Source organism: Amphiura filiformis, chromosome 15, assembly GCF_039555335.1.
Source record: "Amphiura filiformis chromosome 15, Afil_fr2py, whole genome shotgun sequence".
In the NCBI taxonomy this organism is placed as follows: Eukaryota; Metazoa; Echinodermata; class Ophiuroidea; order Amphilepidida; family Amphiuridae; genus Amphiura; species Amphiura filiformis.
The window spans coordinates 28,588,406-28,705,123 of NC_092642.1; the positions used below are offsets into that span (position 1 = coordinate 28,588,406).

The 116,718-nt window shown below is 36.6% G+C and overlaps 2 protein-coding genes and 1 long non-coding RNA gene across 3 annotated transcripts; all 3 read right to left on the reverse strand.

Moving 5' to 3' along the window:
• Positions 1-15,419: 15,419 nt before the first annotated feature.
• On the reverse strand, positions 15,420-52,163 carry LOC140170844 (atrial natriuretic peptide receptor 1-like). The gene is made up of 23 exons (XM_072194058.1): positions 52,108-52,163; positions 50,927-51,021; positions 47,555-47,700; positions 45,275-45,430; positions 44,195-44,330; positions 39,445-39,530; positions 36,986-37,124; positions 36,758-36,842; positions 35,792-35,906; positions 34,841-34,888; positions 31,504-31,581; positions 28,117-28,221; positions 26,455-26,526; positions 25,685-25,835; positions 25,113-25,262; positions 24,699-24,873; positions 23,437-23,586; positions 21,959-22,082; positions 21,789-21,857; positions 21,111-21,285; positions 19,867-19,965; positions 18,075-18,166; positions 15,420-15,514 (listed from the first exon to the last, which is right to left on the reverse strand). The coding sequence occupies exons 1-23, from the start codon at positions 52,161-52,163 to the stop codon at positions 15,461-15,463; spliced, it is 2,556 nt and encodes an 851-aa protein (XP_072050159.1). The 3' UTR covers positions 15,420-15,460.
• Positions 52,164-89,220: 37,057 nt separating this feature from the next.
• On the reverse strand, positions 89,221-91,055 carry LOC140172180 (uncharacterized). The gene is made up of 3 exons (XR_011861691.1): positions 91,033-91,055; positions 89,541-89,606; positions 89,221-89,268 (listed from the first exon to the last, which is right to left on the reverse strand). It is a non-coding gene; the product is annotated as an uncharacterized lncRNA (long non-coding RNA).
• Positions 91,056-91,477: 422 nt separating this feature from the next.
• LOC140170845 (broad substrate specificity ATP-binding cassette transporter ABCG2-like) lies at positions 91,478-104,210 on the reverse strand. Its single transcript, XM_072194059.1, has 8 exons — positions 103,979-104,210; positions 97,712-97,854; positions 97,248-97,307; positions 95,644-95,758; positions 95,242-95,394; positions 93,119-93,288; positions 92,612-92,763; positions 91,478-91,617 (listed from the first exon to the last, which is right to left on the reverse strand). Exons 1-8 carry the CDS (start codon positions 104,003-104,005, stop codon positions 91,478-91,480), a joined length of 960 nt encoding a protein of 319 aa, XP_072050160.1. The 5' UTR covers positions 104,006-104,210.
• Positions 104,211-116,718: the final 12,508 nt, after the last annotated feature.

The following is a 116,718-nucleotide window of genomic DNA, read 5'->3' on the forward strand; positions in this document are numbered from 1 at the left end:
CGCCGTCATTGTCGGTGCAGAGGGCCGGTGCGGTCGGCACCCATACGCGGGATGCAACCGGGTGTGGAGTCGTGGTGAGCCGCGCGCAGTAGTCGGTGCAGAGGGACGGGGCAGTCGGCATCCATACGCGGGAGTCTACCGGGTGTGGTGTCGGTTGGCCGCGTGCAGTGGAGCATGCGTCGGAGTCGGAGGGCCGGTGCAGTCGGCACCGCAACGCGGGAGGCAAACGGGTGTGGAGTTGGTGGGGCCGTGCGCGGCGGTCATGTTTTTGACCAAAAATCACATTTGTGACCAAAAAATCACATTTTTGACCAAAAATCACATTTTGACCAAAAATCACATTTTGACCAAAAATCAGAATTTTACCAAAAATCACATTTTTGAACAAATATCACATTTTTGACCGAATATCCCATTTTTGACCAAAAAATCACATTTTTTATCAAAAATCACAATTTTGAACAAATATCACATTTTTGAACAAATATCACATTTTTGACCGAAAATCCTATTTTTGACCAAAAATCCTATTTTTGACCAAATATCACATTTTAGACCAAAAATCACATTTTTGACCAAGAGTACATTTTTGACCAAAAATCACATGTTTTGAAAAAAAAACCCAAAAAATAACATTTTTACCAAAAAACACATTTTGTCAAAAATCAAGTAATCTGAGTAAACATGCAACTTTGGGCAATCTTCTTAGTATTCGATTTGGCTATTTTCTCACCTTTTTATATCAGTTTATCGTAAAAGCCCTCAATTTGATGATTTGACCTATTTTTAACCTTCAAATCCTAAATAGCTTTCCATAGATTTTACGTGCAAAGTAAGCGTCGCGTTTTAGGCCATAAGTCGAGTTACCTTGAACTTTGAAATTTATTTTTGATATCATCATATCAATTTTTCAACGTCGTCGTAGAACCTGCAAGTTAAGTTGCCCAGCAAACATAAAACATTTTACAGATAACGTTTTATTGTTGGTTTATATAAAGGGTATAAAAACGTTTTAAAAACACTTTTGAAAAATAGATGCACGATATTTTAACATGTTATTATAGAGTTGACAAAGCATTTTGTGTACCTTTATAATGCAAATAATAGAAATACAGCAATACTAAACAATTCTGGTTTATTTTTTCAAAATAGGTCGCCATATTCAAATGGCCGCTGCCTTAGCTGAAAACAACAACAACAAACACATGTACATACAGGACACTTCTTTCACCTATTATTGGTACAAAATCAACCAGGAATATTACATGTAGGCCTATAGTGCTCTAGCTGCAGAACAATTTTGGATATGAGGTAATCCATTATTTTTTTTCAAGATGGTATAGCTACTTTCATTTTTAATGATTTGCTATAAAATGTGTATTACATTGCGAATTTCAAAAAATCAAAAATTTTTAATATCATCAGGACATTCTTCGTATTCAGAATGCAATTCGATGTCTGATGTGCTCTAATGTCCCACAATAAATACTGTCCAAACGTTCATACTCCATCCCTTAATAGAGTTTGAATGAATTCAGGGTAAGTTATGGTTTCATATTTTGAAACATATTCTCCTACACATCGCAAATCCAAAATAAAATCAGCTCCGTCCTTTTGATTTTCAAGTTACGTTACCATGGTTACATGTATCATACTTTGATACAATTTGTATCTAAACGCATCCTGAACACTTATATCCCGTCATCAACACTGCTAACGTTTAGCTAAGTGACATGTTTAGATATGTAACAAGTAACAACATCATAGGACTTCCTACCATGAAGATGTGTGTCACACATCGAAAATTCAAGGTTGCTTGGAATTTTGTGCTGAAAGTCATTTTAAACTTTTAGAAATTAGATATGTAAGCTTTTTATTTGTGATTTGTGATGTTTAGGAGTTGGAGTTGCCAAAAATACCTATCGTTTCGTGGAAAACAATATTTTCTTTTATTCCTAAGCACTTTAAGGAGTCTCCGGCAATCATAACATCATGCCTTATAAATTTATGTTAGAAAAATAATAATCAAGCACGAATCACATGGTCGCCATGAGTTTGTTTTAGATAAAACCACGTGATTCGTGCTTGATAATTATTTTTCTTACATATAATAGGGCATTATGTTGTGATAGGCGGAACCTTTTAAGAATGTACTGGATGCAATGTGCCCATTATACTTAATGTTAATATAGGGTTTCCCATGGCTTGCCTAAAAATCTTGAGTAAAAATCTCAAGTTTTTCTTTTTTTCACGTTACAACTTACTTAAAACTTCTGATACCATGTAAGATATTTTTAACATAGTTATGGTTTCTAAGTCCTGACTTTTACACGTATAACTAAACTGGAAATTGTTGACAGATTATACAACTGAATACTTCTATTTTTCTCATCGAAGAACTTCACAGAACTTTCTTAGACTGATGATCAGATCATATACAGATAATGTGATCAATAGCTGTTCTGAGTTTGCAATCCACCCTTCAACGTATTCAAAGGATCCTTGTCGTGCTCAGTTTTAGCTGATGGAGATAAGCATCGACAACGTTAACCCTATCAGTAGGCTTATATCGCATTGATGATGTCATCAATACCAATATTAAGAAAATCTAGACCAGAATCTGTATTTGCTTGCTTAGTTCTTTCTATGTCAAGACACATATCAAGGCAATAACAGCTGTTATCATTAAGCTGATGGGTTTGCACATTTTTTGACCAAAAATCACATTTTTGACCAAAACACTTTTTGAAGCTGGTCTATTTCACAGTTCCTAGAATGTGAGGCGTGAGTTCATTCCATCTGCGGGCTATATGGAATGAATGATGATGACTAACAACTTAAGTTAGATCTTGAACGGATGTGTAGTATGTGGCAGCAACTGCTCAACGACGGACTTAATTCAGTGTAGGAGTTGGTCCATGCCATGCCGTGCCAGTTTACTCCATCTTTGATTTGACCATGCTCTTGTATTAAAATTATGGCTCTCTCAAGTTGTCAGTTCATCCGAAATCTTTGGCTGCATCTAAACTTTCTAAGTTAAGTCAATTTTCTTGATGCTTTATACATTGTACATTGTCATGGACTATAGTCTGTCTATTGCATGGCCAATCTTGTTTTGATTCCATTGTCACGTGGCACAATAACACGTCAGCTGTAACGACAAAAATAACAATTTAGGGATTTAAAAATACAATTATTTCCATAATTTACACATACAAAAACATTATATTTGACATAGACTTGCACTTTGCAGTACGATTAATATGCTTAATGTAAAATAGGCAAGGTAGACCTGTTACTCCTGACTGTTTAGGGCCATTCTGCTGAACAATTCTTAGGGCCATTCTTGGGACCAAAAAGAGGGAAAGTATAACTTATTTTTGCTCCTTTAGACATATGCTTTAGAGTAGAGACATTATTTGGGGATGTGAAATCTTCTGCCTAAAAAATCTGCCTAAAAAGTGTTTAACACTAATTGGCTCATGCTTGCACATGTTTAAAGTAGGCATACTCAGAGAGCATGATATTTTTGACATAGAGCAGTGAAAAGTTTAATGAAAAATTAAAAATAGCCTCACTTTCTTTCTAGAGATCTGCAGATTGCAACTTAATGTTGAATCTATTTGAGGAAGATCTCTACGACCTTTAATGACTTGGAAGGTATAGGCCTATAGCTTTAAGGGCCTAAATCTCGTGAATACAAAATACTGAATAAAGTTCATAATTCATTTAGCCTATTAAAAACGAAGATAAGTAGATTATTAATATTAGGGTCCTATGATGTATATCTTTGTAATTTAACTATGATGTATATCTTTGTAATTTAACCTTAAGTCTCTCAGAAAAGATTAGATATAGACCTACCCGTTATGTTTACGAAACGGTTGCAACTAGGCCTACCAAGGAAGCACAAGCGAACATTAACATGATTAATATCGAATAGAGAGTTCCCGTGTTTTCAAGCGGAACGGACTACAATAGTGTTTATAACGTGATTCGCACCGCCGTATTCCTCATTCCTTTGATTTGGTCAATGACCCTATTGGTGCTACATTCTACAAAATAACATTTGCTAATTATTGCGCGAGTGTTGGTATTCTGAAAATTGTAAACGGAGTTTAGGTTTCCCTCCAAGATGGCGGGTAACCCAAAACACGGGAACTCTCTATAGGGGGATGTCCTTCTGATATATTTAATAAATTAAATTTTTGTGAAATTCGCGATGCAATAAAAAGTTTGGGGCAAATTATTAAAAATGGCAATTTTTCAGTTTAACAGTTCTCAAAGTAAACTTAATAAATCGAATGATATCTACTTGAAGTGTATGTAGCTGGGATGAAAAGCCAACTATCAATTGACAATTTTGACCTTTCATATATAGATTTTCCCCCAAAAGACCTAAATTTTGTTGGGGAACAATCTATATCTTCAATAGGAAAGGTCCAAATTTTAATATGATTGACGGCCGCTCGTCCCAGCTACATACAGCCTGTCTCAAAAAAAATTGTGCAAGTGAAAAGCGCCCTCTATGGCAATTAGAGAATACCGGTGTGACAAAATGCTTACATCAACGTCACGGGCGCAGTCTTAGCTCTCAAATGCCGTTTGTTCTGTTCAATTTGCTTGTTCCAATTTCGAGATATATTTAATTAACAACGAAAGGGTAAAATCACAATTGTGCCACTTTTACTAGGGAAGAGATCTGTACATGTAAATCAATGATAGCTGATGTTGATTCGTCTATTGCATTCCCCCTTTCGGGGCGCATGCATTAGACGCATCAACATAAGCACGCGTGCATTATTTTGTCTAATATCTCTCCCAACAAGTAATATACGCGTTCATTAACCTATAACATGTATAAGTGCGCAATATTTGTTTGTCTTTTAACGTGTCTTAAGTGACTAAGAGAACAGCATTTACCATGATAAAATCATTGACATGCACATGTATTTAATTTTTACAGCAGAATGTGAAATATTTATTTATCTTTTAATCTCTTTGAAGTGGAAAAAGAGAATCATCATTCCCGCATCCTGATAAAACAGTCAAAACAATTTGTATTGTGTTATTGATGCATTCTTTTGATTTCACGAAGGAACTCTTGATAAACTTGATGCTATCACTGTTACATGTAAAGCCCTCTTCCCTAGTAAAAGTGGCACAATTGTGATTTTACCCTTTCGTCTTTAACTAAACATATCTCGAGATTAAAACAAGCAAACTGAACAGAACAAACGGCATTTTAGAGCTCAGACTACGCCCTTGACGTTGATGTAAGCATTCTGTCACAACGATATTTTCTAATTGCTAGAGAGGGCGCTTTTCACTTGCACATTTTTTTTCGAGACAGGCTGTACACTTTAAGTATATCATTAGATTTATAGAATTTACTTCGAGGACTGTTTCAAAAATATCAATTTTTAATCTCGAATTTCAAAAAATCAAAATTATTTGATACCGTACTAGAAGGACATTCCTCGTATTCAAATCAAAATGCAGAGGCTCCGGAAGATTTTGAATATTGGGGGGGGGGGGCCCAAAATTTGTGGCCTTCTCCGAGGCGCGAAACGCTGAAGGGGGTGGGTGCGGGAGGGGGTATCCCCCTCCCTTTTGACATGCATACATTTTTACATGAATTGTACCTTACATTTTGTATTATACCCTAAACTAATGAATTTTACCTTAAAATTATGAATCTGACCCTAAAATTATGAATTTTACCTGAAAATTTATGAATTTGACCCTAAAATTATGAAATTTACCCTAAAATTTATGAATTTTACCCTAAAATTATGAATTTTACCCTAAAATTATGAATTTTACCTCAGATTATTGGGGAGGCTCTAGGGTACTTGGGCCCCCCACCAAAATTATTGAGGGGGCCGGGCCCCCCCCCCAGGCCCCGGTGGTTCCGGAGCCACTGAAATGCAATTAGATATGTCTGATGTGTTCTCAGGTCCCACACAAAATACGTGAAAACGTTGCTATCCGAGCTCTTAAGCTCTATTTGAAAAGAACTTTATTCCACAAATTCCACTAGCCTAGTCCTAAGATTACTAACTAAATATTACTGGTACTACTATTTACGCCTAGCCATATTTATAGGCCCCTGGGCCCTGTATTCTTCATAATTCTGCGCTTATTAAAATATCATTTTGTCAGTGGGATGTGGACTTCCACAAACTTGGTATCACTTTCACTCAGTATATTATTTTTTTTAAATAATTGTCATTTTGACATTGAAATTCATGTCAAATCATCAAAGACACATCTAGTCTGCCCTACCAGTAACTTAATGTCTAAAAAATACACTAGAGATAATGATTTGCGCTTACAGAGCGCAGACAATCTCAAGGCATGTAACTCTTTAATGACCATTTGACCTGACCTTTGACCTTAATGTTTCCCGGGTCACGAGGTTTGTTGTCACCGAAATTGAGCCCCCATATCCATTACAGAAAATGAAATTACGGTATAAGATTTGACCCCAGTTTACCTTTGGCCTGACCCCTGCAAAGTGTTCCAACATATCCCCCTGGTCATTAATTTTGTTGTCACAGAGTTTGAGCCTCGTACCCTTTACAGATGTCCAAAAAATGCATTTCTAAAATTTGACCTCTGCATGACCTTTGAACTCACTGACCCCTGCAAAATGTTCCCCTGGTCATGAGATTTGCTGTCACTGAGTTTTAGTCCAGAAGAAGAAATTATAAGATTTGACCCAAGATAACCTTTGACCTGACCCCTGCAAAGTGTTCAATATATTCCCCTGGTCATTAAGTTTGTTGTCACAGAGTTTGAGTCCCGTACCCCTTACAGATGTACAGAAAATGCATTTCTAAAATTTGACCTTTGACCTGACCCCTGTAAAATGTTCCCCTGGTCATGAGATTTGTTGTCACCGAGTTTGAGCCCCATACCCATTACGGATGTCGAGATAATGCAATTGTGAGAACAAACGGCATTTTAGAGCTCAGACTACGCCCTTGACGTTGATGTAAGCATTCTGTCACAACGATATTTTCTAATTGCTAGAGAGGGCGCTTTTCACTTGCACATTTTTTTTCGAGACAGGCTGTACACTTTAAGTATATCATTAGATTTATAGAATTTACTTCGAGGACTGTTTCAAAAATATCAATTTTTAATCTCGAATTTCAAAAAATCAAAATTATTTGATACCGTACTAGAAGGACATTCCTCGTATTCAAATCAAAATGCAGAGGCTCCGGAAGATTTTGAATATTGGGGGGGCCCAAAATTTGTGGCCTTCTCCGAGGCGCGAAACGCTGAAGGGGGTGGGTGCGGGAGGGGGTATCCCTTTTGACATGCATACATTTTTACATGAATTGTACCTTACATTTTGTATTATACCCTAAACTAATGAATTTTACCTTAAAATTATGAATCTGACCCTAAAATTATGAATTTTACCTGAAAATTTATGAATTTGACCCTAAAATTATGAAATTTACCCTAAAATTTATGAATTTTACCCTAAAATTATGAATTTTACCCTAAAATTATGAATTTTACCTCAGATTATTGGGGGGGGGGGAGGCTCTAGGGTACTTGGGCCCCCTCACCAAAATTATTGAGGGGGCCGGGCCCCCCAGGCCCCAGTGGTTCCGGAGCCACTGAAATGCAATTAGATATGTCTGATGTGTTCTCAGGTCCCACACAAAATACGTGAAAACGTTGCTATCCGAGCTCTTAAGCTCTATTTGAAAAGAACTTTATTCCACAAATTCCACTAGCCTAGTCCTAAGATTACTAACTAAATATTACTGGTACTACTATTTACGCCTAGCCATATTTATAGGCCCCTGGGCCCTGTATTCTTCATAATTCTGCGCTTATTAAAATATCATTTTGTCAGTGGGATGTGGACTTCCACAAACTTGGTATCACTTTCACTCAGTATATTATTTTTTTTAAATAATTGTCATTTTGACATTGAAATTCATGTCAAATCATCAAAGACACATCTAGTCTGCCCTACCAGTAACTTAATGTCTAAAAAATACACTAGAGATAATGATTTGCGCTTACAGAGCGCAGACAATCTCAAGGCATGTAACTCTTTAATGACCATTTGACCTGACCTTTGACCTTAATGTTTCCCGGGTCACGAGGTTTGTTGTCACCGAAATTGAGCCCCCATATCCATTACAGAAAATGAAATTACGGTATAAGATTTGACCCCAGTTTACCTTTGGCCTGACCCCTGCAAAGTGTTCCAACATATCCCCCTGGTCATTAATTTTGTTGTCACAGAGTTTGAGCCTCGTACCCTTTACAGATGTCCAAAAATGCATTTCTAAAATTTGACCTCTGCATGACCTTTGAACTCACTGACCCCTGCAAAATGTTCCCTGGTCATGAGATTTGCTGTCACTGAGTTTTAGTCCAGAAGAAGAAATTATAAGATTTGACCCAAGATAACCTTTGACCTGACCCCTGCAAAGTGTTCAATATATTCCCCTGGTCAGTTTGTTGTCACAGAGTTTGAGTCCCGTACCCCTTACAGATGTACAGAAAATGCATTTCTAAAATTTGACCTTTGACCTGACCCCTGCAAAATGTTCCCCTGGTCATGAGATTTGTTGTCACCGAGTTTGAGCCCCATACCCATTACGGATGTCGAGATAATGCAATTGTGAGATTTTACCCCCTTAATAACCTTTGACCCCAATTCTTTGTACAACTTTTAGACACTGGCTAAGGCGATGCACGTATGCACATTTTGGCCATTTAATGACCTATGACCTTTGACCCCCCGAGTTGGACACTGGCCTAGAGCATATAGGGCTACGATGGCTCGTTATAGGTTTGACAGAAGAAAGAAAGAAAGAAAGACGAAGAACTGACCAAAAACAGTAAAATCACAAATTGAAAATTTGCGATTGTAATGACCTAGCACATGAGCCTTGCTGCACGATATGACTAGGGCTAGGCCTAGGGGCCTAGTTTCTTAATTATACAATAAACATTTGCATTTCCCCAGGCCCGTAGCCAGCACCCACCCCCCGCCCAAATGCCAAAGGCCCAAAAAGTTCCCCTTTTTTTTAACCCAAAAAGTCCCATTTGCGAGCACAGCGAGCGAAAAATAGAGGCTTTTTATGCCTTCTGTAATCTTGGTCCGTCCAAAAATGTCCAAATCCGCCCAGTCCAAAAAGTTCCAAATTTTGAAAAAAGTCCACTTTTTCAAAATCAATACCCCCCCCCAATCAATCCAGATTACGGGCCTGATTGCCCCCAGCAAATATTCCAAACTGGCATGACTGGCCTGGGTCTTGTACAAATACAAGTCATTAAGCATGTCAACTTCAAGGCACTGTTTCGTGTCTGTCGAATGGTGCATTCATGATTGTACAGCATGCATGTCATGTGCAGCATGCATGTAATTTAACTGCTCAGTAAGCTTAACTATTTTAACATATCCTGATGATACAAAATGGAAAACCAAGTTGAAATATACATCCAGCAATGTGTCCAAAAGTCAAGTAGACCTTTAAAGAAAATTTAAATGTTTACTAACCTGTTTTATTTGCAAATTTAGGCCTCAAGTTCATGTTCGTCACACGTACGCGTACAACCAGGGCCGTGACACTCGTATTCAATCACTGCATAAAAAATGAAGTCACTTCGCCGGCAGTTTGAGTGACGGTTGCTATGCCGGTTGCTATGCATCGAGGTGGTAAGCCTAAAACTTACGTACTTGTGAACGGCTATGATGCGCGTTACTGCTTTACTGGTCAAAAGGACTTATCCTGTAGTTGATTGACAGTTGCTAGGGCATCGAGGTGGTAAATTAGTCTTAGTTTCAGACCTGCAAGTACAGTACGATTGTAACGCAATTTGAAAGTATGTTTATTTGTTTTAAGAAAGAAATACCATTTTCATCAAATTTTATATTAGTAGAGATAATATTAGACCCATATTTTACTTGTTTTATTGAATTTCAAGCTAATTTTATGTATGAAATGTGCACATTTAGACCGATACAGTGCAAACGACACTCCGTCTTGATCAAGTCTAACATCGTCAGGCTAAAATCTCCTCAATCTTGAACGACTGTCGAGGAAGTCTATTTCGAGCTATTTTCCCAAGATGGCGCCCATCGACTGCCAATTATTCGGACCTTGGTTCGGACCCTTTCCGGCAAAAATACAGCTTATTTAGCCAGTCTCGTCATGGGGTCATCGGTTATAATATTTTCCTAGCATATTGAGCTAACTCCTCAGCTATTTGGTTTTTCACGATATGATAGTAGGATGGAAAGATTCGACCAAATGTTCGCCGTTTTTCGCCATTTAATTTTTTTGGAAACGATGACGTAAACATTGCATCATCTCTTCCACAGGTAATACACTCATACACGTACAGGGGTACTATGCCATCACATGCATGAAGGCGCATAGGCTGAACTGACTTCATTTGCGCAAACGAGTGGCTTATCCTATAGTATATTAGTACTCGAGAATCCTTGGTACAACTCCTTTTGCTTACTGATGTACATTGGGCAATATCCGTTCTGGAAAAGTGTTGGGCGAAAGCGATATTACTACAATTTTAATCCAAAATTTTTTAAACTTTTGAATGTCCAAACATGGTGATCTAGGATTAGAAACATGTTAATAGGTCAAAATGCGACCAGAACTAACGAATATTCAAAAATTTGAAATTGTTTTTCAACATGTTTCAGATAAAGGCCTAGGCCGACTAGCCTACAACTCTAGCGTGATGCAGAATTCACTGCTTGCCTATCCAGTTCCAAATCCAGATCCTACATCAAGTTCAAACAAACGAACACATTCAAGGCATTATGTCATTGATTAATGCGCCATCCCGCTCGTGGCAGTGGGATCAGTTTTGCACTCGCGTGTGGGTAGGCCTACCCATAAACACTTGTGTGCGTACTCACAAACACTTGTGCACGCGCGTACGTATACCTTCAATAATTTGCAAATGTGTGTGCGTACCTATAAACACTTGTGAACGCGAGTGTGCACTTGCAAACACTTGCGAACTCGCATGCGTACCCGTAATAACTTTTTTTTTTATTCCCTGTGCTTGGAACTGATGGAGGGAGAAAAGACGTAATAACTTTCGCGAACCCATAAACACTTGCGAACGGGCATGCGTACTCGAAAACACTTGCAAACTCGATTGTGTAACGTACGCGCGTGCGTACCCGCAATAACTTTCGAACACAAGTGCGTACCCATAAACACTTGCGCATGCGTGTGCGTACCCATAAACATTTGCGCATACGCTTGCGTACTTGCAAACACTTGCGAACGTGCATGCGTACGCATAAACACTTGAGAACGTGCGTGCGTATACTCCCAAAGACTTGGGAACGTGCGTTTGTACTTGCAAACACTTGTGTATGCATTATGTGTATACTTGCAAACACTTGCGAACGCGCATGCGTACCCGCAATAACTTGCAAACGCATGTGCGTACCTATACCCGGTACCTATAAAGACTTGAACATGCGCATGCGTACCCATACACAATTGTGCACGCGCATGCGTATTCGCAAACACTTGCGAACGTGTGTGCGTACCGGCAATATACGCAAGCGTACCCATGAACACTTGTAAACATGAGTGCGTACTCGCAAACATTTGCGAACGCTTGTTAACACAGTTGTGCACGCGTGTACGTACATCTTGCAAACGTGCGGTATAGGCCTACCTATAAACACTTGCCGTCCCCCATGACAAAAATTAGAGAGGGCGTGCCCCCCCTAACTCTCCCCTGCTTTCTCCGACTATGATCGACAACATAGGCCTATGATGCGGCCGGCCCACCCACTCCCGCACCCGGTTGCCTCCCGCGTATGGGTGCCGACCTCGATCTGCCGACCTCGTAGCTACTGACGCCCGCTATGCCGCCGCGGCGATACCCCTTTCAATACCCCGGGGCGATATGATCGGGTTAGTAAAATAGTTAGAAGATATGCGAATAGGCATATTAGGGGCCGATCACAAACACTTGTTAGGGGGACTGATGCAAAAAATCATCGCGAAAGTTTTTCGCCCCCTTTCAGATCTCTAAAAATTCACCCTCCCCCCTTTGACATGAAAATTATGGGTCAATCCCATAGAAAATCATATAAACTCAATTTTCCTGGGAAAATTTTTGGTCATTTTTTCAAGGCCACTCCTCTACCCCTAGGAGGGTCAAAACTAAAGCCCCTCCCCACCCTTTTGCATCAGCCCCCCCTAACAACCTAACAAGTGTTTGTGAATGTCTCTTGCACCAACTTCACCATGTTGTAGGAATTCCCATATTCCAAGTATTTGAGGTAGTGCACGCCGCGCGCGCCACTTGAAGAAGGGAACGGAAGTTCGGTTTAAATCGTTAGATCATGCGGCCTGGATATATAGAAAAACTTGGGTAAAATTTCAATGCTATCGACCTTTAAACATGTATTATACTAGGCATATGCATATTTCGTCCTAATAATATTTTATGTAAGGTCATTAAGTTGTGCATTGAAACATTGGTTGAAATCAGGTTGAAATTTCAACGTTGTATCAACGTTGAAGTTTCAACCTGATTTCAACCTCCTTAATTTTTGCATTGAAAGTTGGTTGAAACATGGTTGAAATCAGGTTGAAATTTCAACGTTGTATCGACGTTGAAATTTCAACCTGATTTCAACCAATCTCTAGGTTGAAATCGGGTTGAAATCAGGTTAGGTTAGATTTCGACGTTGTATCAACGTTGATACAACGTCGAAATCCTAACCTGTGCCCACTGGGTTGGAACCGAGGAATATAATAGTATACAAATATTAACTGTCTATGAGTGATGGTCGAAATATAATCACGAGGTGGAATAGAACAATACATCTTTCACCGAGTGATTATATTTCGACCATTACACGAATTTAAGACAGTTAATATTTGTTTTATCACTCAATACATAATTCTGTTGCTCAAAAATACTATTTAAGATAAGGAATACATTTTTCCATCAACATAACACCATGTTTTGCCGTGACATACTTAACATTTTGGTGTCCACCCCATAACTAAATAGGCTAGTCAGCGCACGGAGAGGTTGATGGTAAAATGATAAATGGCTATCAACCAATGAACTGTCTAGAATTTATGTATGACTGATATAATTCATGCTAGATAACTGTTACTGATAAATGATAATGCAGATATTATATGACTTACTTTATATTTAAGCTATATTATATTAGCTATGTAGATACTTCTTGCTAGATACTTGTTACTAATATTTGACATTATAGATACAACTTCACTTACATTTTAATGGCTCTAACTCAAGAACTACAGTGGTCTCGGGCTTCATGCTGGGCACTCTAAATATTTACAATAGTAGTCTCGATCCCAGAGGTCAAAGGTCATGAAGGGCTATGCAATAATTATGTGTACCCCCGGGGTGGTGAATTCTCAAAGTGGTCTGCCAAAATTCTTTGCCCCCCCTTTTGACGTGCCAAAATATCTTTGCCCCCCCCCCTTGACGTGCCAAAACAAATCTTTGCCCCACCCCTTTACACACTTACTACTACATTGTCAAGGTTATTAATCTATATAATCTGTATAACTACTAAATTGCCAAGGCTTTTAATCTTATTATTAAATAGAGTGAGTCCATTTTAATATAATTTAAACTGAGAACGAAAGATTAGTACTGACACAAAGTGCTACAATTAAACAAGACAACAAATAAACACAAATCCCGACCGGCACACAACCCTGGTAAAAGAAGCAAGAGGATGTGCCGGCATGGGAATCGAACCCACGACCATTCGATCTCTAGACGAACGCCCTATCCATTAGACTACCAGCTCCCACTGATAAACGGTGGTTAAAACCGCGTACTAACGTGGGCACATTCGAATCCAATGCCGACACATTCCCTTGATTTTTTTAATTGTAACACTTTTGGCTGGTAAACTGTTCTTTCTAACTAATTATTTTCAGTTTCCTCTTGTAGCAAACAATCTATAATATTCTACAAATACTTGAGACTAGGTCGTGTCAGCTATAGGCATTCAGATAACTCAATCCAATGCAAGGCGAATGTGGTAAATCTGTTGAAAACTCCAAGCACATCTTTTGACCAAAATGTGGGTTTTAAAAGTCAAAACCTCAAATGTTCCTTACAATATTTGTCATTTGCTTAAAAAGTTTTTTCAGAGTCTTGGTTAGCAGCGACGTAGCTTGCGACACCATCACGGCGTATTCATTCAGCGTAGCGTTTACAATCCTCCGGTCACATGACCACCCGATGGGTGGTCAAGTGTCAGCAGATCATTGTAGATAGCGGGTAAGACTAACCAAGACTCTGAATATATCCGAGTCCAATATCAGTATCCATGCTGCTAATATGTGTCTAAATGAAAAAGCACACTTTTATTGTCCATACACTAGCCTCACTAGAATGAGCAATGGCCAATTCTCTTTAAATTGCTAATCTTGTGCAAAAAGTTACTATTTTCTCCTGTTTTGTCATACAGTTGTAAATTCAATGTCAATGAACTATGACTTTGCTAAAGCGCGCTTACAAATTGATATGTAAAGCAGTACTCAACTCTTTTGTTGACAATGCATAAACTAATTGTTTTGGCATAAAACAATGCAATGATAACGTATGTTTCTGTCACGTAGGTTACATTTTAACTTCAAAATGCTCGACAAGTATGTTGGAAATGCATTAATGAAATAATATTAATAAAGTTTATCAAGTACACCTGCTGCTATAATTTGCTCAACAGTTTATAGTAACTTTTTTGTTTTAATTCTGCCCTTTATAGTAACGTATGTTATATTTCTTAAATATACGTTCTGAACCTTCGAATTTCCTAGGATTTCTTTCTCAAATATATAAATCATGTGGACCTGAAAACATTACTATCATATAACTTGTATGATAAGCCATATATTTAAGGACACTTTGGTTCAATTTCAGTGTTTGCAACGACTAAGGTCACATGAAGGTGTTAACATATCGGGGTAACGTAGGTTTCACGAAACCTTCCGACATATTTCGATGGTATTTGTTAAAACTCAAAGTAGGCCATGGCATTTGAATTTTTGCTGGTTTGTATCAGTATAGATTGTTACTTCAAATACGAGCCATGTTCCAACTGAATGCACGTCTTGTTAAGAATGAGCAACATTAAATATCTCAAAAATATTTCACCTGCGACACGGTGTTTTGACCATAAATTCCACAAACAACCTGCCATGGTTTATAAAAGGAATTAATGCAAGATTAAAAAACATTACCATTTTTCTGAGTGTAGTCTGTTGTTTGATTATACAAAAGAAATTAACAACGGAAGTTAAAGCATTCGTGAAAATTATAATTCAATGCGTGCGACACAATATTGTCCAAGTACTGCCGATTTATCGGTTTTGACCCATTATCGCTCTGGATTGAAGCAGGACACCTGTGCTATTTACTTCCATGTGCCACAAGAGTTTAGCCAGTAAGTCGTCTGTTTTCCTTTTCCCTGCAAAAATAAATTAAGGTAAACTATTAGAAATCCGTACATTGTGTGTATCAATTAATATGACACAACAGCGATAATAAAAATTCCTTTAAAAAAGGAATGGGGCGCCCAAATTATGTGAGCTTGGACGTGATATGGTGAATTCCATGGCATGGTGTTTAGATTTGGTCCCGGGGATTTGGTATCATAATGATTTTTCTAGGGAAGAGTAGAAGATGATCAAATGCAAGACAAATGTGTTTGATTGGGGAAGGTGTATCACAGGACCGTTTTGGATGAAATAAATTGAATTGGAATGAAGCTGTCGTGTCAATTTGCGATTATGTGGGGAGGGGAGTTCAATTTTGGGGCATATTGTAGTGATGATATTGCTTTGGATATTGAATATTGTTGAATTTCGTTATGCAGGGGGGTATATGATGGATAGTATAGAAGAGGATCTACCCCTATGTTGACCAAAAGAAAAGTTTTTATGAATGTATAACGTCTGTGATACATATACATCATAACGTCTGTGATACATATACATCATCTACTTGCTAATACACTGAAAATCTAATAGAGATGAAGGATAAAAGACAATTACAGAACATTCATTCTTCAAAAGTAGCTATATGGGTATACAATGTTTACAAGATAAGAACGTTAATGTTTTGTACATGAACGTAACATCTTTGATACATAGTTGTTAACACACTGAAAATCTGACTAGAGATTTACAATTTGATGATATCCAAAAGAATACTTACTAACTTAGCATTGAAGAATTAAAATAATTACAGAACTTTCATTTGTTAACATACACGTAGCAATGATTAACAATGTTGAAAATACAAACGTAACGTTTTGTTCATAAACATAACATCCTCGACACATCTAGGATCCGCATAATTTGTTGATTAATGTCATAAACAGTCACAAAAGATTTATGGTCTGATCATTTTATCATTATAAGAGGGACCCGATATTGCATTTGGAAGAACCAGGCTTTTCAATTACTATCAAAACTGCTGGGTACCAAACTTTTTGATACAGCTTGTATAGTAATTTGTTCTAATTTCCATGCAAAAGGAGCCAGTTGTTTCATCCTTAAAACAAATAGGCTACACCATAATTTCCAATTACCCCATGCAGATAGATAAGACCTTGGTAAGATAAGCGTGTTAATTGTTATGTCACTATCACTATCTTGATCTTGATAAGATGCCTGACTTTGAAACTTTGGGTACAAAAACTCATACTCTGCAAGTTAGGTCAAATTTTGCACTATGATTGTTTATTTGAGCTTATTGGACTATGCCATTCAGATTAGGCTATTGTAATCCAAAGTGTTGGTCACCGTCTATCGGGTTCTAAGAGGCGGTAAACTGGTTACAAAGGTCAAAGTGGTTACAAAGGTCAAAGGTCTCGATTTATTTGGTGTTTTTACAAATCCATTAATTTTGTCTTTTAAACAAAGAATATACGCACACCATTTTATCCTGTGCATAACAGAAAACAATAATAAAATAAAATCCAAGCATATTGTGGATTTATTTCTGAGCAAGGGCATAATTTTAGCAAAATAGCACAACAATTGCGGAGTAAATCTAGTAAGACTGAAATTAGAAGCTACTCACAAGTACATGCCAATATTGTGGGACGCCTCCGTAGAGGGCGCCCCAAAAAGGCAACATGCCAGAATAAGGGACGCATCATTAGATTCTCAGGGGGGGTGGGAGTTTGGGTCAGGCAGAATTGTTTTTTGTCCTTCCCCTCCGAAGGCAGAATTTGTTTTTTTCGCCGCCTTCGACGGCGAAGTATTTATTTTTCAATTTTAATGTATACCTTTATACAAAGTTGGGTGGGGACAAATTTTTTTGCTCATCATTGAGGCTTTTTTTTTCGTCTCACTAGTGGGCAAAGTTTGGTTTTGTTTTTCGTCTCACTAGTGGGCAAAGGTGGGCAATACTCCCATGCCCCCCCCCCCCGGAAATCTAATGGTGCGCCCCTAAGAAACCAATTCCGCACCTACTGACAAATCAACGTCTTACTTTAAAATGAATCTGGTACGAAACTGAATCCTCAAAGAAGAAAATCCCAAGGAAAGAATTTCCACATCTACTCTGTGTGTAATGGTAGACTATGTATTGTTGGTCGAAGCAGCAAACAAAATCGATTTTCATTATGATATCTAAAGCAATATATTATTGAAAAATAACACTTTGATGTTCGCAAAAGTTCATTCTACAAATCATATACTTTGAAAACTTGCTTGAGTTATTGTTGTTAATGTGTTATGTACGTTTTACAAAAGTGTTGTTGTTTCAGCCCTCTTTACAACATAACTCAAGAACCACAGGACCTACAAAAGTATATCTGTGATATTTGAATTCTTCTACCCACTCGCTACGAAATGATTAATGCAAGTTTTGCCCAAGCTCACCACCATTCGCAAGATGCTGTGAACTACCAAAGCGCAACAGTTTAAAATAGTTGCTATCCTTAAATTAACTAACTAAAATAAAGTAGCTAACCAATAAGTTACACAAAGTATATCGTTTGGGAACAAAAGCAATACCTTCATTTCTACATCACCTCTCAGTTCGATGTCAAATGAACCATATGTTTCCAGAATATCCTTTGTTGAATGGCTTATATGGATCTTCAGAGCTGTTAAACCGTAGAAAAAAACCAAAAACATTTATTTATAATCATACAGAAAGTCTCTGAATTATATATACAATTATTAATGGAAATTATGTACTTAGTCTACGCAAAATATAGACCAGGCAGATCAACAATATCACTCTTAACGTGGATCTACTTTTCGGCGTAGTGATAAAAGGCTAATAATTCCCGCCGATTACGAGTTGATCAAAGTTTCTATATGTAATTGCCTTCATGTCAAATAAGATACCAATCTTTGTTCCCGTCAATCACATACCAGATGAGAAGCAATATACCGTTTCTCAAGTCATTCTAATCATGGAAGAAAGAGATGAGAAGGAACCACAACGACTTCGATCGGCCAAGTTTTAATCCGCTTATCTATTGACGCATGAAAAGAAAAGCTATCAATGGTACTTCCTTTCATGTATAATCCATTTACCGCGATCTATGCTTGGCGAAATCATTACTGGAAAAAATTTATAACAAACCCATCCACGAACAAACAAACGCTACCCAGAAGTAAGATTCTGGAATTTCACTGATGCTCTGAACATGTATAGTAGCTTTGTTTTGGGGTCTACAGTCAAACTGTTTTCTTGATCGTGTTGTGTAGAAAATGTCCTATAAAACATCGAAAAGGTAATCAAAATCGGCCGTTTTTTGCTGAGTTTCATCTTTAGCAAATAAGGTAAGATTTTGGTGACTTTTTCGATGAAAAATAGATGTAAAATGTTCTTAAATAATGCACAATGTTCCGGTTGAGTCCGGTACATAAAACCTGTTTAATTTAATAGTTTATATGTGTGTATAATCGTAACTAGCTAACTCGTTTCAGTGCCAAAGACTGCCAACTCTAAGAAAAATGTCATCAAAGTTCGGAAAAATTGGGCAAAATGGAAGAAAAAGATGTAGGCCATCAATGACCGATGATCACGTCACCAGAGAAAATCCTATAGGGTGCTTGCACGGAAGGTCATTAGTTCAAATCATCCTTCACACACGCTCCAGAAGACATGCAAATACATGGAATACAATACCAATCACCTATTTAACGCGGGGTATTGATCAAAGTAAATCCTCATGAATAACAATGTCAACTAAATGTCGGTAAAGGGAGTGGACAAAGTGAATGCGTTCGTTGTGGTTCCTTCTCATCTCTTTCTTCCATGTTCTAATAGAGCAACTTTCTGCAAACAATTCTTATTAAATATCTGACTTTTCTGCTCATTTTCCTGTTCTTTTAATACTTTCTATTCACGAAAATTTTGCATTGTAAGTGATTCTACTATAAAGTTAAGGTGCTACTACACCCTTTGATAAATTTGTGACTATCTTTGCATTTTTCTCAAAAAATAATAACACACTGGTAACAAAAGTATATTATAGGGGCAAGGGATCGAGTTACTACACTGGAATTTCAGTGACTCAAGACAAGCGGTACGTTATTTATGATAAGAAACGAGGTACCGCTACAATGTAACTCCTTTCTTAAGTAATTGGATTCCTTGCCCCTATAATATACATAACTTTTTTTTACCAGCGTGTAGTTATTTTTTGAGAAAAATGCAAAATTAATCACAACATTTATCAGGGGTGTAGTACCACCTTAAATGATCCGCAAAACCCGATTATGTTGAAAGTACAATAGGAGGACATAGAGAGTGACAAAAATATATTACTCTCAGAGTCATGTTACACACCTTGTCCATTTGATTCCATCCTGGATGCAGTATTGACAGTGTCTCCAAACAAACAATATCGCGGCATTTTGAGTCCCACTACGCCAGCTGCACAAGGACCTGTATGATATCAAAATATAAGAATGTTGACGCGCGCTGGGTACTTAACAGCTATGTCACAGCCTCCGACGTCTCTGGAACGGACGGACGGCGAAGGGAGATTCAATCAAATCAGGGTTAATGTTTCTGATAGTATAAATGTTAAATTTTACTGTGATTAAAGCGCTTCAGGCTTAGTCTCTCACAGGGCATTTATGTACACCAATGGTCATTACAATGGTGCAAACATTGGAAATTCGAAAAAAAAATTGAGGGTGTTACTGTGGAGCAAATCACACATTGTGGCTATTAATAACCTGTTGTAATACCAGTAAGTAAAAAGTTTGATTTGTTAAATTCATCTCAATTAATACTAAATAAACCACCGGTTACGAACCATTCTGTAGTTATAGATTAACATCTTCCTTGCTTAGCTAGGGTAGGAGTTTTAACCGCATGGTCAAAGATGTTCTTAGACTATCCGGTCGAATCCTTTATAAACAAGGCTCCTGCGTAAACACTTACAAAATGGCGGATGATGTACCTTAGGTCGCACAAAGGTGTGACCTGGGGTCCCGATATTGCTTGACTTAAAGAAATCTGAATAAAAAATCCTTTTGTGAGGGGACTATGAAATAAGCAGTGTCACACTGTCTCTATAAAATTCCTGAACGATTAGACCACGTGGTTGCAATGAGATGATTTAAAGTGACCGATCGCGCTCTTGTTCTTTCTAGGTGGGCTAAGGAAATTGGGCTAGCCGAGTTGTACATGGCGTAGAGTGGTGTATCTGCTATTTGATATTCAGACAATATATCTTTGAATACCGGTGTAGAAAATGATGAATTAATCCCGTTATTTTTGGTTTCTATAAAAACCAATTGTAAGGCTTGCACTTGAATATATATAATGTGTTGAAAGAACATGATAATCTTCAGTCTACGTATTAAAATCAAAACCTTACAAAAATTCGGATTTCATAATGCGCAGAACAAAAATACTTTTTTTTATTTCTTCTTCAGCTTCACCTTCATCATCATCATCTTCTTCTTCTTCATCATCATTATCATCTTCTTCTTCTTCATCTTCATCATCATCTTCATCATCATCTTCTTCTTAGCTTCTTCTTCTTCTTAGCTTCTTCGTCTTCTTCTTCCTCTTCTTACCAGAGTGAATTCCAATGCGAAGTTGCATTATATGATCTGGTAGATGTCTAATTCTGAAGGAAGCGACTTTCTTGACAAGCGCCAATGCCATTAAAGCAATCTCCTTTGCATGATCATCACCGTTACGTATCGGCAGACCAGATACAACCATATAGGCATCACCAATGGTTTCAACCTAAGATTAAACATGATAATTAAAAAAAAACATAGTACAAATTATTTATTTTATCAATAATATTAGCAAAAGCAATTAATAAAACAATATATTGTTCCATTTTTAGTCATTTTAAGGAAACGTTACTCTTTGTCGTGCCAAAAAATTCTGGGGGCACTCTGCCCGCACCCTGCACTAAACACCTCAAATAAACAAAGTCTGCAATTATGTAACCCTACACCAAAACTTGATCTTGTTATGACAATTTGATTTGAGCAATAAGCTCCAATTTGAAACCAAATTTGCTACCAAACACTCCAAATTGATATTGATACTAGTATATGATAGTTGGTGCATTTTCAAAAGTTGCAAATGAAAACGATGCACTCGGTCGACATTGCTAAGCGTGGTCAAATTTGCTTGCCCTCGATTGGCCCCTGCCGTCTGTCTCAACTGCCGGTATAGTGCGCGGTTTATTCAATTGGTGATTTGCAACGCATGGATGGATGATGCGTAGTGCTTACCTTGAAAACATCAAATTCGTCAATAGTTTCGTCAAAACAGATATACAGATCATTCAGTAGAGTAACCACCTGCAACAATTTTAATCAACGGGTTAAAAAACACTATAATTATTGAAGCGTTGGTCTAGGGAAATGGTATTTGATTTGATATGGAATAATGTTTAACTTACTTCCAAAGGTTCGCTCTGTGCAGACAGAGCTGTAAAACCGACAATGTCACTAAAATATATGGTAACACAGCTGAAAGTCTCAGGGTCTACTGCTTCTCCTTTCTTGAGTTGATCAGCCACACTTCTGCGGTAGATGAGAAACATATTACAACAGGTTTATGTTTATAATGTAAAGTCCGCCTTGTACACGATGTAATTTCATTATTTCCTGAACATCGGTATGTATATTCAACGGGTCTGAGTCAATACACAACCCACATGCCGCACACACCAGGTACACCCCGCCCCCACACCTACAACCCCCACATACAACCACCACAGTGACTATCAGTACTCGCACATGGTCCAAGTCTTCCGTCACGAAACAAACCGTACAACCTTACAATGATGAATGCTGATTGGTCAATGAATTTACATAATAGAAACATTTTCAAGTGGTTATGGAACCACGTGACCGTGGAAGTAGGACATTATTTGTGTAACAGTGATACCAAAACCGCCCAGATTTGCAGCTTACCACAAACGCAAAATGTACAATGGTTACAATATGGCTAGATTAGGAGCGGCAGCCACTGAGGTGCCAATCAGCTGATATCGTAGTCTCGGTCCTAGCCGATTTGTGCTCCTTCGTCACTAAACAAACGGTCTGGCGATAACCTCATAGTACGTCTTTTTTGACTGGCTAATCTTATAATGTTAAGACTTCAGCACATGCAGCGGTAGACGGACAGCTATGCGGTTACATAAATCCACGCAATGCGTACACGCTGCGAATCGCTGACATGAAAGGCGATATCAGACGATTGGCACCTCAGTGGCTGCTAAGCTAGCGTATATTTTGCGTTTGAGATATCTACAAATAGTCATGATAGTCATAGTGGGAGGCCTATGATGTTTAGTTTCTCTTACACAAGTAACGTCCTATAGCCAATTGAAAACAGTATTATTTGGAAATTCATTAACCAATCAGCAATCGTCATTTTACGGATTGTCGCCAGACGGTTTGCTTAGTGACGGAGGAACACAGACCGGCTGGGACCGAGACAACTGATACCGCCTTTCATGCCAGAGAAGTCGCAGCACTTACTCGCGCGCATTATGAGGATTTATATCACTGCTTGCCTGTCATCAACCACTGAAGCCCAGTGCTTGATTGACAGCCAATTCCTCCCAGTCTCAGATCGTGAGGATGTTCGGCTAATCAAGAAAGACGCCAGACGGTTTGTTTCGTGACGGAGGAGCACAAACCGGGTTAGACCGGATGAAGATTATATGCCTTATCATGCCCCCCCTCCCGCCTCCGTTGGGTCTTCCTCTTACTATAGGTTCTAGGGGGAAGTTGATGTACATGACTCTTCTAGAAATGGATTTTCATGTTATATGCCAAGATCTCTTTCTTTACTCATGCTCTTGTCGGACCAACCCTAGGTATTTCACTGTTTGCATGAACTCTTCAGCTAGGTACAATTCTTACTTACCTGGGTAACACCTGATACAATAGCATCTCAGATCGTTTCTTTTCCTCCAGAAACGCCGATGTTCGGTCCTCTACGATGGATTCTAAGTTATTTGCGTACTGCTCCATCCGTAACAGTAAATTATCTAGAATACCACCAGATAAAGTACCCCTAGAAAGTTGTAAATAAACAGTCCATTAATGTTGTTTTCGTGTTATTGAATGGTATATTAAAGCACGCTTATCTGAGGTCAGCAAGAAATTATTTTTATAGTGTCAAATATTTTACAGTGATCCGTGAAATTACACTATCACCACACTTGCCATGTTTGTTCGCATGTTAGCTAATATTGAGTAATGTTTGATAATGTAATACATTGTCCCCGGACACAAAGGATTACCTACGAATCCAAACGAAATGGAAATTGTGTGTTGGAAGACGTGGATATCAAAGACGGACGTAGTATTTCCAATTTTCTACATATTGTTGTCGTACTTCCAAAAAGAAATGGTTTAAAGGTATTATCCCGATTGGTGAACAAATTTGACTAGAGACTAGCGACAAATATCACAGAGGTCCTCGACGGATCTTGTGGCTTTAAGGGATCTAGAATAAGCGTTTATGGCGTTTCGACAGTATTTTTTGTGGGACATGAGAGCACCTCAGACGTATCGAATTGCATTCTGAATACGAAGCATGTCTTTCTGATATCAAATAATTTTAATTTTTGAAATTCACGATATAATACAAATTTTATGACACATTATTAAAATTTGATATTTTTAAATTTTTGATATATAACAGTCCTCGAAATAAATTTTATAAATCTAATGATATATTCTTAAATTGTGTGTAGTTGGGAGGAAAAGTTGACGATCAATTGAAAATTTTGACTATTTATATTGAAGATTTTTCCCCAAAAGACCTATTTTTTTGTGTTTTGGGAAAAAATCTTCAATACGAAAGGTCAAAATTTTCAATGGATCGTCGGCTTTTCATCCCACCTACATACACTTTAAGTATAAATCATCAGATTTATAAAGTTTACTTCAAGTACTGTTAAATATCAAAAATATCAATTTTTAATGATTTGCCATAAAATGTGTATTACATTGCGAATTTCAAAAATCCAAATTATTTGATATCAGAAGGCCATTCTTCGTATTCAGAATGCAATTCGATATGTCTGATGTGCTCTAATGTCCCACAATAAATACTGTCCAAACGTTCATACCCCTTCCTCAAGTCCCTCCCATTTGTCTTTTTCTCAATTGATAACATACTTTGTACATTTCCTGAAGTCGGTAAGTATCGTAGATGCTGATGGTCTATCATGCGGATTCTCCGTCCAGCACCGTTCTATTAATGACCTTAAAAGTTTGTTGTCGTTGCATGCTTCGTGTGAAATAGAGGGTCGGAACGGCGGAGTCTGATTTGCCCTTATTTGAGCCAAAATACCTGTGATGTTAAGATAATAATAGAAATTAATTCAGAAACGTAAAGTAGCTCAGAATTAACTTTTTCGACTATACCTTGATATCAAATTTAAGGGATCGGATAGCAACGTTTGCACATGTTTTTTGTGTGACCAGAGAGCACATCATCCTCTCCCGATTGCATTTTAATTCGTGATAAAATACAAATTTTATTTATTTTATTCTTTTAGCCTAATGAAGAGATTGAATTAAGTACGTTACCCGAAACGTCCATATTCTGTCTTTCCGTATCAAACGGAAGGCCACGAGTCACAATTTCTTGCATTATTATTCCAGTTCCGTAGATATCGCCCTCTTTTGTTGGCTTTAAGGCAGGTTGGCGTACATATTCTGGTGCTTTCCACAAAAGTTCTAAAGAAATTATTAGCGAATAAAATGTTTTTGATAAAATTCAGGTATATTTATTTCTTTTTTATAGTCAATTCTTTATTGGCTAAAATCAATTTTTCAAAAATCAAATAATGTTTTATGCAAGTGATAGATGGTTAACAATAAACAGATGATCATTAGAGCGCAAAAACGCCCGCCATAAACATAATCTGTGTGTTCGCTGTTTGTGAGGGGTAGGGGTGAGTGGCGGTTGTGTGCGTTGGGGGTGTGGGCAAGGATACAAATTATGTGTATAAGCCAACGTTATACATTTACTTGTACTAACCAGGTTATGATATGTATTACAAATTATAATTACACCGAATGTCAAGATAATGTCAAGAATCAATTATTAATTGGATACAATGTCTACATCTAATGATACTCACTATTTGCAGCGGCACTTTCATCATCGTCGCGATTTTCCATTCCACTTTTCAAAACATCCAAACCAAAATCAGTCAATTTCAACACAAAGCGACTGTCTATAACGCAATTTGATGAGCTCAAGCTGCCATGATGATCCAATACGCTGCTGTGGATATATTGTAGTCCCTATAAATAAAGGTATGCAACTTTCATGAAACGGTAAACAGTAGGCGCGTATCCAGAATTCTTTGATGAGGAGGGATGGTGCTGCGGAATATCTGAAAAAATATTCCTATAAATTAAATTAGCATATGTGACGTGTCATGTTAAAAGCAGACACTTTTGGGCAGGTTATCAATTTTGAGGTTTTTACATATCTTAAATATTGAGATATTTTGTTCCACAACGCCGTTTTCTCCAATGAAATCGGACATTCCTAAGCGAAGATATTGAGTTCATAAGTTATGGCATTATAAAGTTGGAAATTGAGATATCGGCCTTTAAAAATATTATTGACAATGTTGAGGGTAGGAATTACCTTGAAAAAATGTCTCAAAAATACAAGATGCCAGTTATATTCCGGTCTGAATCTATCAGACAATATTTTTAACATTAATAATATCCCAAATTCGCAACAAACCCAAATTGTGAAAAAATCGCCCCTGGCAGATTTTTGGCTATATCTCCATTCACGATCATGCCCAAAAAGTGTCTGCTTTTGACATGACACGTCATATATATATGTAAAAAAGTGAACTTATAGCTCCCTTGAAAATTAACTTAAATTAACTTAATATTTACGAACCTGGAATACATCTGTCATGAGGGATATTTTGAAAGTCCAGTCTAGATTCAAAGCTTCATTCCCCAATATATCCTGAAATATAACCACAATTATTATTAATTATTATAAACCATTATAATGTAAACATATTTAAAAGAGTTGCCTAATTATTATATGGAATGGTTTCTATACAAAAACGATTCTCTTATAAACCATCATGCTCAAAATTTTCCCCTCGATACACCTGAGCACACATTTTCGTCCAAGAGCTCTCAAGCAAGCAGCAGTGGCGTAGCTGCCGGGGGACAGGGGGTTACAAAAATTGCCTATTTGGGCCCCCGCCCCCTAGTGCAAGGAAAAAAGAGGAAAAATAAGGGAGAAGAGGAAAAAGAGAGGAGAGAGAGGGGGAGAGAGGGAGAGGAGGGGGCAGAGAGTTCATTTGAGGTGGGAAATCCATACGATATGCAATACCATACGATTATATCAACAATACTTTGATATCAATAAGCCTGGCAAAATTGTCTATTTGGGCCACCCCCCGTACAGGGAAATTTGGTGGATTTGGGCCCCCGCCCCATACAGGCTTGCCCCCCCCCCCCTGGAAAATCCCAGCTACGCCACTGGCAAGCAGTGAATTACACTACACGGTTGAATGCATAGCAATGTAAGAGCTGTGGAGCTTCTAGCTGAAAATGGGCCTCTTTGATTGGTTTTTGACGAAACCTCAAGTGTTCCCTTCATCCAATCAGAAGAATTTTTTATATCAAACGAAAGCTAACACTTCCCCCTAAAGACACTTTTCGTCACTAGGTCAACAGATAACGCAATTCAATGTTATAGCAAGGCGAATGTGGAAAATCTGTTGAAAACTACCTATCCAAGCACATTTTTTGACCAAAATGTAGGTTTTTAAACGAAAATGAAAAAGTACACTTACATTGTCTATATACTAGCGTCACTAGAATGGCCAATTCTCTTTAAATTGCAAATCTTGTGCAAAAGGTTACTATTTTCGCCTGTTTTGTCATACAGTTGTAAATTCAATGAACTATAACTTTGCTAAAGAGCGCTTACAAATTGATTTGTATATCCTTACATTATAATTGCTAAAATGAACTTCGTTCAAAATAATACATCTACCTACACCATATCTTGGCATAAGTGGGCTCATTTTAATGTATCTTTAATACCTTTAAATATAAAATATTAAAATATATCATATCAAGCTTAAAGTTAGTAACTATTTTAAACTGTTGCCTTTTGGTAGTTCACAGCATCTTGCGAATGGTAGTGAGAATAAAAAAAAATTGCATTAATCATTACATAGCGAGTGTGTAGAAGAATTCACATATCACAGATATACTTTTGTAGGCCCTGTGGTTCTTGAGTTATGTTGTAAAGAGGGCTGAAACAACAACACCTTTGTAAAACGTACATACTAGTAACTCATTGACAAAAATAAATCAAGCAAGTTTTCAAAGTGTATGATTTGCAGAATGAACTTTTGCAAAACATCAAAGTGTTGTTTTTCAATAATGTATTGATTTAGATAATGAAATTTTTTTTTGGATTACTTCGACCAACAACACCTAGTCTACCCCTTAAATGCCCTGTTTTTGTCATCATAATTAATATTTACTAGCTGTTTGTTGGACACTTGACACCAGAATAAACATACAATACCTGAAGGCTTCCTTTGGGACAATATTCCACAAAAGCTGCAATATTAGGACTATCAATACAAGCACCAACAAATCGCACAATATTGCTGTGTTCTGCTCGCCGCATCTATAAACAAAATGGTGGATACATTAATGACGAATACGAGTAGAAAAGTCCATTTTAAGTGTTGTTGTTTAGATTAAACAATGGTACCTGTTGCAGTGTTAACGAATTTGTCGTAGGACACGATTTGTAGAAGCATCATTGAAGCGCTCGGATACGTGAAATATATCAATTGTGAATGAATAAAATAAGGAATAAAAAAGGAATACAGATTTGAAACAAGCCACTTGGCCAAACATTGTATTATAATTGGCCAAACATTGTATTATACTTGGTCAAGCATTGTATTATACTTGGCCAAACAGTGTATTACACTTAGCCAAAGATTGTATTATACTTGTCCAAACATTGTATTATACTTGTCCAAACATTGTATTATACTTGGCCAAACACTGTATTATACTTGGCCAAACATTGTATTATACTTGACCTAAGAATGTATTATACTTTGTCAAACATTGTATTATACTTATCCAATCATTGTATTATACTTGATCAGACATGAAAATATATTCACATTATCATAAGCAATGAAGGAAGTATATACGATCTAATCCAATACAAATTGATGTACAGATATCTGATTTCTTTAAACATGTTTATTGAGGTAAATTGTGGGAGAGCGTGGTGCAATGGTTAGGGTACTTGCCTTTAGTGCGTGAGGTCCCGGGTTCAATTCCCGGCGGTGGCAATTTGCTGGAAAAAAGTCTGAAATTAATTGGCAACTTCTCTAGATTAAATTCAGACTGCCGCTCTCCCCATGGTTCATTTAGAATTAGGTAAATGAATTATGAAAGTACTCCGTCCTTCGGAGGGGACGTTAAGCCATCGGTCACGTGTACAGAGAGCCATATCGCGCATGTATTTCGCAGCCAGTTTCATAAAGAGTAGGATGTTAACCCCTGGCTGTTTCCAACCCGTCCCGGTTCAAATGGACCATAATGGAAATAAGCTTCAATACAGGCTTTCTTGGGTTATCCAGGGTTGTCAAAAACCGGAACAAATCAAATTAAAAAAAATACCTTTCTCCGGTCCTTTCTGCGTAGACGGTCAAAACAAACTACAATCGGGAGTTCCGGGTCTACATCTATTGTCTGATAATATAATCGCAACTTCAACATAGGCCTACCACGTGACAAGCAAAAGCAGAAAACGTACCATATTTTGGAATTTTATTTGCCTAAAAACATTAATGTGTATTATTAGCGCTTAGGGACCGTTCATAAATACTTTGGTGGGGGGGACTGGGCAAAGTGTGGGGGGACACAAAAAGTTTTGAGTTGCAGAATTGGGGGGGACCAAAAAGTTTTGGTTACTAAAGGAGGGGGGTCAAAAAAGTTTTTAACAAGAAAATACCAAAAGAACAAGAGCATACAAAATTTTTGCGCGCTACGCGCGCATATGTACCAATAAAGCCCTTTTTACCCCGATTATGGCTCAAAATAGTGCAAAATAGACCTACATTTTTTGGCACGCTACGCACGCTCATTTCCAGTATCCCATTAAAGCCTTTTTGGAATCTCAAAGACTTTACATGTATGTATTCTATAGTCACTATAAGAAAAGGGTATATGTATGTATCCCACTGATAAATGATGCAACCAGCATTTTTTTTGTCTTTGACCCTAAATTTATATTTTGCCTCCCTGACCAAGAAAGCTGGCTATGCCCCAGATAAAACAGTCTTAAGTATTAAATTGAGTATGTGCCCAGATGTTGCTCTCAATTTCCAGTGGCATAGCGACGGGGGAAGTTGGGGGCATGTGCCCTGGGCGCCACTCTTAGGAGGCGCCAAATTGACCAATTCAGCATTGATTCTGCGCCCCTCTAAGCGATGAAAGTCAAAGTCATTTCAAAGATCAATTTAAGACCAATATTCAACTTCATTATAACCAAAATTAATTAATGGTAGGCCCTTTGTGCTCTGGGCGCAATGATTATTTCACAAGAATCGGGAGCAACACCCATCCTTAGACCTGGGTGCCACAAGCCCTAGCTACGCCACTGTCAATTTCCCTTTTTTGTGTTACTTTTATTTATTTAATTATTGGTTATAAGAATAAAACATGTATTTTCAAAAAATTAGAATGCATAAATTGAAATTAAACTTATACAAGTCACAGCATGTGACCTTCAACTTTCATGTTTTTTGGAAACAGGCCTATTATAAATAAATGTATGAACAAACATGCAGGCCTATAATTGTGACTGAGTTTGCACAAATGGAGTAGCCCCTCCCCAGACCTTTTTTAACCTCATGTAAGGGGGGGTCAAAAAAGTTTTGTATGTCTAAAGAGGGGGGTCAAAAAAGTTTTGTGGTTCTCTGGAGGGGGGTCAAAAAAGTATTTATGAACGGTCCCTTAATTGTTGTTAAATCCGACAATAAACATGATAAATGGGCGTCTATATGGAAAATACATTATATCGATTTTGACACGTGCTCGTGTGTCAGTACATTTCCATGGTCAGTAAAATACTATAGAGGAACCTACCATTTTTCTTGTATACACGTTCGATGTTTTATCCACATTAGACCCCAAATGTTTTTTCAGGAAATAAAAGATTAGATTACCATAAAAACGAAACAGTAATCTTTGGCGGGGTCTAATGCAATTTTTACATAGAATTTTCAACGTTTTTTCTATCCTTATTCTTGCTCAATTAAAAAAATATTTTGGCGTATATAAAATTAAAATAAAATTCTCTGCCTCATAAACGACATCAAATGTGCCACAATTGGGTATCACGAATCGTTATATATGATGTGCAGTTAATATTCATATTTTCTTTTATACAGAGGATGCTTCAGTTTTGACAGGAAAAATATTTTCTTGAAAACCCTCTCACTCGGTTATTTCAAAAAGGTAACCACGCTTCCCTAGAATGTGCAATAAATTAGCATTAAACATTTTCTTATTTTAACAGCATTCTAGAAACTCTTGCAGTATGGCGAAATGTGGTGTAATTTACAACCTGGGTGTTAATGTATAACATCGACAATGCCTCTAATAATGAGCGTTCGTGTTAAATAATATAGCATTGTCAACAAATACAAACGTGTCAACGAGTCTTTCCCTAGGCTTTTGTACAATTGTCTGTCCCGGAATGACGAAACCACCGATGAAGATGAAGATGCTGATGCTGCTGCTGATGATAAAATATTAAAATAAGACGAAGAAGAAGGAGGTGTACAACTTAGAAGAAGGCAATAAAAGTTATATTCTAGTGCTAGTACCACTAATAATAATGTTGATAACAATGATAAGAAAAATTAAATAAACATACATTCATCATTTCCATCAGGAGATCCCGCGTAATGTCCACTTTGTGTTTCTGAATGCGTTTCACAACAACCATTCTACCCTGAAAAACAAAGATTTTGGCGGGAAAAGTTTAAAACGAATAACTAGCACCTGTTAAACGGTGGGGGGAAGTTCTATCATTATAATTTCTTAATTTGTGTAATTTCGCCCGACAGATTAAACGTGGGTACTCTATTGTGTAAAAACCGTTTTATTGAACAGCAGACAGCAGAAAATTGAAACGATACCACAACAGCAGAAAGATGTTCACTTATATGACGTTTGGGTTGGTGTTACGTACCTCAGTGACAGTTTCATGCTAAGACTTAGCACTTTCTCAAATTGACTGACCACTTCCTGCACCTCGACGACTACTATCGGTTGGCGCTGACGAAGATCCCAACCTGCATCTCCACACTGAACCCATCTCAAGACTACTTGTGTACAGGCTTCATGTCACAAGATCTGTTATCATCGCTGCTTTGCCTATCATACGACTTAAAAATTTTGCCTACCTATTGTCTTTTAACTAGAAAAAGGACTTCTATATACTGTGACTTTTTGCAGAAGTGATCTCCTGGTGCTCCTTATGCATGCAACCGATGGCGCTGTAAGGAGTTGGTCGTAGATATGCGGAAGAAAGTAGTTCCCTTCATCTCTGTTATGAGTGCTTTTGGCCCCATCTCTCTTATCCAGATGTTTTCCTTTGTATATCTCCTATTTCTATTTTGTTCTCTGTCTCTGAATTGGGACTCCTCCTATCCAATTACGTGATTGTCCTCCACTACGTGATCTGTTATTGCGGATTTATGTCCTCCCCAGCAATGGAGGGGAGCTTGTTCTGCTTCATTTCTATGTCCCTTGACCTTAGTTCCAAATACTCTTGATGTTTCTCTTGGTTCATACTGCAGTTACTGTCCGTTTTCCTATACACAATACACAGTGCTCTCACCATTGACGCGTGACCTATACAAATGATGCATGTTGGGAGAATGGACACTTGCCTAGTTAACATCACTGTGTGAAAAATAACCAGCCAATATTTTATTTATTCTCCAAAACTTCTAGCAAATATATTTCTCTAACATGACCTAAAATTACAGCTAGGTTAGATGTTCAGAAATGGTCGCACTTTTGTAAAATATGAGTGAGGGCAAGGCATAGCTAGCCAACTCCCCGTGTTAATTGAATGGAGATTTGACCGAAAATATTGGTATCGGACCGCTCACTTCTGAAGGATGCCACAAAAACGGTAAAAGCTACATTTAAATTATTTAAATAGGTTCTAGAAAATAAAGTTTTGTAACATGTCCTAAATTTTTAGCTAATTTAGATGTTTGGAGAGGGTCGCACTTTTGTGTTTTAGGAAGGATATGTAAACGACAGATAACACCAAAAATATGAAGAAATTATTTCCAAACGGTGTTAAGTCAACAATCATTATGTTGCTCATTTTGAAGAATGCTGGTTAACAAAAAGCAGGTCTTTGTCTCATTTTCGTGAACAATGGTACACATACCATTGTTTCCTTTCGTTTCCTTTATAATCGGTTACCCAACTGAAGCTATAATACCAGGTTTATTGCGATGTCGCACATTGAAAACAGACACTTGTACACAACCAGAGAAGATCTGATTTAATCAGTTGAGCTGCTTCAATGAGTGTTATCTTGGTTTAATAGCTTTTAATGGGGTTTAAGTCCTGCACAGGTCGAGATGAATTCTACTGTAGACATGACTGCATCATGTTTATCTCAATCGAGGTATGGACTCTCATACACAGTCAGATGTTTGTTTGACAACCCGCTTTTCTTTTCTTTGGGGTGGACTAAAATAAGGAAGGACTGTCATCCCTGTGGATTTATATAGGACTAGTTTGTTTAAAGGCCCATTCAGGGTAGCCACATAAACTTCTGACTTTTCCTGTTTTTTGTCTTCCTCTTCTGAACTATTTTATCATTCCTGTTCATTAATCTCCTTAACTAAGTCCGTGCTGGAATGCAAGTTTGAAATGCAGGTATTGATCGGTATGCGTCCTTTGAGACACACTAGTAATTTGATGGATCCGTCTTGCTTTTTGACATCGAGCATGTCGAATCACATCGAATATGTGATATTGCCAGTTTTATAAATTTGATTGATATTTGAACAACCACAGTCGTCCACTTTTCATTAAAATATTCATCAATTTTACTTGAAATTTTCATTATTTATCAATTTACTCACTTCCGCATATTTATGAATAACTTCTTACAGCGCCGTCTACGTCAGCACCTACCGGAAGCAGCCGTTGAGGGCAGGAATTGGTAGCTCAATTCTAGAAAATACTAAGTCTTGGCACAAAACTGTCATTGAGGTACGGAACATCATCCTAAATTTTGGATGCGTAAAAGTTACGCAAACGACATGTGTTACAGTGCCCGTATAGCTGTATTGTAATTTCAGCCTGTCTGCAAGAAAACTTATGCGCACACAATTATGATGTAGTCCTAGGTTTCTGGTGGTATACAAATCTCAACCCTTTTTGGAGTAAGTTAGGGGTTCTAGATCACGATGCCCCTTTAAGCTAATGCACAATTACATTATCTGCATGAATGGCTATGGATGACAGGGTACTCCAGCAACAAAAATCAACGGTTTTGCTATATCAATTACAACATTTGATGTCTTCGAATAATAGGGTAATAAGGATATTGAACTGAGTGCAATGCATTAGTCAATATCACACGCGCCGTTGAGTTGTTGCATTCAGCATTAGAGCCTAATGCGGCCCATACACATTTAGGAAAAATAACTTGAATTAAAACAAGGCAAGACTACAACTTGTCAAGACAATCAATCACTGCATATCAATGGTATTGATGTATCGATTGAGATGAGTATTTACTACAACCGCGATGAAAATGTCAATCGATACCATTAATATATTTAACTTGTGCAATGATTGATATTCTTGATAAACCTGACCAGTGGCCGGATAGTGTTTTAATTTAAGATATTTTTTTCCAAAATGTTCAAAGTAAAATAACAAATGTACTCGAAATATATGACGTATAATGAACTCGTGCAAATTCATTAGTGAAGATAATCGCACTTGCCATGCTGTTATTGCATTAAGCTCTCATTTATTGCATTTAGCTCTTCAGACTGCGGCTCTCGAGCTAAATGCAAAAAACCCACGGCGCATGCGATTATAGATTAATGCGTTGCACAAAGTTCACTATCCTTATCATCATGCACGGGAGAAGAATACATAACGGTGAATGGGCACTAAAAGTATATTGAGGTACGTGTCACACAACTTGACAAGTTATTACTTACTTGGTACATAGCCACATTTGCAAAAACTTCGTCCGCTGCTCTGTCATGCTATTCAATACAAATACATACAGGCCTCATTATTTATTTATTTATTTATTTATTTATTTATTTATTTATTTATTTATTTATTTATTTAGTTAGTTAGTTAGTTAGTTAGTTAGTTAGTTAGTTAGTTAGTTAGTTAGTTAGTTAGTTAGTTAGTTAGTTAGTTAGTTAGTTAGTTAGTATTTTCCATTCACTTGTTCATTAATTTTTATTCAGCCATTCACCCACTCACTCATCCATCCATTCATTGTCATTTATTCATCATTAATTCCGTCATTCATTCATCATTCATTCGTCACATTGTTTCTATGATTTAATTATCCAATCCAATAATATGTGAACGTCCATCACGAATCGCTCGTAAAGTCGGCAAATTGTATTCTGAGTTACAGTGCAAAATGTGCATAAAGGTTGCATTTATATGTACCTTAAATTGGTGCTATATGTTTCTCATTTTCCTAGTGCATGTCAAACACCTTTTAAACCAATCATTAATCATATTGTTGAAGAGCATAATAAGCTTCTACTTACTTATAGAATTTGTAAATAGCTCTAGCTCTAGTCTTTGTTTGCTTTAGCTAAATCCTGTTCAAGTGGTGGGTTAACCAACAATTGACAATGTGAGGACATTCCTGAACCTCGTTGACTTGAGGATGATTTGAAGTGACCGCCAATTATGACCATTTGATATTTAATACCAGCAATTATTTTGTTTTGCTTTTTTGCTAAAGGAACAACGTTTAACAACTTGAGCCATAACTCCGCTTCTGGATATCGTTTGAAGGCTTATGATATTATATTTTCTAAACACGGAAGAAAACAAAATTGACCAGGACCGACTTTACGGCGTTTCGTGGTGGACGGTCACATATATTCTTTGCATGAAAATAATATTATCAGACTTACGTTTGATACTGATTTTAAAGACGCCCCTGTAGATTTGCCAATATTTTTAAACACGAGATCGTCCCACTTGATTTTCCATGACATATTGGAGAGCTCAGCGTCCATCTTCATCTTCCTGTAATTAACGGAAGGACAGTATATTCAAAACACAAATGTGTAAACCATTGGTAATTTTCTACATTTGACACACTCACGGGAAGACTAGATTTACTTTCTTATGTTTGAAATAAGAATACTCATTTTATTCTGAATATAGAACTAGAGGAATTGTTTTTTCACATGTTACTTTATGTTAGCTGTTATTAAAATGGGCATAATATATGCAACCTCGTGTGCTACATTAACATTATTTTCCTAACTTCTAAATAATTTACACTCTCAAAAATATGGGTCGTTAATATTTTGTGGTCCAAAATGTGTAAACTTACACTAAAATTACCACGTAGTTTTAAGAGAGTGAAAATGTTGATATACATTTACACGCTTGTGAAGGTACATATAACACTTATGTTTACTCTTTTAAAACACATTGTACTTGAACGTCATCCCAAGCGCTTGTATTTAGACAGATTCATTGAGTACCTTAATTAATTAAGACATAAAAATAATTCATTACCATGGTCATCTTTGCATTATAAACAAAACATACACATTTATAAATTACATTAAAATATATCGTCACTGGGCGGGAAAAACCTCATAATTATGTACTTTTTGCCCTTGAACATGGATGAATCAAACCATTACACCTACAAGGCTTTATTCATTTTCAAGGGCCAAAAGTAAATATGAAGTGTTTCCTGCATGTACTTTTGGCCCTTGAACATGGATGAAACAACCTTGTCAATATAAACTCTACACCTACAAGGCTTTATCCATGTTCAAGGGCCAAAAGTCACGCCAAAAGTACATATGAGGTTTTTCCCGCCCAGTGACGATATAGTATTGTATATAGGTCAAACATACTTGTAGATAAGAAAGCCTAAAATTATGCCAATGACTATAAGTCCAGCCACAGATATTCCGGCTATTGCTATAGGCGAAACAGTGTCTGGAAAAAAAATAGAAAATAGCAAATTCGAAAAATAAAATGGCTGATGAACTGTTTGCAGCAGACAAAAAGCTTGCTCTTCTGTCAATTTTCACGGAAACCTTCAGTGTTAAGAGCACTTATGAGTTAAAATACGTTATTACCTTCTTGACGACAGAGCGGATTCTCATTTTCAAATCCACAAAATGGAGTATCAGGTGGTGGTCCGTCTGCCCCTCCTGGCCAATGTATATCACCTTCAATAACAATTTGACCCGTTGATCCGTAATAACTTGCCACAACCTATGTTTATGAAATGAAACATTATTAACACATTTTCTAAAAGTTTAAACTGACTTTCAGCACAAAAATCCAACTAACCTTGAATTTTCGATGTGTGACACACATCTTCATCAGAAGAAGTCCTAGGATGTTGTGATGGACTTGCCCTTTTGTTGATCATTGGCGACTTTTGGTCTAATGAGGGCGTTGTAGAGGGTTGGCAATTCAAGTCTTTGATCACGATTTAGTTCTGGCGTTTTCTTCTTGATCTGGAGGGCCTCCCCCACTAAGCGGGGGTACTCACGATCACCTTGGCTAAAACCTTAGTGGATTCCCAGTCAATATTGTGACGAGATTCGGTTTTATGCTCTGCGACAGCAGAGGGTTTGCGGCTGGGGGCAGTTGACTTCAGGCGGCATAGGAAGCGCAACACGTGACGTACGAGGCTGGCGAAGATACAGGGCTGACAGCCCCATTCAAAATACACGGTTAGCAATTACAAATGGAAAATTAACATACTTGCAATGTGGTACACTGTCGTACCCCGACGGTTTTAGAGTAAGATAATTTTGCTTTGACACCACATAACAAATTTAGAATTGTTTGTGAAGATTTCATGATTATGTGTTAATCCAATGGCGACCTCAAAATTGGCGATATCGCTTCCATCACCGCCTTGTTGACTTATGCTCCTTCTACAACGCCCTCATTCGACCAAACGTCCCCAAGGATCAACAAAAGGGCAAATCCATCACAACATCCTGGGACTTCTTCTGATGAAGATGTGTATCACACATCGAAAATTCAAGGTTAGTTGGATTTTTGTGCTGAAAGTTTAAACTTTTAGAAATTGTTTATCACCAGCACGTATGAACTTAGGGGCCGTCCATAATTTTCGCCATTTTAAGTTATGCACAAAGCGTGCGTAAGAGGGGGGAGGGGGTAAAATTTTTGGGCATGTGTGCATAAGAAAAATGGCGATTTGTTTCAGCAATAAAAAAAATATGAAAGTGTAAAATAATGGTATTTTCCCAACATTTTATTCATAGTTAATAACCTAAGAAAATTTTAATGAAATTGTTTAACAAATATACCAATAGTGATATTTTCTTTAACGTTTTATTTCGAGTCTATTATGCACAGCGGTCCTATACGTTTTGCATGCCATAAGGAATGAATGGTGTTAAACTTTATCCGAAAGTTTATCTGATATGAAGAAAGAAAATAAAAATGCAAGGAGACCTTCACACCATTCCTACAGTTTAATTTTGATTTATATAGTGGGTACTCCTGCACCAAAGTTGCATCGTATATGCCCGCACTAAAGTATCCACATAGTATTTGGATCAGTAGTAGGCCCCTACTCATGCAAAATTTTCGCCATTTTATTTGTGCATAACTCGAGGGGGAGGGGGGGTAAAAAGTTATGCACGCTTTGTGCGTAAGTGAAAATGGCGAAAATTATGGATGACCCCTTACATTCGAGTATTATTGACACATATATTTACGGAAGCGTCTAAGTACCACGACTTGGCAAGATCTTGCCATCTTGCCATGTCGACATATTATCAGCATTATGTTAACATGCCAAGATGAATTATCACACCAAAGCAACTTAGCAAAGATTTATGTTGTCACCCTGTGTTGTCATAGCGAGTTAAATTATCCCGCCAAGTGAAGTAAGCAAAGAAAAGAAGTGGATGTTGACATGGTATTAATTATCACGCCAAATTAACTTAACAAAATGATATGTAGACCCCGGATGTACATGTAGGCATGGTGAGGTAAATCAAAAGTATTCTGTGGTGTCAAAGTACATTAAGGTTACTGTTGGTCAATGTTATATTAAGGTTACGCATTGATTTTTTGCCCATATATTGGAACTCCATTGGTAAAGAACTCAACTATGGGAGTCTTCGTCGGATATACACCAATCTGGAATGCCTAATTTCAATATGTTAATGAGAAAGAATACAGTACGGTAGACTATAGTTATATAGTTAATAACGATGTATATGTGTCAGTAATTCCATATTAAGGAAATACTCACCTTTACAAGTACAACAATTTATGTTAAGGTCCCCTAAACTTAAGTTTTAAGAATTCCATTTTCCAAATATATCGGACCACCTTCCTGTAATCTAACATCTCTAAACTGCATGATTCTTATTTATCTATCTAAAATCCAGTAGTCACGCTCCCTTAATTTTAATTTCCATCAGAGCAATATTATCAATTTTAGCACCGCTGCATTCACTGCATTCCGTTTTTGTGAATTTTAAAAATAAATTTTCTCTGCTATTTTTAAAAATAAATTTCTTATGGTCTTCTATAATCTCACCTCAAATTTATCCCCTTTGAAGTCGTACAGTGAGTAATCAGCATCTCTGTCGCCGGTAGCTGTGACTGCTACTGTACCTGCTATTCCTAAAAAAATAAAATGAATTGTGTTACAAAATATGGAAGTTGTGTGGGGTGCGGTACATTAGTAATCTCCATATTAATTTGTAAGCACTCTTTTAGCAAATTCATTGAATTTACAACTGTATGACAAAACAGGCGAAAATAGTAAGATTTTGCACAAGATTTGCAATTTCAAGAGAATTGGTCATTGCTCATTCTAGTGACGCTAGTATATGGACAATAGTGCTTTTTCATTTAATGACATAAAGTTTGAAAAATATTGTTATTAGTAATCACCATATCAATTTGTAAGCGCTCTTTTAGCAAATTCATAGTTCATTGAATTTACAACTATATGACAAAACAGGTGAAAATAGTAAGTTTTTGCACAAGATTTGCAATTTCAAGAAGAGAATTGGTCATTGCTCATTCTAGTGACGCTAGTATATGGACAATATAAGTGTGCTTTTTCATTTAATGACATAAAGTTTGAGAAATATTGTAAAGAACACTTAAGGGTTTGGCTTTTAAAACCTACATTTTGGTCAAAAAATGTGCTTGGATGGGTAGTTTTCAGCAGATTTACCACATTCGCCTTGCTATAACATTGAATTGCGTTATCTGTTGACCTAGTGACGGAAAGCGTTTTTAGGGGACGTGTTAGCTTTCGTTTGATATAAAAAAAAATGTTGATTGGATGAAGGGAACACTAGACTGCGCTGCATTCCCTTTTTTTTTGATAAACAATTCATACGTTTCCATGCATGAAACCATTTTAAAAAAAATCTATGACGAAACACATCACATCTCCAGTGACTGCCCTGCCCAGAGAAAAAAGGACTGCGGTAGTTGGATATGACCTGTGTGACCCACCATATCTTAACACATAGACTCAACCTCTTTCATCTCAAATCTGAGATGAATGTTAATGAAGTAAACATCAATGTGGGTGGTAAATCTTAACCAATAACAGATAGGCAAGCATACATGTTTATGCATTAGCCCAACCCACTGTGTTCACTGAACCCAACCCACGTGGTGTAGCTCTATCTGGGTCAGGTAATTCAGATGTCCTTTTACAAATTAAGCGTACTGTTAGCCGTCCAGCGCGTATTATTTGCACAAGGTCCATTGTATACGCTTGACGTCGCGCACATATACGCGATGGTTAACGGAAATCTGAATAAACCACAGGATATGTGCATAAACAACCAAGACTGTATGTTAAATGAGGTAACATCATAGCCACTATAGAGTGCATAGTTCATTGTAATTTCCAAATACAGTAGACCAGTTTTCTCATGAATAGCTGAGCTGTTGAATCAGAACAGGAATGATGAGTTTTACATGGTCAGGTCAGAGAGATTAGGGAATGATAAATTAAACTGGTCTACTACAGTAGACTAAGGGAACACTTGAGGTTTCAACAAAAACCAATCAAACCACAGCTCTTCGATGCTATGCACTCAACCGTGTAGTGTAATCAAAGACTGTATTGAAGACAATCACTGCTTGCTTGAGAGCTCTATGACGAAAATATGTGCTCAGGTGTATCGAGGTGGAAACTGTGCGCACGATGGAATCGTTTTTGTATAGAAACCTTTCCATATGTTGCAACCATGATACACTTCTTATAAAGGGTTTTATGTCGAGTCAATGGTGTCTAGTTACAAAATTTGGGGTCATACGCTTTATAGAAAATGTGGTCCCTGTTTTCAGTGTTAACTTTTTCCAATGCGCAATACGTCACTTATACGTCAATTTTAGAATTGCTGCGATTTACCTCAAAGCTGGTGGATACAGGAGGGAAAATCAAGCGGAGGTCATTCAAGGAACCAGATAGATTTCATAACCATTAATGACAGATTTAGAAGAGCAGTGAAACATGCGAAGACACATCCAGGGGCAGATTGCGGAAGTGATCATATTCCAGTATTATGCACACTTCGTTGTAAGCTGAGAAAGTTGAAGAGAGCGAAGATCACGAAGAAGGTAGATTTTGAACAGCTGAAGAAACCAGAGATCCGAATGGAGTATTCCATCAAAGTGGAGAACAGGTTTGAGCAACTTACAGACGAAGGAGAAGAGATGACATGGGAATCAATGAGGGATATCTTGGTTGAAACAGCAGAGGAATGCCTGCGAGAAGCGAGAAAGTAAAAGCAAGTGGATGACAGAAGCAATTCTATCAATGATGAGAGACAGGCAAAAGATCATGGACAAGGATTCGAAAGAATATAGAGAGTTGGACAGGCAAATAAAGAAACGTTGCAAGGAGGCCAAAGAGACCTGTCTGAATAGTGAATGTGCCAAAATTGAGAGTCAATTTGGAGAGAATCTGAATGTGTACCAGAGGATAAATGAGATCTCAGGCAGGAAATCAGGCTGTTCAAGCTCTTGGTGCATCAAGGCAAAGAATGGTAATATGCTGGTAGGGAAAGATGATGTAATGAAAAGATGGATTGAATATGTTGGGGAGTTATTTCACGATGTAAGGGACGGTTTGCCAAGCTTTCCCGATTCTATTGAGGGTCCTAAGATATTGCAGTCAGAGGTTCGATCAGCTATAAAAATGATGAGCAGAAATAAGGCTGCTGGGCCAGATGGAATAGTTGTTGAAATGATTGAAGCATTAGAGGATTATGGAATTGAGAAACTGACAGGAGTCATCAACAGAATGTATGATGATGGGATATTTCCGGAAGACCTGAGCAAATCAATCTTTATTGCTCTTCCCAAGAAACCTGGCGCTGTGGATTGTGAACAACACCGTACAATTAGCCTTATGAGCCATGTTACAAAGATAATTCTAAGAATCCTGTTACTTCGTGCAAGAAGTAGAATAAAACCTGAGATTGGTAAAGAACAGTTCGGCTTTGTAGAAGATGCCGGTACCAGGAATGCGATTTATGTCTTGAGAATGATAACGGAGAGAGCGGTAGAGATGCAGAAGGATGTTTCATTGACTACTCAAAAGCCTTTGACAAGGTGAGATATGATCAGCTTTTTGAAGATCTTGGCAGGCTAGACCTGCATGGAAAGGATCTGCGACTGTTGCAGAATCTTTATTGGAACCAAACAGCGTGCATAAGGGTGGATGGAGATCGTAGTGAATATACAAGCATTAAGAGAGGAGTCAGACAGGGATGTGTGATGTCACCAGATCTCTTTAATTATTACAGTGAGCTGATTCTAAGGGAGCTAGAAAAGGAAAATGGTCTCAGTATAGGTGGACATAACATCACGAACATAAGATATGCAGATGACACTGTCCTATTAGCTGAGTCTGAGGAGGATCTGCAAAGGCTTCTTGATGTGATGGTTCAGGAAAGTGAGAGGAAAGGTTTATCGTTAAATTGCAAGAAGACAGAATGTGGTATCAAAGACTGAAAGCCCAACATGCATATTGAAGGTGAAAGATCAAAGAATTAAGCAAGTTTCCTCCTTCAACTACCTTGGCAGTCTAATCACAGAAGATGCCAGATGTATTAAGGAGATTAAGAGAAGGATTGCACTGGCTAAGTCTGCATTCTCAAAATTAGACAAGATCCTAAAAAACAGTGCCCTCAGTATAGAGACCAGAATTCGGGTACTCAACTGTTATGTCGTCCCTGTATTAATGTATGGAAGTGAAGCATGGTCAAGAACAACAGACATTAAAAGAAGATTGGAGAGCTGCGAGATGTGGTTCCTTAGAAGAATGATGAAGATCCCGTGGACTGATAAAGTGTCTAATGACGATGTCCTAAGTAGAGCAAATGTGAACAGGAAGCTGTTACGTGAAATCAGAGTTAAGCAGCTCAAATTCCTTGGTCATATCCTCAGAAAGGATGGTTTCGAGAACCTAGTATTGACAGGAAGAATAGAAGGAACAAGGAGCAGAGGCAGGAAGAGAGTGATGTGGTTATCAAATCTGAAAGAATGGCTAAAAGAAAGGGGGAGCTGAACATAAAGCGACAGAGCTTCTGGAGATGGCTTATAACAGAGAATTGTGGCATGACATGATCGCCAACGTCTTAGGATATGGCACCTAGAGAGAGAGAGAGAGAGAGAGCGATACCTCAAAGCAAAGGGAAACATGAAAAAATCAAGCGGAGGTCATTCGAGGTCAAGGGTCGTCTAGGGGTCAAATTTTAACTGCGCTTGTGGGGGTGAGTGTGTGTAAGACGGTGTAAGCCTCTGCGTACCTTCAATCGTTGCTTAAAATAGTGAAATGTCAAAATGTATGTCCACGGTTTTTAAAGTGTACAAGATTAGAAAAGGAGAACAAATTAGAAAAAATAAGGGGAAAGAAAGAAGTGGCCCACAATAACCCAATGCATCTTCTGTGTGACACGTTTCGCACTAGAATTCATCTTGATCATGGTCCAAAATAGTGTAAAACTACCAATTTTTGCACATTGTACCAATACTGCCCTTTGAAAACTTTACAGTATCTTTAAAAAATATCTAATAAAAAACGTATAAATGCTACCCAAAATACCGGGCCAATATTATGGCCTAAATTATGCAACCCGGAAACTGTTCATCTTTTCCCCTACCAAAACTGGGAAGACAATTGTGTCCCCTCCCTCCCCTCCCCCACAAAAAAAAATGGTTACATCCCTGATTGAGCTCAGTACCTCCCTCCTTCACCAGACCAGAGTTGCGTATCATAACGGCGCAGCGTTGCCCCATCAAACACCAACCTTCAAATGTTGAGTTCCACATCTTTTTCACCATGGCAGCTCCGTCCCTAACACTACCGTTCTCTGCTAGAGTTTGATTGACGACATTGGCGTAGAGTATGAGCGTATCGTGGAAAGCACCAGCAAAATAGTTGGTCTATTAAAAGAAAATCGAACAATCAATCATTGTCTACTGCCACAAAAAACAAAATGTATTATATAGTATCAAATCAAAATGCAGCAAAGACTTTACACATGCACACCTCTGAATGTGGATTACAATAGACAATAGGACATTTTCAATAAAATAATTCGTCGGCTTCATTCCACGATGGCGTTAGGCGCGGTGGGGTACCGCGAATAAACAACTTTTCGAAATAATCGGGTTTTAAGAAATACCAATATAAAGTCACGCCTGAGAAAACGTTGCATCCCCTGACAATAATTATTACATTAAACACTTAAAAACCAAATAAAGTCCCAGTATTGAACCCTCGGGTACACCACACATCACCTTTTCATACATGAGATGTAACATTATCATACACACGGTTTTCTACTTGAGATGTAATTTGTGAACCACGTTTGAGATATTCCACGGGAGCCAAAATGTTATAATTTATCCAACAAGATATTGTGGTCTATGGTATCAAATGCTTTCGACAAATCCACGAAAATACCCAAAGTGAACATATTATTATCCACAGCCTCGCTTGTATTTTTAAGAAATCTAGTACAACCATGTACGTGGAATGCTTAAAATATCTAAATCAATATTTTAAACAAAACATTGTTTTTGAGCAAAAACATTATAGCATCTGTTGTGTACAATTCGTTCCAAAGGATGAAAAAAGTGGGTAAACAGATACAGGATTATAATTACCAAATACTTCAGAGCTGATGTCCTTTTTATAGATGAATATAACTTTGGCTATTTTCATAGCATCAGAAACTATCATAAGACAGAGGTTAATGCTCTGCATGCTGAAACCATATAAACTTCAACATAAAGAGTCCAAGTTTTGAGATATTTTCTCAAAATATTAAGAGCTATCTTAAGAAACAGATTTGCCGTATCCTACTTGATTCTACTATACTCACGTAATCGCCTTCAGGACGCGTCCAGTTATGCACTTTCAGCTGTCGTTCAGTTATTTTGCGTTCAAACTCAGCATATTCTGGAGTACTGGGTTCGTAGAGTCTGATATGTAGAAGAGCGGCATATGCTTTTCTGACTTTCTCGTCTAAACCATCATTCTGTTTAGAAACACGTTCATAAAATTCACATTTTTTTTAATGAGTTTTTATTTACACCGGGCGTAGTGCGAGTTTTGACAAAAAGTCGACACAAATTTCGAGCTCCTGTTTTCCCCTTTCCTCTTACCTCCATTCAAAACTTAATATTCCTCGTTATGGTTCAAGTAAAAACTCATATCCCTCTTAAGAACCACAATGAGATTGACTGATTTTGAGTTGATCAGCTCGCAACAGGAATTCGTTGAGAAGGAGGTGGTTCGCTTGGCACGGCTGTTTGATGTGATTATTTAACAAAACATTATAATGTTCATTTCTAGACCTGGACAATACCAACAGCTATCACACTAATATACACATTATGTTTGTAGATCATTTAACAAAACATTATAATGTTCATTTCTAGATCTGGACAATACCAACAGCTATCACACTAATATACACATTATGTTTGTAGCTATTTTTAACATAGGTTTTTGTATCTTTGTTAACTCATTCATCTTTTTCTGCTTTTTTGTAGTTTTTTTTCTATAAACAGTATGTTTGTGTGCAAATTGAGGGCGCTATTTACATATATTTTTTAAATATTATTTAGCCGAATAATATATGTAAATTATTCGTTATATATTGAAAATGTCATTGTTCCTTATTCCTCTTTTCCTGATGTTTTGATTACATTATACCAGTGTCTACCCTTTGTAAAGATGAAAACAAGATTTATGATAAATAGCGCCATCAGTGTTCACCTTTCCTTAAAAAATGACTACATTTTACATGCCATCATGCAAACAACCTTTTTGGAACAAAGTCAACAAACAGGGCAGAGTGCAAGTATTGGTGCTTTAGAAATCGCTCTATCCATAAACGTAGCTCCATTGATGTTAAACAGTATTTTAATGATAGTAATATCACCACACGTCGCACTATGCAGGTTCTGCAGCAGTACCCATTTGTGTTGCATAACTTTTACGTTTCTATAAACTCCTACAATATCACAGGATGGTAAATAGATGTTTGCTGTTGGATTATTTGAAACATCAACACTTGCTGGAAAATGACGGTATTTGAATAATGTTAAAACTGTTGAAACTAGGAACATTTTTGGTGTTACATGTTGAACTTTTGAAATTGGAACTTTTGAACATTTGGAACTTTAATTGTTGGAACTTTTGAATATTTGGAACGTTGGAACTTTTGATAACCATATACCATGACTACCGTACAATATATAGCCGTATTATTTAGCTCTTAATCAGCACAGGCAACCAACAGTTCTGCATATAGACGAATCTCACCAGCCAAGTCATGGTCAGGACTTGATCGGCCATTACTGGGTCCCCGCTGCACCAAACTGGTGTTCTGACCGGCAAACTGTGCGAATAAAAGCCGCCTAACGCCTAGAGAAGATACAAGGACGAGGAGGGTTAATAATAGAGATAATTCCCGTAGAGGTAATCCCGTCGCATCTATTCATACATAGTTCTTTTGTCCGCAAGTAATAGACATCCATTTAAAGTACCGTTTGATATGGCGTATGACTTTATTTTCTTTGTAACGCACGTAAAAGGCAATAGAACATGATTGTAGAAGCTGTGTGTTTTGCCGAGGGAATTCTATTGTGTTGTAAACTTTCATCATTCTTTTGTCTACGTGTGTTTTCGCCGCAGGTGTAAAACGGGTGATGGAATGCAGTTTAAAATTCCCACCAAGGATGAATCCTTTCACATTTTGGGTGCATTGTAGCCGACGGGGACCTAGTTATGGCTGCCAGTTAGGTGTAGGAATGCGTGAATTGAAATCCGTCTATACACGCGGGTGTATTATAACTGTGCTGATCGTGTATGCGGATGAGACGGCAATTACTCGCTACCTCGAGTCGCGCGTTAAACTGTGCTTCGCGCGTTGACAATGGCGCGCCGTATTATATGCGGTAGTCGCATGACTGAAAACTTACTTTTTTTTAGTATAACTTAATTAATTTAAGATTCGGCCTCGTGGTAATATATTTCCTGTATTCTGTTTAATTAATAGTGTGTAAATCGACATTGGTACTAATATAACTGAAGTGCTATCATAACTGTTGTCTCCTGTCATAGTACACGAATCAGAGTAATTGTTAAAATTTACCTGATTCCATCGGTAATTTCCCCACCAAAACGTATTATTAAATGGGTAAAATGCAAGGAACGCGTACTCGCCATTGATGAAACCAAGGTCATACGCAGCCGCCATGGCTTCGCGTACCTCTTGACCTCGGCCACTAAGAATAATTACTGAAATAAACAAGAGGCATACACTAAATTAATTTTAAAACATGCCTCATCATTGGGGCTCACTACACATTCATAATTGTTTCAATAGATAAAATGTTATTTGTTTTTGTATTTCATGCTAAAAAACAAATTCGAACTTTTATTCATTTCATATCGTTGCAAAAAAAACCTAAAACAACAACAATAATAGTACAAACACAAAAAAGAATACAAGCACAATATACAAACAATACCAGTGGGAAATACTTTTAAAGGACCCTCCAGACTTCTCAATCAACGTATAACACGCGTTACACGCGATGCTACACGCCCACCTTCAATCCAAGCATCCTAAACCCCGACGGTTCTTTATTCCGACGGTTCTTTAGTCCCAGGTTCTTTAATCCGACGGTTCTTCATCGAAGGTTCCATTCCGACGGTTCTTTATTTCGAACACCCGCCGATTTTTAAAAAAGGTTCAATCCGAATACAAAACGGTTGAACCGTAATTTTAAGTGGCGTAGTCTAGTCCGAATATGAAAATAGGCTCTATAGTCCGCAATTTTGAAAGGTTCAATAGTCGCGAATATATGCAAAAGGTTTCTAATGAAATTTGAAAAAAGGTTCTCTAGTCCGAAAGTTGAATTTCGGTTCTATTGTCTCGAAATGATACCATTTGTCCGAATTGGTAAACGGGTTCTATAGTCCGAATTTGACTTTTAATCATTTGTTTCAGCGCCAAATCATCAATTGTTAAATCAAATCCGTCAGTTCAACATGGTTGGTTTCTCTGGATATTTTTCGTAGCCATTGACGCCTCCTTTATTCTGGTGATATTTTCTTCATTTTTATCCGTTTTTCATTCCATTATAATATTATATACTAGTAATACTCTACGATGTATTCGGGCATTGTCGAGTTCAAATTTTCATAGCGCCATCCCTTCATGTAAATGCTGCGGTTGTTTCATTTAAACAAATTTTAACAAATTAGTTTACAGAATAGTTAAAGTATAGTTTTAGTTGCGACTTGGGGGGGTGGCTGTGTTTATAAAATGTTTCAATGTACTGGTGTCTGTGATTAAATGATCTATCATTTTCGAGGCTTTTCTCTCCCAAAACCCGTTTCTGGATTTTTCATTCCGAGGGCCTATTTATTCAAAAAGGTTATGCAACTTTTGGGCGATGTCATTCATTTGGACCATTTCGATCTAAAAATACAGCTTATGTAACTAAGGTCCATAGAAAGGCATCAAAATATCTCTATTAAAAGCATTTTGTTTTACCAGGAATCCATCTATATTATATCGTCATTACATCGTGATTTGGTGGTGTGCGCCCTTTTAACAGCAGTAGCGTCATCCCGTTTTCCCATAGACTCAGGCTGCTTTAGTATTATCTAGCTAAAGGGCGCAGTATATGTTAATGTTTTCAACCAAAATTCGGACTATAGAACCTTTTTTGAATCGGACAAAAGAACACATTATCCGTTTCGGCTATAGAACCGTTTTACAATTTCGGACAGACCCTTTTTGAATTCGGGGATTATACCCAGCCTATTTCTATATTGGACCCCTAGAATTTTAGAATTCGGATATAGAGCCTATTTCTATATTTGGACTATAGAAAATTTATTAAATTCGGACCTATAGAGACTTTTTCATATTACGTAGAGCGTCAGAGAACGTTTTAAAAGTCGGACTATAGAACCTTCGAAATAAAGAACCGTCGGAATAAAGAACTCTTTTCAATTTTTTTCGGACTAGAGAACCTCTTTTCGACTAACGAATGCTATGAACATGTGTTCGGACTAGCGAACCTTCGGACTAAAGAACTTTCGGATTAAGAACCTTCGGATTAGTTCCCCTAATGTGACCGCATCTAGAGACAGTCCCCTTCAATCCACCCCATCCCAAACCCCAGCACTGCACCATATTCGATAATATATTTCCACCAGAAAACCAACGCAACACATCATCGAATCCATGCAAATCAGAATCCATCGAACACCCGCCCCTCAAACCCTGCAAACACAACGGTTGAACGGTAATCAGTGGCGTAGTTAGGGGTTTGACGCACCCACTTTTAAACAATAGCGCGCGAAATATGCACAAACACCACTTTAATGAAAGGTTAGGGGAAAAAGTTGAATTTCGGTCTTACATTGATCGATTCAAATGACCATTTGTCCTGAAATGTACGCGGAGCGGGACGAAAAGTTTGACTTTCACCGCTTGGAGGGGCGCGAATTGATTTTTTTACCAGGCTACTGTCATTTCAGCGAAATGTGGCGCCCTGGGCCAGGTGCCTCCTTGCATAATAATAATTTGTCATTTTGAAAATTGCACGAATTTCCAAACAAGGGTTCCTATGCTCACGAAGATTAAACTTTTGATATTTGGTATCAACCTTCGAAGGAAAGTGTATAGAAAATTATTATATAAATTATTTTGCCATAACCTCATCAGACTCTGATTAAATGGGGATGGAACTAGTGGCGACATTTTTAATTTGGCTGTGTTTATAAATGCGACACTCTGTCTTGATCAAGTCTAACATTCAGGCTTTTTAAACTCCACAATATGGAACGACTGTCGTGGAAGTCTATTTCTGAACTATTTCTCCAAGAAGGCGAACACCGAATGTCATTAATTTGGACCATTCCAACCGAAAATACATCTTATGTAACCACGGTCAGCATATAGGACATCGGGTAAACTATTTCCTTAGCATATTAAGCAAGCACCTTAGTATTTCCCCAGGGTGACACTTAACACAAATGACCATACGGATATGCTCCGCCGTAAAGACCCTCCTTTTTGGATTTCGCAGCTCCGAAAGACCCCCCCCCCCACATTTGACCAAAATAGAGCTCCGAAAGACCCTTGATTTTGATAATTTCAGCTCTGGTAAAATGTCTTTTCAGACGATTTTCAACCAGAAGGCCAAGGAAGATCCTTGATTTTGACTCCAAAAGCCCACATTTTACTTGTTCGCTGCTCCAAAAGACCTCCTTTTACCAGTACGCCGTCAGCTCCAAAAGCCCCACCGCCTCCAAAATCCGGAGGGAGCATACCCACCAAAATTCTTTGATGAAAACGGAGTATTTCACAATATGATACGAGAAAAAATCCAAATGTTCGTATTTTTTTGGTAATTTTCAAAATAATGATAAAATTCTTACCCCTTGATACTTGTCCGCCTTACGTAGAGCGTCAGTTACGTTTTTAAAGTCTGTTGTCCAGTACTGCAGTAAATTCTCACGTCTTCGCCTAGTAATGTTCCATCCAAGACTTCCGCTGGATATAAACTGATATATCCAGTTCCCCTAATGGGACCGCATCTATAAAAGACAAAAGACGGAATTAATATCATCTACGGGTTGTCCCAAATCGGATGAAGTTTTTTTTAAACAGTGAAGTTTGTGGGGTAGTTTATGGGTATATTGTTCCGTGAAACAGGGTTTTAGCTAACAATCGCCCGCACCCCAGTGGCGGGTAACTTTATGTCGGGCAGGTAAATATTTCACTGGCAATTAAACACAGGTGTTTCCAATCAAGGATGTTACATAGAAAGGAGGGGGAATAGATTCCGTAATGCTTTGTTCCTTTGATGCCGATTCGAACAGCTATTCATCGAAAAGTACCTTTAGTTCGGGACAAAGGGCTTCCTCTATTAAACCGACAGCGTATTAACGTTACCTACCAGGCTACTGTCAATAAGTAATCAAACGAAAGTCGCGTGAAAACCCCTACTGGAACGAAAAGTACCTTTTGTTCCCATTTAACCAAGGGTGTGCTTGAGTATCCCTAGTTGAAAAGGCACACATCAGCCGTCGATGTACAGTTCGTTATCACCCACTGACTTAAGGTAGGTACTGCATTTAATAATAGGCCTAATCATGTTTCGTTCGGTAGCCGATACAAACGGACACTACTCTGTGTCAAACGGACACAAACTCTGTCCCTATAAAACGTCTATTATCAACATGTGCTCGTGAAATTACGTATTTCAACATTGTGACATTCACGGCTTGGATTGTATTGACATCAATTGATTATTAAAAATCTTAATTAAAATGTGTTTTAAATTCTATCTGTAGTAATTCAATAATATTTGACAGGAATTCTCTCACACAGTCGGGGTGTTGTGCTGTTAAGCCGTTTTAGGTTTCACTCCAGGTGTGCACTTTATAGATGCTATTACGATACGTCATCATACTATCGCGTCAAGCCCTTTCTGTCCGATATAATAGATTAAAGCCCTCTAGCAAGGTCAGATCATCATTATGCTATTAACATAAGAATGGGACACATGCAAATTACTAAGTGTCACATCTTGATTTAATGATCCTTGACACTATGCTCCCTTTTCTGCCCATAATGTAAAAACATATAAGAAAAGAGGTCCGAAACAGTACGAAACTTACCGTGTCCAATTAAACCGTTTGAATGTTTCTAAGACTAGATACGCCATACCATCCATATTGTAGCTCAAGCAGTGAAATGTGTGACGTTCCTTATCAGAGAGTTCAGAGGATGTCGAAGTACCACTTAGTATCGGAATATTCCAATATCTGGCTAAATAACTCATACCTAGTAAATAAGAAAACAAATATTGTAACATTTCCAGAAAAATAGATTAGTATTTCTCTTCCATAATTTACTACCAGCGCCGATGCCATATGTGTTACCCCGTCGGTCGTGCTACGGCTCGGTCCTTTCAGTCTGTACGATCGTAATCAAAATCTCGGATTTTAAAACTACCATACTGCAGTTACTGTTCGATTTCCTATACATAATACACAGTCCTCGCACCATTGACGCGTGACCAGTGTATGTTATAGGTATATGGACATTGCCTATATTAACGTCACTGTGTGAAAAATAACCAGCCAATATTTAAAGTACTGTATGAACTTCTAGAAAATATAGTTTTGTAACATGTCCTAAATTTTTAGCTAATTTAGACGTTTGGAAATATTCGCACTTTGGTGTTTTAGGAAGGATATGTTCGACAGATAACAGTAAAAAAATGAAGAAATTCTTTCCAAACCGTATGAAGTCTACAACCATTATGTTTCTCATTTTCAAGAATACTGGTTAACAATATGCAGACTATTGTCTCATTTCGGAAACAAAGTCCAACACAATAGTGTTATTGGTTTTGCTTTATAATCGTTCACCCAACTGAAACTATAATACCAGCTTATTGCAATATCCACAGGTAAAGCAGAAACATGTGTAGTGTGGATTTAACCAGAGAAGATCTGATTTAACATAGTTGAAAAGTTTTCAATGAGTGTCATCTTGGTTTTATAGCTTTTAATAGGGTTTAAGTCCCGCAAAGGTCGTGGTGAATTCTACCACTAGACTAATTGTCCGTTCCTGTTTCAGTATAAAAACAACATGGACTGGATGGGGCCGGGTGCGGGGGAGGGGAGGACTGCGTACTTAATTAAATCCCTCATCACTGTCATCATCATCACCAGCACGATCATTTAAATAATCATCTGACATCAAATGATTTTTTTTTATTTTTTAGCCCAAACATTTCTCATGATATTGATATAGATATGAATTGTAATATCATAATTTACGGATATATAAAAAAAAGCGGCTGATTTTATCCATATGTTTAAAAACCATTAAATTTGTAATACTTAAAAGGGCATTTCGTGATTCACAGCCTCACCCCCCACTTCTCCAAAAAAGTTTTTATACCACTGAAATCTCTGGCTTCATAATGTTTATGTACCAAAATTTCTTGCAGATTAGTTCGTTTAGCAAAAATATCGTCAAATTTCGTTCTGGTATACCAAAACAAAATTACACACAGTGGCCTATGGAGCAGTGTAATACACATTATCATACATAACTCGCAAACGTAAAATTTGAATCAACTAAAATTTAGCATTTTCGTGGATATTTACTGAAAAATGTCATAAAAAGAGGATGCTAGGATCACGAAATCCTCCTTTAATTCAGAATTTCAGAACAACAATATACATACGTTCTGTGCATTGAGAATGTTTATAGTCCTTTTTCATGTGAGGCACAGACATTTCACATATTTCATGACGTCAACTTTTTCTAGGTCAAATCTGTCTCGTTCGAAGGAACTCATCGCTTAAGTTGGTTTTTGCAGAATATCAATTTTAAACGTCTTATTTTCTCAAAAAGAGCCATTTTCATTGTCCCCATAATAATAGCTTGTCAATGATATGATGTTGTCCGAGCAATATATATGACCTTTAAAACCTAATAAAGGCCCATTAAAGTCTATCGTATTTTGCGTGAGTAGGTCTATGTCTTTCAGACTCGCACTGCAATTCTAAAACCCCTTACCTAATGTCCATACGCTTTGAGGAGGTCCGATCATCGCATGATATGGTTGTGCAGTATACAAATCCATAGCTTTCCCAAGAGAACTAGTTGAACACCCATAATAAGAAGAATACGCATGAAGGGTGAAATTTTGATAAACTCCATTTTCAATTCGTTTAAGAACTGTTTCATACGCGATGTAAAACGCCGGTTCCATCCAAACATAACCGAGTGTGTGCTGCGTGTCACACATAAAGTGCACTACTCGTACTTCTTCGATCGAGTTCGAGTCAGCCTGTGTTACTGCGATAAAAGTATAGAGGATGCATAACAAACTTAGCGCCAGGAGCAAAATACAATGTTTCCTCTTACCCATTTTGACGCCAAGTGTCTCATGTCCAGGTAAACTTAATGTACACTCATTCTTTTGTTTTAGTTACATATTCTGCGCAGAATCACATTTCCATATAGTGAAGACCTGAGCGCAAAAAGACCGTAAGTCCACTTGGCCCCTCAACATGTATACAATAAAGTAGCGTATAGTTTGGTAATTTTTTATACATGTTCAGGGGCCAAAACAAAATTTTCACAACCTTTCATGATATTTTCACCCTGGTACATGTATTCAACATTATAAAACCCTAAGAAACTATACGTAACTTAAGTGTATACATGTTGAGGGGCCAAGTGGACTTACGGTCTTCTTGCGCACAGGTCTTCATTAGTGAAACAAACGTTGTTGAATGATTGCATAGTCCGTGGTGGCCAATGATAACTTGGGCCAGTGACATCCTGGAATTGAAGTTTCAAAAAGAATAGACCATACTCACGGCACTCCTTTGCCGCAAAGAAAAAGTGTGCAAATTTAACCTTAAAAAATCACTCAATTTTCGAAACCGGATATTGTCCAAATTCGCACCAAAACTCCATCTCTGAAATAAAACATTGGGACTTTTTCTCATAATTTGTCATGTAGACACTTGTCGGAAGCAAATAAGCTGAAAATGGGCAAATTTTGACAATACGTTTTGAAAAAAAGCCGCAAAAAGCTCAAATAATCTAAAATACAGAGTGCAAAATAATCAATGTACCAGTTATTTTCACCCCTGTATATCCTAAACAAAGACGTAGACATATATGTCATAATTAGAACCAGCGGCCAAAAGCTGCATTATTTAGCTCGGATTTAATATTTGTTGAATTCGGTCAAGAAATAAAGACACGGTGAACTAAAATCACAAGGAAGATGTCAAATCCAAAGTTGCTGTTTACTCCGTTGCATGCTCTATTGATTTGTACACAAAGCATTCTCGAACAAGAAAACTAACAAAAAATACCGCTATCGTTATAAATACGCCTAGACAGTGGCGGTACCATAATTTTTTTTCGGGGGGAGCATTGAGGGGTAAAGTAAATTTCAGGGGGGCAAAATCAACAAGTTTTGCGCAAAATTACCACATAAAGTGAACATTTTCGTAATTTTGGGTTTTTACTGTGGGGCGACAGGGGAAGAGTTCTAACTGGGGAAATTTGTCCAATGTCATTCACTAACAACATAGTAGTGTTTATAAGGCAAAATACCCAAAAAGTTGCAGTTTACAGCGATCATTGGTTATTACGAAAGTATTGTGGCATGTAAAATCCACCATTATCTTCGAGCTGAATAATCAGTTATAAGGTACACCACGAAAGCCATAACAAGTTTTGTGATCAGATCTCATGATTAATTGCATCAAAGGCGTTTGAAAGGTCCATTTGCAGTGTAAGTATTTTCATCAATAGCCTTATATGTATCTGAATAAAATCCAATGCAGCTATACATGATGTAGTCATGTCTACAGTAGAATTCACCACGACCTTTGCAGGACTTAAACCCCATTAAAAGCTATTAAACCAAGATAACACTCATTGAAAACATCATATCTTCTCTGGTTAAATCCACACTACACATGTTTCTGTTTTACCTGCGCGGTATTCCAATGAGCTGGTATTATAGGTCCAGTTGAGTAATCGATAATAAAGCAAACGAAAGGTAACAATACTGTGTAAGCCTTTGTTTACGAAATGAGACAATAGCGTGCAAATTGTTAACCATCATTCTTGAAAATGAGAAACATAATGGTTGAAGACCGTAACACGGTTTGGAAATAATTTCTTCATATTTTTTGGTGTTATCTGTCGTTTACATATCCTTCCTAAAACACCAAAGTACGAATATTTCCCAACACCTAAATTACCTAAAAATTTAGGACATGTTACAAAGCGATATTTTCTAGAATTTCAGAAGAGTACTTTAAATATTGGCCGATTATTTAATACACAGTGACGTTAATTAGGCAATGTCCTAATACCTATAATATACACTAAAACACCAATGTGCGAATATTTCCAAACACCTAAATTAGCTAAAAATTTAGGACATGTTACAAAACTATATTTTCTAGAATTTCAGTGAGTACTTTAAATATTGGCCGGTTATTTTTCACACAGTGACGTTAACTAGGCAATGACCTATACTTCTAACATACACTATTTGTAGAGGTCACGCGTCAATGGTGAGAGCACTGTGTATAGGAAAACGGACGGTAACTGCAGTATGATACGTAGAATGTTTTCGACGAAACCCATATTGTCTATCATAGCCATGGTCTATTGTACAGTATTTATTTGGCATGTAAAAGGAATTTTCGAAAAACAAGGTAATACAGATACTGGTATTATGTGTGGTATATAATTACCAAATGATTGTGATAAGTTATCTTCATGAACTGATTGGGGAACGGAGATGTTTCACAGTCTTAAGGCTGCTACAGACTCCGAGTATTCGACGTAGAATATTTGATGTAACTATATCTTCGTTGTTTTAAGAAAGGTTTGATGACGTAAAATCAATAATATATGTTATGTACTCGAATGTAAGTTCATACGTGCTGGTAACGAGTGTTTACTTTTTATGAGTTCGAGTTCGAGTTAGAGTTAGAGTTAGAGTTAGAGTTAGAGTTACATTTTAGAGTTCGATTTAGAGTTAGAGTTGCATTTAGAGTTCGAATTAGAGTTTAGAGTTGCATTTAGAGTTCGATTTAGAGTGAGAGTTGCACTTTAGAGTTAGAGTTTCATTTTAGAGTTCGATTTAGAATTAGAGTTGTGTTTTAGAGTTAGAGTTACATTTTAGAGTTCGATTTAGAGTTAGAGTTGCATTTTAGAGTTGCCAGTGGTAAATTAGAGTTACAGTAGTACAGTTATATTAAACAATGTTGTGGGTCAACTCAAGATGATAACGACATCAACTGCATCATCTCAGATTGAGATACTTTAAACTGGACTATAAGTTTCAATCGTCCATGTCACGTGCCCCCTCAGAAGTGGGAAACTTTTGCAAAATGAAGACCAAATTGAAGCCATTTGGTGGGCCATTTGGGCAATACACTGTATTATTGTTTATTGTCCATCACAACATCTTAGGAATTCTTCTGATGAAGATGTGTGTCACACATTGAAAATTCAAGGTTAGTGAATTTTTGTGCTGAAAGTCAGTTTTTAAACTGACTTTCAGCACAAAAATTCACTAACCTTGAATTAACCGTAAAAACTTTTGGAAATATGTTATGTAGAAAATCATGAAAAAATTATGTTATTGATTTTACGTCATCAAACATTCGTTAGAACTTTGTTTAAAAACATTACTGGAAATAAAATGGGAATAAATTAAATAACGAAGACATATTACATCGAATATTCTACACCTCTAAAAAAGTCTACAGACGTTTCCAGATTGTTTGCCGAGTTAATTCAATAGGATGGACCTGCTTGCGCGATTGCATGATTGGAAAATGATTTCACTCATGCTGACTTTCCCCGGTATCATTGTTTTTGTATTTTTGTTTTATACGAGTTGGACCTGTCAGATTGATTCACCTTCCGTATAATGCGGGTTTACTTGATAGAATCATAGACCATTTGATAGAATCATAGACCATTTGATAGAATCATGTGTTAGTCTCTGGAGACTATAAAAGAACAATAAATGTCTAATGATAACTCAGGAATCATGTGTTAGTCTCTGGAACTATAAAAGAAACAATAAATGTTTAATGATAACTCAGGCGATTTACAGTGAGATAAAACCAGGGTTTGTTTTACGCTTCTACAGAAACGCTGATGCAATTTCGTAGATAGTTGTCAAAATGACAAATATTTGAAAATCTGTCTGAAAATTCAAAAGAAAAAAGAAAGTTTGCTTCAGATTTTATTTTCATTGATGCTACAATAAAATTTAAAAAAGAATAGCAAAATTTGAGCAAAAAAAAGTCAATTAAAAGCGGATATGGTTTACCATTGCATGAAACTGTCCAACTGTGACGTAATAAAAATGTTTACCATTGCATGAAACTGACCAACTGTGACGTTATCAAAATGGCCGCCAAAAGCTACTAATTTCGTCAGTTTTCACTCGTTATTGTGGGTTCCACTGGTGACAACCTTGTTCAGAAGTACATTACTGGATGTAGTAATGAATCTTTATATTGTGGCATTTAGATGGATCGATTTGAAAGCCATAATGAATTTCAAAATCGCCGCCATTTTAGTATTTTGGCATATGAAATCAAAGCGACAGAAGTTCTAAAATAACCAACAACCTATGCACCCATAGTACCATTAACATTATACTTTTAAGTAAGCCTATGTACCAACTTGACAGCCAAATAGCATTTCAAAATGGATGTAAGCTATAATCACCATTATAAAAATCAATATGTTGCTTGCAGTATATTCTTGAAGTACACAAAATTCATCTTGCTATACTACGATTCGATGCCTTTGTTTGTAGTAGTATATATCGATCACATTGAATTATATAAACTCCTCAACAAAAGTTTGGAAAGTTTTTTCAAGCATCTGTATCTTCAATTATTTGTGGCATATTCATATCGTGTTGCATATCACTGGATAGCTACAATACTCCTCTTTACAATGACACCCCATGTGAAACAACAACATTTTTCACGGCTGAATACACGTCTTGTGAATGTAGTGGGGTCTCAAAATGAATTTGCCAAATGAAGTATTTCGAGTTTAACAAAGCTCTTTGCTGTGCAATTTGTGGAAAGAAACCTGTAGCGTAATGATTCCAAAGACTCTGATTGCTGACAATTAAACAGGGACAACATTGCTTTTCTAAGTCAATAAGCCAATATACCAAAATGGCGGTCATTTTGAAATTCACTCTTGCTGCCAATTTGATTCGTATGCCACCCTCTATATAGGCCTAAATTTTAATGGGAATATGGGTGCAGAGGATATTGACTATTTTAGAAAATCGAAAAAACAACAACTTTATAGGCCTATACTTATACTTGTATGTATACGCAGTGATTACCATTTATATAGGCTACTATAGAAATGTGGACCTAGCAGCCTTAGTACATGATGTAAAATCGATCAGCTGGAGCATTCAATGTATGTAAATGAAGCGCCTGAAGTCACCCGCTAAACTGATCAAGTAGATCAGGATTTATCTTTTTGATTACATTTTTGTAATCGTTATTATTTAATATTATTATTTTTATTATTTGTACTTCTTATTTATGTCGTGTATAAATGTTGCATCTCTCTGAATGTCCGTGGGTTGAGAAATGAAAAAAAACGTAAAGCAATCTTTATGTATATGAAGAAGAAAAAAATAGACATTATATATTCCTTCAGGAAACACATTGCTGTAAAAATTTAGAAAAACAATGGAAACGAGAATGGTCAAGTAATATTGTTTTTAGTCATGGAACAAACGATAGTAAAGGTGTAGCTATTTTAGTAAATCCAACAATTACATGTACGTTTGACCAAGTGATAAGTGACTCGGAAGGAAGATTCATTTTAGCAAAAGTTAGTATCGAAAAAAACCTTTACCTGTTAAATGTGTACGCTGCCAATAATGACAAAGATCAAGTTATCTTTTATGATCAGTTCAAGCAATATTATAGAAAAACATGTAATTAAAGAATACTTGATTATAGGAGGCGATATGAATTTAGCTATGGATATCACTTTGGATAGAAAATCTAAAAATAATATTATTAAGGATGAGCATAAGAATGGCTGAATTTCCTCAAACGTCTTCTTTTTAAAAACAATTTAATAGACATTTTCATAAGAAACCCTACCAAAATAGCGTACACATGGTCAACACGTAATCGCAATTCTGCATCAAGGATTGATTATTGGTTTATACCTCAGTCGCTTAAAATGAATATAGTAGATTGTATTATTGTACCAAGTGATTATGTCCGATCACCAAACAATTATTTGAAGATTTTTTGAGTGATACCGAGCCTCGTGGGCCGGGTTTTGGAAGTTCAATAATAGTCTTCTAGAAGATGTTGATTATCATGAATTTAATTAAAGTGTCATTTCAGATGTTAAACGTGAATATGCTAACTTAAATGATCAACAATTTTGGGAATTTATGAAGTTCAAATTACGTATGGAAACCATATCATATTCAACCACAAAAATCGAGAAAGAAATGCACGTGAAAGATCTTTGAATAAAAGATTAATTGATCTTGAAGAAAAGATAAATAATGAACTTCAAGAAGAAATTGTACACGAGTATGCCGAAGTGAAGAAAAACTTAGAGGAAATATAAATATAAAGTTAATGGTAGTATTGTGAGATCAAGAGCCAGGTATTATGATGAAGGAGAAAAAAAGCTCTCAATATTTTTTAACTTGGAAAAAGAAATGTTTCAAAAAAGGAATTGATGAATTACTTGTAAATAATGTCCTTAAAACAACATCAAAAGATATTCTTGTGAAATCAAAGTCTTTTTATGAAGATCTTTTTCAAGTAAACAAGATGGTGAAGGTTATGAAGATATTGAGGAATATTTAAATCAAATTGAGATTCCAAAGCTTTCTCCACAACAGCAAGAGCTCTGTGAAAAGCGTTTGACTTTGGACGAATGTTGAAAACCTTAAAAGATATGTCTAAAAATAAATCTCCTGGGAGTGATGGTTTTCTAGTGAGTTTAACCTATGTTTCTGGATTTGCTTGGAAATAGCGTTTTAGTTGACTCTTTAAATTTTGGTTACTTAAATGGTCAACTTTCAACAACGCAATCACAAGCAATAATTTCTCTTCTAGTCTAAGCCTGAAAAGATCCAAAGCTTATCAAAATTGGCGTCCAATATCATTATTAAATATCGATTACAAAATAGGTACAAAGGCAATTGCTAAACGAATGGAAGGTGTACTACCAAGTATTATAGGTAATCATCAAACAGCCTTTGTCAAAGGTAGATATATTGAGATAAATATTCGTTTAGTTGAAGATATTCTGCAGTACAAAGGATAACCACATTCCTGGTATGTTACTTTTTGCCGATTTGGAGAAAGCTTTCGATTCTGTTGAATGGAGTTTTCTTATGGCAACCTTGGAAAAATTTAATTTTGGTCCAAACCTGCTTTCAGGAGGGTAAAATGTTTTATTCAAATATTAAAAGTTATGTAATAAATAAGGGATTTTTATTACTGGTTGTACTTTGATCTGACACGAGGTGTTCGTCAAGGATGCCCGTTATCAACAGCATTATTCGTGTGTGTGATAGAAATGTTGGCTTTAATAACTTTGAAATGTAAAGATATTAATGGCATAGAACTCCCAAGTGGGTGGAGCTTTGCTCCTTTTTTTTAAAGATGATGCAACCTTTTTCTATCCGATTCAAAATATGTGGAGAATTTTGTAGAGAAATAGATAAGTTTGGAAGGTTGTCTGGTTTGAAGATAAATTTGAGAAAACAGAATTGATGAAGATAGGAAGTCATAGAAACTGTAATGATTATGTTTATGGTATTAAACCAACTAAGGAACCTGTGAAAATATTGGGCTTATTTGTTGGTTATGATAGTAAAAAATGTAATGAGTATAATATTCAACCAAGACTCACAAAATTAAAGGACAAATTAGATATTTGGAGACAAAGAGATCTAACACTTAGAGGAAAGGTCTTATTAGTAAAAAGTATTGGTATTTCACAAATGACTTATTTAATGTCCACAGATTATGTGAGGGAAATGTTTTATCTGATGTTCAAAAGATACTGTATAACTTCTTATGGAGTGGAAAACCAGAAAAATCAAACGTTCTGTTTTAATTGCACCAAAAGAAAGCGGAGGAATAGAGATGGTAAATATATTCAATACAGACAAAGCATTAAAGATAATGTGGCTAAAAAGATTTTTGAGTGAAGGTTATGCACCGTGGAAAGATGTCCCAAATTATTTCTTTAATAGAATGGGAGGTCTGGAGTTCCTGTTACAATGTAATGTTGATGATTCTGTTTTTCCTGTAAATTTCCCCAGTTTTACAAAGAAGTCATTTTAAGCTGGCAAAGTTTTAAACAATGTAATAACAAAGAAACAATCAATTTGGAAGATGTATTGCATATGCCACTAAGTTATAACAAGTTGTTTTCAAAAGATGTAAACAAGTCTCTTAATAGGTTCATTTTATTCATACGAAAAGCTTTGTGAAAAATATGGACGATGTATTGATTTTGTAACATATTACGGTGTTATAAATAGTTTACCAAGGGAATGGAAATTAGAAATAAAGAAACTTTCTGAAACAGATATGGGAAAACTTAAAAGTATTGAAAAAAACATTTCGTTAGAAGTAAAGAAGTTAACAACTCGTGATGTATCTAAACAATTTAACATGTCACAATCAACAAAACCAGTAAATCAGAATTATTATGATCGTTTGTTTGATCATTTGGGTAATCTAAATTGGGAATACATTTGGACATTACCTTTTCAAATTACCACTGAAGAAAGAATGAGATTTTTCAATATAAAATCCTTCATCGAATTATTCAAGCAATAGTTATTTAAAGCTTATTAATCTGAAAGAGAACGAAAATTGTCATTTATGTCAAAATACAGCCTGTCTCAAAAAAAATTTGCAAGGAAAGCGCCCTCTCTGGCAATTAGAAAATACCGTTGGAAATAATGTTTACATCAACGTCCAGGGTGTAGTCTTAGCTCTCAAATGCCCTTTTTGTTTGTTCAATTTGCTTGTTTTAATCTCGAGATATGTTTAGTTAAAGACGAAAGGGTAAAATCACAATTGTGCCACTTTTTACTAGGAGGAGGGCTTTACATGTACGACGTAACAGTGATAGCATCCACAAGTTTATCAAAGTTCCTTAAAAGAATGTATCAATTACACAATACAACACAATTTTTGACTGTTTTACTGTTTTATCATGATGCAGGAATGATGATTCTCTTTTTCCACTTAAAAGAGATTAAAAGATAAATCATTTCACATTCTGCTGTAAAAATGGATTTCACATTCTGCTGTTCTGCATGCGTGTCAATGATTTTTATCATGGAAAATACTGTTTAAGACATGTTAAAAGACAAACAAATGTTGCATTTATATGTTAATGAAAGCGTATTACTTGTTGGGAGAGATATGAGACAAAATAATGTACGCGCGCTGATGTTGATGCGTCTAATGCATGCTCCTGAAAGGGGGAGTGCATTAGACGCATCAACATCAGCTATCATTGATTTACATGTACAGCTCTTCCCTAGTAAAAAGTGGCACAATTGTGGATTTTACCCTTCGTTGTTAAATAAACATATCTCAAAAATTGGAACCAGCAAACTGAACAGAACAAACGTCATTTGAGAGCTAAGATCTGTGCCCGTGACGTTGTTGTAAGTATTATGTCACAACGGTATTTTCTAATTGCCAAAGAGGGCGCTTTTCACTTGCACAACTTTTTTTTGAGACAGGCTGTAAAGAAACAATTGATCACATGTTCTGGGAATGCCATCAAATAAACTCTTTTGGAAGGAGATAGAGACATGGTTAAATGGAAAGATACAGACTGAATACATCTATGTTACAAAGATATAATTTTGGGACTGGAAGGACATTCAAGGTTCAAAGTGCTTAACTATATTATTCTGAGTGCTAAGTATTATTTATTTAGGAACAGGTTTTCAAATGAGAAACCATATCGTTCTCTATCGTCACGTTCTCATATTTTTTAAGTAAAAACAATGAAGAAGAAAAGCTTGTTTTCAGAGAATAAATAAATTGAATATCTTTTTCGTATGAAATGGGAAGGTTTGTGTAAGAAAATAATGTAACAACAAAGTAATTATATATAAATATAACATATTAATTATTATTGTCTTCTCATGTGCCCACGGACAAACAAAGTATTTAAACGAATTTAAAAATATGTATAATATTGTATCGTACTAGTGATATAAGAGATGCTTTTGTATTTGTGTGTGTTGTTTTTTTATTCTTTCTATCTTTTATTTATTTTTTTTCTCAAGTTATTTGTCTTTTGTCCTGTTTAAAAAATTAAAAATTAAAAAAAAAACGCCAATACTGGCAATAGTGGACATAACCATGATAAAAAAAAAAAAAAAAAAAAAAAAAAAAAAAAAAAGTTATATCGACAACTAAAACCTCCTATATAGACTTCAGGCCCGCACAAGCGCACATTTGGGATACGAGAAAAATGGTACCACTTTTACACATGATTGCCTTACACATGACTGTGTGACCAATTTAATGGCGGAACCCCTTTGTTCGAAACAATGGTACCACTTTTATGAATAGCCTGTTGCAATCTCTAATCGGCATCAAACGAACATAGCATTACATAATCTATTACTACTCTATGACTATTGAAAGCTCTTTGGGTTTAACACCTTATTGTCCTTAATTGGGGGTTTCGCCATTTGGTCTAATACCATTTCGTCTCATAGCCGTTTCGGCAACATCTATTTCCCCTAAACACATTATGTCTATATTCACTACCATATGTCCAATAATTATTTGGTCCTATATCCATGATAACAACTTGGTCCGATAACCAATGGTTATTAGACTATAATTATGGTTTATAGTATAGACATACTGATTATTAGACCAAACAATATGAGATTAGATGGATATTAGACTATATGATTATTAGACTAAGCAGCTGACTAAGTGGCAATCAGCTTTCTGGTAATAGACCAATTGAATATTGACTAAACGGGAATTAGACAAAAGGTAATTAGACCAAATGGAAATACTGACCTATTCTCGTCAATTGAATACCACATGTTTGCCAAATATAACAAGAATCTTTGTGACAAATGACTGAATATAAATTGAAGGCAAATGCATTATAAAGATTCAATAAATGGGTAATAACATAATAATAGTGTGTTGATGCTATTTTTACAATAATTGTTAAGCTGCAACGTATTTAATTCGTTTCCTTCGAAAACATTTTAAACATCCATTGTAGCGTAAATCGTCATGTAAGAAGCAAACACTTATCTCAGTATACACCATTTTTTAGCTATCAACTATCATGTCCTTCATTTTGCATGGGTATTAAAAAATGGCATTTTGTATAAACAAATAAAGCTGAATTTACACTCGATCGCTTAAAGGTCACCTTATATCCTCAGATTATTCAATTTTGTCAGCTTTTCAATCACAAATGGTTCTTGCTGATTTGGTTTTCCTCATGCTGCTATTTTGCTTTGTCTTTTGGCGCTTCTTTCTAGATGTAGCAGTGCGACAAAACGTATTCTTTAAAAATGTATGTATGCATCAAAATAAATTCATCTTAAAGGTGTTGCTCGGACAACATCATATCATTGGCAACTTAAATTTCAAACTTCATCAAATTGTGTCGAAAACATTACTAATGTATTCCTCTGATCATAAGGATTCAGAAAATGTCTAATTTTTACATTTGAGATCATATCTGTAAAACTGTTTTTACCAAATGAATTCCATTTTTGGTGTAAACGATAACTAAACAATGTGGTATTTGCATATACAAACATTGCGTGAGTGTTTAAAATCCATTTTAAGATCTGCCGTGGCTCGCTTTGTTTTGGGACACCCTGTATATTACAATCGGGTTTGTTGTCAATTCAACATAAAAAATCACAATCATTTGCTGTTTACTTTTCGCAATTCATAATTAAATAAACGCTTCTACAAAAAAATATTTCGCGATGAAATCATAATAATACTGTCGGAAATTCAAAAATCAACAATTGTTTATGTTTATTGAATTTTATTTAAAATATTTATATCAACTTCAGATCAACCACCACCACTTGAATACATTTGATTTGTTACCTGTAGTTTCTCTTTAAAAAGGAAGTTGAAAAGGAAGTTAAAGAATAGGTTGTGTAACCCTGCATGATCCGGATGGACCTTTCCGGATAAAGAACACCGCGATAAAATAAAACAAAACATGAAAGAGAAAATGTGTTTCTAGTCTTGTATAAAAATAATTTAGCCAAACATGTTATACCAAGGTTTGACTTACCAAATACGTTAATCTACATTACTACTTTATCTAGTATTGTCGGTTCGATTGCTCAATATCATTCGAAAATTAGTGATAAGGTGAGTTATTTTTCTTTTATTCTTATTTTATTCTCCATCTGACTTATTAGCTCAGTTGGTAGAGCATCGGTCCGGTGATCCGAAGGTCCCATGTTCAAATCCTGGATAGTCTGTGAAATTTTTTTTACTGTCTGTCATGTATGTATGTGTTGACTTGTGTTAAAACCTTTCTCATATTTATTCTTTAAACGCTTTTAATTGTGTCGAAAGCCTTTATCTTACCATGATGGTACTTGATCTTGCTGTAGTTTGTTGGGCATTCAACACTCGCATCCCGTATGCATTGTATGAAGGGTTGTGATCGTAGTGTTTATGAACAGGAATACATCAAAAATAAATATAAATAAAAATAAATGTAGATATTTATATAGCGCTTTATGCCGTAAACAGCCTCAAAGCGCTTTACATTTATTCCGCCGTTATTAGAATATGTCGGAACCACGTTTGCTGCCTACAAATGGCGCAGGGTTCATCAGTACAACGACTGCGACTACCCCTAACAGCTTCCCATTGCACCTGGGCGGGGTGAGGCAAGCGAGACAAAGCGCCTTGCCCAAGGGCGCAACACGGTGGCGGGACGGGGACTTGAACCCACGCACGTCAAGCAAGCTCTCAGATTATGAGTCCAAGGCCGTAACCACTGAGCCACCATGCCCATTCAGTGGCTAGTGGCGTATCCAGCGAGGGGGTTAGGGGAAGAGTGAACAAAATTTATTTTCAATAATTTTATTTTGCATTATTAACTACTTTTGCTAAACGAATTGCTATTACATTAAAAAATGTTACTCAATCAAAACATATTAATTCCTGTCAGGAATCATGTTCACTCTGGACTGGTGTTTCTAGATGCTTTTAGACCCGGCAACACTCTTGTCTGGTTTGATGATGTCACCAAACTTCCTTGTTGCCAATTATTTGAGCTTCTCATGAACTTTTTTCCAGATTCTCCTTCTTATTCATGGTATCAGAGTGAACAAGATTCTTGACAGGAATTAAAATATTTCCCAATGAGTGTCAGTGTATTGGCAGAAAAAAGAACCTTCTGTCCTTGAACAACTAGAACGACCTCGCAATGGGCAAAATAATTCACAAGGTCCGCCGAATACGTTAAATGGTGATGCCAGCCATCAACGGTGAGGCTCCTGAGATACTCTAATAGTACCTAGTCCAATATGAGCTACCGATGCAAGTTGATCAAAACGTTAAAACACAGACCCTGCATTACTTTTACTTCTGTACTTGATTGAATTAAGTAAAATGATCTTACCAGGTTTTTTTTTTATGAACAACAGTAAGGGATCAAATCAAAAACTCGACTGCCGGTTGACTGCCAGTTTCGGGCGATTTCTGGCAGTCTAAAGTCTACATGAATATACACAGTAATGAGGGTAGTCGTCACACCCTGTTTCACATGATTGGTTGATATCATCCAGTAACCCGCACAAGTAATACAATTTTCAAGTGGATTGATTTCAAGCGGTTTCCCATATAAATGTAGTTCAATAGGAAGAATTGATTTTCCTTCCTGCAGTTCTTCTCCTCATGCTACTCATGCATTCTTCAATATTCATAAAGCAATGACCTCTGACAACCGGGCGGAACCGGCGGTCAACCGCCGGTCGAGATTTGATTTGATCCCTAATGCATTGCAATAGCTGACCGTCTTATGTCATTCTTTATGATGAACAGTTTACAGAATTTGCTGAACCATGGCTGTTCCTAGAAAGAAGACACTGCAGGATATGATACCCAGAAATCAATGAAACCATCAAGTATCTGCAAACATGTGAGGATTCTCTACCGAAGAGGCATTTCAACATTTCAAAACGATAGACACAGCACCTGACACATGCACTTGCATTGATGATGTCGCAATGAGCGAGTATATTAGCAAATCTAGCGTTGGCGCACTTTTCCCAAAAATGTGGAAAACATTGCATATTTATCTGAATGCGGATAAATGGGGTTCGCAAGGCTTTTGAATTTGCAGAAGATGTTTGCAAGATTTTGGAAATATTGCAGACGAATGCCCGCAATTTGGTGTCTCATTGGGACAATCTGGCTACGTATCTCTTCTGTTCGGTGGTCTAGAGCAAATAAAAACCATGTATGACCAGGAGCTTAATTTGAGCAAAATTCATGTCTTATTCAGATCTATCCTTATGCTACTACACAATGCTATTCGTTTATGTCCTCCAACCTCGTGTTTTATAGAAATGGCAACGCCATGCGCATCCTGAAAGGATTCCTAGGGCTTGATAGGATATGGCAAGTTTTGCCACTACTTTGTTTGGCATATGTCGCGACAGATTCGGAAAAGAAAGAACTTGCATCAACAGAGACCGGAGTAAAGGTTCTAATCGATCTCTTTAAGGCGGCTGTTAGTTCAAGTGATCACATGGCAACAGCTGGTGTTTGCAAGTTTTTCAGCGTTCGAATTACTTGATTACTGTCAAACGACGTCAAAAATGCTATGGCAAATGAAGAAGCAATTCCATCTATCATCCGAATGCTGCAGGGTGATTTCTCGGCAGAAGAGCAAACAGTCGCTGCTGAAGCTCTTTGGAACCTGGCATTTATTGACTCAATACGACAGTCTGATATTTTGCAAGCTACGATTCCAAGTGAGTATGAAGTAACTATGTTAACCATGGTAACCCAAAACAGTAACTCTTTTTTTTTTCAAGTTATTAAAATTCACGGTCGAATAAAGAGCACATGCTTCATACCATGCTTATAGATTAAAGTAATGTATATATATAAGCTTAAGGGTAGACGAGGTATTGTTGGTCGAAGCAACCTAAAAATCGATTTTCATTATCTAGATCAATATATTATTGAAAATTAACACCTTGACGTTTTGCAAAAGTTCATTCTACAAATCGTATACTTTTCAAACTTGCTTAATTTATTGTTGTTAATGAGTTATGAACGTTTTACAAAAGTATTGTTGTTTCAGCCCTCTTTACAACGTAACTCAAGAACCGCAGCACCTATAAAGTATATCGTGATATTTTAATTCTTCTACATGCTCGCGTGCCGAATTGAGCAATGCAGTTTTTGCCAAAGCTCACTACCATTCGAACCAGACCAAAGATGCTGTGAACTACTCCAAATCACAACAGTTTAAAATAATTAATAACCTTAACAGGTCTTGTAATATTAATGTTGATATTATCCACGTTAACGTTTGATAACCCCACCTTCCACTCCCCATTGCCGCAGCATTGAAGAAGTTGATGAAATCACGGAACAAAGAAGTCATAGTGCGTGGTGCCTGTGCATCAGCGCTTTTGAAATTCAAGGTGACGTCAGCATCGGGCACGGTTCTTCGCCCTCTGTTCCACATACTCCGCCACCATCATATCAAGAAGCCATTTCAGAACCAGACCAATCAGGTGTATTGATCAGATCTGTTCAGGTAATGGTTAGCTATCAATGGGACTCACAAGAACGTGCTATGCAGATCAGAGACAAACTGCTTGCAGCCGGCCACAAAGTCTGGATGGATGTAACAAATATGCGTAAGTTTCTGGTAACAGCGATTTCGAAATAATTGTCAGCATATAAGCTTATATAAACCGTACTAATTTAGTTTTATTACCACATGTGCGCATCTTTCTATTTTCTTTACATGACTTTACCGTGACATGATTCTCGTGAAGGACTCAAAACGTAAGCGTTAGCTCCCAATGTCTCAAAATACTGTACAGTATACGATCACATAAGCTATAATGGCACTTTGACAGATTGATCAGAGGCTTCAGCTCTCTACCAAAGTAATGCTTAGTATAGTATATTTTATATTTCAGTGACTTTTAACGTGGACCTGAACCTTCTCCTCCATAATCGTTTTCTTGTCATGATTTGCAATTTGGTTTTGACTAATATGTCAATCGTAAACTCGCCATGCCTATTTGCCTGGTTTCAGGAGGTCTGGATGGCGGATGTAACAGATGTGATTCTTAATATGCGTACAAAGTGTTTCTGCAAAACATGTTATATATTATGACTTTGTAGTTGATTCAACAGCAGTATTCAAAACAGTGTCCGTCACCATGTTTCTTCCGCTCAGCTCAGCAGTAGGCCCTTTGATCCTCTTTTTCAACGTCCAGGTCCCAGCGTCGTCCCCGGGTTGCCTGGTTGGGAATATATTTGATTGACCAGCTTGGCATGGGCTTCCTTTTTATGGCTTCCATATGACTTACTGACATGATTTCGTGAAGTCACCAAAGTAATGCTTAGTCTTTGCATAGTGCATATTTTATATTTCATGGCACTTGTGTGGTATATTGCTGTCACCAAAGTGGCTTCCTGAAAATTTGGCCTTTCACCTGACTCCTCATTCGTTTTCCATTATTTGCAATTTGGTTTTGATCTATTTATTTATAATTGTCAATCGCAGAAATAATATCTAATTTCGCATGAACCCTATTTGCCTGGTTTCAGGAGGTGATAATCCTTTCTCATGGCGGATGCTGGCCCACAGAAATGCAGATGTGATTCTATTTGCATGACTTTGAAGCGAACTACAGCGATATAAGAGCTATATCAATTTTAATCGTATTAATTATCAGATTTAGGACAACGTTATGACGCATGCATGATTCGAAGTACATTTGAGCCAAATTACCATGCACTTTGAATGTTATTTCAAAAAACAGTGTCCATGAATGACTCATCAACTTTAGAGCTTTGAAATATGTTCTTCCGCTCATTTTATTGACGTTGTCTGGAGATGCAGTTTGCGCTTCCCATTGATTGCATTGTCCTACCAGTTGTACACATTATAAGGTGGTGATTTGCATGTAAAATCAGATTTGATTCTTATTTAGAAGGTAATGACGGAGCGCATCAAACAAGCGATAGTAAGAGCTGCAGATCCTCTTTTCATTGCTGTTGGCTTCTATTTGGAAGACACCAGTCCCGGTCCAGTCAACAGGGTGTTGCATTGTCATGATTCTGCAATTGAGACTTCATGTATCAAAAAGTATTGGGGATGATTTGGAGTAGCAACCAGCTGAGGTCTTTATGGTTTATAGACATCTAACTCCCAATGGTAGTTGGAGGAGTCACACCTATTTGGCCTGACTTTGAAGTGGATATTCTGACTCAATCCTGCTTCATAAACATTGATCTTTTATGGCCCTTTCATGTATCGATGTGCGTACCATTTAGCACTTCTTGCTTTTTTTGTATGACTGGCGAATTTGTACAAGTAAAAGATATAAATGCACAAATCGAGAGTACATATTGATTATATTATGAGCTTTACCAACGTTATCAAGCCTGACAGTAGAAAGTTGATTCTCTGCATCATTTGCAAATTTGCATTATTCTCAAAAAACAGTGTCCATGAATGATATCCTTTAGCTTTGAACTTCCACTCCATTGTTGGGTTCTTCCGCTCATTTCCAACCAGGACGCGTCTGGCGGGAGATGCAAGCGGTCAGTGCTTCCGTTGATTGCAAAGGGAACCAATTTCAGCCTTGCTGCTTCTTCAAAGTCAAGGTATTGCATATTATTGGAGCAATACATTTTGATTTTATGTGGTCCTACCATGTATGGAAACACTTTTACTACCCCCATGAAATCCTTGACGCCATCCTTAAATCAAAGCAATATCTCAGAAAATGTTGAACCCAAGACTCTCATCAATCTTCAAGGTACCTGAAGTTGATGTTCTTGGGCAACATTTCTGATGATATTTTGGCTTAGAGGTTTTGATGGGTAATATCTCAGACATAATGTATTAGGCTAATTGCTCAAGGACTGATAAGAGTTGTATCACAAATTTTGATTTTTATAAATTCGATAAAATAGTACACTGTATGGAGAATCTGACCCCCCCAAAGATATTTTTCACATTGTCCTGGTTGGAAGTTGCATTTGAGGCCCTCTTTGTAAATAAAGGAGTTATGTTTTTATAAGATCTGAATGTACACCAATAGTGTCTGTGGATACACATTTTCACTTAAAGTTAAGTCTATATACATTTAGGACCTCCACATACTTTGACGACACATTGAAAAAGGGTTGACTCCCCCTTTCATACGGATGCCACGGAAAAACGAAATATGGAACCTCAAATTTCAGGATTTACTTTTTGGTGTTTTGGGAACACATTCATCCATATTACAGAAAAGAAAAAGTGAAGAAGTACATCCTGAAAGCGATATGGAATGGCCTTTATGTAATTACCCCAATGGGTTGGAGGAGTCATCCTTTTGGGTGACAGTGTCTTAAGCTTCGGCTCTTCCCTAATTAGCCATGGGTCAATTCTTCTATCATTTGCCTTTGTTGTATGTATTGCGTAATTTACTTTGCTTTTTGATGTAAATTTGTCAAAATAAAAATAAATAAAATCAAGAACGTACATATTACTTATATTATGCGAGAAATTAATGTTATCAAGTCACTTTAATGATACGCAGTTGATTCAACATTGTTGCAAATTTGCATCCAGATAATTCTCAAAGAAACAGTGTCCATGACCAGATATCCTTTAGCCAGCTTTGAACTTCACACCCATTGTTTCTTCCGCTCATTTGTCGTCTGGAGATGCAGCTGCCTTTTCTCCCTTTATTCTTCCTATTATAAGGTAATGGGTTATACTTCAAAGAATCAAGGTGCTTTTGATGGTAGTGTTAAAGAGGAGAAGAAGATCATACCAGTGTTGATGTACTGCACGCCACTTGAATAGCAAAAGAACCCGATTCGATAAACCAGACTGGTAATGGCTGCACTTCAAAAGTCAAGGGGATTCTTCAAGGCATCTCTGTCGGAACAGTTATCGTAATTTCATGAAATCTCAAAAATACAGCCGTAAATAAGCAAAAAGAACCAAACTCTCCGATATCATTTCATTCGATATAGTATATGACAAATTATTAAAATTCGATATTTTCACATTTTTGATATATAACAGTCCTCGAAGTAAATTTTATAAATATGACATAAATGTAAAGTGTATGTGCTAGGAGGAAAGCGATATTGAAAATTTGACCTTTCATCTCTGGCACAAGATACACCTTTTCCCCCTAATTCTGGAGAAAGGTCAAATTTCCAGATGCTTTTCAACCTATGATACATGATCTTGAAGTAGTAATTTATGAAGTCGCTTATTGCGGTGTGTAAATATGTATTAACATGTCATAAAATGTGTATTATATTACGAATTTCACACAAAATCAAAAAATTATTTGATATCAGAAGGGAACATTCTTCGCAGAATGCAATTCGATATCCTCTGATTTGCTCTAATGGTGTCCAAACGTTCATACCCTTATAAGACAAAGACCACGTAAATTAACTTTTTTTTGGCAGATGAAGTACCATGTGTACTAAAGCACAAAGAACGCAATAATATTCTTAATAGTCTGGTAGGTTCAAAATATTGATTACACATTTGATGGATGAAGTCTGGTGCTATATCGTCAAATTCTCATTCTTACACTTTGAAGCCCTTGATGCTTTAAGCTGAGAAGAAGAAGATCATACCCCATTGAATGTTGGAAAAGAACTATAAACCATGATGGATGGCTGGGGAATTCTTCAATGCATGGACCTTTAATACTCATTTCTCCGATGATCTGATTAAGAAGAAGGGTGGAAGTGGTGCTGAAAGCTGATATGTTCCCATTCTTGGAACAATTGAGATTGATGGCAAAAATAGACAGGGGATCTATGACAAGCAAACATGCAGTTGTATCTTATGACAATACTGATAAACAGCTTTGTAATCTTTATCTTTGTTTTTTGATGATGAACCGTCACTATCGAAATCAGTATCATGCAACACACGTGTAAGTCAGTTCTTGATTCGCCAAACGCGCATTTCTGGATTGTATCAGGTTATCTTGTTTTGTGATGATGAACCAGAAACTGGTAACACCGCACACACGTAAGCCAGTTCCTTTATTCGCTTTAAAATGTTTATATATCAGGGAAAATTGCCTTACACTTTGAAGACGGCATTTAGATTGCCCACAAGTTGCCAACACGCACACACTCCTCACAAGAATGTATCCATAAATACACACACACCCCTACATGCCTAATTTCCCAAGCGGTAGCCAGCTTTCTTGGTCAGGCAAAATTCGGGGGCAAAAGTGAACGAAAGCAACTGCAGTTGTATCATACAATACATGAAGCCCCTGTACCGGTTTTTGTTTTAGATATATCAGCATGTCTTCGAGCCCAAAAAAACTTTATTGAGGATGATGTGCACGTAGCGCATAGCAAAAGTTTGTATTTTACAATCGCCCATGATCAGGGATGATGGGGATTTGACAGACAACAAATGTGCATATACAGCTTTGCAAAAAAATGAATTTTAGACTATTTTTGGCCTCGTGATTAGGCAGATGAATTTGCTTCTTTCTTTTCCTTTGCCCTTCAGATTTTCTATTTCATTTTTTTTTGGTCACATGGGCACTTTTTCTTTCATTTCTACTGATCCCCACATACATCTCAAAACACCTATATTTTGAGCTATACAACTACGTCCCCTAACATTTTTTGTTTGCGTGGGATAATACCACAATCCAGAGAAGCGGCGCAAGCTGCATCTCCAGATAATCTCGACAAAAAAGAGCAGAAGAAAACAAGCGGAAAGATGGAGGTAAAGATGAAGTTCAAAGCTGGCTAACGGACAACGACCTCTCAGAGCTATGTGAAAAATTCAGACGGTTTGACGGCAGGCATATGAAGCGGAATGTATGACAAATTGTGTAAGGATGACGACAGGTTCGAACAAGAAATGAAATCCAACTACAATGTAAGATGACGCCGTATGTATGGATTTTCATGGAGTGGCAGATCATTTACTAAGATGAATCTTTCATGGAGTAAACGGAAAAGACAATATTTAACTTTTTTATGACTATCCATGCAGTAAAATGTTGAACGACCCACAGCACAATTCCAATTTTTTTATATTGCAGCATTAACAAATATTGAAGCCTAATGCCTGGAAATTAATGTACGTATAGTTATCTGGCGTCTTTTGATACATATGACACAATCATTCACATAAGCTCAGGAACATGTCAATCCCACTTTCAAAGTAGAAGATTTAATCGGCTGATAATCACAAAGTTAAAGCTCACAATGTGTTATGGTTTGGTTCTCACAGCGACACCCTTTATTTTTTCTAAAATTTCTACTTTTTTGCATGATTGTAATGTCCAACAGTATGTGAAAGGCTCAAACCCTGAAGTGCATTAATATTCAAATTTAAGATTTTTTTATACCCCGGTTTTATTCCCCAATCCCCATTTAGTCATTGGCTTCCACAGTTACAGCTGTTACAGTTATTTTGCATCTTTCATTATTACCTGGCATTATTGCGACACAATGATCCAGAAAAACTAAATATGTACAACACATTGTAAAAAAAGTAATAAGGAGTCTTTATAACTTGAATAAAGGTACCAGAATATGAAAAAAAATTACAATTTAATCTATTGAGCTTGAAATATAGGGCGGTGCGAAGACAATTGCTGAGCCTGGAGGAGTATTAAAATTTTTGAGGGTATGCAATGCAATTTTGGCAAAACCGAGAGGACCAAACTGCTGATTTTTGGGCACACATTTATGGGATGTTCTTTTAAATAAAACGCTCTAAAAGGCCAAGGAAATCAATACAGAAACGCACTTTTAAATAGCCATTTTTATGCTCCTTGAGCTCGCAATTTTTTCATGATAATATATTCTAGGGGCCTATTGAAGGTTTGACAAAATTTGCAAAGGTGCAGAGAGCAAAAGATTTTGGCATGTCTGAGAGGGGAAAGGAATTTTCGGGCAGCCCCTACCGAGTATATATGGTCATGCGAACACAATAGATAAGGTATTCAATACACATATCTAGTGTTTAGGTGGAGTCATAGGCTATAGGATAGGGTTGAGATTTTGTAACACTTTAACCTTCCAATGCTGTCAATGCTTTGTTATTATTGGAACAATGGATCCAGGAATAATACAACTTTATATTGGCCAAGCTATCAATATCAAGCAAGCAATGAATGAATGTTACCAAAATTAACAATCGTCAATTAATTAGATTTCATAAATAATAAGGATCACCCACATCATCAATGGTCGATCGGTATTGATTTGGTGTTTTCTTTATTGCCTTTACGACCTCCTCCCAGGTATAGTAGTGTTTTTCAACTTTAGATCCACATAATGTCGGGTACGTCTGTGTATACATATCATTCCTGTATTCAATTTCTTGTCTAACTGTGAAATTGAATAGAAGTGAGAAGCATGACCTTTTGAATTGTCCCTGCTCTGTTGGAAATGGCATTTTAGAATTGTCCCTGCCTGCTGGAATGGGTCGAAAATGGTAAGGAAGAAATTTCGGGTACAGGGCGTTAACGTCCCGACACGCCGCTAGATCCGACACTCCGCCAGTCCGCTGACATGCCTGCCAGCTCCGGATCTGAAATGCTGCACCAAAGTCTGACAGGCAGGCGCTGAATTCCGAAACTGAAAACCAACACTGCGCCATAGTCAGGAAATTGGTAAAACACCAAAATAGTCCGAATCTGGAAAACACTCCTTCAGTCCGACATATCGCGCAGGCCGGAGTTCTAAAAAGCATTGTGCCAGTCCGAATTCGCGAAAAAATTGCGCTTAAGAATCCGGTTCTGAAACACACAGCCAGTCCAGTCGAATTTGAATCGCAGCATATTTCGGATCTTCGGACTAAAGCGGCATGCGTCAGACCGAAAACTGTGTTTTTCAGATTCGGACCAGCGGCGCCGTGATAATCCGGACTGTGGCAGTGATTTTCATTTTCGGACTGCTTTTTTTCGGACCAGTGCCGTGCTTTTCTCTTTTCGGACGCACCTCTAAGTATAGGGGAATTTTAAAGCGTTGATTTCGGACTAGCGGCGTGTTTGATTAGCGTAAGTGTAGGACTGAGTTGCACTTTACCCATAGCGGAACAATATCCGTCACTTTGACCCATTTATTGTTTATTACTTATCCGGCATCCTTCTCAGAGAGATACATAGCATAAAAACCAAAAGATCGGTGTTATTATCACCGCAGCCATCTGGGTGGACCAGTAGTTCGGCATCTAAAGAGTGGTCAGATTCTCTTCATTCGTTAAATGTACATACATTTCCTGAAGAACTGAAAATAAAGTGTGGACAAGTTATTAAATAGTAGAACAATATACACAAACAATAATATTGTAAAGGAAACGTTTGGAGTTTGTGTATATAGGGTGCATTTGCAGGGTGTCCGTGATGTGGTGTACACATTTACCTAAGTACAGTGTGGGTATAATTTTCTTCAGAACATGATACATTGGGATCCCTCACCTTATGATTACATTGCAGCCATAGATAATGGGGCTTATAAAGTACTTCTCAGGTGGTATAAGCGCAGCCACGTGGGGTTTTGTCTTATACCGTTTTGTTTTTGAGATTTACCTAGAAAATAACGTTGTACATAATTTTTTAACATCACATGATAATGAAATCTTTGTTTGGGTATCCCTCAATCACAATAAACGTCGTACGCGTGCAAAGCGTTGCCACTGTCCCTTGAGTAGTGGTATGGTGGAATCATCAGTTATTTTACGTTACCCTTCAATTTAAGGGTAAAGTGTATGTATATGTGAGTGCATGGAGAAGCAGTTACAGAGAGAGAGAATAAAACGAATTCCTTTAAAAGAAATAGAATTGGGCAATCGAAAAAATTGTCAAGAGAAATGAAAAGAATGAGTAAGTCACAGTTCACAATTAAAAACAGGAAAAGCTGACACAACATCGATTTAATAGGGAGGCTAAATTTATTCCCCCCATTGAAGGTTGGATATTTTATTCCTACATCTGATCTAATGCTTATCCTTGTTCTCTGCTGCTGGTCAGTTGGATCTGAGATTTTCCCTGTTTTTTATATTAACCCTTCACATCATAACACAAGACGTTTTTATGTTAACAATAAAACATGGTTATAAAACTTTTTGTAGATAATAGTTATTTAACTTGTTTCATAATTAGATAGACTAGAGGTTTTTTATCATCAGATAGAAAGACTTCTGTCATCTTCTTTCTGGTGAACTAAACATGGGCTGGGGAGTATCTTTCCATATCAAAGTTTAAAAAAATCGTACTATACTTCCTCAATAAGGCTGTATTGCAACTTATGAGGGGAAATGTTTGATTTTACAATATTTCGAGTATATTTGTATTTGCAACTTTAGAAATTTGTAACTATTTCGAAATGTTACTTTGTAACTTTATTATGATTAACATAACTGTATTTCAAAGCGTCAAACTATATCATTATTTTGTCCCAACTTAAAAATAACTAGGAACAAAATACTCATCTCATATGTTTATTTATTTTATTGCCAAGCTGCAAATATTTCTACTGGTGCACATGCATTCCTAATAATTTGTCTATAATACTTATACAAGCATCAACAAAGCACTATTTGTCACAAGATTTGAGAAAAAGTAAATAGCCTACCTTAGTGAAACCTACAAAATCGTTTTCGACATCATTCGTAAAAGGTTATAAAAGGTTAATCAGAAAGGTTTAAATGTCATCAATATATAAATATTAAGAGTATAAAACATTTTTACCTTGCAGCAAAAACATTTTTGGATAATCTACTGCTCAGCAAACAAAAAATGTTTTTACAGAAAACGCCTAAATGTCAGAGTTATATAAAGCGGTGTACAAAAAATGTTTTAATAACATTCCAAAAACATTCTTAAAAACTTGATACAGAAAATTATTCTAAACAGAATGTTATTTTGGGGAATTGAAAAATACTTTTCTGCGAAAAAATGTTTGCCCAAAATATTTGCAAATAACGTTTTAAAAACGTTTTCTATGATCTTTTTATAACCTGACATTTAAATATTTATTAGTAAGGTTTTGAAAAGAACATTTAAGAACATTTCTGTGTTTGCTGGGTTCAAATATTTTAACATAATGTTATTTAAGTATGGACATAAATATTTGGCAAAATGTTTGCAAAAATAGTTTAAAAATAATATTTTTGAAAATATTAAAAAGATTATTGTTGTAGTGTGTTTTCATACAAAACGTTTTAAATGCTATCAAGTAATTTTTATATAACCTGACATTTAATGTTATTAAAACGTTTTACTTAAACTAAAAGCTCAAATATAATTTATTTAAAAACGTTTTTAAAACGTTTATGAAATGTCACATCTGTCAATGTAGGTGGAGCAAGTGTGAAAAATGCATGTTTCATAAAGGAAGCGGGTGATTGGTAATAGCAGCACCATTTTGAAAATTGTCATCTGTGCGAGAATTTTATACGCAAAGGATATAGAAGTTCAAATCAAAAGTGGACTTCGCTACACAGTGGTCTTCGCAGGTAAAGTTTGAATCAGGATTTAGCCTCAGTCGTCCAGAACATTGAGAGCAACAGAACTTTGTAATCAAGAACAAGAAAAGACTGTTGTATAAGTAACATTCCTAATCCGTGTATTTTAATAATTTTATGGATTTATGTTCATATGCAAAGATCATTGTAAATCATATTACACTATATCATTAAAGATTCGGATTTGTTAACTTACACAAAGCAGTGTGTTTTGTTGTGCATACTGAAGTGAATTTGGGTAAAAGGTGTTTTTTGTCCTGGAGTCATTTACGACTCGTAACACTAGCCAATAAGTAATGACTTCTTGCCTATCCCCAACTTACGTTGAGAGCATATCGTGCAATACTGAGGTATTCGGCATATTGTAACCACTGAATAAAGACTTGATGTTGATTAAAAAGCCGGCAAATACCTATCAAAGATGGAAATACAAATTGTTTTAAAATCATAAATATTTGGTGTTTATCCACTATTAATTAAGTCATTTGTATGATATTTTAGTGCTCCAGAAATGCTCTAATTTGACAAGATATCTTATATAATACCGTAAGTTTTCTTTTCTACCGGCTTAGATACGGCATGTACGGGAAGGTGTATGGAAGGAAGCATTTATAGTCGTTCAAGCTTAATTTGCCAGTTTATAATGTAGGCACAATGGACTCGTCTTGTGTCGAAAGCATCAGTACATTTTCATATCTAATACTGAAACCGAAACGGAGTCTAAATCATCGGCAAAAAAGTAAATTTTAATATCTACTTACTACTTGCAATAAGAAGAACAAAGTGAACATTATTTCTGCAGTCGCAAACTGGCTTGCATTAATGCCAATGAGGAAAGCCACACTCCCAACAGCGTATGCTGCCAACAACATATTAAGGAAGAACTCAAAAAATGGAATGGGGCCAGGACGCAATCCTGAAAGGAACAAGATAAAAATGAAAAGGCAAAATGGTGGATGAAATATGAAAATAAACACATCAGCGATCAGTAACCTTGGCAGGCAACAGAATGGAAGAATGCATCTTTTTCACCACTTCAATCGTCAGCACACTCAGTGGTCAAGTTAAATATACTGCGTAAAAAGTATCCTTACAAGTAAAAATATGGACAATTTCAAATCGAATCAATATTGGGGTAAATTTGTTTTAATAGATGCTGCACGATTGACACCACATTGAATCCAATGATTTTTGACCTGAAGAAGTTAAGCAATTGAATAGACGAAAGTCCAGTTTTAAAAGTGACAAATGGCATATACAATCTACAAGGCAAATTGAATTCCAATAAGCGCACAAAAGACGATACAGTTTCATCAATAGAAATTTATAAGCAGTTTTTTATTTCAGTTTTTACTCTTTGTACTTTTTCATAAATTTCATTTTATTTCTCAGTTCTTTGTTTCAGTTTTCTTTTGTTCCTTTCTGTTTTTAGATTAAAGGCACGCATAAAATTAGCCATTTACCACTCTAAAACCAGATGTCTTGTCCGTGGAGTTTTGAATAGGCCAGCTTGTCACTTTTAAAACTGGACCTTCGTCTGATCAAATGCTTGTAACTTTTGTTCTTGAAGTCACATTGAATTCAATGGGGTGTCATAATGTGCCGGATTAGATAGTGCATCTATTAAATAAATAAATTTGCCCAAATATGGTTTAGTTTAAAATTAGTATTTTTCTTCCAAGTGTAAGGATACCTTTTGGCGCAGTATTTATTCCTTTGTTAAACAGTTGAGCAATTTTACCCAACATTGGGAAAATTTTGTTAAGTCTTGATTGGGCATGTTGGGTAAATTTTACCCAATATGTAAGGGAACTTTATAATTTATTTTCTTGTGCACAATGAGTAACCCAATTACAAAACAATATTGATTGGATAATATTGACCCAACTATTGGTTTAAAATTTACCCTATCAAAAAACACACTTGCCCAGTGCCCAATAATTTTAACCAACAAATTTCTAACCAGCGTTCGGAACAAGTTTATATTTAAATATAATGACAGTTTAAAAATGGTAAAAGATGTGAAAGTGCATTTGAGTGACAAAATGGCATATACAAAATTTAAAAGATTCGATGACAGTGCTAAATGGATAGAAAAGATGTGAAAGTGCATGGATGCCAGGCTTAAACTACATGGCGTGATCCTGGGCCACTACATTCTATCATATGTTACAGTTTCATCCTCAAGCAAACCCTCGCGTTTCCAACACTGATAAGTCTGACCTTGGGCGTAGGCGTAGTATTGCATGTTTATTTTACTCCTACCCCCCGCGTAGTATTGTGACAATTTAGTTTTCACACACACACACTTAGAATTGTGGCAATATTGACATGATCAAGAGAATTATTCCAATTTACCTGTCAAGAAATGAAAAAAGCGACTGTGTGTAACGTGAGTTAACATCAACCGCTGTGGTATGTCGTGTGCAATGATCTTAGAGAGAAGATATGCTGATACACGGTAGTATCCATTTGCAACCTCGTGTCTGCATGCAAATCGAAAAAAAGAAAGATATAGGGCCTATAACACTGTATACTTCAGTAATGTAACCCAAAAAAATAACAAAAAATAATTAATGAATGCTTTAATGCTTATAATATCAGCTTGAAGTAACTAGAATTTACAAATAAAATCGGTACAACATTCGCGTTTAAGCTATAGATATAGTGATATTACGTAGTAGAAAATCTTGAGTAAATCATTATGTTGATGACTTTTCCCGTTTGGCTCAATCCTCAATTGCTATCACGCATCTTGATACACTGGGGACTCGTCCCCTGGGCCCATCTCTATGCCCATGCTGTGGTGTGAACTCTGCCCAGCACACCCAACAACCGTAACCACAACAAACTAACCGAAGATCGCGTTTATATTCCATCTCTGGTTGATGACCCATGCTGGTAGGAGCAAACATGTCAAAGCGCTCGACAGCGTTTCCGATACCGTAAAACTCTGACCTCGGGCGTAGGCATAGTATTGTACGATTAAGCAATCTTTTACCCCCGCTTTAAAACATGCAAACTCTTGTAGGCCCATCCACAAAAAGTGGAAAGGTTTGAGCAATCATCGATACACAAAGTTATATACGAAAAGTAAACGTGCACATTTGTGTCTCAATTTAGCTCAGTTGGTAAAGCGCCAGACTTTGGTAAAATAAAAAGCTGACTGTAAAGCGCTCGATAGTTAACGTGCTATCAATCGCTTTTACGATATGATCAACCTTTCAATCCGCTATTGACTATAGTTTTCTATATGAGCATACTGTACTTAAAAGGAATCGAAGGAAAGTAGCTCAGGTACACTCATCTTAGATGATCATATCATTTTTTTTCACCTACAATATCGTGTCTTTTGCATGCTTCCAAAAACAATACCAATGAAACCGCTATAACACTCAAATTTATCATAATGTAAAAATAATCAATGCTCCAAATAGTAAAAAGAGTGAATTAACTGTTAATGAGTAAAATAAATGTGACTGTACGCCACAAATGAGATATCAAAGTTGGCAAATTGTATTCAGAGTTAGTGTAAAATGAATGTGCATTGTACAGGTAATAAAGCTACATGTATCTCATTTGGCTAACCAGTCAAACTCCTTTAAACCAATCAATAATCCTATGATGAAGTGATAATACGTTCTAGACAATCTTATTTATAAAATTCTTAAATATCATCTGTTGTTTGCTTTTCCTGTTCAAGTGGTGGTTTACAAAGCCTGTAATTGTCTATCATAATATAATGCTTGTACACTTACTAGAGCGCCGGTATCCGTCAAAAAAGAGACGCGCCACTAAATCCTGTTAAAAACAACCAATGTACAATGACAAACATACTATAACAATTAATAACAAAAAAACAGTTCATCAGTGTTGTATAGTTCGTGATATGCAAAGAGTCAATTAAAAGCACTTTGGAACAAATGTGTTTTCAAATTTGTTTTGAAACTACAAAGCTTTGGCAGAGCGAACCGAAAAATGGCAGATTGTTCCAAATGTTTGCAGCTGAAACATGAAATGATCTGCTGCCCCACTGGTTTCTGGCAACTGTTTCTTGAAGAAGTCCTCTGTAGTAGAACGGAGGTTACGAGTTGGTGAATACATTTCTACAAGTTCATTTAAATATGTGCTTGGAGCTAATATATACAAGATCTTGTAGACAAAAAGGCTATTTTAAATGTGATTCTTTGTTCAACTGGTAGCCAATGCAAGTCATGTAAAACAGGTGTAATGTGCTCACGTGGTTTTGTGTATGTTATAAGTCTGGCAACAATGTTTTGAATTCTCTGTAGTCTGTGCAGTTGGGTCTTTGTGATGCCATGCAACAGAGAGCTGCCAATGTCTATATTGGATGTTATGAAGGCATGTACCATCATTTCTGGCAGTCTCCCTGTTTACATGTCACACGAATACGACCTATGTTTCTAATGGACGCATATGCTGCTCTACACACTGTTGTAATATGGTATTCCATAGAAAGGGATGAGTCAAAATAACACCCTTTTTGTTCGAACCTCTGATGATGGGATAACGTTAGCATTTCTATGTAGGCATACTTGTGCTAAAGGAAGAATTGAATGGACTTTTGCAGTTTGATATTTTGAACCAATAACCTATGAACCTCTCATTTTTTCTTTAAAAATCAATACCATATGGGAAACCACAGCAAGTTTCGAAGCTTCTCAAGTTAGTTTATGAAGCTTAGGGACATCCTTAAATAATTTTACAAGTAGTTATGGGACATCAATACATGTTTCAAGCGATTGATAGCAGCATCAATACATTGGTCCGGCTCTACAGAAATATATATCTGGGTAATAATCAAGGCCATGGCTTTGTATAATGTCACCAAGTGGTAATGTGTATATTGAGAAAGCGCTAGGTCCGATGACAGAGCCTTTGTGGAACGCCATGGTCAAGACGGACCTTTCGGATCTTTCATTATTAATGCACACAAGTTGATGTCTGTCATGCAGATATGATTAAAAACCATTCATAACGCTACGTCATCAATTCCAATTTGATATTTCATTCGATGGATAAGTAATTCATGGTCCACAGTATCAAATGCTGCAGATAAATCTAAGCACTAGCAGTGTGATTTTCCCATTATCCATTGGCTTGAAGCAGGTCATTTTGTACTTTAAGCAAAGCAGACTCGGTACTATGGTGAGCACGATATGCTGACTGGTGATCATCACATAATCCATGTTCTTGGAGGAAAGGGTTTAATCTCGCCAGAACTACACGCTTTCAAGAGTCTTGCTGAGGAAGCTTAGGTTTGAAACAAAAAACAGGTAATTTTAAGTGTTGTATATTATGATCCAAATTCTGCTTTTTTAATGAGCGGACGGACATGCGCATGTCTTTTTGGCACAACACCAGGGTTTCTCAAAGAGTAGTTAACAAAACCCAGCAAACACAAATGTTTTAAAAACGTTTTAAATAAGATCTGCTATATTTTGGCTTCTGCAACTGTTTTGAAAAACGTTTTAACCAACAGTAAAATGTCGGAGGTTATATAAACATGCGATAAGTTTGTTTTAAATACGTTTATATGAAAGATCTTGTAGACACTACAACAATATTTTAAATGATTCTTTTTTTCAACTGTTAGGTAAAACAGGTGTAACTTGTGCTCACGTGGTTTGTGTATAACATTTCTGGCAAATATGTTTGGTGAATTCAAACCAGTCAATACGTTTAAATAACATGGTATCTTAAAAATATATTTTGCAAACACAGAAATGGTTTGGGTAAAAACGTTTTAATAAATGTAAAATGTCGGGTTATATAAAGGTCATGAAACGTTTTTAAACGTTATTGAAAAATGCCATTTCGGCAACATGTTTACGCAAAAATGACCTATTTTCAACTAAATAACATTTTGTTTACAAATGATTTGTCAATTGTATTAACCTTGTTTTCAAGAATGTTTTTGAATATTATAAACCCACGTTTTTATACCCTTTATAAACCCGACATTTAAACGTTTTTTAAAACATTTCCTTTTGCTGAGCAGTATTTGCAAAAAATGCTTTTTAAAGGTTATGAAAACGTTTTAAACTCTTAAAATACTCTTTTATGACATTTAAACGTTTTCAAGACAACCTTATATAACCAATTTTCAACGAAATCATGTCGAATACGTTTTTTGTGTTTCCAAAATGTTTTGTTATCAACGGAATTGGTAGCAGAGTCTGGCACATTGTTTTAGTCCAGAAAGTAGGAATGGTAATCAAGGCCAAGCTTTTTTTTTGGTGATTTGTTACAAAATGTCTAGGATTTCTCTTTCATAAGCAGGTGAAGTTGGTGAGACGATAAGTGGTGACAGGTTCATTGCATGATAATCACAATCTGATGTCTGTCCATTATATTTTCATTTAAACGTTTTCAATTTGAAGAAGTTATAAGAACTTGTTGTCCAAGATGTCGAAATGTTTCAGATGTTATCTGGGAATAGCCAGTCTGGGAGTGTGATTTTCCATTTCCGCAATGAAGTCATTCTGTACTAATGCTCTAATGCATGGTTAAAAGCAACTGAAAAACCATTTTTACTAATGGTAGGCATTGGCATGGGCTACATTGTTGCATAAGTCATTATAATAATTGTTTCTTGCTTTGGCTTTAATTTAGCTTTAGTGATATCACCTTTTTGTGTTTTGCTGTTTGTACAATTGATGATCAATCTCAAGTCGCGATTTCCGCCACTTTTTCTCTAGTTCTCTGCGTTTCATGCAGTTTAAATTCGGCATGGATTTCATCATTATACCAGCTGGTATTTCTGACCTCGTTACAGTTCGCGTTTTTGCTGGAGCATGTTTGTTAAGTAATGCGCCAAGTTCAAAGTCATATTTTGTGCAATGTTTTTTGGTAAAAAGACAAATTTGAGGAATAGGTTGAAAGGTCAATGGTAGCAATATCATTTCACATAATGAATCAATGTCTATTCCATGTTTTTAATTTGCCGAGCAGTAATTGACTTGGTGATGGCTTTGGTGGTTTTTTAAAAGAGATTACATTTTCAATGTAATGATCTGAGAGTCCATCAACACCGTGAAGATTGGAGAAGACTGGTGGATCAAAAATGCGTGTGATGAGCAAACCTAATGTGTTTCCATGTATGTGTGTTGGGAAAAAGTAACGTGCTGTTGGAGTCCACAGTAGCAGATAACACACATTTTGAGGAATAATTTAGCATCCACATCATCAGAACATTTTGAATATTAAAATCACCAGTGATATGACAAGAGGCAATATAAAAAGTGATCAATTAGATAACCCGAAAAATTACTCCCCATTCCTTTGTTTGCTGAGCAGTAGATTATCAAAATGAAGGATACCTCTTTCTAATGTCTACCTCATTTTGTGTTTTCTGACAACCTTTTGATTTGCACTGAGATATGGTACAAATGACAAGAGATTTTGAAGATTTCTCACTTGTAATGTTACACATATACCAGCAATTCAAATGATTTGAATTCAAGTCCAGTGTCATACAAAAAGTCATATTCAAACCAGTTTTATAACAGAAGTGCGCCCTCCTCCACGTTTTTTTAGCAATACGCGGGGCATGTTTAGAATATCCAGGTGGGGTAATAAATACAGATGTGTCCTTCTGGTTTCATCCAGTCTCTGTTATTGCCGACAAGATGCAATATATTTCCTTCAATGAGTCAAAAAATCTGACAAACTCTGATTTTACCTTGCTTCCAACTGATCTTGTTGTATTTACAGCAGAACTTTGTACTGTTATTAGAGGATGATGAAAGAACTTATTTAATGCTTTACTAAGCTTTAGTCACCCCTTCAAATGGTATCAAGTCTTGGATTATTGTCAAGGATGCATTACATTTACTGTTATGAAGTTTGTTTGCTGTTAAATTACAAGTCTCTTCTGATAATCAGCCTATTAACATTACTACAGTTTTGTGAGACTGCTTTTTCGGCAAAATTCAGCACTATACTTGATTGTCGAGCAGTAGACAGTGGGACGTCACAAATAATAACAAGATCTAATTGAATCAAGCAGTTTCTGTCATATTAGACTTGAATAGAAAAATTGAAATGTCATTTTGTTCTGGAAGTGACCATGAAGTTATTGTTGGGATGAAATATGGGGTGCTTGCATAGTAGGTCAGTAGGTCAAACATTAAGTCTCTTATGATCAATTTTGACCTTGCAGGTTGTGCACTATCAATGTAGGTACTTTGGAACTCCACTTGAAGATGGAGACAGACACAAAGTTGAAAATACATAATCATAAAATGTTAAAATCCTGAAGTATTGCAGATATAAAAAATACAAGAATGGTGATCCTGATGCTTCAGAGTGACAGTATGTCCATATGAAAAAATTCCAAGAGGTTTCATTCTAGGAACAGGTACATTAAGGTGGTTGCTTTTGAAGAGTGATGAGCTTCCTACACAAGGCGTGCACCTGTGATGTATAAGAACAATAATGAGAGGACATTCTGAAAATCGTTGAAATCCTGAATGATTTGAATGATACCGCCAATTATGACTGTTTGATATTTATTACCAGCAAGTGGAAAAGAGACACACGTAGAACCGAAATAGTACCATTTTTGTTGAAGGAGCAGTCCAAACAAACCATAACCCCGCTTCTTGATATCGTTTGAAAAATGATATACCATTATAAAGCTTATGATATATATTTTCCAAATACAAAATGATTTTCCTCCGTTCTCCGACAATGCATGTTGATGAATGTCTGCCTGGTATTAATTGTTCGTGTAAGTATGCAAGTCTAAGTCCACTCGATTACCCTAGATGATAATTTTGTTGACGTCATCGGCACAGTGCATCCACTCTGCCTTCTTAACTGAAACTCTGTATTATAAGACTGAAGAAGTTGAATTTCAAATATGCTTATGTGAAATTTCAAACTTTGACATTTAAAAGAATCCATACCAATGTATTGTTTGTTCATAAGGATATCAGAAAAAGTATAGAAAGTTTGTTTGCAGTCTCCGACTCCGGCATAGTTCTTCTGGATAATGTCCTATGCAAAAGGTCAAAGGAAATTTTGTTGGACAAATTTTGTGGCCCACTGAGTTTTTTACAGATTACCTGCTTGAGAGGCCGCGACATCGAAGCAAAATGCAGTAATTTGATCTATAGCGTAACTTGAGGCCAATAGAAAAAAGCGAAGGCATTTCAGAACGACCCTTCCAATTTGAAACAAAAGTTTAATCCTATTTCAGAACTATTTGGCAATGATTGCGACCGTTCACCAGGTCTTCATCAGACTGCGCAGATTTGGTATTTTCGTCACGGGATAGTAATTAAAACTAGCAAATTTTCAATTTATTAAAATTACTCACCGATCCTGAATCCAGAAGTTGCTTCCCATCCCCAACTTCTGGAAAAAAATACAATGCTGATAAGTAGCACAATAACTAATGGCATTATATACTGTAAAGAAACAAAATCGATGTTAATGTTGATTATTCATTATTATTTATTTTCCATCAAATGTATTTTGTATGACTTTATGGACAAAATAAATAATACTGAATAATAATCTGAAATCTGCCCCTCAATGAATTCATTGTACCAACACAGATGAACTTTCATGGACATAATGTGGCAGTGGAATACATATAGTGATGATCGATAGTGGTCATAGCTAGCTAGTTGTATAATGGCTTTGATAAACACTGAAATATCATCCAGACAATTATTACCTGGCTCCCAAAAACAAATGGCATCCGATACAATTTTGACGAAGTCCGCCAGCAAAGCCACCAAAACTGTATTTAAAAAATGAGATTGTTAATATGAATGCGTTTTATTGAATGACTGACAATCTTGAATGGCTAACAACACAACATTTCGTTCATTTATTAAGAATCATCAAATCGATAGTTGAGAGCCAGAAAACCTTTTAACTAACACACAAGGAACCCTTTGTGAGTTAAGGCTTTCAGGCTATCAACCCTCAAATACTGGTTAAGGAGAATCAGCTCTATACATTCCAGGGTGGACCTAAAACACCTCCACTCTTCAACTCCGGTCTCGCTACAAGTAAAGCCTCGAATAAACGGATCAAAACGAATCGACCCATACCTGCCTAACGACTACGTGAAATAATAATTTTTTTAGTAAAGAAGTGAATATCAGGGGACTACGTTTGGAACATAGGTGAGCTGTCCAATCTGTCCCATACACTAAAGCCATCCATGATTGTCATCGTGGAAACCATCCATGAATGCTATCTGTCAATGATGGTCTGCGTAGGGATAACTTTCGTCCAACATACCAGCTTGGTACTCCCTTAGCTGTCAGAAGACTTGTAGGGACTGACTTTCGTCCAACAAAGCTGTTGAGGGATCGTCCAGAACAATCTATTGCTTGGACCTGGTTTCGCCATATTTCACGACAGTGCTATGATCCAGAAGACTTGGTGATGTGGTTCCTTCAGTAACAATGAAGTCAATAAATACTATTTGCTGTTGACTATAGACAATTCAATGCACAATCAGTAGTTCTTCTTAGGCCAAAAACTTCAATAACACACCACAAGGAATAGCTTGGCAGCCATACAACAGATGCTGCTGGATACCGCACATTTGAGATGTAATGTCCTTGGTCTAACACAATTTGTCAAAAACCTACCCTGAAGACAAGATTCTTGACTTGATCACCACTGATCTAGATGCCACCTGCACAGTGCATGCATGACTAGGTACTTCAGACCACGGTCCAGTTCATTATAAACTGAACGTGCCTGTAAATAGGTACATAGACTACTGGGGAACGAGAAGTTTTTCTTGCATCTGCAGACCTTGCAGCAGCATCACCACTATTTTCGGCAAGGCAATGGAGATTTTCATGCCAGCAAAGCTTGTTTGCAAGAAGACTGGTATGGTTTGATCCCGGGTTTGATGATCACTGCATTTTTCACACAGTTACGTTAACTGGAGACCTGGAGAAAATGACGATCTTGGCAGTCAGATGGACCTTTGAGCCATCGAAATGTAAGCCAATAACAGCTTCAACTGCTAGATCTTCTGTTTGGTACCACCAAACTACCTGAGAAGGAGCTGGAAATCCTGGAAGTCAAAGTTGACAGCAAACCGGGACAAAGCACATTTTTAAAGTCTCATCCAGAGCAGGACCAAATTGGGGCACTATGAGGAGAGTTACGAAAAATAAACAGACCTGAAATGTTCCTACCTGTACAAACCAAGACGTTGGGTCCAACGCGTCCATGCCTTGAAGTCATCTCTTTGACGGCAACATCACTTGATTGTGAGCTGTAACTATCATATATGGCGGATACGTTTGCTTGGAGCTCGTGACAGTGCCTTGACTGTCGGTAGCATGATACCAAGAGAAAGTTGGCTATATAAATTTTGACCTATGTCACTCCTCATGGGCTATCACCTGTTAAAACACTCTAAATAAAATTTGAGAAGGTTTATCAAGATATAATCATAATTATCATTATAATTATTTATCTCTGGGACATGAGACCTCCTGAACTAATGGGGTATTTCAGTGAGACCTCCTGAACTAATGGGGTATTTCAGTTGGCTGTTGTTAGTGTGAAAACTACGAACCAGTTTTAAAGAAAATTTGACCAGTATTAGAAAGAAAATAAATATGGGGTACTAAAAGGCTAAAGCCTGCAATTTATCCCATCAATCCTGTTAGTGTACTTACTATAGCTTCGAGTAATAAGTGGTGATGGGCTGGTCTCGTTCAGAATGACATCAAGAAAGTAATCCGCCGGGTTGTCGAATTTCTCACACTGAAATCCTGAAAGAGGAAACATGATCCGTACTTTGTCTTAAAAGTTAACATTAAAATCCTGAAAGAGGAAACATGACCCGAGCTTTGTCATAAAAGTTAACACTGAAATCCTGAAAGAGGAAACATGACCCGTGCTTTGTCATAAAAGTTAACACTGAAATCCTGAAAGAGGAAACATGACCCGTGCTTTGTCATAAAAGTTAACACTGAAACCCTGAAAGAGGAAACATGACCCGTGCTTTGTCATAAAAGTTAACACTGAAATCCTGAAAGAGGAAACATGACCCGTGCTTTGTCATAAAAGTTAACACTGAAACCCTGAAAGAGGAAACATGACCCGTGCTTTGTCATAAAAGTTAACACTGAAACCCTGAGAGAGGAAACATGACCCGTGCTTTGTCATAAAAGTTAACACTGAAATGGGAAACATGACCCATACTTTGTCATAAAAGGTAACACTGAAATCCTGAAAGAGGAAACATGACCCGTGCTTTGTCACAAAAGTTAACACTGAAATAATGAAGGAGGCAACATAACACGTAATTTGTCATAAAAGGTAACACTGAAATCCTGAGAGAGGAAACATGACCCGTAATTTGTCACAAAAGTTAACACTGAAATCCTGAGAGAGGAAACATGACCCTTAATTTATCCCGGAACTTGAACTTATAATTATTATGCAGCAGTGGCGTATTCAGTGGGTATGTAGCTTCCCCCTGTGAGGATTCTTGCCCCTTCGCACGCAGGCCGTCCTGATATTTAAGATATATTTAGGTTTCTCTTCGTCAACATTTTCCAAATAAAAGATGCCAATTCCCCCTTACCCCGTCATTTCCCTCAACCTTGATACTTCCTGTCACCTCTGAAAGGGTCTTGGCTGCGCCGCCGGTGACGTCCTTTGTGCCATTTTTTGGATCGTCGATCATTATCATATTTGAATAATAATTAGCTCCATTTATAATGTATTTACAATAATTTATATATATAACAAAACACATACCAATAGAGTTAAAATACTGCAAACATTCTCCAGCAGGTCCGTGGTAGACGGTTTCTCCTTTAGAGAGTAGATGGTAAGTGTTGAATAGACGGAATATATCATACCTCGGTTGGTGGATAGATATAATTATTGTATAACCTCTCTGAGATAGTCTGCATTGGAAAACAATTAATTGCTATAAATAAATAGCTTTGTAAGTAACATCTTTGTAGCCACAAATAACTGGTGTGAGGATTCGCATTAAACCTTCATAATGATAATAGAGAGATTGCGATTTCCAAACGTAGCATCGAACGTAAGTGGAATCTATTCAAAATCTCGTCACAGGAGAGTGGTTTTGAATCGATTCCACGTACGTTCGATACGTACGTGTGGAAATCGCAATGTCTCTAATAAAACTTGTGAAATATTATTGTTTTGCATTGTTTTATATCGTCTACTACGTTTCTCTTTCGATTTAAAAAAACCCGTTATATCTGGACATGTACGCGCGTGAAATCAACTCACCTAGCCAGTACCTGTACAACAGATTTGGCTGTACTCGCATCTAGTCCTGTTGTAGGTTCATCAAGAAATAAAATGGAAGGTTTAATCATGAGTTCCATCCCTACACATGTCCGTTTCCTCTCACCGCCTGATACTCCTCGTATTCTGTTAAATAATCCAGTCATTCCAACCTTAAGGGAGAGGGAACGTGTCACTTTGTCAGTACATGTTTAATACATTAAGATATACGGCACAAGATACTGTGACAATGACCAACCCCGAAAATCCTGGCTACACCAGAAATTTATAACATCGAGGGCCCGTTACCAGGCTCCACACAAACATTGTCTTCCGTACTTCTTTCTTGAAGAGATTCATCCGGGTAGTTCATGTAGATTAGCAAAGACACTGTTCTTGAAACATATCCAGTACTTACATTTTATGGAGCTACGGTGTTTCGAGACCCAACTGGTCTGGTCTTTTGATCACGTATGGGTGGTTCCAGAGGCACTGCTGGTGTTTTTAGATGTTGGAGTGGAGTGTTTCTAGACGTGCTCTGATAGGCGTGACTAAGGTTGAATGTGGCGCTCTCCCACCTCATTGTTATTGTTTATAACTTTGCCCCCTCTGCGACGTATCCAAATGGCTTTCTCTGACCAGTCTGGGTAGTTGTACTTTCTTAACGCTTGCCGGGTGTATTTCTCCTATTTCTTTCGGTCTTCTGGTTCAGTCTTCTGCATTGAATATAAGTCACGCCTATGATCACATTATCCACAGCACTTCTAGAAACACCCCAACATCTAAAAACACCAGTGGTGCATCTGGAATCACTCATACGTGATTCACGTATGAGTAATTCCAGATGCACCACTGGTGTTTTAACGTGATCAACATACAAGACCAGTTAGTCACTATAAACATTTTGACTGGCGCTCAAAAGAAAGCAATTTTAAAAATCCGCTTTGCTACCATGGAATATCGAATCTATTCGCCGTAGAAGTGATGATGGCAGACAGATGGAACATGTGGAAGGTGACCTTCGAGACATGGAAATGTATAAGGCAATGACAATTTCACACGGTTGTTTGAAAATTACCCTGTCATTTGTTAGTTCGTTTGCTGATGTTCTAATACCATTTTATAAGTGTTTATCCCTTGTAAATATGTAAACCAGACTTTAGATAAATAGCGCCATTGTTCAACTTTTCTTAAAATTACTCAGTTTTACATGCCATCAAACAACCGTGTTCAAGCAAGAGGAGTCCAACCAAGCTCGATCTTATGTTTGGTACCACCAAACTGGCTGAGAAGGAGGGGCTGGAGATCCACAGTTGACAGCAAGCTGACCTGGACAAAGCATAATTCTAACGTCTCATCCAGAGCAGGACAGAAGTTGGGCGCTCGGCAGGAGAGTTGCAAATAAACTTTATGTCAGAGGCAGATTAACCGATAAAAGGCACAAGTTCGCAGTGTGATGGAATGCGCCTCACTGTTTTGGATGAGTTCCAGCGCCACCACTCTAGGATTATTAGACTCTACCCAGAGGAAGGCCCTTCGAATCATAGGCGAGAGCGAAGAGGAAGCAAGCAGAATGTTGAACATTTCACCAATCCATCAAAGACGTCAAGTGACCACTGAACTGAAGTGACTGCAGCAACGTCCCCGGGCAATGGTCCCCGGGCAACGGTCCTCTACAAAATGCACACCAGCTTGTCCCACCAGATCTGAAAGCACTGCTACCAAAGCCATTTGTAGTCAGAAGAGCTACCCGCTCCAGCTTGTCCATGTCTTGCCATGATGCTCTCACAGTACCAGTTTCTAGAACCATATCTACTGGCAGTACGTTCGTCCACACTGCAGTTCACGTTTGGAATAGCCTACTAGATGGAGTAGTTGGGGACATATGTGACAACGGCGCACCATCCTTCACGGGCATAGTGAAATAAGCTGATCTTATTTCTTGTGTCTGATGCTTTACTGTACCCCTTCACTCTTGTTGTCCCTAAGCTGCGGTGAACCAATGATTGGCCCGTGTGGTTGTCTTTTATAGTGTCAAGGTGCCTATATAGGTTCTTGACTTCTGTCACTCCTTATGGGCTATTGTTCACTCTAGCATTTTATATTTAAAAAAAATTGTTTATTACCTTAGTGTCTGCGCAATCGTGAAGGTCCAATTCTGCAATGACAATGTTGACTCGCCTAAGACGTTGCTCTTTAGTATAGTGCCCTGGAAGTCGTAGAGCCGCACAAAATGAGAGATTTTCACGCACTGTAAGGCTACCCATTACCACATCCTCCTGTGGGGAAAAGGCTTAAAATTTGACATTCACATTTAACTGTTTTGCCTAATACTCAAGAGAACTGTATACACCGGAGATGTGTCAAACTATACATGTATAATAATTTTCTGAATCCTTGTAAGGAGAGAAATATAATGATATTTGTATGATTTTTTAACCAGAATTGGATTCTGTTGCAATTAGCGGTGGGTTAACATGGGGTTTTTATCCGTAATTTAACGTTTTAATATAAGCAATTCACATTACCTGTTCTACGTAGCCACACATAAGATCGATGTTCGGATGCGGTAGTGATCCATTAATCAGAACGGTACCATCAAGTCCTTTTGGATTTTTACGAGATGCCAAAATATCTAAAAGGCTAATAGTCAAGATCAAATATCATTTAACAAATATCATTTAACAATTTAAAATAGGGTTAAGAAGAAACACTGAACATCTGAATAAAAACAAATTATTGGAATTTATAACACCTTAAAGGGCGTATAATGATATTGTATTTGAGCGGCCGGCTCATCTACAGTGTATGATAATACAATGAAGTTAAACTATCTTTGGTAATGATATTAAAATGATAGAAAACTCCTTGATATACGAAATTGTTTCTTCCCAACCCTAGCGAATTATATTGTCTAGAGTGTACTTTCATTTTCTGCGGAAGAAGGGTGATGAATATGTCGGTGACCGGAGTCATTTTTTATGACCCTCCACCGCACACATACCCGAAACAATTTTTTTCCGAAAAGGTCAAGAAATGTGTGCAACTGTGCGCGTGACTGAAAGAAGGTGCTCGGAGTACGCAAACATTTTGATTTTGACAATCTGGCACATATGTTGGCGTCATGACCAAACCTGAATAGCATCTGGTGTGATGTCCTTCATCGATGAGGCTAACCAAAGGAAACATGGTATGCCAGACAATACAAACTACGTAACTTCTATCACATTCCGCACTGCAGGTGGTACAGCCTACAGTAACCAGCATTGCCTCTTCCAAAGAAGGAATGTACACACATCCTAAAGGTCAATGACTGGAATGTCTTAATGGATGATGAACACAAACAAACAGTGTTCCCTCCCCCAAATAGCAGAGACAGCTAAAGTCCCGACATTACCATCTACTCTGAAAGGACAGAACAGTAATTTATTGAACTCACTGTCCCAATGTAGGAGAACATGTCCAATGCATATATGTCAGGAAAAGGTTCAAATATCAAGCACCCACTACTCCCCTGTTGAAGTACGAAGCAGACGCGTTTACAATACCTCACTGAGCAAATACCTTGCAGCTTTGGGCGTTCCAAGTGGGAAGAGAAAAACCATCATGGACACAGCCTCCAAGACTGCACTCAGAGCTGTGAGTGGCTATGCTGTCAAAACAAAGCATTCAACCAGATGGACCTAAGTAAACTCCACCAATAAAGCACTTGTAGGGAAGAAGGACGGTTGAGTGCTGATAAAACCGGTTTAACCCGCCAAAGTCTGGTCCCCAAAAAGTCCAGAGACCAAATGCACACTACTGTGAAAATAGGCTTCGATGGTGAGGGTGTTAATGCTCTGCCATTGCCAATGAAAGAACTATCCCTCAGCCTCAACTGCTCAATGACACTTTACATGGTGTTCTACCAATGAATAACTTCTTTAACAAATTCGTACGTAACGCGCCCGTTTTAATAGTCATAAGCCCTTAATAATTGTATAACCACCCTCTTTTTTTTATATAAAATAATATATTCATGACCCCACTTTCTGAAGAAAATGCCCATATAACGAATGCACTCGAAAATGACAAGTCGAAGAGGTAGAACTTGTAGTACTGATTATTATTATTAGAATAATATTAAACATACGTTGTTTTGCCGCTTCCTGAAGGTCCCATGATAGCGTTAAGTCCGGACTTAAAAACTCCACTGAAAATATAAACACATATAATACAAGTACATATTAAATGTTAGTTTTCACTGATAGCTACCATGGCTACTATCACATTGCCCCCTTGTAATTTCGAGCGGCACAAATGCGCCTACAATGCGTGTATTAGCACGCCGATCGTATTATTATCATGATTATTGGTGGAGTTTCACGCAGCTGGGATGTACAAACAAGATTTAAGACAAATAGCGATATGCATACAGTTTATACGTTTCTGATTCAATGATTCAATGATACACACGCACGCGATGTGTTTAGCCATCACTCAATCGATTTACTTGGAATAAACCCGTAGATCTCCGGATTTAATATAAAAACTTACATTTTACTGTATCATCACCATCATCATTATCGTCGTCGTCATCGTCGCAATTAAACCTACCTCACGTTATTAAGGATAATTTTCTCCACTTTTTTTTTGTTTTCTTTCACTTGAATCGAATAGTGCAGATTATGAAATGAAACCACCGACGCCGACCTCGGAGCTCTGTATCGTCGGGCATTGTTGTTGGGAAGTAGCTTGGACTGCAGGTTACAAGAAAACGTCACGAGGCATTAATATGTGATGATAAACAAAGAATATTACCTAATACGGCTAAACATGCAAACGGTATAAAACGTTTTATGTCATAAATACTTTCAGACGAAAGTGGTGTAAAACACAAAACCATCGTGAAGACATTAAGGGCTGGGGTATGAACGTTTGGACAGTATTTATTTTGGGACATTAGAGCACATCAGACATATCGAATTGCATTCTGAATACGAAGAATGTCATTCTGATATCAAATAATTTTGATTTTTGAAATTCGCATTTTAATACACATTTTATGGCAAATCATTAAAATTGATATTTTTGATATTTAACAGTACTTGAAGTAAACTTTATAAATCTGAATATGAAAGGTCAAAATTTTCAATTGACCGTCGGCTTTTCCTCCCTGCTACATACACTTTAAGAATATATCATTAGATTTATATAATTTACTTCGAGGACTGTTATATATCAAAATTTGAAAAATATCAAATTTTTATAATTTGTCATAAAATTTGTATTATATTGTGATTTAAAAAAAATGAAAATTATTTGACATCAGAAAACATGCTACGTATTCAGAATGCAATTCGATAGGTCTGAGGTGCTCTCATGTCCCACAAAAAATACTGTCGAAACGCAATAAACGCTCATTTTGGAACCCTTAAGCTTGGCAAAAAAATTGTCTTCGGTAAATCTTGAAAAAAGATTATGAAAACAATAATATTATTCATCTACACCTTTGTATTATTATTAAAGACTTAATGAAAATGATCACGCGTATGCTTATACATAATATAACAATACATAAAGTTTCTTATAATTGGCACTTTCCCGTCGTTGATGGTGTTTTGGTTCGACTAACTTCAAATCAGCATGATCAGGCCGGAATAAGCAAAGTGGAAAACTGGATGGAAGCGAGGCAAAAGATTTTGATTTCATTTTTACACTTTTCAAAGTTAATTTGCTAGGTTGCCTACCTATAAAGACAGTATAACTGAATTTGAAAAAGGTAAAAGTTCAGTTTTGGCAATATTATATTTTCAAGTAATTTGTGGGTTTTAGCGGGTTCGCCGTCGGAAAAGTTGATATTTTCGCACCGTTTTACATCAGGGTCACTCCATGCCCAAACAGACTGAGGGTACACCTACCCCCTATATAGGATTTTGCTCTCCTTTGGCTCAAAGGAACCTTTGAAATAAAATTAAAAAGCACACTATATACATGATATAATAAGCCTTTTTTGAAATATGGCGGGCACAAAAGGAGAGGGCGTACTTTGAAGTAAGTAACCTTTTGTCAGCTGAGAAACATACAAAAGATTACTCACTTCAAAGTACGCCCTCTCCTTATGTGCCCGCCATATTTCAAAAATGCTTATGGGTATTTTGTACCCAACCTGTTGTCATTTTTTAAAAGCGTCAACTTAATACCAAACTCACACAAAAAAAATATGTTTCTAGTAACATAAGACTATACATTCTTTCAAATGCAAAAGACTAGAAATTCATATCTGTTGTATACCCCTACAATTCTGTATGGGGTCTAGAAATGTCTCTTATTTTGAATTGCTCATAGACATTGGCACATGTATGGTTAATCTACGTATTCTGAACATAATAATGACCTGGGCCTATATATATATATATCTAAAACAATTTTATTGAACAGTACAAAGTGCATATTTTGACCCCCCCGCCGAAATCTCAACGAAATTCAAAAATTCTGTCTTTTTTGGCATTAGCCATTTCAGACACAGCCAGTGAGTAACCACATTCACCAATAGGGTCACAACCCCGGGTCACAACTCATTCAATGCAGAAGAAAATGCCCCTCAACAGAGGACTTTGTCATTTCGACCACTTAAATTCTCAATTTTGGTCAAGGTGGCCAAACTTTGACGGCCCGCCATTCGCAAACGAAATGGAATTTGATTATTTTTTCTTGTGACCTATAGCCTATATAGGGATCCAAGAAAGGTACCTTTAAGCCATAGCAGAGCAAAATCCAAGGGGTGTGTGTACACTCAGTCTGTTTTTTCATGGAGTGACCCTGATGTAAAACAGTGCGAAAATGTCACTCAAATTATCAAAACTAAACTTTGACATTTCTGAAATTCAAGCGCCAACACAATTCCAATTATTTTTACATCTGATCCTAGTTTGGAAGCATCCAAATAAACTAAATATGAAGTAACATTGTTGGGATCTTGTTGCCCCATAGATCTACATAAAGACTCCAAAAGTACATATTGCGTCCGATGCAGCTCGATGCGTCGTGCAACAGCCTTTTTAAGACTCATTGAACTTTAACCTTTCTCAAATTAATGCGCCAACATAATTCGAATAATAATTGTTCAGTGATAATTGTTTGGGAGCATTTAAATAAACTATCTACAAGGAAGAAAGAAAAGTTTACCAACCCAAAGTGTTACAATTAAACTAGACAACAAATAAACACAAATCCCGCCTGGCACACAACCTAACTTGAAAAAAGGCAAAAGAATGTGCCGGCATGGGATTCGAACCCACGACCTTCCGATCTCTAGACGGATCGCGGACGCTCTTTCCATTAGGCTACCAGCTCCCACTGATAAACGGTGGTTAAAACTGGGTCTAATGTAAGCAGTCGAGGTATGTAGTTCTCTAAAGACAATATAACGTTCACTAGCGTCCGTCTAGAGATCGGAAATCGTCTGCAATTGTCGCCATGATGCAAAAGCGACGAGCGATCGCAAAATTCGGTGATTGCCGCCGAGATTGCCAATTTCTTCCCAAAAGCGGTGCATCGCAATCGTTCGGCGATCGAGTATAAATTCAGCTTATCTCATCAAAACGACGGGATCAAAAAATAAAAGAGTAGGCCAGGAGGGGAACCGATTTTTTTTTGGGGGATCTTGGGGGGGTTGCAAACTTTTTGTTGAAACAGAAGGGGATTGTTAAGTTTTAAATGGAGAAAATTGGGAAAACAAGGGGGAATCCGAAAATTTTGAGCGGACGCGAGGGGAACGCAAATTTTGTTGTCGATATTTTTCCAAAACGCCCATCCCCTTGCCGTAAATAACGATCGGTCCCTAAGAGTGTACAAGTGCAACCTTCAGCCCAGTCAAATTATGAAAAATAAGGGCTAGTCCACCACTAATTGCAACATAATCCAGTTAATCACCATTCATTTCAGAAAAGCATGATAAATAACACATCAAAAGTCCCCAAAAATTAAGTTGTGGAACAATGCGTAATTTGCATAAATCCAAAATGGCCGCTTATGGAGGGGGTGAAATTTCAGTTGTCAAAAGTTGGTCAAATCTTGCTAAAACCATACCAATGCATTGCTCTCATCATAAGGATTCAGAAAAAGTATAGTTTGGCCTATCTCTGAAACAGTTCTCGAGTTACAGGCCCATATCAATTCTGATAAATCAGCCCCACACGGATAATTACAGGCCCATATCAATTCTTCCCATTTTATCAAATATCATCGAACGTGCTGTATTTGATCAAATTTACCCTTTTCTAGACTCAAAATAATGATATGTTGCATAGCCAGTCACGTTTTCTGCCAGGTTTTTCAACATCTTCCGCATTATTAAACATTACAGAGGATTGGGTAAAATCAATTGATGATGGTGAGTACATTGGTCTTGTAATGTTAGATTTAAGAAAGGCTTTCGACACAGTGAATCACAATATTTTAAGTGATAAGTTGCCAAACTTTGGTATGGATGATCATGTTATAAACTGGTTCAGAAGTTACCTGAGTGATAGATCTCATAATAACTGGTGTAAATGGGTCAAAGTCTAATGACCAAAGAAGTTTTTGTGGAATTCCACAAGGCTCGATACTTGGGCCGCTGAATTGTTTATTTTACATGTTAATGAACTCCCTAAATGTGTTAATAATGTAAAGGTGAACATGTATGCTGACGATACAGCAATTTATTATTCTTCAAAAGATGTTAATGATATTGTTAGAATAATGAATAATGATTTGAATAATGTTGACAACTGGCTTGCAAGTAACAAATTAAGTCTTAATGTTGATAAAACCCATTTTATGTTAATTGGTACTCCACAAAACTTGCAAATTTATGTGACATTAATCTTAATGTAAACATCAAAGGAATCCGTCTTCAAAGGGTTAACCATTGCAAACACCTTGGCGTTGAAGTTGATGATAAACTGTTATGGAACAATCAGATTGACCAAGTGAGATTTGACTGGTTTGTATTTTTTAAGAAGAGCCGCTAATTTTTATCCCCAAACACCATCAGTGTCTACTTTATAAAAGTATTGTTGCCACTCACTTTGACTATTGCAATGTTGTTTGGGGAAGATGTAACAAAACCCTTAGTAATAAACTCCAAGTCTTACAAAACAGAGCAGCAAAAATTATTACAGGTGTAAGTAGATATGAGTCAAGTACAGAAGCTCTAAATGTTTTAAACTGGAAAAATCTTGAAGATAAGCTATACACACTCTGAGCTGTACATAAATGAAGCAGTTATGGATAAAATTGTGAACAATCAAGCACCAAAATATCTGTGCAATAGATTCGTTGAAAAAGAAATCTGTTATCACACCCGAAATAAAGATGTTTTTATCATGGATAAGCCAAATACTGAATATATGAAACGTAGCTTTAGCTACAGAGGTGCTCAACTGTGGAACTCGTTAGACGACAATGCTAGAACCATGTGCAATCTGAAACATTTAATTTCGTCAACTTATTTCTTAATATTTTTGAATAGTTTATCATTTTGTATATTTTATATTCTTCAATAAACATGTATTAATTTTGTGCAATAGTGGTCTTGATGTGTTTTAATAATTTAAATTTAATTTGTATATAAATCGTATAAGATGTATGGATGATGCGTGTTAAGGGTATGACATTCCGGGATGACATTATGCATGGTGAGTTGGGGTGTGGGGGAGGGGGGGGGGGTGTATGGGCGAGAGGAGTGTATGTTTGTTTCATGGTGAGGCGTTAGTAGCTTACATAGTGGGGTGTGAGTGTGATTGTATGGGGATGAACGCATGTGTTATTTTTATCATATTTTATTCATTATATTTCATTGCTATTTCTGTATTTGTGCAATTATGACGTCTTATAATAATTAAAATCGTATAATAACATTATTTTGTGAAAAGATGTATGGATGACGTGATGTTGAGAGGGGGTGTGTGTAGTATATAGCTTGTATGTGGGAGTGTGATTGTATGAATGACAGGGTTATCATATTTTACTTTATTAAGCTTATATATATATTTTGTCTTTTAGTGAAATATCGTATTCAGTAATTTTAGTTTTTAGTCTACGTACATTAATGCATTGTATTTTTTAAACCAACTTATGTATGTGAGTAATATTTTTAATATCCACACGGACATGTGGAAGATCAATATTGTATTAAACATGTTTTACCGTGTATAAATAAAGTTATTATTATTATTATTATTAGTGTTATTATTATTATTATTATTATTATTATTATTATTATTATTATTATTATTATTATTATTATTATTATTATTATTATTATTATTATTATACGCAAAAGTGGAGCAATCTGAGACATTTTTTCAATCAAAATCAGATAATTTTTCACAGTTTCTCTTCTGCACAATCCAATTTTGACATTTGACCATTTCCCCTATAACTGCATGCATACAAAATTATACATTTTCTGAATCTTCATGACGAGAGGAATACATTTGTATGGATTTGACGAACTTTGAAATTTCACCTCCTTATTATAAGCGGCTACCTCGGGCGGCTACTTTGTATTTAATATGCAACTGGTCCCGACTACTTGGATTTCCGCGGGGATTTCCGGGACTTCTGATATTGTGTTTGTGTGAGCTTATGATCGTATGTGAAATGGATTCTGTCGATGGGCCCTAGTGGGTGATATTTCAGAATTTGACTGGCCTACGATTATAATAGATAGCATCGATAAAGAAAGTGTTAGCTTTCGAAATGCGTGAAGTGGAATTTTATTATTAATATTAGACAAGTTGCATGAATTTACAATATATATCATGAACAGTCCTACTAACTATCTAGTAGGCTATTTGTTATAAACTACATACTAAACTCTACATGTATACTTGCCAACTCTGTGTCGCTGCTTTCAGACATTTTCCTACCCCTGGTGCATCGACCAACTCAGTGGTGGACTAAATGAGGCAAACATGTATAGTAAAATATCTTATGCAATGCATGTATCCTGGTGTAATATGGTCGTGGTACTACCGGTCCGGCCTGACCCTGGTATTATTCAATGGGTATAGTTCAGTTTAGTTTTGGTTCACTTCACAATAATAATATTAGTCAATGCTAACTATTATTTGGTTTAAATTGTGCATGAACTTGAAATTGTGTGAGTATTAGGGGGTACTACACGTACCCCTCGATAAATGTGTGTCTATTTTTGCATTTTTCTCATAAGGCTAAAAACACACTGGTAACAAAAGTTATGTATATTATAGGGGCAAGGAATCCAATTAGTGACCCGAGACAAGCGGTTCGTTTATGATAAGAAATAAGGTAGCGCTAGGATGTACCTGATTTCCTATCATATAGGCCTATTAGACTGCGGAACTCAGTCCTCAATGATAGTCAGTCATTTATCTTTTGGTCGTTATATGACTATCATTTGAGGACTGAGTTGTTATGATATATCTTCCGAGGAGCAATTTAAGACAATAGCTGGGGATTAGTGGGGCAGAGGTTATCTATTGAATCCTTTCATGACCACTGAAGCACATAGTCAAGTCTGCCAAGGACACTCGGCACGAATTGAAAGACCATGTCAACTCTCGACAAAAGAATGCATGCATGTCAAAGGTCATACGACACCAATTTGGTGTTTAGTGTTATGCTCCTCGAAATTAGTACCTTAAGGTCTATGTCTGATCATATATACTGAACCGCTTGTCTCGAGGCACTGAAATTTCAGTGTAGTAATTGGATACCTTGCCCCAATAAAATACATAACTTTTGTTACCAGTGTGTTATGATTTTGAGAAAAATGCAAAAATAGTCACAAATTTACCACAGTGGTGAAGTATATCCAAGGGGAACATGATTTTTATGTTGTGTATATATTTTCATGTACATCTGGTGAAGAAATCAACCCTATAAATGGCAGTAGTTCAAATCACGTGTGTTTGACTCCATTATTTCAGTGTTGCAGATTGTCCTCGTGTGTGAACTCAAGTTGAACACATTTTGGCATAGGCTTTATTTAATAATGTCCTCGGGTGCTGCAAATGCTGTGAACTTGAACACATTTTGGCATATTGACATTGTTTGATGAACTTGAACACACTTTAGTGTTCTTGAACTCAGTACCGAAAATAAACAGGCTGTATTATGTCCGGTTGATACTCATGACCGTGAGTTTCCATATTTATACAGGGTGGTTTAAAAGAAATTACCTATAGGAAACTCACCCGGCCGCCCAAACTAACTTGTGACATTTAAAATTCGATAGTAACGTGCCCTTTAAGGAAAGGGGTATGGAACGTTTGGACAGTATTTATTGTGGGACATGAGAGCGCATCAGACATATCGAATTGAATTCTGAATACGAAGAATGTCCTTCTGATATCAAATAATTTTGATTTTTTGAAATTCGCAATGTAATACACATTTTATGGCAAATCATTAACAATTGATAATTTTGATATTTAACAGTACTCGAAGTAAACTTTATCTACCAAAAAACGTTTCAAAACGTAACAAGGGGCCAAAGTTTAAAAAATCTTTCCTGTGTGGCTCTTTATGTTATCTACAGAAGGTGTGAATTATCCTTCATGCATACATCACTTTAGATCTGAAATCGACCAAGTAATAATGACACACGGGCAATTCTAAAACAACATCTTTTGCACAGATTTCAATGGGATTTGAGAAGTAAAGTGGCAGTTGAAACTCTAGTGATAACACTTTTACAGTGCATGATGGGGCTTCCTTAAATCATCCTCTGGACAAAATCATTAAACGGAGACGAATATAACTATTCGTCTCAGATGTGACATGTTTTCATTCAAAGATTATTTATTCTATACTTCTCTTAAGTTAAGTGCTTTCAGTGATTCCAGCGAAAGTAAATTTTGTCTTAAATACATAGTTTTCAGCTGAATTACTATGTTAGCACATCTATGACAATGCAAAGGTACCAAAATCTGAATTTTGATGACTCACGATACGATCGTCCAAATGAGCAAATCGCCGAATGGGCCTTTAAAACCTGTTACTTTTAAATCAGTGGCTCCGGAACCGAGGCAAATCCATCATGTTTCCTTTAATCACTGCGTTGTCTTTTTTAAAGACATTTCTTGTTTAAACTTGGTCCCATTCAGTATAGTAGTAATTTCTACAATTAGGTTTAAGACTGTTCAAAAGCATAGGCTATGTATTATCAAAATCATTTGAAGGTTTATGTTTTATTATATTGCGTGTTCATAGAGAGTAGTAGAGTATTATATATACTTAGCAAATTGACTGTCTGTCAACTTGCATATAGGCCCTACATCTGTACATGAGGCGCAGAATCGCACAAGACGATGAAGAATTTAACAAAGTGAGTATTTGCTACTTTTGCTTAAATCAAAATACATTATAACGTCTTAACGGAAAAACTTCAATCACGCACGAACATTAATTCATTTACTCTACAAAATGAACAATGACAACTAAGAAAACAAACAAGTAGCCTAAAGATGACTTCATATGGGTCTTTAGAAACTTTCATAAATGGGACCAAGTTTAAAAAGGGTGAAAAGCCACACAGGAAAGATTTTTAAACTTTGGCCCTTTTTACGTTTTGAAACGTTTTTGGTAGATATTAATTCTTTTTTGAGGTAAAAATATTGCGCAGTAAGTGGGTTCTTTGTAGCCATGCGAGGCGAACTAGTTGGATATCCATATTTCGCGGCGGTTAATGGTTCTTTGTAGCCCTGCGGGCAAACTAGTTGGATATCCATATTTCGGGATGAGTGGTTTTTGAAGCTTCGAGGGCAAACTAGTTGGATATCCATATTTCGCGGTTTGTGGTTCTTTTTAGCCCTGCGGGGCAAACTAGTTCGATATCCTCATTTCGCGGTTAGTGGTTTTGACGACCCGTAACCACTCCAATCAGCTGCATGGGGTAAGAATTATTAAAAAAATTAATAGCTGAACCGAATAGTTCAGCGAGGGACTGGAAACGACATATTGATGACTATATAGAGTGTATTCAATAAACCCAAGCAGAACGAGAGCTGCTAAGTTATCCATAACCATAAACACATGCATGATCAGACAACGAGTGTTCAATTTCCTCATAGCTTCCCACGTTGTACACACGTCAGTCGAATTTGGCGGTGTTGGTTTGTTAGCCCTCCAAGCTATAACATCGTTCACTTTTTGTTGAACTTTGTATGTGGGCCTCACTGTATGATAACATAAGATCAGTCTGATCAGTGTGATATCATTTCAAGAGGTCACTTCACATGATTAAGCTAAACAGCCTAATTCGGCCCTGATTTGGTAAAATGATCTAACTTGAAATTAAAATCGCTGTTTCGAGAAAAAGAGCTTTAAAGTTTGAAAACTTGACGTTTTTCTTTTTGAATAAAATAAATTATTAAACAGATCTAATGTCTTAGAAAATATATAAATCTCATTATTTGGTGCAAAAAAAATTAAGAGTCCCACGTAACATCGCATGGTAAAAAGTGAAAAGTAATTGAACAAAATGGTGTTGTTCAACGATGTTTTAATATAAAATTATACACTGACTTTCGTACAAAAGTACTTTATCAAAGTGAGCAAAAACAACCGTGACACTCCCATCACGCGACACTACAACGAGATTCCCCATATTCCGTCTGATCTTAAAGTCACTGGCCGGCCTTCTCCAAACCTCAGGTTCAGATCACTAGCGTTGGTTGAAGGAACAACATACAATCAATCAATCAATTTATTTCATCCATTCATATACATACTATGCCATTACGGCACCCTTGCTGGCCCTGATAGCATCGGACGTAATGTCCAATTTTCTGCATTCAAACTTTAATTTCCTTTTGGTCACGCCCTGCCCATTTGGTAGATCTTCATTCTCTCCATTATAGCAGTTTTGTATTAATTTCTTTCTCTCTTTCTTTCTTTCTCTCTTTCTTTCTTTCTCCCCTTCTTTCTTTCTCTCTTTCTTTCTTACCTCCTTTCTTTCTTTTTTCTTTCTTTCTATCATAGGCCTACTTTCATTATTCCTTTCCTTTTTAGTTCTTTTTCTTTTCTTTATTTCTTTCTTCTCTTTTCATTTTCCTTTCCTTGCTTTTTTCCTTTCTTTCATTCTTTCTTTCTTCCTTCCTTTCTTTCTCTCCTTCTTTCTTTCTTTCTTTCTTTCTTCCTCTTTTTTCTTTCTTTTTTCTTTCTTTCTTTCTTTCTTTCTTATTTTCTTTCTTTCTTTCATAGGCTTACTTTCATTCTTTCCTTTCCTTTTTCCTTTCTTTATTTCTTTCTTCTCATTTCTTTTTCCTTCCTTTCTTTCTTTCCTCCTTTCTTTTTTTTTCTTTCTTTCTATTTTCTCTTTCTTGTTCATTCTTTACTTTCTTCCTTTATTTTCATCAGTCTCTCTTCCTCTTTCTTTGCATTTCATTTAATATCTAGAGTTTGTCTGCGACTGCTTTCAACATGGGAACACGTTTTGAGCCAGTGGTAACCAGTATTAAAAAAAAGGGTGCAGCTTTGAATTGATGTGATGGGATTCAATTTTATTCAAAATCTATGCCAACCAACAGATCGTTCTACGGTTTCACGATTTAAATTACTATAGGCCTATGGCCCTAGATTGCCGAGAAGGATTAAAATGTTCCAAAGGTTAATGAACGAGAATGAAAAGAACAGATTAACTTTATCATGTTTGTCTCCCTATGCATGAGTGCGTATATTTATGGCCTTTACAATATTTCCTTATGTTCTTGTTAGGTATGGGGTATTATTAAAATAAAAAATAGTTATATTAAATGAAATCCTGGCATAAATAAATCGTCTTCATTCAATTGTGCTCTCTCTCTAAAGCAAGTAGAAATAGCTTGTACACTTTCAACATGGGAACACGTTTTGACGTATCTATAATTAGTAAAAAGATGTAGCTCAGCGGCCAGCCAACAAAAAGAAAATGTCTATAGTAGGCCCTTAGCTGGCCCTATACGTGAAACAAGATTTTCTCTCTGAATGGGCCGTATTTTACGAGTAAGAAAATCAATCGCATTATCGTGTTCACTCAAAAATTTAGAAAAAAAATGGGCACTTCTGGGTTGGGTATCTATAGATTGATTAGATTCTATAGAATTTAAGTATGATATATTTTCGATGGTAAATATATTTCACTTTCAAATTTTGTAATTTTCATAATTGCAATTTCTGAATATGATATAAAAAGCGGTAATAAGTCTATAAATGTAAGAGTATCGGATCATTTTGAATGTTAATAAATGCGAAACGCCGTCGGGAGACACTAGCAATATCAGGGATTGCCGCGATTCTTGCAGTAGCTTTTATGAATAGAATACAATAGTGGATACAATAGCGGATACAATAGCGGAACAATAGAGCTCTAATACGGGCAAATAAACCTCGTCGCGTTTTGCTCAATTTCACTTCTTCTTTTTCATGAACTAAGCGTTATTTTTTAAACTTGTGGCAAAACATCGACCGATGTTTTTAATTTATTCGACCATCCGCATCAGGAAGTATTGTCTTGCAAAATAGCTATTATTTGCCAGTACATGAGTATGCCTACTTTGTGTTGAAACCCTACTGTTGAAACATTATGTTATTATTTATGAACTAAAGGTTTTCTAAAATAGGCCCAGCTTAAATACATTCCTTGCGTATTTATTTATTTATTTATTTATTTATTTAGTTAGTTAGTTAGTTAGTTAGTTAGTTAGTTAGTTAGTTAGTTAGTTAGTTAGTTAGTTAGTTAGTTAGTTAGTTAGTTAGTTAGTTATTTGTTGTGCGAATGGGTCTGAGAAGTTGTAGACCTATAGGCATATTATAAAACTACACATTTATTTTCAATTTGTTATTTCGTTTTGTTTGTTGAATACAAACCATGACATTTGGACAAAGGACATTTGGAAACAAAAGAACTTCTGTACAAGAAAATATTATTTAAAAAAACAAGGTTACAGAAAACAATTCTTGTAAAGTCACTGATATTCTTGGGAAGGAATGATGGTATTAAACAAAACTCAATTTACATTGTAAACCAGTTGAAATAAGAACGAAATCCATAATTTTAATTGCTTAGGAAAAGAATAATGCTCAGAATAACATGCATAAAACGTAATCTCGCCATATAATTTCGTGTAACAAAAACCGGTGGACCATCATCACCTATAGAACCTATCCAATAACCGGAACGGTATAACAATTGAAATGGCCGGACATATTGTTTTGCTAAATTGGATAGGGTCTATGCCCTAAGTTGAGAATGGACCGCCCCACTCGATTTGTAAAAAGGTCGCGAACCCTTTTGGTGGACCCAAGTAACTGCCTAAAATGAGGCAAAATTGAAAAGAAATGGGGTTTTTACTTGAACTTTGGAATTTAAAAAGTATAAATCACGTTAGGTCTAAGGCTGTGCTAACACTTTTCTTTGATGACTTTAGCCACAATTTTTTATTTTTTCAAATATCTTAAAATTTCAAGAATCTAAGCTAATTGAACAGACAGAGCATTTTGGCTTGTTTCCTGTACCCACAAATCTAGATGAATTCCATTAAAATCATCAAATTATTTAGGCATTATCATATTATATTATATAATTAAGCAACACTAAAAGAATCATCATATATTTTTCTGAGTAAGGAGAAGCAGTTGGTGGTTAGGCTTAATAGGTTTATAATAATTTTAATTTTTCTTGTTATTTGACAGCTTATCATGAAAACGTGGTTTTTTTTCATACTATTTTTTAAATTGTAATTGAAAGAAAATGTGACTTTTGACAATTATGGCCTAAATCTGTCATTGCTCCGTTGTGTGGCATTGTTTTTATGCTAAAAAGACAACCTCCAGAAGTAATGGTATCATCGACATGCCCATCATAAATGTTAATGAAGTGTCAGGAATAAAAAAATCCTACTACGGGGTCGCCTCGTCATTCCGAAACCCCGTCAGTCCGAAAACCAGGCTAGTTATAGGGTTTAGGGTTAGGGGTTTCGGACTGACGGGGTGTCCCCCTATACATGTATAAGATGCTCAAGCAAAAGATCCCACCATTCAGGAGTAAAATATTCAAGCCCCAATGCAAGCGCGTATGTACATGATATATTGGGGACCATCTCCTTAAAATTGTCAATTTTGATGTTGCTTCAGAGCCATTCCATGTCAACTTGACTAACTTGCGCTGCACACCCTCTTCAATCATTTTCCCGTAGGAGCGTTCACAAATTTGGGTTTTATCGCGAGAATGATGTAAAGTTAAGCGCAACTTTCAATGTTTGGGGCCTGGGGGGGGGGGGTCTTCGAAAAATTTTGTACGGGGGTGTGCCACGCAGACTTTCGGATGCTGACTTTCTCTATACCTACTTTTTGCTGTTTTTGCTACCCATCAGTATACCAATTTTCAAGAAAAAGCCCCCAAAAAACACCCAAATTTGCCATAATTGGGCGCTTTAATGGCATTTTTGCCCAAATGCGCCCAATTGGGCGCATGGTATCCACTGAAAACCCACCCATCGATATACCAAAATCGCTGAAACGGTACCCCAAAACCGTGGCACATCCCCGTATACCTTCAACCAGGAAGACCCCCCCCCCCCCGGGGTTTGGGGCCCCTAAAAATCAAAACTTAACCCGCTATGATAGTATGAACTGTTTTGATGTGTAACTGGAATGTACTATGGGAGTATATGATATGGCTCATTACAAGATTTTGAATTTTTGCCGACCTTGAAATAGGGGGTCTGGAAATGGTCTTTTGTCCATCTGGGGCCATGCTTAGGGGGTCAAAACTGTTAACAAGGCATGATTTTGCTTTCAGTATATCATGTCAAAGTCAGGCTTAAGAACTATACCTAACAAATCCTTTCCCAGTTCAATTGGAGCTAATTCAGCCGAGTTACGAGGCTCGCAATATTCAAATAACCCATTTTGGCCCAAAATAGACCCCGGAAATAGACCCCCTGAAAATTCAATGTCTTGTAATGACCATATCATATCTACTCCCTTTGTACATTCCAGTTGCACATCAAAACAGTTCATATGGGATTAAGTTTTGATTTTAAGGGCCCCAAACATTGAAAGTTGAGCTTTACATCATTTTATGAAACCCCCTAAATTTGTAGAAGTTCCCACAGGAAAAACAAAATGGACTATTGTGCTCAAAATTTCATGATTGTCTTATCTCATCAACACCAGCTAAACCTCTCAAAATAAACAAAAAAATTGGCAGCGCGGGAAGAGTTAGTCAAGTTGACTTGGAATGGCTCTTCAAGAAGTTAGTAATGTAAATAATATTAATAAATTGTATTGGTAGTTCAATGGCAATCGTTATCAAGGGAGTAAATTTCTTGACTTCTGACTAAGATTTTCAGAAATATTTAGTTTCAATTTTTCATGGATGTTGAATTGTTGTATTTTGATTGAATTGAATAATTTACAATTCCAATGTTTCGGTGTTTGTCAAATTTGCATTGAAAATTAAATTAAATAAAATACATTTTGTGAACTAACTGAAATTAAAATGAAAGTTAAGTCTGAATAATTACTTTCATGACAAATGTGATTTATTTTCCAGTATCATCAAAGAACTTCAATGAGAAAGTTTACCTAGTCCCTGGAGGGAATTCGGTTGGGTTCTTACAAGTTCATTGGGAAGAAGATCATTTCGACATTGTACTTTCAAATGGAATGCCAGTGGATTCCTTCAAGATCAATAGGATAGGAAACCTCAAGAACCTCAAAAGAACCATTGGAATGGTTCTCAAAAGAACCATTTACAACTCTGTAATGGTTCTTAATAGAACCTCCATAGGTTATTTCAAGAACCTGATAAAAAGGTTCTATCAAGAACCTATAGGGTGCCCCAAGAACTTTAAAGGGTTCTTAAAAGAACCTCCAAAGAAGGTTCTTTCTAGAACCCATTAAAAAAGGTTCCATCAAGAACCTGTAGGGTGCTCCCAGTGGGACAAACTGCAAGAACCATTAATGGTTCTTGAAAGAACCATTAAGGTGCTTAATAGAACCTGAATGGGTTCTAGATAGAACCCTGTTTCATGGTTCTTTATAGAACCTCCACAAAAGGGTTCTTAAGTAGAACCTTACATGGTGCTCCCCACGGGACAAGCTTTAGCACCTTTTATGGTTCTAAATGGAACCTTTTTTCTAAGAGTGAAGGAAGAAGAAGGAAGGAAGAGGAAGGAAGGAAGAGGAAGGAAGCAGTGCACTAGTAGAAAATTTATGAGAATTCTTTCAAAGCGATGAGAATTGGACAAAAGTATCAGAATTTAACATTTTCGCATCCAAATGAATGAGAAATTTATGTTAATTAACTTGTCAACCACCTGTAACATTGTTTTAAATGAGGAATTTAAGTTTCAACCGTCATCCTTGCGTGCTATATATAACTACAATCAAGTGATAATTTGCTGTGATGCTTCCATAGTTTAATTACTCTCCCCGCTCCCCTTTTTCAATGTTATATATAACAAACGCCGCATTTTTTAATGTGCTCTATGTTTGCTCCAACATTGATTGGTGGAGGAGGGAGGGGATAAAATTGTTTAAATATAGGTTGGAAATTATACAAATAAAATATCCTATGGTGAACTTCATATGAACGGCTTTATTGAACCGAGTGTGCGAACTTAACTTGTGGAATACATATCTTTTGATGTATTCCACAAGTTAATGAAGAATGCGGCTAGAAATCTGATTAATTACGGGTTTATTACTCAGAAAATCAAAATTCCAAATGAGAAACATGTAATCGATCAATTAACAAATTTATTCTTTCCATTTTTTCTTTCGAGTTGAAGTTTCCTATTAGACTGTAGTTTTTCCAAATCTTGATTTAAATAATAAATAAATAAATAAATAAATAAATAAATAAATAAATAAATAAATAAATAAATAAATAAATAAATAAATAAATAAATAAATAAATAAATAAATAAATAATATAAATAAATAAATAAATAAATAAATAAATAAATAACTGGTTTTTGATACACCTTGTCATTAATTCTCTATAATTTTGAATGGTCACAATTCTGGAATTGCGATAATTAACATATGACTATAGTTTGGGGTTTTAATGGTTCAGTAGATGCCAGTTTAAAAAGCTTCAGGGGGGCCTCACTGAAAATGGGTGACAGGGATGTGCAGTGGCCACATTCTCACATTTGCTGTCACACAGGTCTTACAGAATGACCCCCATTTTAGGGGCTTCTCACACAATGATTCCCATTTTTCTTAATGACCCCCTTCTAACCGAAAGACCCCATTTTCAAATGAAATGTCTGCACACCCCTGATCAAAAGTGTAGCAGCCCCCAGGCTTCCCAGAGGAGCCTTTTTTTTATCACGTTAGCATAAAATGCTAGTTTAATCAACATAATGACACATTTGTTCATTTCATTTGACTTCTTGATTTATTTCAATAATTACCAAAATATACAATATAATTCAGTCAATAAAAAATCTTGGAAATTCAAAATGTGCTTAAAATGATATAAAAATGATAGGAAGTACCTACATAAAACAATATTTCTTGCATTGAAACTTTGGCAATAGTAATTACAATGGTAATAAAAATGATACATCTTTGGTTATTAACTATAATATACAAATATTATGTTCACCAATTATTATGTGCAATAATTATGAGCCCTAGTGGGAGGGTAAAATTGGGGGGGGCAAGAAATGCTCTTCCTGCTCGCAACATGTATCTAGACCATTTAAAGTATGCAAATTTGGATCCCAAAAATTTGGCATGTGCAAAGGGGGGTAAAGATTTTTGGCAGGCTAAGGGGGGGGGAGATTTTTGGCAGGCCAAGGGGGCCAGGCAATTTTTGGTAAGCCGCTTGGAAATATTACCGGCCCCCCTGGCTAATAATTATTGCACAGCCCCTAAAAAAAGACAAATATATCAAAATTAAAACAAGTAGGCAGTACCTGCTCTGATTTAAGACCTCATTTGTTGAATTCCGTTAAGAATTAAAGAATGGTGATTAAAAAAGGAAGGAATGAAATTAAAATTACCTTTTAAATGTGACAGGATCTGGTCCATTACATTATACATACAATACGTATCATTTACTGAAAACACCAAAGGTCTAGCATACTTGGTTCTAAAGTTATGAAGTTTTTTGATGCCTATTTTCTTATGTATTTGATTGTTTTTTACTCCATATTTTTACCTTTATCTCAATTTCAAATTTGCCGCCTTTGGCCCCATGGACCAGATCGTGTCACAAATGTTCTAATCAATGGAAATCACATCGCTAGTTCTCTGGATTGAGGTTGCTTTGTGTACAAATCAATTGGGTAGCCAATGAAGCAATCTGCAACTTTTGAATTGCATCTTAGTTGGCATTTTGGATTGCTATGTCTTTATTTGAGCAATTTCAACAAATGAGGTCTTAAATCCAAGCTAAAAGATGTAGTTATTGGATGCTGGTTCTAATTATGACATATGTGACCATCCAGCACAACTGAGCCCTGAAGTCGCCAATCATCATTTTTGAGATATTCAACCAAAATATTCTGCTTGAAATTAGCTTTAAAATGATGTATATCATGTCTATAGTACTTGACATTTAAGTAGTGAAAAATCAATAAAGCAGTCAATAAATCCTTTGTTTCCTATTGTTTATTGTTAAGTTCAATGGAGCATATCTCAATAGTGGCACTGGCAACATCCGGGCTTAGTTGTGGAGGATGGTCACATATCTGTCTTTGTTTTAAGTATATACAAGCGTGAAAATAATATAAAATGTACTCTTGCTGCCTGTATATTTTATTTTATATATAAATACAAGATATTTCACTATTTTTATAATGACAGTGAAAACTCCGGTCATATTATGGTCACAACACAACTCGGTGGCGTAGGGAGGGTGCAAGTCCTCCACTCTGATGGAAGTTAAGTTCCCAGACAGGCCAACTCTTGACTAGACAAAAATCTACCAAAATTGCAGTGTACACCATGCACCATTGTTTAACACCAAAAATCACTTTGATTATCGGTCAAAACAGTCAGTAAATGTACACTTTGGACATAATTGTCCTGGTGAGGTCATTTTTGAAGCATGTCGGCAGGGAGACTTTCAGTTCTCCCTAAAAAACATAATTGCTCAGTAAACACCCACATAGTTCATTAAGAAAATGGCTATTCCATTGAAAACCACAGCCCCTTTGAGGAAGATTCTGGAATTCCAACAAACTTGAAAAATTGGAAAGTTAGCCATTTCAGATTTTCATAAACAACAAAAAACCTCAAGAATAGGGATTGGAGTTTGGATTTCAAACAAATTGTGTCAATTTTCAACTAGATTTTAACATGCAAATAGCTAAAAACATCACTGAAATGGGATTGACCATATAGAATAAAATTGGACAGCTGTTATCTTTTACAGGGGTGTGTTGATTTCAAATATAATAGCCCAAAAATCAATATTATGTATTGTCAATTTGTGTAGTGCAAACAATTTTGAGTGAAAAAGATGTGATATTTGAATGTAATTTATTCTTTCTGAATGCTATGAAGAAATAATAAGTCTCCATATACATTAATGACAGCCATCGAAAAAACTCACTGACCATTTAAGATTTGTACCTGGGACCTTCGGA

What these genes read in the sequence shown, in the direction of transcription:
- LOC140170844 (XM_072194058.1), bottom strand. Translation starts at nt 52,163, where the DNA reads ATGGATGGTATGGCGTATCTAGTCTTAGAAACATTCAAACGGTTTAAT. An exon ending in GAAATTACCGATGGAATCAG is followed by an intron (nt 45,431 to 47,554) that starts GTAAATTTTAAC and finishes GTTTCTAAACAG; the next exon opens with AATGATGGTTTAGACGAGAA. An exon ending in GACTTCAGGAAATGTACAAA is followed by an intron (nt 23,587 to 24,698) that starts GTATGTTATCAA and finishes ACAACTTTCTAG; the next exon opens with GGGTACTTTATCTGGTGGTA.
- LOC140170845 (XM_072194059.1), bottom strand. Translation starts at nt 104,005, where the DNA reads ATGTCTGAAAGCAGCGACACAGAGTTG. An exon ending in ATTATCCTTAATAACGTGAG is followed by an intron (nt 97,308 to 97,711) that starts GTAGGTTTAATT and finishes TTATATTTTCAG; the next exon opens with TGGAGTTTTTAAGTCCGGAC. An exon ending in GTTGTACAGGTACTGGCTAG is followed by an intron (nt 92,764 to 93,118) that starts GTGAGTTGATTT and finishes TTTCCAATGCAG; the next exon opens with ACTATCTCAGAGAGGTTATA.